This window comes from Emydura macquarii, unplaced genomic scaffold (assembly GCF_026122565.2).
Source record: "Emydura macquarii macquarii isolate MOO-44397 ecotype Brisbane River unplaced genomic scaffold, CSIRO-AGI_Emac_v2 contig_1790, whole genome shotgun sequence".
Taxonomy (NCBI): Eukaryota; Metazoa; Chordata; order Testudines; family Chelidae; genus Emydura; species Emydura macquarii.
In genome coordinates, this window is record NW_027131927.1 from 6,524,525 (window position 1) to 6,662,143 (window position 137,619).

The 137,619-nt window shown below is 58.7% G+C and overlaps 5 protein-coding genes across 11 annotated transcripts; 2 read left to right on the forward strand and 3 right to left on the reverse strand.

Annotated features, from left to right (window-relative positions):
* Window positions 1-10,437: 10,437 nt before the first annotated feature.
* DMPK (DM1 protein kinase) lies at window positions 10,438-33,907 on the forward strand. Of its 5 annotated transcripts, none has more exons than XM_067557336.1 (15): window positions 10,438-10,597; window positions 18,838-18,929; window positions 20,633-20,716; window positions 22,092-22,187; window positions 25,697-25,845; window positions 26,565-26,658; window positions 26,996-27,196; window positions 27,510-27,773; window positions 28,573-28,658; window positions 29,042-29,147; window positions 29,485-29,627; window positions 29,826-29,923; window positions 30,914-30,978; window positions 31,430-31,506; window positions 32,777-33,907. In XM_067557336.1, the coding sequence occupies exons 1-15, from the start codon at window positions 10,438-10,440 to the stop codon at window positions 33,315-33,317; spliced, it is 2,256 nt and encodes a 751-aa protein (XP_067413437.1). In that variant the 3' UTR covers window positions 33,318-33,907. The 5 variants fall into 5 exon arrangements, with proteins under 5 accessions (XP_067413437.1, XP_067413438.1, XP_067413439.1 ...); XM_067557337.1 differs by having other exon boundaries at window positions 27,510-27,758; XM_067557338.1 differs by having other exon boundaries at window positions 31,426-31,506; window positions 32,777-32,999.
* Window positions 33,908-35,515: 1,608 nt separating this feature from the next.
* Window positions 35,516-48,890, reverse strand: DMWD (DM1 locus, WD repeat containing). 2 transcript variants are annotated; one of them, XM_067556814.1, is made up of 4 exons: window positions 48,666-48,890; window positions 46,126-46,308; window positions 44,106-45,371; window positions 35,516-37,882 (listed from the first exon to the last, which is right to left on the reverse strand). In XM_067556814.1, the coding sequence occupies exons 1-4, from the start codon at window positions 48,801-48,803 to the stop codon at window positions 37,835-37,837; spliced, it is 1,635 nt and encodes a 544-aa protein (XP_067412915.1). In that variant the 5' UTR covers window positions 48,804-48,890; the 3' UTR covers window positions 35,516-37,834. The 2 variants fall into 2 exon arrangements, with proteins under 2 accessions (XP_067412915.1, XP_067412916.1); XM_067556815.1 differs by lacking the exon at window positions 35,516-37,882 and adding an exon at window positions 38,682-38,894.
* A 3,201-nt stretch (window positions 48,891-52,091) lies between these two features.
* SYMPK (symplekin scaffold protein) lies at window positions 52,092-72,179 on the reverse strand. The gene is made up of 27 exons (XM_067556816.1): window positions 72,080-72,179; window positions 71,534-71,775; window positions 70,061-70,126; window positions 69,568-69,621; window positions 68,878-68,951; window positions 68,048-68,174; window positions 67,568-67,817; window positions 67,216-67,386; window positions 66,622-66,861; window positions 65,998-66,152; window positions 65,347-65,497; window positions 64,564-64,777; window positions 62,540-62,690; window positions 62,227-62,462; window positions 61,462-61,543; window positions 60,999-61,112; window positions 60,469-60,616; window positions 59,810-59,970; window positions 58,668-58,776; window positions 58,279-58,379; window positions 57,674-57,764; window positions 57,123-57,224; window positions 56,652-56,839; window positions 55,399-55,575; window positions 54,711-54,800; window positions 53,969-54,274; window positions 52,092-53,397 (listed from the first exon to the last, which is right to left on the reverse strand). Exons 2-27 carry the CDS (start codon window positions 71,639-71,641, stop codon window positions 53,227-53,229), a joined length of 3,837 nt encoding a protein of 1,278 aa, XP_067412917.1. The 5' UTR covers window positions 71,642-71,775; window positions 72,080-72,179; the 3' UTR covers window positions 52,092-53,226.
* Window positions 72,180-72,436: 257 nt separating this feature from the next.
* Window positions 72,437-80,602, forward strand: LOC137159133 (homeobox protein MSX-2-like). The gene is made up of 4 exons (XM_067557342.1): window positions 72,437-72,528; window positions 76,042-76,134; window positions 78,013-78,176; window positions 79,403-80,602. The coding sequence occupies exons 2-4, from the start codon at window positions 76,119-76,121 to the stop codon at window positions 79,565-79,567; spliced, it is 345 nt and encodes a 114-aa protein (XP_067413443.1). The 5' UTR covers window positions 72,437-72,528; window positions 76,042-76,118; the 3' UTR covers window positions 79,568-80,602.
* Window positions 80,603-109,689: 29,087 nt separating this feature from the next.
* Window positions 109,690-135,327, reverse strand: FOXA3 (forkhead box A3). 2 transcript variants are annotated; one of them, XM_067557344.1, is made up of 2 exons: window positions 135,016-135,327; window positions 109,690-111,755 (listed from the first exon to the last, which is right to left on the reverse strand). In XM_067557344.1, the coding sequence occupies exons 1-2, from the start codon at window positions 135,085-135,087 to the stop codon at window positions 110,574-110,576; spliced, it is 1,254 nt and encodes a 417-aa protein (XP_067413445.1). In that variant the 5' UTR covers window positions 135,088-135,327; the 3' UTR covers window positions 109,690-110,573. The 2 variants fall into 2 exon arrangements, with proteins under 2 accessions (XP_067413445.1, XP_067413444.1); XM_067557343.1 differs by having other exon boundaries at window positions 134,974-135,327.
* Between the last annotated feature and the right edge of the window lie 2,292 nt (window positions 135,328-137,619).

Sequence of the window (137,619 nt, forward strand, 5' to 3'; positions counted from 1 at the left end):
GTGTGTGACTGCGGTAGGCTGTCGGTGTGTGTGTGTGTGTCAGGGGTGGCCGTTTGTGGATGGGCAGTGTATGTGTGTCTCTGTGGTGAGCAGTTGTGGGTGGCCGGTGGGTATGTGCATCTCACTGTGGTGGGCGAGTGCAGGTGTGTCACTGTGATGAGTGGTCATGGGTTTGTGTGTGTGTTTGTCTGGTGGGTGGTCGGGGTGTATGTGTGTGTGTGTATCACTGTGGTGGGTGGTTGTGGGTGGTTGGTGGTGATCAATGTGTGTGTGTATGACTGTGCTGGGTGGTTGTGGGCGGTTGGTGGGTGGTTGTGAGTGGTCGGGGTGTGTGTGTCACTGTGGTGGGTGGCCAGTGGGTGGGTGCATCTCACTGTGCTGGGCGATTGTGGATTTGTGTGTATGTGTGACTGTGGTGTGTGGTTGTGGGTTTGTGGGGTGTGTCACTGTGGTAGGTGGTTGTGTGGGTGTGTCTCACTGTGGGAAGAGGTTGTGGGTTGTCGGTCTCTGTGTGTCACTGGTGGGTGGTTGTGGGTTTGTGTGTATGTCACTGTGGTAGGTAGTTGTGAGTGGGCGGTGTGTGTGTGTCAGTGTGCTGGGTGGTTGTGTGTGTCTATGGTGGGCGGCTGTGGGTGTGAGTGTGTGTCACTGCATTGGGCGGTTGTGGCAGTTTGTGTGTGGGTGTCAATGTGGTGGGCAGTTTGTGTGTGGGTGTCAGTGTGGTGGGTGGTTGTGGGTATATGGGTGTGATTGCGGTGGGTGGTTGTGGATGGTTGGTATGGGTGTCAGTACGGTGGGTGGTTGGTGTGGGTTTGTCACTGATGGGTGGTTGTGGGTGTGTGATGGACAGTTGGGGTTTGTGTCTTAGTGCGGTGGACAGTTGTGGGTGTGGCTGTCAGTGCGGTGGGTGATTGTGTGTGGTTGTAGGTGTGTCAGTGCAGTGCGTGGTTGGGTGTGGGGCTGTGAGTGTGTGGGTGGTTGTGGGGGTGTCAGTGCGGTGGGTGGTTGTGGGTTTGGGTGTGTCAGTGCGGTGGGCGATTGATGTGTGTGGGGGTGTCAGTGCGGTGGGCGATTGGTGTGGGGGTGTCAGTGCAGTGGGTGGTTGTGGGTTTGGGTGTGTCAGTGCGGTGGGCGATTGATGTGTGTGGGGGTGTCAGTGCAGTGGGTGGTTGTGGGTTTGGGTGTGTCAGTGTGGTGGGCGGTTGGTGTGTGTGGGGGTGTCAGTGCAGTGGGTGGTTGTGGGTTTGGGTGTGTCAGTGTGGTGGGCGATTGATGTGTGTGGGGGTGTCAGTGCAGTGGGTGGTTGTGGGGGTGGGGGTGTCAGTGCAGTGGGTGGTGTGTGGGTTTGGGTGTGTCAGTGCGGTGGGTGGTTGTGGGGGTGGGGGTGTCAGTGCGGCGGGCGGTTGGTGTGTGTGGGGGTGTCAGTGCAGTGGGTGGTTGTGGGTTTGGGTGTGTCAGTGTGGTGGGCGGTTGGTGTGTGTGGGGGTGTCAGTGCAGTGGGTGGCGGTTGGTGTGTGTGGGGGTGTCAGTGCAGTGGGTGGTTGTGGGTGGTGGGTTGTGGTGTGGGGGTGGGGGTGTCAGTGTGGTGGGTGGTTGGTGTGTGTGGGGGTGTCAGTGCAGTGGGTGGTTGTGGGTTTGGGTGTGTCAGTGTGGTGGGTGGTTGGTGGGTGGGGGGGTGTCTGTCCAGTGGGGGGGGGGGGGGGGGGGGGTGTCAGTGTGGTGGGCGGTTGGTGTGTGTGGGGGTGTCAGTGCAGTGGGTGGTTGTGGGGGTGGGGGTGTCAGTGTGGTGGGTGGTTGGTGTGTGTGGGGGTGTCAGTGCAGTGGGTGGTTGTGGGGGTGGGGGTGTCAGTGTGGTGGGCGGTTGGTGTGTGTGGGGGTGTCAGTACAGTGGGTGGTTGGGTGGTTGTGTGGGGGTGTCAGTGTGGCGGGCGGTTGGTATGTGTGGGGGTGTCAGTGCAGTGGGTGGTTGTGGGGGTGGGGGTGTCAGTGTGGCGGGCGGTTGGTGTGTGTGGGGGTGTCAGTGCGGTCGGTGGTTGTGGGGGTGGGGGTGTCAGTGTGGTGGGTTGTTGGTGTGTGTGGGGGTGTCAGTGCAGTGGGTGGTTGTGGGGGTGGGGGTGTCAGTGTGGTGGGCGGTTGGTGTGTGTGGGGGTGTCAGTACAGTGGGTGGTTGTGGGTGTGGGGGTGTCAGTGCGGTGGGTGGTTGTGGGGGTGGGGGTGTCAGTGTGGTGGGTGGTTGGTGTGTGTGGGGGTGTCAGTGCGGTGGGTGGTTGGTGTGTGTGGGGGTGTCAGTGCGGTGGGTGGTTGTGGGGGTGGGGGTGTCAGTGCAGTGGGTGGTTGTGTGTGTGGGGGTGTCAGTGTGGCGGGAGCTTGCTGTGTCAGGGGGTGTCAGAGCTCTGGGTGGTTGTGGGGGTGGGGGTGTCAGTGCAGTGGGTGGTTGGTGTGTGTGGGGGTGTCAGTGCGGTGGGTGGGGGTGTGAGTGTGGTGGGTGGTTGGTGGGTCTGGGGGTGTCAGTGTGGTGGGTGGTTGGTGTGTGTGGGGGTGTCAGTGCGGTGGGTGGTTGTGGGGGTGGGGGTGTCAGTGTGGTGGGCGGTTGGTGTGTGTGGGGGTGTCAGTGCGGTGGGTGGTTGTGGGGGTGGGGGTGTCAGTGTGGTGGGTGGTTGTGGGGGTGGGGGTGTCAGTGCGGTGGGTGGTTGTGGGGGTGGGGGTGTCTGTGTGGCGGGCGGTTGGTGTGTGTGGGGGTGTCAGTGCAGTGGGTGGTTGTGGGGGTGGGGGTGTCAGTGTGGTGGGTGGTTGGTGTGTGTGGGGGTGTCAGTGCAGTGGGTGGTTGTGGGGGTGGGGGTGTCAGTGCGGTGGGTGGTTGGTGTGTGTGGGGGTGTCAGTGCGGTGTGTGGGGTGTGTCAGTGCGGTGGGTGGTTGTGGGGGTGGGGGTGTCAGTGTGGTGGGTGGTTGGTGTGTGTGGGGGTGTCAGTGCGGTGGGTGGTTGTGGGGGTGGGGGTGTCAGTGTGGCGGGCGGTTGGTGTGTGTGGGGGTGTCAGTGCGGTGGGTGGGGGTGTCAGTGTGGTGGGTGGTTGGTGTGTGTGGGGGTGTCAGTGCGGTTGGTGTGTGTGGGGGTGTCAGTGCAGTGGGTGGTGGTGTGTGTGGGGGGGGTGGGGTGGGGGTGTCAGTGTGGTGGGTGGTTGGTGTGTGTGGGGGTGTCAGTGCGGTGGGTGGTTGTGGTGTGTGTGGGGGTGTCAGTGTGGTGGGTGGTTGGTGTGTGTGGGGGTGTCAGTGCGGTGGGTGGTTGTGTGTGTGGGGGTGTGTGTGGGTGGTGTGTGTGGGGGTGTCAGTGTGGTGGGTGGTTGTGCGGGGGGTGGGGGTGTCAGTGTGGTGGGTGGTTGTGTGTGTGGGGGTGTCAGTGTGGTGGGTGGTTGTGGGGGTGGGGGTGTCAGTGTGGCGGTGTGTGTTGGTGTGTGTGGGGGTGTCAGTGCGGTGGGTGGGGGTGTCAGTGCGGTGGGTGGTTGGTGTGGTGCCTGTCCCGTCTGCCCGGATCTGAGCCCGACCTCGCCCACTCGCAGCCAGTGTCGGGGGGACGGACGGGGGCAGAGACCCGCCATCGCCCAGCTTCCCTGCCCGGGTCAGGTTCCCAGTCAAGGCCGGGCAGCCCAGCCCCAGGGCAGGCGGGACCCCAGGGCTCCATGGCACGGCCCAGCCCGGGGCCGGAGCTCAGGGGTTCCTCCACACATGCCCGATACCAGCCCGCCTGGACTCAGGGATGGGCCTGCGGGTCGGGAGTGAGGGGCACCGGCACCGGCAGAGCGGAGGGGGATGGGGAGGGTTCTGGCTGGAGGAGCTGAGTGGCCCTGCCCTGCCACGACCCACCCAGGGGTGTCGGAGGTGCAGTGGCAGAGGAGGATGGGGGGGCTCTAATCCGCTGCCCTCTGCTGGATGGTGTCCGTGTTGCTTGTCGTCCTGGCACAGACTGTTCCTGGGGCTGGGATTCCCCTGGGGCCCAGGGTGCCCCTGGGAGGAGGGGCTGTCGCCTCGAGGTGCTAGAAGTAAATCAGGCCCAGATCCACCAAAGCTTCAGGGTCCTCCCCAAAAAAATATTAGGGGCCCCCAGGTGTCATTGACTGTCCCCTTCAGGGAGTCGCAGCTGTGAGCACCAGGGCCTGGATCCAAGGGTCCGGCCTTCGTCCCAGCAAGGGTGAGACGGGCAGAAACTGGGACTCAGCCGGGAGCTCCTCGCACAGCCGGTGCCCCGCCCAGTGCCCCACAGCACCCCTGCCCTGCCCCCCAGCTCCCCCTGCTGGGAGAGGCTGGGCTGGAGTAGCCGGGAGCTGCCCCACAGCCAGGGCCCTGCCCTGCTCCCCACAGCACCCCTGCTGGTAGCCTTGTAGAGCGCGGTGCGGTGGGGTGTTTCGTCTGTCCTGGCGACGTGGCTGTCCTGTAGCAATGCCGCTTTTGAATGTAATGAGCGATTGGAGGCTGGCCAGGTCTTTGTGGGATTGTGACATTTCAGACACCTCATGCCCAGGGTTTGGCCCTGACGGCACGTATGGAAAACCTCCAGCGACGCCAGGTCTGCCTGTAGGAGGGTCTAGGAGTCTGAGTGTGCGCACAGCGCACAGAGAACACAGACAGATCCTGAACTTCATCTCAGTGCAAAGGTGTTTGTGTGTCTGTAGCGAGACCTGGGCTTCCCGCAGGAGGTGGCGAGGCTGATCTGTCAAACGCCGTTTGCTGCGACTCTTTGAACTCCGTTAGCAGTCTGGGCAGACGAACTCATCCACACTCGCCATGGCGCCCCACCCCACCTGCCCCGCGTTCCGCTGGCCCAGCTCCCAGCTGGAGCTTGGTCTTCTGCCACGAGACGTTCCACCCCCACAGTGGTCAGCGTCTGGAAGGGTGGGGCTGAAATCTCCGACTCCACCGCAAGTCAGGCAGCTCTGGTGGTGGGGACTCAGTCAGTGAACATGTCTTGACTGGTTGGGGAGACCGGGAAGTCCTACTCTCCCATTACTAACTTGACAGAACAGGGCCAGGGGAGAACGCATCCCTGGCACACACCTGGGGTGGCAGGAACGTGGTGAGAGCTGGGATCCAGCGCGCTCTGGTGCCGGTGTGAAGGTCACGCACCAGATTTAGCAGAATGTCTGCGGCACTGGCTCCTTTCAGCACGAGGCAAAGTGCTGACCAGTCAATCCAAACCGCTGTGATGTGGCGATTTCCCCGGGGAGCAGGCGGTTAAATTCTCGGGCGGCTCAGCCAGAAGCTGGAGGGGGAGGCCAGCCCGATTGCTGTGGATGAGTCTGGTGAGAAGCGGTTGCATCCTACCAAGCAGAACATGACAAAGCCCTTTCCAGGGACCGAAGACCATGAGATCGGCCTGTAGCTGCCACCATCACTGCAAGACCCTCTGCCCTCAAAGAGGGATGCTGTGATGTTATCTGTCCAGCCGGGATTGGGTGGGCAAAAAATTCCAGGCTGCGGTAATTGGTGAGAAACCAACAGGAAGGTTGGCTATACCTGTCGTCAAAGGCGATCTTATTGGTCGCTTACTTTCAGCCACTTTTTAAATGTTTCTCTATCAAAAACCTAGTTGTGGGCAGTTTTCCCAGTAAAGGTTTTCAGAAAGCAATAATCTGACAGCAAAGAACCTGGACGGGACATTTCACGGTTCTAAAAACCGTGCTGAAGCAGTTTACAAACTTCCAGAGTTTGGTTTTTTTTACTGCTTAAATCACAAAAATTTGCATCTTTTAAATGCAAAATTGCTGGGCAAATTGTTTGACCTTCCGTGTGGTTCACACATGGCAGCCGTTTGTCATCCAAGGCATTTTGGCAATGTGAAGCAAGTTTTTCTTTTACTTTTTAACAAAAGGTTTTAATACTTAAAGTGAAGCGAGGGCTAGAAAGAGATTCGATGTCTGCTGTAAGAGGAGTTAAAGGTTTCTTTACCTGGTTGAAGATCTGTTTCATTCTTTTAGTGGTAAAAATTGTCTGAATTCTGTTTATATCAAAGACATGAACTGACTTTTACTTGGTTTTGTTTTTATTTTTAGTAGCATGGGGGGAATCTCTCTTCTGCAGGAGCAAAGGTTTTATGGGTGGGATAAAGATGCAAGACCCAGTGCAGAAGTGGGTGGGGGTGGGCATTGAGGGGAGGATTTAAAAATAGTCTCACCTGCAGTGTTCACCTTGTCAGGCCCATAGCTTGGGGCAGGTGCCAGCAAGCATGGGGCTCAGGACTCTCCTGTGTGTTTTCTTTCTGGCCGGGACCCCGTCCCTCGACAAGCAGGGTTAGCTGCCCGGCCTCACGATGGGCATGAGGTGGCTGTGGTGTGGCTGCCAGCCAGGCGCAGGATGGCGCAGGAGATGGGATGCAGGCTCAGGATGTCGTGTGGCAAACTCACCCCAGGATGCCGTGCTCTCAAACACTCCGGCGGTGGAGGGCACGCCAGGGCCTGCCCGAGATCCATGGGATCGAGCCAGAGTTGGGAACGGCCCTAGCGATGCCTGGTGCGACACCATCAGCTGTGGTCGCTCTGCTGGTGCGACGGGCCGCAGCCGGCTGCCTGCCCATGGGGATGATGCTCTCCGTAACCCAGACGGCCACCCATGCCGGGGATTTCCAGGGCACCGACTGGGAGTCGTTTCCGCTGCCATTGCAGCCCCTGTTTCACTGCTTCCGTCCCACCTGTCACCGGGCTCAGCTGGGCACTGGGCATGGGGGGCAGCAGCTGGTGCACAAGGCAGAGGCGTCTCCGAGCGAGACAGCTCAGTGCCGGGAAGGGCGGGTGCAGATAGCCCAGTGGGGGGGAGGGGATCTGGCTGGGGGGCAGTCACAGGAGCAGACAGAGGATGGGCTGAGATGGTGGCAGCAGGACTTCATGCCTTGCCTGCCTGGCGCTCACTCTCTAGCCGAGGCCTGGGCCGGCACTGATGTGCTGCTCTGCTCCCGCCCAGCCGTGTGCAGGGCCTGTGCCCGGCCTGGGCGCGTCACCAGCAGGGGGGGAAGTACCAAGGCTAGGAGCTTCCACAGAGCAGTGCTGGTCCCTCCAGCCAGGGGTCCCAGTGCTCGGCCGCACCCACCTGGTCACTAGTGCAACCCCTAGGGCAGTGCCCGACACACCTGGCACTAGTGCAACTCCTAGGGCAGTGCCCGACACACTGGGGCACTAATGCCAGGATTCACACCCAGCCCCTAGGGCGGCGCCTGACACTTGGGCACCAGTGCGAGGATTCACACACCAGCCCTCAGACAGCGCCCAGTGCCAAGGACAGGAGCTATGACAGCTCACCGGGAGTCCTGAGAAAGGGATCATCAGCCCCCGCCCTGACCCCCATGAACTCCTACCCCATCACCTGGAGGCCCACATTGCTTCGCTTAACCCCCTGCCCCTCCCCTGGGGATAAGGTTGAGCTGGGAGCGCCCCCTTGTGGCTCATTGTATAACTGCAGGAGTGAGAGATGCCCATTAGAGGGCGTTGCAGAGGGGCCATGGGTTGGCGGGGTGGGAAGATTGCGAGCCCGGACTCCTGGGTTCTATCCCTGGTTCTGAGACACTCTGGACCTGATTCCCAGGTGTCTCCTCTGAACCCTTGCCATGGACTCAGGCCCCCATCAGCAGGGGGGAGTTATGCCCACTGGCCTGCCCCACCTCACGCTCCTCTGGACAGAACAGCCTCTGCCCACAGTCTGACCCTCTAGCTGTGCAGCCACCCCAGGACCTAGATCATCTGGACCCATCTGCACATGGTGCCACCTCCCCACCCCTCCCAGACCCAGGATTAGATGGATGAACCCACACCCTGTCCAAGTGCAGCTCCTGGGACACCCACTGGTGGCCAGCCTCCAAGCCAGGCTGGGCCCATTCGCTCTGATCTCGGTCACTGTGTGTCTGGGCAGCGCCCGGCGCGATGGGGCCATGATCTCGGTCCCAGCTCCCAGGAAGTGCTGTGATACACAAACACACCGGCCTGTGGGCTCTGGTCCGGCAGGGTCCATCTGCAGCCCTAGAGTCACCAACCCTACAGGATGGTCCTGGAATCTCCAAGCACTAATGATGACTTGTTAATTAAAGGTTACATTGCATGATGAAGTCTCCAGGAATCCGTCTAAGCAAATTGTGCCCCACCTGCCGGGCCTGGCCCTCGGGCTGCACTTCCCAGGGTCTCCCCCGAAGGCCTTTTCCAAGCCAGATGCAACATTGGTGGCGTCCCCGTGTGGCGGGTTTCATCAGGGTGCTGGGCGGGGGCAGCTGGTTCCCAGGCTTTACCACAGGCACCGCTGGGAAGAGCCGAGCCACCTACGTGGTGGGCACAGGGGGACGGACGCTCGTCTCCCTCCTCTGCCCGCGCAGCGCCCGGCCTCGTCTGCAGAGCAAGGAGTGTCCCCCCTTCTCCCCCAACCTTGCCCCCTTCTCCCCCAACACTTCTCCCCTTCACCCCCAAACCTCAAACACCCTCTTTACCCCCAAACTCTGACACTGTCCCTGGGTTCCGTCCCCAGCTCTGGGCAGGGAGTGGGGCCTAGTGGTAAGAACGGGCTGGCTGCCAGCCCCCACCCCACTGCAGCGTGGCTCCCTGGGGCTGTGACTCACAGCAGCTAGGGGGCTATTTTTACTCTGGCCCTGCCCTTTCCCAGCCCCCCTCCCCGCCTGGCGGCTCCCTCCCTGCACCTGCCACACTCCCATTGTGCCTGGGCATTCCTGGCTGCAAGGCCATGCCCGGGCTGACCTCGAGTGCTGCCCCGCCCCCCTCCCCCACTAGCAATCAGGCCCCAATTCAGGCAGGGCTGCCAGTTCCCAGGGTCCTTGAAATGAACTCCTGGGCAAAATCGCCGGGAAAGCCCCGTCTGGATGCCCTGGGCTGGGCAGGTCACCCCCTGTGCCACACCCAGCGCACAGTCAGAGGGGTTCAGAGAGGGCTGAGGGCAGTGCTGAGAAGGGGGACTCTGGCTATGGGGCCAACAAGGTTATTGCTGGCAGCTGGGCCTGATCCAGTCCAACAGGCCCCATGGCTCAGAGGGGAGCCGAGAGCTGGTGATGCACTAGGGCCTGGGCAGGGAAGCTGCTGGCTGAGTCACGGCCTGAGAAGAGGGGTGCGGCCACACCGAATGGCGACGAGGCCAGGGCATGTTACACGGCAGGCCCGTGGCCCCCGGGGACCCTTCACTGAGCAGGAGCCAACCAAGGAGCAGCTGGTTACATGAGCAATGAGGCCAGGCAGACATTACAGAGGGGCCAGAAATTACCCTGAGGCAGGGCACGGGGCCCATGGGGGCTGGAGGTAACTGCCCCAGGGCAGCTTGCCTGGCATTGCCCACTAGAGCTGGGTCCGCACCTTCCTCTGCTGCAGCTGGCAGCCTGGGCTAGATGGCCTAACCGCCTTCCTCCTGGCGTCAGCCCGGCGACCGGGAGGGGAGGGGGTAATGCTTAAAGCAAGCCAGGGGGCTGGGCACCAGGACTCCTGGGTTCTGTCCCCAGCTCTGGGAGGGGAGTGGGGGCTAGTGGTTAGAGCACGGGCAGGGGGCTGGGCACCAGGACTCCTGGGTTCTGTCCCCAGCTCTGGGAGGGGAGTGGGGGCTAGTGGTTAGCGGAGGGGTGGGGGCTGGGAGCTGGGACTCCTGGGTTCTATTTTATAATGCAGTAACATTTCCTCCATCAGCCCCTCCCCTCCTTATCCAGTTGTGCACAGCCAGGCAGGAGGTAGCCCTGGCTGAGCACACAAAGGTGCCTGGCACTGAGTGCTGAATGCCACATGCCGGCCTGCTCTGCTGAGGGTGTCTGGCCACCATGTGGGTGTGGCGGCGGGCGGGAGCCCTGCAGGGTTAACTGAGAGCAGTGGAAGGGTTAATGAACTGCTAATGCAATGGGGGTGGGTAGAGAGGAAAAGTGACATAGGTGTGTGTGTGTGGGGGGGGGGGGTGGACAGACAGACTAGTGGATGGTGGTGGGGGACGGTGGATGGATGGATGGACAGACAGGTGGATGGTGTGGGGCAATGGATGGATGGACGGAGGGACAGGTGGATGGTGGGGGGCGGGGTGGACGGACGGACGGGTGGATGGAGGGATGAATGGACGGACGGGTGGATGGAAGTGGGGGGCGATGGATGGACGGACGGACGGAGGGCCGGCCGGACGGCGCGGGGGAGGACGGACGGGCTCTGCGGGGGAGGGTGACCAGCGGGGGGGCTGGCGCCGGGAGAGGGCGCGGCGGCGGGGAAGGGGTTAACCCCCTGGGCTCCCCGCCCCCGCGCCCGCCCCGGCCCGGCCCGCTGCGGGGCGGACGCCGTCGCTGTACCCGAGCCAGGTACGCCACGCTCCCAGCCGGGCCGGCGGGGTCCGAGGGGCGCAGCGCGACGGGATGAGCCGGGTCCCCGGCGGGGCGCCCATCCCCGTGGCTCTGGCCTTGGCCGGATGAGGCCCCTCGGCCTGTGAGCGGTTGGGGGCGCGATGTGCGCGGCGCTGCGGGCCGGGCGGCTGGAGGAGCTGGTGCTGGACCGGGGCTGCGTGGGGCTGGAGCCGCTGCTGGACCTGCTGCTGTGCGTGTACCGCGAGCTCAGCGCCTCGCCGCTGGCCCAGGAGACCCACATCCGCGAGTTCCTGCAGTGGGGTGAGCGCGCCCCGCCCCGGACACCTGGGTCCCTCCCGGCGCAGCTCGGCGGGGGGCGGTGAACTGGGGGGGTCTCGCGCTCTCCGCATCCCCGAGCCCTTTGATGGCTCGGCCCAGGGTGGGCCAGGAGCGAAGCTAGATACGAGGGGACCTGCCCCACCCCTCGACCCCCAGCAGGCACCGGAGGGGGGGGGGAGGGTGATGGGCTGCTGCGAGTGGGGGGATACCCACTGCCCCCCCCCCGGCCCAGTGGGACCCTGGCGAAGCAGTAAGAGCTGGGTGTGGGGCGCGGTGCTGTCCTGGCTGTGGGGCGTGTCCCCCCGCGCTGTGCTAATGGCAGCAGCGCCGGGGGAGGGGGGGTCTGTATCGAGCCCCCCCCCCCAGTGAAATCAGCGACGAGCGTCCAGGGCTGGAGAAGCGGCGGGGGGGGGGGGGGGTAACATGGGCATCGGCTGCGGAAGTGCAGGAAACTTGCAAGTGTCAGGTGCTGGGAAAGCCTCGAAACTCAGGGGGCAGCCCCCTGCCAGCCCAGCCCAGCCCGCCCCCCCCCCCCCCCAGCTCTGCCGGTGCCCCTCACTCCCGATCCGCAGCTCCTGCCAGCCCAGCCCGCCCCCCCCCAGCTCTGCCGGTGCCCCTCACTCCCGATCCGCAGCTCCTGCCAGCCCAGCCCGCCCCCCCCCCCCCAGCTCTGCCGGTGCCCCTCACTCCCGACCCGCAGCTCCTGCCAGCCCAGCCCGGGGCTCCTCCACAACCTTAACTTGCAAATCTTCAGCCAGAGGTTTCTGAAGCCCCAGCCCAGCCCCGCTTCTGCCTGCCTCCCCCCGAGCAGGAGTCTGTCTGTCTGTCTGTCTGTCTGTCTCTCTCTCTCTCTCTCTCTCTCTCTCGTGTGGCCCTCGCCGCGTTTGTTCCCTTCCCACCCTGTCCCCAGCATCTCCTTCCTTGTGTTGGGAAGGGACAATTGGAAGCCGCCGTTCCCGGCCCCCTCCGCGCCCCGCTTCCCCTCCCAGCCAGGCCTGGCGCATTCCAGGCCCCCTTAGCCTCACACAGCTGCTATTGTTCAGCCTGGACGCAGCCTCGGGGCACAGGCGTGCCAGCTGCTGGGGGAAGGGCGGTTGGCTGGGCAGAGCTGAGCCCATGTCCCTGGCCAGGCAGTGCTGGGGTCCCCGCGGCAGCCCCTTTATGGGGGTGGCTGAGAGAGCGGGAGAAAGGCCCAGGTTGTACCCCTGGCCCAGCGCAGGGGCGGTTGGCATTGCCCCATTCTCTATTGACTCTCCCCAGGCTGGAGACTGCAAAGCACCCGGGATATTGTCCCTGTAAAGTGACACGGGGAAGGGTGGTCTCAGGCGATGGGACCGGATTGGGAGCCAGGACTCCTGGATTCCGTTCCCAGCGGTGGGTGTGTTGGGGCGGGGTTGAGTGGTCAGAGCAGGGGGCTGGGAGCCAGGACGCTGGGTTCTGTTCCTGACCCTGTCACTGAATTTATGCACTTCCCTGCTCTGTAACTCTGTGTCCTGTTTGGAAGCTGGAAACCGTGACACTAATTGACCTTTGGAGAACGTGTCCAGGCGCTCAGGCAGATGGTGCTAAAGGAATTAAGATTGCAGCCACCTCTGGGGTGGAGCGCAGCAGCTGGGTAACAGCCACCCAGCGATGCAGTGTGGAAGCACGGGGGGAGGAGCAGAATGGGGTTACTGGGCAGGGAACTTGGGAGCTTTCATGGTCACCACCCACTGACTCCCACTAGATCAGCGCAGGCCTATGGGGTGGGTGCCCAGCCCCCCCTTTGTGGGAAAGGGGAGGGGGAGGGACAATAGGCTGGTGGGCAGAGGAGGGCTCTGATGCAGAGATGCCAGTGCCTGAACTGGACGCAGGCTGAGCTCCCCTCCCCCACCTCTAGGGGTGCCCTTGTGGGCTGAGCTGGGGCTCGCTGGCAGGGTGGGGACCTGCCAAACCCCCTCCCCAAATGATGCCCCTCCCCCTAGCCTCTTCCCCTGCTGGGGAATGGCCGGGCTTTGGGCCTCTCTGCCCCGGGGGGTGGGGTCCCTGTGCTGCTGTTGGGGCACTGCTTTGGGGAAGCTCGCAGCGCTGAAGCCCCCGGCTCTGTGCTGATGGGGCACTGCTGGGGACAGGCCTGCAGGGCCGGGGGTCCCAGCAGGGCACTGCTGCAGGGAAGTTCACAGCACCAGAAGCAGAGGGGCACCTGTGCCCGCTCCTGCCAGCTTCCTCCCAAGCGCTGAGGGGAAGAGGCTGCGTTTTGGCAGCTCTGCCAGGCCCCTGGATCCGCTCCTTTTGTGGACAAGCTGGCACAGCCGCCCCGGCCCGGCCCGCGTGGCGCGACCGCCGGGGATTTGTGTCTGCGGGCTGGGAGTCTGTGCAATGCCATAAAAGGCCGGCTGCTCTCGCGACGGCCCCCCCGCCCCGCTGCTCACGGGGAGCCAGCAAAACGCTGCTCAGGGGAGCCGGCCCCAGCCGCCCTGGCAGCATCAATCTGGGAGCAATCCCCCCCTTCCCCTGCCCCACACAGCGCCCCATGGTGCCCCTGGCTGGGAGAGGCTGAGTAGCCGGGAGCCCCCTCACAGCCAGCGCCCTGCCCCGTGCCCCACAGCGCCCCCAATGGGAGAGGCCAGGGCTGATTTGTAGCCTCTGCTCAGTGAAGGGAAGGAATGAGGACAGGCCATGAAGTAAATTCATTTCTGCTCGCTGGTGTAGATCTACCAAGCAGCAGTAGTGTTCAGTGGTTAGAGCAGTGGGGGCTGGGAGCCAGGACTCCTGGGTTCTGTCCCCAGCTCTGGGAGGGGAGTGAGATCTACCCAGGGCTCTGGTCAGGCTGCCCAGATTAGACCCATGACCCCTTGATGTAGAATCAGCTGTTGCCCCCCCACCCCCGTGGTTCTGCAGGCTCTGGGATCCCGCTGCCAGGTGGCCAGCGTGTGGGGGCTCAGCGATCCCTTGGGGGTCCCGGTGAACTGCTGGAGCCACAGGGCCGAGGACTGGCGGGACAGGGTGGGGAAAGGGAGCTGGCAGACGCAGCAGGCAGGGGAGAGGCAGATGGAATTGGAGACCTGGGCCAGACGCACAGATGTGGGATTGTGGGGGCCAGGGAGCTGGGGGTGAGGGGAGCAGGGGTGGGGGCAGCTGGGGGAGCTGCGGTGGACTTGCGGGGGCGGGTCAGCGGGCGGGGGGAGCAGGGGGTGGAGGGGGAGCAAGAGTGGACACGCGAGGGCTGGAGGGGAGAGCTCGCCCCGCGCCGTGGTTTGTGTATGGAAACTTTGAGCGCGCAGGAATTTCCGCCTCCCAGGCTGCGGGCTGGAATCTGAGAATCGCAGGGAGGCCAGATTCCCAGCCCAGCCGCACACCCGAAATAGGAGCTGGCTGGGGGGGGCGGGGGCTGAAATCTGGCCTGCGCTCCAAGGCCTCCCGCCTCCAGCGAAGCTGCCTCCTCCCCCCCCCGGGGGTTGAAGTGTCCAAAAATAGCCCCGCATCTTAAATCAAGTGTTGATCACCCTCGCTGTCCTCCCAGCGCCTGCCTGCCCTTGGCGGGCAGGGCCTGTCTCACAGGGTCTGTGTAGCTCCTAGCGCGCTGGGGCCCTGCCCCCCCCAGGGCCAAGGGGTGCAGACGTGATATTAATAGTTCAACTTCCTGGCCTTCCCCTTTCATTGCCACTGGGGGGGCGTGGGGACAGAGACAAGCTGTTGCAGAGTGGAGAATAGAACCCAGGAGTTCTGCCCCCCTCCCAGTGCTGGGGAGAGAATCCAGGAGTCCTGGCTCCCAGACCCCTGCTCTCACCCCTAGACGTGTTAGGTGTCTCTGTGGGGAGTGGTTCAGGCCTAGCTCCCTGCTGCCTGTCACCTCCCCAGGGCCCGAGCTGGCTCAGCTCCATTTTTCCATGAGGCTTTTTTCAATGTCTTGCTAGGAAGCTACGGCCTGTAGGAGGGGACGTTTGGGGCGCCGCAGGGAGGGAGGGGGCATTCGGGGTGCTGCGGGGAACGTTCAGGGTACTGCAGGGGGGGACATTTGGGGCGTCACAGGGAGGGGGCCGCTGTGTTGCCATCAGGCAGGCGGGAGAAGTGGACCCGGCTGGAGGGCCATGGGGGAGGCAGGGTGACCGTCTGCCATGAGGCCAGTTTCAGGACAGCACAATCTCAGTTGCGGGGCAGCACGGGACACAGCGAACGGAAAAGAAATGAATCCCTTTAATGGAACCACGAGCCTAGGTTTCACCCGAGCAAACAGCCCTTGTGGGAAGCTGTAGACGGTTAAAACAACGTGCGACAAATTCGACATTCAGTTGCCAGTTGCTATAGCTTGCTAGCAAAGTAAACAACCCTGCCCCACGGCTGCCCCAGACCCCTTCCGTTCCCACCTGGCCCTGCCCCTTCCATGCCCCCTCCTCCCCCCATGCTTGCGCCAGCCACCTCAGAGCCCCTCAAACTGGACATGGAGCAGAGCAGCCCAGCCGGCCCCTCCCCCCCCCTCCTCCGTATTTTGCGGGACATTGTGTAGTTGTTGCGGGACGCAGGACAAAGGATCCAATTGCGGGACTGTCGTGATTTGTGGGAGGGCTGGGCACCCTAGGGGGGTGGGCGCTGGCTCCTCCAGGTGCCTGGCTGTGGAAATCAGCCAGCAGAGGGTTTCAGCTGCAGGGGTTCGTGGGGCTCTGAACTTGCTGTGGGGCCGGTCCTGCTCCTGCTGGGGGGGCAGAAGGATCTGACCCCTGGGTGAGCTGGGAACAGAGCCCTCCTCTCCCAGATTGTGCCTTTCACAAAGAACTGAGAACGGCTTCGATCTGGTCCCCAGCCCCCCATCATGCTGGATCAGACGCCAGCCGCTTTGCCACACGTGGCAAGTTCTGACCCAGCCCAGGATTCCTGCCCACCCCAGGCCGTGTCCGAGCTGGCCCGGGGGCTCTGCCTCTGCCATCCTCCCCAGGGCTGCCCGCTGCCCCAGCCAGCACCCGTGGGCGAGGCTGGCCCATCAGTGGGGCCTGGTTGCTTTGTCTCTCCTGCCGGGCCAGGCATGGTCAGGCTGTCAGATTATCTCTCCCTCAAACAAAGCGCCCTCCCCTCGGCGGTGTTTGCACTCTCCGATATTTAGAGACTGCCAGGGAGTGCCAGCACCTGCCCCGGCCCCAGCGGACGGAAATAACTCTGGATCTCGCCTGGCTGCGTCTCCCCTGGCCTCCGCCCCATGTCAGAGCCTGGGGCTATTTTCAAACTTCTGCCGTGCGGGTGGCAAAGTGAACGCCCCTTTGTTTTCAGGGTGGGCGAGGGGCCCCGACCGCGGCTCCCGCTGCAGGAGAAGGTCTCCTGGGACTCCTCAGGCACACGAGCTGCCAGCCAGGGCTTGGGCAGCTTCTGGCGGGCATTTAGGGCAGCGCATGGGTAGAGGCCAGAGTCCACTCCCGATGGGCCCAGGCGCCCCTTCGATCTCCAGCGGCCCAGCTCCCAAGCAGCACGAGGCAACAGGCAGCAGAAGCGGTTAGAACAGGGGGCCAGGGAGTCAGGACATCTGCCCTTCCCCTTCCATAGGAGTGGGGGCTAGTGGTTAGAGCCGGGGGGGGACCAGACTCCTGGGTTCTGGTCCCAGCTGCGGGCAGGGAACACAGGCGAGCATTAGCAAGGCATGATCGCTGCACCCCCAAAGCTGCGCTCCCCAGGTGAGAGCCACTGGGAGCTGCCACCAGCCATCGCCCGGGCGGCCTCCTGCCAGCCAAGCCTGGCATGCCTCTGGCCCAGGGCTGCCGTGCCCAGTCTGAGGGCAGCCGGTGTGTCCCAGCTGCAGCCAGGCTGTTGTGGAGCTGAAGGAGGATCTCTTAGTGGCTAGCAGCATGGGGGGTCCCCCTGTAACCCCCCCAACCCTCAGCACCCTGTGACCCTCGCCCCACTCAGCCCAGGCTGGCCCCGTGCTCCCACACCTGAACAGCTGCTGCACCATGGCAGGAAGGGGTCTGGCCCCGCCCAGCCGGGAGGGAGAACGTGAGGCCCCGCACAGGACTGGGGTGGGGAGACACGGGCGATACGCCCCCTTCGTGGCCTCTTCTCTTCCTCTCTCTATTTGCCCCCTCCCACCTCCCCACCCCCACATTACATGTCATCCATCAGCTATTGATCCCATGACTGATTCCCCTCCGGCCATCTCTGGGGGGGCTTTGCCTTTCACTGCTGGCACTGCCGGGGGACTGTGCTTTGGCTCCCCGCGGATTTCACATGGCGCGAGCTCTCTGGGAGAAGAAACCCACCTTTTTTGTAGTGCCTCCACCGGCCTCAAAGTTATGCAGGCTCCTCCTCACGCTAAACTGCTGCCATGTGTCGCCATGTGACTGTTTAAAACAGCTGCTGTGCCCCGCCCCAGAGGTGGCTGCATTGCAGTGGATTTTGTACAGAGTGTTTGGAGACCTGGAGAAAGGAAGGGCTTTCTCACACAGTTGGGCTGCAGGCAGGTGTTGAGGGAGCTGGGGTCCCACGCTGAGCGGCCCCTGCCCTCTTAGTCTGACCTAGGAGTTACTCTCCTGCCCCCGAGCAAGGCCAGGAGCCACTGAACTAACCCAGCCATGGTAGCCAAATGGCCCCTTTCCTGTAATGTCTGGGCGTCTCGTGCGCCCGCTGTACCTAGCTGGGGCCCGGCGTCAGGGGCCTGAATCCGGGCTGCGTTCGGTATCTAGTAATCAGCCGCTGGAGACGGAGGGGAACTCGGGGTAGGGGGCCAGCCCCAGTGGTGTGTGTGGATGGATGGGGGCTCCCCATGAGTGCCAGGGTTCCACTTTACCCACCCCCCAAGCTTCCTGCCCCCCCCAGTTCTCCCCAGTCTCAGTGACACACATCCTGGCCCTTCCAGGCGGGGCCAAGCACCCCCATTCGTCCCAGCCCAGGGGACCTGAGCCCTCTAGGCAGGCCATGCTGGGGTAGGTGGAGAGGGGGTAGACCTCGTGTTAAACGAAGGGGGAGGGACCCAAGAAAAGGGGGACCCAGGCTCATCTCCCTCACAATTTAGAGATCCTGCTGCCCCACGTGGAGGTTTCCCTGTCCCCCATCTGTGTCAGGGGGTGGGGTGTACAGGACCCATGGCTGTGGGGGTCAGGGGGTGGGCACAGGGCTAGCTGCCAGGGAGGATGGGCGTGCAGGACCCATGGCTGTGGGGGGCAGGTGAAGGTGGTACACGGGGCTAGCTGCCAGTGGGGATGGGGCGTGCAGGACCCATGGCTGTGGGGGGAGGGGGAGGGTCGGGGGAGTGCACGGGGCCAATGGCTGCAGGGGGTGAGAGGCACGGAGGGGGAGCATCCCTGCCTGAGCAGTGCCCCCGTTGGTTGCCCCCGCAGTATAGGAGCCCTCTGTCCCCTTTTCCCCTGCGTACATCTCTGCCCCCAGGCCACCCCCAACTTCTCCCTGCCCCCTCCAGGCAAAATGCAGTTACAGCTGGGGAGGGGGAGGGCAGGACGCCTGGGTTCTCGTCCCGGCTGTGCTGCAGACACACAGTGCCATCCTGAGCAGGCCTTTCTGTCCGCTCAGCTCCCCCCCAACACCAAGAATTGCCACCGATGAGAGCTGCTCAGTGTAGGCTGGGCCTCTAGCTCAGGGTTGCTCTGGCCCCCCAAGCGCTGAGATGCAGCCAGCTCTGGGGACTCTCCTTCGCCACCTGCAACGCTCCCCAGTGCGACCCTCGCAAGGAAGCCGAGCCCCGGCTGGACTGAGGCTGCTGGATGCAGACAGCCCCTGCGGGTCTCTCTGGCGTGCTGGTTGTGCCTGGTGTCACACCGGGAGCCTCCCAGGGTGTCCGCACTGCAGTGTAAACCCAGGTCTGGGGGAACCCGGCTTGTGGGCTTGGTGTTTCCAAGCTGCCCCGGAGCAGCCACGCTGCAGGACTCGGGGCTCCCAACCCAGCCAACACGTCCACACGGCACTGCACAGATCTGACTCCAGGCTGCGGCCCGAGCTGTGTCCACACTGCAAAAGGACAGGGCTCAAAGCTGCGGGACTGGGACTTGGACCCACCCGCAGCAGGTTCCAGGTCCCAGCTCCTGGGCGCTTGCTGCCCCGGGTCAGACTGCTTTGTGTGTGGACAGAAGAGGGGCTTGGGCCGAAAGCGGAGTCCGAGCCAGGCGTATTGTGCCGTGTAGACAGACCCAGGGTCTCTTAGCCCTAGTGAGCTGCTGCCCTGTCTAGGGGCCTGGGAGAACGTCGGGGATGGGTGTGGTGCCCCCCGGCAGCTCCAGTGACTCATCCCCCTCCTGTGCCCTTTTCAGCCAAGCCAGTGACCGCCCGGCTCAAGGAGATTCAGCTGCAGCGAGACGACTTTGAGATCCTGAAGGTGATCGGGCGCGGAGCCTTCAGCGAGGTGAGACGGGGCGGGGCTGTGAGCCGATCCACGCCCCCCCAGGGCACACGGGAGCCCGTGCTGGTCCCGTGCATGCGGGGGGCTCATACCAAGGAGTCAGGCCCATCCCCTGACCAGGTCCCCTGCTTCCAGTCCCGGTGGCGGGTGATGGCTGATGGCGGGTGATGGGGGTTTTCCGCTCGCTGGCAATTCCAAAGGGTCCAGAAGCGATTGGTTCGGGTCCAACCAAAGTGCAGCTTTTGGTGACTCGCAAAGTCCAAAAAAATCGCTTTGGATCAAAGAAAATGTTTCACTTTGTTCTGAGCAGTTGGAAGCAAAAGGAAACCGAAGGAGAGTTGGGGTGAAATGTTGCTTCCAAGAGAAATGTTTGGTTTGACAATGGGGACACGAATTTGCTTTCCTGTTTCTGTCTAAAAACATTGGTGTTAGTTCCCCCCCGGCTGGAAACGACTTGGTGGCAAACGTGTTGCCGAATCGGCATTTTCCTTGGGGTGGGAAAAGTTTGCCTGGCTGCAGCTGTCAGTAATGCCCAAAGGAAGGACGTCTGCGTCCCGCACACCATCCACCTGCGGAACTCACTGCTGGGGGATGCTGCAGGCCCAGACTATAACAGGGTTCGGAAAAGAATGAGAGAAGTTCCTGGGGCCATTGATGAGCCAAGATGGTCGGGGTGCGGTGCAGGGGGTGCTCTGGGTGTCCCTAAACCTCTGACTGCCAGGTGCGGGGACTGGACGACAGGGGACAGGTCCCTCCATAGTTGCCTGTTCTGTTCATCCCCTGGCATCGGTTGGTCTGGCGTTTTCTCTAGCCCGCCTGAGCCAGGCAGGAAGGTCTCCTAGCCAAGGGACAGGCTCTGTCGCGGGACTGGCGGCAGCAGACCCCAGCGGTGTCATCTGTGCCCTGCGGCGTGGGCAGAGCACTCGCTGCCCTCTGGCCAGCTGGCAAAGGGCAGCTGCGCGAGGACAGGCCCCAGGCCCTGCTTCCCTCAGTGACCCCCATTATAACCTCTCCCCAGAGGCAGCGCTGGAGCCCCTTGGCTGGGAGCGGTGCCAGGGTCCGGGCTGGGGCTGGCTGGAACTAAGGTGCCAAGGAGCTGTGGCGCCGGCGCCGCTTCCCAGCACAGCCTGGAGCCAACAGACGGGGTTTTCAGCAACCCAAACCTGAGGCGTTTTCGGGGAGGGAGATTTTGGCCAAACCCCTCAGCACTGGAGTTTGGGGGAGTCGGTTTTTACTGAAAATCAGAAACTTCTGCAGAAACTTATAGGCAAAAACCTTTTTGTTATCGTGTGCACGGGAACAAACCGCAACGTTTCCCACCCCACTGCCCCCAAACCTCCTGCCCCCCAGACATGCTGCCCTCGACCCTGCCCCCACCCCGCTGCCCCCTGCTCCTGCCCCCCACCACACTGCCCCCAAACCGCCTGCCCCCCAGCCCTGCTGTCCCCGGCCCTGCCCCCCACCACACTGCCCCCAGTCCTGTTGCCCCCCGATCTGTCCCCACCTCTTCCCCCCACCTATCCTGCCCCCCAGCCCTGCCCTGGAAGGGCAATTTCTAGGGGGCACTGTTCTGTCTAGGTGACCCACCCATCAGGCTACAGATGCTGGAGCTGGATACGTGGGGCAGGGATGGGGGGCTGGGCTGACCCCAGCCTGCCCTATCCCACTGCAATGCTCAGTGCCAGCCTGTGCCGTGCCCCCGACAGGTGGCGGTGGTGAAGATGAAGGGGACGTCGCGGGTGTACGCCATGAAGATCATGAACAAGTGGGACTTGCTGAAGCGGGGCAAGGTGAGTCTGTGCATGAGAGCGGCGCCTTGGGGGGCAGCGTGAGTCACGCGGGGGAGCTGGGGGCGATGGGCGCCCCCTTCTCAGTGCATCTTCTCAGCGCCATCGCATGCCCCCCCATGGCACGAACCTCTGCCCCGGCGTGGCTCAGCTTCCCCCCCAATGGCATGCCCCCTCCCTGCCCCCACCCCGGTGTGGCTCAGCTTCCCCCCCATGGCACGCCCCCTTCCCTGCCCCCCACCATTGCATGGCTCAGATGCCCCCCCCCCCATGACATGCCCCCCGTCTTCATTTCTCTGCCCTCCAGCAGTAACCCCCACCGCACCCCTACTCTGTCCCAGATCCTCTGCCCCCCCACCCTCCTGGCCGCCAGTGTGAGAGCCCCTGGACTGCCCTGCTCTGCCTAGGGTGACCGGACGCCCCCATGTTAGGGCCTTTGCCTTATATACACAACTACACCCCCTGACCCCCAAACCAAAGTGCCCCGATTTTCACACTTGCTGTCTGTCCCCAGCCCTGCCCTCAGAGCCCGCCTGCACCATGCGCGGGGATCGCCAGCAGGAGTAGAAGGTTATTTCCCCTCTGCAGGAGGCAGTGGTGCCACCGCTGCCAGGGTTTGGGGTGCAGGGCTGGCGCCCCCCGTTCCAGAAGCAATGTCAGTAAATTGGGGAGGGGGCAGGGAAGAGCCCCGAGGCCGATCAAAGGGGTAACCTGCCGTGTAGCGAGCTGCGCAAAGAGCTCAGGGGGGACTCCGTGATCCCGTCTGTCTGTCCCGATCGGGGGACAGCCATGTAATCCCGGCGCCGCAGGCCGGCAGAGGAAGGCGAACATGAGCCAACAGCTGGTGGCTGAAGCGAGACAAATTCAGCCTGGAAACGAGGCTCCGGTTGTCCCTGGGGAGAGTAATTAGCCCTTGGCACGAGGCGGCGGCTGCGGTGGAGTCGGTGCGGGTGGGATGCGCTAGATCTGCCCTAGGAATTACTTTGCGGCAGGTCTCTGGCCTGGCTTGTCCGGGGCTCCCAGGGGTCCCTTCCGGCCATGGGATCCCTGAATCCACCCGCCAGAGCCCTGTTTACCCACCTTACCCGCTCACCCTCTTGGCATTGCCCCTTTCCCACCACCCTCCCCCCAACTATCCAGCCCCCCCATGGCATTGCCCTGGCTGTCCAAGCCACCCCCCTTGGCATGTCCCTGTGTCCATCACCCCACCCATGTTACTCTGCCAAGGGGGCAGGGTACGGGTGAGTAGCTGCCCCTGGCTGCGCTGTGGGGTCCCAAGGAGCTGGGGGCCCTTTGGGGGGCTCCCCAGATCCCCCCAGCCCAGCTGGTCCCCCCTCCCCTCCCGTTGGGTCTCAGCATCTCTCCGGGGGGGGGGCAGGTCTCCTGTTTTCGCGAGGAGCGCGACGTGCTGGTGAATGGAGACAAACGCTGGATCACGCAGCTGCACTTCGCCTTCCAGGACGAGAACTACCTGGTGAGCAGCCGGCGCGGGCAGGGGGCACATGTGGGGCAGGGCCCTTCTGCCAGCACTTCCATTGGTTACACTTCGAAAAGACAGGACTAACAGGATTTTATCTAGGGGGGCAAGACAACATGCCACCTTTCCTGTAAGAATATCAAGAAGCATCTCTCTCACACACACACACACCCAAGAAGTTCTGCAAACTGGTGTGACATAATTACCAGGCCTTTTATGCGTTGCTCGAGCCAGCCTAGTGGCCAACCAGGCAGGGCACGAGGAGGGAGCCGGGCCTCTGTCGGTCACGAATCCGATGCTCCAAGATGACGATTGCAGAATGAGACCCAAAGTTTCCATGTTCTTCTTACCCCGTCTTTGATACCCGCTGGCTCTCCTGTAAGTCTACGGGCCTTGTTGTGTCCTGCTGCCTCTAGGTTCAATCTGCTTGTCAATCACCAGCTAATTGCAAGCAGGACTCTTCTCTTATGTCTGTGCTTTGTCCCTTTTCCAGGGTGGATCCTTCTGTACTTTAGGGTCCTTTATTTGCACTTTAGAGTCGTTGATCTGCATTTTTTGGCCTTCAGGGGCAGGATGGCAGTCCCCGTCTTTGCTCCCCTTTCTGTTGTCAGAGCAGTTTAGGTTGGGTCTTTTCATGCCCTGCTCATACATTCCTCAGGCTTCACACACAGAGAATTCATCAAGATGTTTTTAGCATCAATAGTACAAGTTTCAGGAAAGAGCTCACTGCAAGAAACTAACAAGATGGAATTCATGTACAGAATCCTAGGGCTGGAAGGTACCTCGAGAGGCCACCTAGTCCAGTCCCCGGCACTCATGGCAGGACTACGTAATATCTAGACCAGCCCTGACAGGTGTTTGTCTAACCTGCTCTTACAAATCTCCAGTGATGGAGGTTCCACAAACTCCTGAGGCAATTTACTCCAGTGATTAACCACCCTGACAGTTGGGAACTTTTTCCTAATGTACAACCTAAATCTCCCTTGCTGCGGTTTAAGCCCATTGCTTCTTGTCCTGACCTCAGAGGTTAAGAAGAACCATTTTTCTCCCTCCCCCTTGTAACAACCTTTTATGTTTTTGAAAGCTGTTATCATGTCCCCCTCAGTCTGCTCTTCTCCAGGCTAAACTTACCCAGTTCTTTCAGTCTTGCTTCATAGGTCACGTTTTCTAGATCTTTAATCATTTTTGTTGCTCTTCTCTGGACTTTCTCCAATTTGTCCACATCTTTGCTGAAATGTGGTGCCCAGAACTGGACACAATACTCCAGTTGAGGCCTAATCAGTGCGGAGTACAGCGGAAGAATCACTTCTCGTGTCTTACACCACTCCTGCTAATACGTCCCAGAATCATGTTCGCTTTTTTTGCAACAGCATTACACTGTTGACTCACATTTAGCTTGTGATCCACTGTGACCTCTAGATCCCTTTCTGCAGTACTCCTTCCTAGGCAGTCATTTCCCATTTTGTACACGTGCAACTGATTGGTCCTTCCGAAGTGGAGCACTTTGCATTTGTCCCTATTGAATTTCATCCTATTTACCTGTTTGTCCAGATCATTCTGAATTATAATCCTATCCTCCAAAGCACTTGCAACCCCTCCCAGCTTGGTATCACCGCAAACTTAATAAGTGTACTCTCTATGCCATTATCGAAATCACTGATGAAAATATTGAACAGAACCGGACCCAGAACTGATCCCTGAGGAACCCCACTCGTTATGCCCTTCCAGCATAACTGTGAACCATTGACAACTACTCTCTGGGAATGGTTTTCCAACCAGTTTTGCACCCATCTTATAGTAGCTCCATCTAGGCTGTATTTCCCTAGTTTGTTTAAGAGGAGGTCATGTGGGACAGTATCAAAAGTATCAGGATATATCACATCTACCACCTCCCCTCATCCACAGGCTTGTTATCCCATCAAAAAAAGCTAGCAGGTTGGATTGACATGATTTGTTCTTGACAAATCCATGCAGACTTTTATTTATTACCTTATTATCTTCTAGATGTTTGCAAATTGATTGCTGAATTATTTGCTCCATTATCGTTCTGGGTACAGAAATTAAGCTGACTGGTCTGTAATTCTCTGGGTTGTCCTTATTTCCCGTTTTGTAGATGGGTACTAGATTTGCCCTTTTCCAGTCTTTTGGAATCTCTCCTGTCTTCCATGAGTTTGCAAAGATAATCGCTAATGGCTCAGATATCTCCTCAGTCGGCTCCTTGAGTAGTCTAGGGTGCACTTCGTCAGGCCCTGATGACTTGAAGACATCTAAATTGTCTAAATAATTTTTAACTTGTTCTTTCCCTATTTTAGCTTCCGATCCTGCCTCATTTTCACTGACACTATGTTAGACGTCCAGTTTACCTTCTTGGTGAAAACCAAAACAAAGAAGGCATTTAGCACCCCTGCCATTTCCGCATTTTCTGTTATTGTTTTTCCCCCTCATTGAGTAACAGGCCTATCCTATCCTTGGTCTTCATGTATTTGTAGAATGTTCCTTGTTACCCTTTATCTCTCAAGCTAGTTTAATCTCATTTTGCGCCCTGACCTTTCTAATTTTGTCCCTGCATGCTTGTGTTACTTGTTTATATTCATCCTTTGTAATTTGACCTACTTTCCACTTTTGTGGGACTCTTTTTTGGCTTTTAGATCACTTAAGATCTCCAGGTTAAGCCAGGGTGGTCTCTTGCCATACTTCCCATCTTTCCTACGCAATGGGATAGTTTGCTCTTGTATCTTTAATAATGTCTCTTTGAAAAACTGCCAACAGTCTTCAATTGTTTTTCCTCTTAGACTTGCTTCCCATGGGATCTTACCTACCAACTCCCTGAGTTTGCTAGTCTGCCTTCTTGAAATCTATGGTCTTTATTTTGCTGTTCTCCTCCTACCATTCCTTAGAATCATGAACTCGATCATTTCGTGATCGCTTTGCTCAAGCTGCCTTCCACTTTCAAATTCTCAACCAGTTCCTCCCTGTTTGTCAAAATCAAATCCAGAACAGCCTCTCCCCTACACTAAACAGCACTGTCCCATTATCATAGCAGTAAAGGAAAAATCTCTGTCTACCTCTGTCTCACTTAACAAGGTGTCCACATCTGATTCGTTTGCACAGCTCGTGGGGATGGCACAGATCTGCCTAGGGAGGAGACACTCCTGACCCTATAACCTGGGATCACTATAGGGGACACTCTGGGGAACAGCCACTTTGGGCCCTATGAACCCTATAGCCTGGCATGTCTACAGGGGACATAGTGGAACCCTTGTGCCCTGGCGTGGGATGTTCTGAATGAGACGTCGCCAGCCCTCAAGCCACCAGCTCTGGGATTATAGCACTCTGCGGGGGCAGGGAGCCAGGACTCCTGGGTTCTATCCCCAGCTCGGGGCGGGGGAGTGGGGTCTAATGGTTAGAGGAGGGGGGGCTGGGAGTTCTATTCCAGCTCAGGGAGAGTTGCCCTCAATCTGTGGCCTGTGGGGGGCACTGTGACACCTTTTCTCCGCTCCCCGCAGTACCTGGTGATGGAGTATTACGTGGGGGGCGACCTCCTGACACTGCTGAGCAAATTCGGGGACCGCATCCCCCTGGACATGGCCCGCTTCTACCTGGCCGAGATGGTGATGGCCATCGACTCCCTCCACCGCATGGGCTACGTGCACAGGTAGGGTGCCCCTGGGGGTCTGGGGGCGGAGTTGCGGGCGGAGGGTAGAAGACTGCGGTGATGGGGCGGGTGGGGTGGGGGATGTGGGAAGGCAGCAGAGTGTCGGCCCCTTGGATCTTGGCTGGCGCCTACCCACAATGAGATCCAGAAACAGGGGAATCCAGCCAGGGTCCAAGCGCCTCAATAGCTGGTGCAGACAGAGTCCCAGCCCCCTTCTCCAGGCAGACCCCCCCCCCGGTCCCCCTTCTCCAGGCAGCGTGGGGGCAGGGAGCAGAGGGCAGCTGAGCAGGGGGGCAGGTAGTGGGGCGGGGCTCAGTGGGAGGCAGGGACCGGGGAGGGGCTTAGTGGGGGGGGCAGGGATCAGGGAGTGGGGCAGGGCTCAGCAGGGGGGCAGGGAGCGGAGAGTGGGGCGGGACTCAGTGGGGGGCGTTCTCTCTCCCCAGCAGCCTGTGCTGCCCTGGCCTGGTGCTAGGGGGCGCTGCGCTGCTGACCCGGCTGTGCGCCCCCAAAGCCTGTTGTCGTGGGGGGAATTAATGCGCCCGACAGTAGCTGGAACGTGCCCCTGGCATCCCGGCCAATGCGCAGCCTGGACCCGGCTGGCCCCGCGGGGGCTGGGTCACCACTTCCTGTCTCAAATTGCTGCCCTGTCCCAGCGGTGCTGGGCTCCCCCAGGCTCCGTCACCCCCCCATGGTCTCTTGTGTCCCCCCTCCCCCGGCAGAGACATCAAACCCGACAACGTCCTGCTGGACCGCTGCGGGCACATCCGGCTGGGTGACTTCGGCTCCTGCCTCAAGCTGCGGCCCGATGGCACGGTGAGTCCGGCTGGCTCCGGCATCGGCACGGGAACAGCCGCGCTGCCCGCTGAGCTTGCAACCCCCTCGGTGCCCCGGGGGGGGCGGGGGGCTGGGGGCTCTAGGAGATCCTTCCTGTCCCTGCTTCCAGCTGCCTCAGCTGCAGCGGCTGGGACGCAGCTGGTCCGGCCCATTGGAGCGTTGCCCCCACACGGGGCCCTATGCCGCGACCCCCTTGCAGGAAGCACTCGGGGGGGGCAAGGGATCCTCCCGCGCCATGGGCATTGCAGCACCGAAGATGGGGGGGTCTGAAATGCCCCCCCCTCGCTGAACCATCTCCTTCCCCGCCCCTCCGCAGATCTGCTCATCGGTGGCCGTGGGAACCCCCGATTACCTGTCCCCCGAGATCCTGCAGGCCGTGGAGGATGGGACCCACTCCTACGGCCCCGAATGCGACTGGTGGTCCCTGGGGGTCTTTGCCTACGAGATGTTCTTTGGGCACACGCCCTTCTTCGCCGACTCTGTCGTGGAGACCTACGGCAAGATCATCCACTTCAAGGTAGGGGCAGGGGACAGCCGGGTGGGGTGGGGGAGGGGGCACTAGCAGCTGGGACCCCAGGACTGCGAGGTCCCCCTGGTTCCTACCCACTGCCAGGTGCCCCCTTGCCCCCGCACAGCGCCCTGCCTCCCACCTCCACCCCAGCATCCCCACCTGTGCCCCCACCGCCTCCCCAGTGCCCTGCACCCCCACTTCTGCCCCCAGCGCCCTGAACCCCTCAATCTCTGCCTCACCCTGCACCCCCTTCTCCACACACAGCAGCCTCCATGTCCCCCACAGCGCCGCTGATCCCCCCCACCCCCTCGCCTTTCAGGAGCACTTTAGCTTCCCGCCCACAGTGCCGGACATCTCGGCCGAAGCCCGGGCTCTGATCCAAGGGCTGATCTGCCCCCGGGAGACGCGGCTGGGCCGGGGAGGGGTGCAGGATTTCCAGGAGCACCCCTTCTTCGCTGGCCTGGACTGGGAGGGGCTGCGCACATGCACCCCCCCCTTTGCCCCCGAGTTCGCCAACGCCACCGACACCTCCAACTTCGACGTGGTGGAAGACAGTCTGACAGACATGGTGAGCGGGGGCGGGGTACGTGACCTTTTCTTTCTCACCCCCATTTGCGTCCCGCATGGCTGCCCCCACCCCCCTGCCCCGCCAGGCACCACGGCCCTTGGTCTCTCACCGGGGGCTGCCCCACTGTCCCTCGGGGTCTGTCTCCTCCCCCCCGGCTGGGCTGCACGGTGACGCTCTGGGGTTGCAATGGTAGAACGTGCCCATGGCCCCGGTACAGTCCCCTCTGGGCCTGGCCTCGCCACGTGCGACACGCCAGGGCCTGCGTCTCCGTCTGGCTCAGATACCGCGAACTGGCCCGAAAGTGGCCAGAATTGGCCCCTGAATATCGCCTCCTGGCTGGCGTGGGGGGCTTGGCTTCCAGCCCTGGGCCATGGCCGGGGCGCCCTGCGCTGTGGCTATTCCCAGCCCCCCTGAGGGATTGGGGGTGGGGGCACAGAGAGGGCAGAGCACGAGTTAGAGCAGCCCTGAGGCTGCACTGCCCTCCCCGGTTCCTGCCCGCGCACGGGGGGGACCTGAGCAGGGCAGCTCGTGCACTGTCTGCCGCTGTGCACGTGGGTGGGCGAGTCGCCAGCCCCCTGCCTGTCCCCCGCCTGCCCACTGCCAGCCTCCCACCTACCCCCTGCCCCCCACCAGCCCCCCACCTGCCCACCTCTCGTGTGTCCACATGGAGCCTGGAGTTCACCAGCACACGTGCCTGGCTAATGCACCCAGCACAGCGCTGGTCAGGGGCTGTGGGGCCATGCGGGGCAGGGCCCGCATGGGGCAGAGGCAGCAGCGCGGTTCCCTGCCTGAGGTCCCCATCGTGTCGCCCCAGGAGACGCTGTCGGATGTCCTGGAGAGCGCCCCGCTGGGCATGCATCTGCCCTTTGTCGGCTTCTCCTACACCGGCACCACCCGCGAGTAAGGGGGCACTTGACTATGGGGGGGAGGGGGCTCCAATGCTGACGGGGGGCATTGGGGGCTGACGGGGCCTCTTTCTGCCCAGCTCGCAGGGGCCCTGCCGGGGGCCAGGGGAGCACTGGGGGGCTGGGACTGGCAGGGCTGGGGGTCCCAGAAGGAGGTGGGGGAACTGGGGCTGGGGGGCACGGGGAGGTTGGGGGGGTGAGGCTGGCAGGGCTGGGGGGGGTGGTGAGGTGGGGGGCTGGGGCTGGCCCTAGCAGTGCTGGGGGGAAGTGGGTGGCTGGGGCGAAGTGGGGGGCTAGGGCTGGCAGGGTTGGGGGGCAGGGCAGACGGGGCCGGCCCTGGGACTCCAGGTGGGGCCGTGAGAGTCTCCCTCTCCTCAGACAGAGTGAGCCGAGGGAGAGGGGCCGGGACATCGCCATGGAGCTGGAGTGTGACCGGGGGCCCCCCCCACAGGAGCAGCCCCCTCAGCTGCCCCCTGGAGACCTGGTAAGAGGCTGCACCTGGGGGCGCAAGCGGCTTCCTGCTGTGGGGTCTTGAGTCTGCAGCCTCAGCAGCAGGACCCCCACCCCAGCCCAGGGGGACCCTGAGATACACTCGGCCCCACCCTGGGCTCCCCCCCCAGCTCTGCCAGTGCCCCTCACTCCCGACCCACAGCCCCTGCAAGCCCAGCCCTGGGCAGGGAGTGGGGGGCAGGGGGGTGCTCTGGCCCGTTAGAGCTGAATCCAGAAGCGACCAAACACACTTGCCTCCAGCGTCTGGGCCCTGCCCCCCCCGGCACCCGGCCAGCCTCGCCCCCGTCCCACGGCTGCTCTCGCCCGGCCAGGCCTGCCAGCTGCCCAGCGGGCAGAAGCTGGATCTCGCCGCCTTCCTGGAGCTGCAGTCGGCTTTGGAGTCGGAGCTGCACGCGCGGGAGGGGCTGCGCCAGGAGCTCAGCGTGGCCAAGGTGGCCACCCAGACCTTCGCCAGGTGAGGGCGCAGGGACCCCTGGGGCTGTCTGGGGCCATGGGGGGTGGCAGGGGCCTGGAGCCACATGGGGGGGGAGGGTTTCCAGTACTGCCAGCACCCCCTCCATGCCAGCGGTGCCCATGTGCAGAGGGCTGTACTGGGGGAGGGTTTTGCTGGTTCTGGGGCTCAGCCCCTCTGAGTCGCCCCCCATCCTCTCAGTCGCCTGCAGGAGGCCGAGAGCCGCAACCGGGAACTGGAAGCTCAGATCAAACGGTTGGAGGCGCAAATCGAGGGGATGAAACTGCCCAGTGATGAAGGCAAGTGCCGCCCCCCCGCACCCCAGCTCTCCCCTCACCTCCAGGGACTCCTCCCCCCGCCCCCGCTCCATGCCTTCCCCCCACCCCCATGGCGTCCCTCGCTCTGCACCCTCCTCTTTCTGCCCCCACCCTCACTTCCCCCTTGATTCCCCTGCCCCCAGCCCTGCCCTGGGGTCAATCTGCCTGTGGTGGGCACAGTCCGGGGCTCTTGTGCCCACCCTCATCGGGGTGACGGGGACTCTGTGCAGCGCCATGTGGCTGTTAAACGGTTGCTATGTCCCTCCCCAGAGGTGGCCGCATCTCCATGCTGGCTGAGGGTCCCCTGTAAACAGGCTGAGGCTGGAAGGGACCAGAGATGTGTAGGCCTGTAATTGGGCCAGGGACCCCGGCAGTGCCGGGCTGGCTGACGAGGACGGGCTGTCCCGACTCTTTCTGTCTCTAGCCTGGGTGTTGCCCCCTGCAGCTGTGGGGTGAGCCGGGTATTTCACCCCTTGCCCCGGGGCTCCTACCAACCGTCCCGAGAGCCTGGGCACGGCCCCTGCCCACCTGGCCAGGGGAGCCGAGTTCCTGCTCGGAGAACTTACACACCCGCTGCCGAGCGGTGCCCTTCCCTAGCCGGCCAGGCCCCTGCCTTTGTGCCCAGCCAGTTCGACCCATCCCTGAGCTGGGGAGCTGCCCCGCGTCAGGCCCCGCGAGTGCGGGCATCCGTTCACTAGGGCGGAGCCTGCCTGGGGGCTGGTGCATGGCTGGGAAGAGGTTCTGGGCCCACAGAGTTCGGCAAGGGCCGTGGGTCCATGTGTAGGGCAGTGTGGCTGAGTGCTGGGCCTGGCTGGGGGGCGGGGCTGGTGCCCAGGCTAAGCACAGGGTGGCTGGTGCCCGCATGCCATGGGGGGGGTTCTTCCCTGCACAGGGGCCCACGTCCCATGGGGGCACTGCTGCATGGCTGGCACTGGGGCCGCGCACAGTCCCACCTCTCTTTTTTCCTTGCAGCTGCTGTGGGGCAGCCCCCCGGCTGCGCTGCCCCCTGCCCATGCAGCACGGAGCACTCCACTGACGTAAGCCTGGCCTGGGGGCACCGTCCAGGGGGTGGAGCTGAGGCTTGCCTGGGGCTCAGCATCGGGGCTGGTCACGGGCTACGCCCCCACTGTGCCACTCAGCACCCCACACTGGAGGGGGGGGGTCATGCCGCTGGGGTGATGCCCAGGGCACCACGCCCTGGTGCAGGTAGGGAGGGGCCGTGGATGGCCCAGGGCCTGGTAACCCTGCTCAGGGACCCTGGATGTGCAGGGGGCATGTCCGGGGAGCTGAGGGGGGCTATGCCCGCTTGTGCCAGGGCAGGGGGTGGACAGCAGGGCCCAGAAGGGATGTTTATGGGGCCTCTTCCCCCTCGCCAGGACACCCCACATGGGAAGGGGGGGAGGCTTGGCCTGGGTCCAGCTACCCCCCACTTCCCCTCGCTGGCCTGCTGTGCTGATCAGGGCATCTCTGCTTTCTCTTTCCAGCAAGGTGGCACCATGGCAGCGCAGCGCTGTGAATACCCGCTTGTGGTACCTCTGTACCGCCACTTGCTGCTCTTTTCTAGGGTACGTCTGGCCCCTGCTGCTCACCTGCCTGGCTTCTCCCCTGCCCTGTGTCCTGCCTGGCTTCTCCTCCGCCCGGCTCTGTGCCCAGTTCTGTGCCCGCTGCCTGGCTCTGTGCCTGCTGCCCGGCTCCATGCCCAGTTCTGTGCCTGCTGCCAAGCTCCATGCCCACCCTGCCCTGCCCTGCCCAGCTCTGTGCCCAGCTCTGTGCTCACCCTGCCCTGCCCTGTGCCCAGCTGTGTGCCCAGCTGTGTGCCCATCCTGCTTTGCCCGGCTCCACCATTGGGGCCCAAGCTGAGGTTTGGTTTAAAGCCAACTTGCCCTGGTGGCATCTGCAAACTGCCCCCGCTTGCCTCCCACGTCCTGCCCCCTTGCTTAGCCGCTTGCTTCTTTAAGGCCCAACTAAGCCATGTGTCACCCCCCAGGCCCTGCCAGTGCCCCCTGCTGGGTGGTAGCAAGATGGCCCTTGCGTTAGGGTCGGTCCTGCCCCCCACATCCCTCATCTCCCATGTCCCTGTCCCCCCCCCCCCCCCCCCGATACCTGAGGAGACCCACATCGGGGGGGGGGGGGGGAGACGGGGCCCCTCACTCCTTAGCCAAAGGCTGGCAAGCCCCCGGGAAGGGACAGCACCAGGGACAATGGGATGTGCACCTTGGGGGGCGGGGGGAGGCCTTCTGCTGGCAAACCCCAGGGGCTGTGGCTGGAGGGAGGGGGAAAAACTGAGCTAGTCTTTGCCCACCCAAGCAAGAGGTGACCCCAGTGCCCCAGCCACACAGGGGCAGTGCTGGGAGCGGGCAGGACAGTCGTGGCTCCTGCTCTTCCAGCACCCAACTGGGGGTGCCCTGCCCAGCCGGCCAGCGGGAAGACCCGACTCCGAAGGACACAGAGATTCAGCACCCCCCTGGAACAGCCAGCCCCCAGCGCCTCCTGCAGCCATCCTCTTCCCCATAGCTCCAGCCCCTCCAGTGCGATCCCGCCCCCCCCGAACCCCAGACCTCCCGCCAGCAGCCTCCAGCGCACAGGTGCTGGCAGCCCAGCGCAGCCTGCATGGGTGGTGCTACTGGGAATCTGCCCGACTGAGGGGGGCGGGCGAGGGCATTGACTGGGCCCCGGGGCCTGTCCCCTCTAGGGGCGCTGGCTCCGATCCGGCCCCAGGCTGGGGACTGGTTGGGCGGGACGGGGGGGGGCGGGGGAGAGGAATAATGGTGGCCGAGCCCAGCCCCCAACCCCTTGGTGCTAGGGGCCCTCTCTGATGGTGCGTTTCCCTCGCAGGTTCCTAGGCCCTGCATCGCCACAGCAGGATACCTGCTGCTTTGTACCGGCGGCTTTGGGCTGGCGGCGCCCGGTCAGGGCCCGGGGGAGCCGCCCTGAGCGAGGCCAGGTGCTCGCCCTGCTGCCCCCGACTGCCATCCCCGCCACCGGCCGGCCAGCACCGTGCAGGCGCCCTCCTGGGAGGCCGGGCACCCTGGGCCCAGCCAGAAGCAGAGCCGGGGACGCCTGGGGGCCAGCGCCCCAGGACTGCGGGCCCCTCCCCGCCTGGAGCCAGGCCGTGTGGCTCGGGCCCCTCCTGACGTCGGGGGATCATCTCTCCAGTCCCCTCCTACCCCTCCGCCTGCCCTGGCCCATGGCCACTGGCTGGGTCCTTCCCCCCCAGCCCACCAGCCCCCTGGCCTCCCCACTGCAGACCCCTGCCAGCCCCCTCTGGCTGGGGCAGACTACCCCTGCCCTTCTCAGCCGCTCCCAAGTAGACACCCCTCCGCTCCATTCAGCAGCTGGGGAAACTGAGGCAGAGAGAGAGAAGTTACTCATCTAAGGTCACACAGCGAGTTGGGGGCAGAGCTGACAATGGAACCCGGTGTCCTGACTCCCAGCCCCACTGCCTTCTACCTACCAGACCCATGCCCCTCCCAGAGCTGGGGATAGAACCCAGGAGTCCGGGTGTCCAGCCCTGCCCCCTCCCCACGCTAACCAGTGGCCCCCAAGCTCCTTCCAAAATGGCTGTGGCCCCAGCCCCCGTGGGAAATGAAGGCCGTGCCAGGAGGTGGTGCCAGGCCGGGCAGCCCACGCTCCCCAACCGCTGCTTCCTGGGATCCTGGCGTCTCCCAGAGCCCCCGGCACCCAGAGCCCCGGCTTGCTGCCGTGCCCCAGCAGGGCTCCCTGAAAGCCCTGGGCAGCTGCCCAGCTACATTTGCCCTGGTGATCCTGGGTCCTTTGGCACTGGCCTTGCCCCCCTGGCTCCCATGGGGTGGGCGAGGCGCCCAGTGGAGGGGCCGGCTGGGACCTACAGAGCCCCAGCCGAGAGGCGACCCACGAGCTGTTGGAGCCCATGGACGCTGGTCCCTGCCCGCAGCAAGGTGGCGCCAGCCGGGGGCCCTGCATCACAGCACCAGCCCCGGGCTCCCTGGGGCACGGGCAGCATTGGGGGGGGGGGGGGGCTGTGAAGTGGGATCAAGATCCCCCCTCCCGCCCCCAACCACAGCCAGCCCCAGGTGCCAACGTGGCACCGCCGATAAAGGCTGAATTTCTGCTGCTAAAGCACCAAGCACCTGCTGTTCCAGTGTCCGCCGGGGGGGCCCCAGTGACCCCCTGCCCCCCATGGCAACACCCCCCCCCCACTAGTAATTTATTTCTAGTGTTGGCAGCCTCCCCCACCCCCACCTTGCACACCTGCCCTGTGCCCTGGAGGAGGAGCCCAGCAGAGCCGCCAAGGGCAGTTTGACCCTGTTAATTTATAGCCCCCCTCCTCCGCTCCGCTGCCCCCTGTGTATTTATTGCCCCTCGGGGCCAGCCAGGCCCGGGGGGTCGGCGGCACGCCGAGGGACCCAGCGGCGAGGCTTTGTCTGAACTGTGGAGACGAAATAAAAAGCTGAATTATGCCATGTGGTGGGGGAGCCTGGCGCCAGCCATGCATGTGCCGGGGCATGGCCCAGCGCCGCCCCCGTGCCCGTGCATCCAGCAGCAGTGGGGAGCTGAGCCCCCCCCAGGACCCAGGGCTTGTCCTGGGCTGAAGGGAGCTGGCACAGGTGTGGCAGGGCCACCGTGTGCATGGGCCGGGGAACGGGGCCCGGCCCTCACCCACCACACGGCCCCTGTCACTGGGGAGCCAGGCTCCCAGCCCACCCCTGCCAGCCTTGCATTGACAGCCCTGGCAGAGCCTGTGCACCAGGCCCCTTAGGGCATCTCTTGCCAGAGCAGGGGGTGCAGATGCCCCCGTGCCCCCCCCCCCCCCCCGTGGGGCCATTTGACTGGTCCAAGGGTGCCCCCCCCCCAGCGGTGAGCTGCTGCTGCTTCGGCCCATTGGCCCCCGACACCTGCTGGCGGCTCAGCTCCGCCCCTGCTGGGAGCCAGGGGGTTACGCGCAAAGGTGCTGAGGCCCCAGCAGGCCGGCCACGTGACTGCCCCTCGGGGGGCAATGGGGCTTTACCCACAGGTCAAGTGTAGCCTGATGGAGGCTGGGTGCAGTGGCGGTGGGGGGGGGGGGGGGGGGGGGGGGGGGGGGCCAGCAAGGGGCCCTTGTCCCCCCCCCAAATAGCACGGCCAAGGGCTGGCGGATGCGGCGGGGAGGGAGGGCTTCAGGCCCAAGGGCAGCTCGGGGCCAACCAGGAGCTGAGTGACACAGGAATGTCCCCCCGTCCCACAGCGCTTGAGCACCATGAGCTGTTCCCTTGCACCCCAGCCCCCACCCAAGAGCGTCTCACCCCGTGCCCTGCACTAGCCCCCCACTCCCCAGGACGTTGAGAACAAGGCCAGGCTGGGCCGGGGCGGGGCACCCTGTGTGAGCAGCTGCCCCACCGAGCCCCAGCAAACAGCCCAGCTGGGCAGGCCACTCGCAGCCCCGGTGGGGCGCTCGGGGCAGGATTGCAAGCACCTGACTCAAGATGGTGCTGCTGGGCAAGAACTGGGCTAGCCGGGGCTGCGGGGCAGGAGTGCGGAGCACCGGCAGGGCTGGGAGCAGCTCAGGGCAAACACGTTTCACCCACTGGCCTGGCCAGACAGGAGCTGCTCTCAGCCCCTACGGCTTCAAACGCAGTCAGCCATTTTCAGGGCCCAGCCAGGCACGGCAGCCGCCAGCATCCCCGTGGCAGGGCCGAGATCCCGGCATACGCATGAACCCTACAGCTGCATTCTGTGATTCTGAAGCCTGGCGGAGACCCTGGGCTGGGTCACCCAGGGGCCTCACTCAGCTTGCACCCGACGGGGCCAGTTTAGTTAAACTGGTGCTGAGCCCGCAGGAGCCGCACTCAGACACTTCACCGCTGGGCACAATGGGGGTGTGGCAGTGCCAGCTGCACTGCTAGAAATGGCACCGAGTGTGGCCCCACCCACCTGCACCCTCCCTCCAGCCATTGTAGGATGGACCCTCACCTTGGTCAGTGTGTGTCTGGGCAGTGCCCAACGTGACAGGCCCTGATCTCGCTTATTTGGGCAGCGCCCAGTGCAACCGGGCCCTGAGCTCGGTCACTGCGTGTCTGGGCCACGACGGGCCCTGATCTCAATTACCTTGTGTGTAGCTCCAGGCACATAAGTGCCCTGATCCTGGTTGGCACCTGGTCTATGACAAGGCAAGTTCATATAAATCGTGAGGTCAGAAGGGACCAGCCTTCCCCCCCTTTGTACAGAGGAGCCCTGTGTGTGCTTACGGCTGGCTGGGGAAGGGGCAGCCCTGCCTTAGCTCCCCACTAGCATTGCCCTGGGGCAGCGCAGAGCCTGGCTGGCGGGCGCAGACAGCAGAGACAGGCGGGTGGGGGGCAGTGGTGTGAAAATTGTTTCTTTAGTATAAATAAGAGTTTGCAGAACCGCGATTCCATCACGTCGACACAGCCACAAAGGGAACAGACAGCAGAGCAGCAGTGACAAGGCACGGGGGCACCCACTCCCTCAGGGCCCTGCCCCCCACGTGAGGGTGGATCTGGTGTGCAGGCTGTAGGGGGGCATCCAGGGGGCGGGTGCCCCAGGGCCAGCAGTCGTAGGCCAGCCAGTGCCTGGCCGAGAGGGTTGCATGCAGCAGAGGGGGACTAACAGTGGTCTTTGTGCTGGCCAGGCTCTCTGCTGCCCATCCCAGCCACGAGCGGGGTCTGCCCCAGGCAGAAACGTTGCGTTTTGTTCACATCGCCGTGGGGCCAGGGCCGCCCGCTCCAGTGGTGGAGAGTTCCAGGTCCGGCCCAGCAAACAGAGCCTCCCCACCAGCCTGCCAGCACAGCTGCCGCTCAGGAGGTGGGGCTGTCACAGGGCAGCGCCCACGCACGGGGCGCTGCTCCTGGGGAGAGGAGCGCAGCTGAGCACGCAAGCGGCTGTGTCTGACCCCAGCTGCAGCTCGGGGCCAAGGCTCCGTCCTCAGATGCGCTGAGCGGCAGCAGCCGGGCCGGGCTGGCAGCAGGAGGAAGGGCCAGGAGCCGGGCAGGGACGGGGGCACCAACAGCTCTGGGGAGGCTGGGAAAAGCCAAGGCTGCAACTAGCGGGAGTTTGAGTGGCGGTGCCCTTGCCGGTGGGGAGCCTGGTTACAGAGGGTCTGGCTCCCCCTCCAGGCCGGCATGGCTCAGCTCTGCCCGGGGGCAGAGATAGCCAGAGCGGTGCCCAGCAGCCTGGTGCTGCGCTCGACGGGAGGGGAGACATTTGCCAACCCGCTGCCTGGGCTCTGTGCAGCAGGAGGGAGCTAACCCCCGCCCTGCGGTCTGGCAGGCAGGGATCAGTAGTATCAGTGGGCACAGAGGCCCTGCAGGGTGAGGACAGACAGACCTCCCCCCCACAACCACCAGAGCAAGCCCTGGCTCGTTCAGACCAGCACGAGGACCAGGGACAGCAGTGCAGTGCTACTGGGGACGCTGGAGGAAGCTTGGGGCCACGTGGCAGCAGGGGCCAGGCCCTCCAGGACCCTGGGGCTGGCATCGGCTGTGGGGTGGGCGTCCCTTGGCAGAGGAAGTGCAGAGAGTGCCGGCCTGTAGGGGGCCTTCTGGCCACTCCAGCATGTACGGGGGAAACTGAGGCAGCAGAAAGCTCCCAGCCCTGATCCGCAGGGCAGCTCGCAGCTCCAGTGGTTTGGCTGTTGTGCAAAGTGAGGGCTCTGGGGACATGGTCTCTACTCCCTTCACACCAGGGCTTTAAATAGGGGCCATGAATACGTTAAGGGGGGGCCCAGGACAGCGGCGGGCCTGTGCTCTGTAGACAGTTAGCTATATATTAAACCTCTGTTAGCGTCTCACCACCACGGGAAGAGTCTGTCCACGCAGCGTCATTAGCATTAAATAACGAGGGCCCAGAGTCTGGCCAATGCCAGGTGGCCAAGCTGGCACTGACAGGGCAGGCGCAAGTCGGGGCGCTCCCTGGGGGGGTTTACACCACAGTGCCGCTGGGCGAGCTGCCGTTCTGAGCGGTGAGGCTCTGAAAGGGAAGGGGAAATGGTTAGAGCCGGAGGGGGATCCGCACATGAACAGAGGGGTACAAGTCAGGATTCAAGGCCCAGGACAACAGTCTGAAGGCCGGTGCCCCTCGCCAGGGATAGGAACATGGGCTGCTGCGAAATACTGACCGGGGCCCAGACCGCCAAAGGGATTGAGGCACCTGGCTCCACCTGAAGCCAACGGCAGCGAAGCACCTAACACCTGGGCGTGTCTGGCCACACCTGCTGGGTTCCCTTTGAAGTGGGTGGAGCTGGAGAGGCCCAGCTGAGTCCATGCAGCTGATTCCTGGCCCCTGGCTAGAAGAGCAGAGCCTGCTTTAGCACCCTGGGCCAGCCTGGCACGGAGGCTCCCCCCCAACCCCAGCCAGGGGGAGATGACAGGCAAGGAGGTTTCTCTGGTTGCTATATTAATTTCAATTGTCAGCTCTTTGGGGCAGGCACTGTCTCCCACTGCAGCCAGCACCTGGTCCTTGTATTCCGCCCACCACCTGTTAGGGTCCCCAAAGGGAGGGGATGCTGGCCCAGAGCGCACTGGGGCTGTGATGTGAATCAACCCCCTCCAAGCACTCTGTTCACAGCCAGAGGATCAAGCAGGTCGAAGCAGGCAAGAAGCCGAAGAGCTGCCTGCTCTGTGCCCCGAACATTCGGAGCTGTGGTTCCTGCCTCCCTCCCACTCATTGCTCCACCCCCACATGCCAGCACTGCTCCCACTCACAGACATGCAGGGGACACCTCACCCTTAGAGACGGCCCGAGGGGGGCCTCAACTGCATGGCCCACCAGCACAGAGTAAGCAGCCAATAGGCTGGGGGACAGCAGCGTTCCAGCCAGGGGAGGGACCTGCTCCCCAAGTGGGCAAACAAGGACCCAGGGCCAACTCGACTTACTGCCTTTCCCAGCACCAGAGCTGGGGGAGGGCTGGGGGATCCTGCCACTGACTGGAAGAGGGGCACTTGGTTTGGTCATTACCCCGTTAGTAGCAGAAATCAACAGGCTGTAAAGAAAAAAGTGAGAGGGCACCTAGAAACCACCTTTCCATGGGGTCTGGGCCACATAGAAACAGTCTTTCAAATTTAAAATAAACTCTTCTCCCACCTGAAACATCTGCCCTGGAAACTCTTCGGGAGCAAAGGGGGCATTGCCTGGTGTCATCAGTAGCCATGAAAGCCAGCTAGTGCTAGGGATTTGGCTACAGCCAGTTCCAGAACTGTGGGAGGGCTGGATGGATGATATGTTACAAAGGGGTGTGACACGCTGTACCCCATGTGCACCCTTATGGTGTGATCCGTGTATCATTCATGTTCACCTTCACAGTGTAGCTGTGTATTGTCTGATGCAAAGTGTGCCATGGCAGGTGTTTTTGGAACACTCATGACATGCTGAACATTATTATGGGTGCATGTTTCCTGCAATGTCACACGTATGCACAGATATGAAACTCTGCTATGTCATATTCCCAAATGTCTCACATGGTTTGAATAGATGCAGATGAACACAAGGCTGTGTTTCCATGCCCCACAGAGGCATGCATACAGACACAATGGATTGGCCTAAGCACCTGTGAGCACTTTGGCCCAGTGGAAGAAATCATGCCCATTGCCAGACAGGGACGATCACCTGACCCTAGTTGGGTGTTGGGGAAACTTGTTAAAAGCTGAGGTGTCTTTGTCTCTGGGCTCTCCCCTGGAATCCATCTTCTAAGCGACACCAAAGCCTGAGAATCTACCCCCAGGGAGGAGTGGCCTGGTTGCAAGAGGCATCGCACTCAGCCTGTGTGGTAAGCTGAATGCAGACTGACGTATTAGTCTTGGGTTAAAATGAGAGTTATCTTTTAGTTAATTGTCATTAACTCCTAGACTTATTAACAATCTGACTTCGATTCACTTCAAATCTTGCTGTAGTCAGTAAACTTGTTTGTTTTATCTAAAGCAGTGCATGTGGATTGAGTGTGTGCAGAGACCTCACTTAGAGTGACAGAGCTGGTGCATATCAATTTCTTGGATAAACTGACGGATAAATGAGTTTGCAGGGTGCAGTGGGCAGCACTGAACCCTGCAAGACAGCAATGACATGACCCTGCCACTGTTCCCAACCCCTGGGGGTGGGGCGGCTGCAAGAGAGAGTCAGGGGCTCCCATAGAGACCTCTCTCTAAATCAATCATTCGATAATGCCCTGCTCTGTTCATTCCCTCGGAAGCAGCTGGCACCAGCCACGGTCGGAAGACAGGACACTGGGCTGACTGGACCTTGGGCCAACCCCATGTGGCAGTTCTGGCGGAGAGCAGGAGTAACCAACCGGCTCAGCCATTATCTCTGAAGAGTGGCTGGGATTCGGGGCTCCCCTGCCAGGCACACGCTCTCCTGGCCCAAGGCAAAGGCCGCCAATGATGCCTGCGCTGCGGCAGATCCTTCCAGGGGCTGGCGACTCCATGCAATGGCATGAGGGCTGCGCAGGCAGCAGTGGAAAAACCCCCATTGCTGGAGACAATGGGTGAGACAGAGCGCTCAGCTCCACTTGGGGAGCTTTTGGGCTGGCAATGGGGATCAAATACCATTGCTTGCCTTTGTTTCCAAGCCCATCTGAGTGGGAGTCCCAGCACAGTCCAGGGGTGATCTCTATGGGACACAGGGCTCAATGGAAACTGCTTTCCAGAGTCCAAGCTCTTCTGAGCAAGCCTCCTTCTGGGCCCAGACAAAGCCACTGGAATCGCCTCTACCAGGGAGGTGGTAGACAGCAGCAGTTGGGACATCTGGGGACTGGGAAATCTGGGAGAAATTAGTGCTGGGTTGGCAGCTGTAAAGCCCGTGCTGTGTTCCCAGGGAAGGGCTCCCATGCACCACCCATCCTGATAACAGGTCTCAGCCTCCCAGGCTGCCCTCCACACCAAAAGCTTTCTAGACGCAGACACCCATTCACACAACAATCCTGCAGCACAGAGGGGTCAGACAGCCAGGGGATACTGGCGTTGAACCTGCCCCTGGGGGCAAAGGCTCCCTCTCCAATCCCCACACCTGCTGCCCCAGGATGTTGACTCTGTTTTGGATGTGGCAAAGCTAAGGATGTGCTCTGATCTCCTGGGGCAGGGATTCCAGGAAGAAGCGGCTGCAGCCCATGGGATTCCGAGGCTTTAAGTGCTAACAAGAGTCCACACAACCCCTCACTTGCCCGATTCAGAGCTGTCTCCTGGATACAGGGCACCCAGCTTCGAGGGGGTCCCAAGGGTCAGGCTGGGAGATGACAAGGGGCAAATTAACAACTTCAAGAAAGGCAGCTGAGGTGCCAGGCACCCCTGGGATCACCCTGCCCAATGCCATCACTGACAGCTGGCACAGCCAGGTCACACAGGTGGGTCCTGCTGGGTCATGACGACTGACACAGCTGTTTTAAGTGCATCACCAACCAGCCCAATTTCCCAGCAAAGTCAGCGATGGGCCTGAAGCCGGGCACATTAACCTTTTGCTTACCAGCTACAACCACCAAGCAGATGGGGCTGGTTCCTACTGGTGTGGGAGGGCTGCCGTTTCCACCCATCTGGAGCTGGCTGGGGCCAGTGGGGAGTATGCTACACGAAGTTCAACATGCAGCAGGGCAACACTCCCACACAACTAGAGCTAGCGGGGCTCACACCAAGCACTATGAACAGCTGTGCGGACATCGCCACTCCAGTGGAGATTTGGGCTGGCCACTGGAGCTTAAGCATGGGAGGTTGGGAAGGCTGGAGTTTGGGTGGAGAGCCCAGCTCTGTCGGAGCCGCAACATCCACACAGCTGGCTCTAGCACGCTAGCAGCGTGGGCAGTGTGCATTCCTGTGACTGAACCCCGTGGGAGGCTGGGTCAGTCAAAGGAGAAGCTCTAAGTATCCTCTATTTCAGACCTCTGTGCTCCAAGGCAGCAGTTAAAGGGGGAAGAGGGAAGGAGGAGGGAAGGTGGGAGACATGTCCCTCCAACAAGGGAGACAGGGAAGGGCAAAGTGTCATTAACCCCAAGTGCTCAAAAATCAGGAGCCAGCCCCCCCAAAGAAGTCACGAGATCAGCTTCAAACTCATGAGATTTGTTTTAAATAACAAGCTTGGGCTCTGTGTCAGTAGCCTCCTTGGGTCTGAGCCACTTGGAATCGCCTGTTCCCATTTGTAACTTTGTCTTCCCAGCTATGAAGGTGAGAAACTTACTCTTGTTTTAAAGGCGATTCTCAGATCAGCATGGGACTCCGGCAGCTGGGGCTTTAAGAGCTGTTTAAATCCGGATGGGATGGTTTTCGAACAGAGCTGCTCTAGTTCAAGCAGAAGCTAATTAAGGGCACTCCTAGGGCCTGTGTCACACAGGGTCAGACTAGGTGATCACACTGGTCCCTTCCGGCCTCAATCTATGAAAAGATCAGATATGTCGAGAGTTGGCCCAGTGGAAGGTGCACTTCATGCTGTACAGAAAGGCCTGAGAAGACTGGGGAAGGGGGTTCATATCACAACTTAGAATGGGGAGAGGGGGCAGCTGGCCACGTGTGACCTTCCCCAACAGCCCCAGGAAGGCAGATGGCCCCACTTGTTGGCATGCAGGAGAAGCAGGAAGCGAAATTGACTAGAAACACAAGGAAACTGACTAGGCTAGCTGCACAGCCAGGTGATAGGCAAAAATCCAGCGAGCCCAGGGGAGCTGGCACAAGTGGGGGAGGGAAGAGCGGTAATGGGTCTAGAGCAACAAGTAGAACTTGCACCCTAAAACCATGCAGCTCTCCACCCCCCTCATTTCCTCCCCCCTTGAAAGATTCCCACCCCTGCCAAACAAGAGTGAAATCACAGCCCTGTCAAGGTTCTAGCTCCAAGGAGTGGTGTCTGCCGATGCCCTCCGGACTCCCAGACACACAGGAGTTATCGCTGCTCTGATAGAACAGGGCACAGAGGAAAGAAGACCTGCCTCTTCCACAAATGCTGCAGGGAGTGTGATGACAGAACGCAGGGCTGAAGGTGGGAGAAGTGGAATCCAAAGGTCTCTCTCAGCACCGCACTGCTGGAGGCCTTTTGACAGAGGATGTCAAAGCCACAGCACCCAACCATTACTCCCCCTCAATGCCTGGGAGGCAGGGCCACGCTGCCACTCCACAACAGAGTCAATCTGGAGGGTAGATGAAGTGATTTGCCCCCAAGGTTAAAACCAAACAAGCGAATCAGCAGCAGAGACAGGAATCATGCAGGGCAGCAGCATTTCTGGAGCTAAGGCTGAGACTGGCTAGCTAACAGCTGATGTTTTTAAGAGCTCTAAAATCCACTTGCTCACTCCCATTGTCTAGAAGGCTGGTGGGCCTCCTGCCAGGGTGCACCCGAGAGAATTCCCAGGATGAGGGCCCGGGGGGAACATTTGGGGAGGTCTGTGCAGCAGAAGTGAGGTGGTCAAGTCCAGCCCTGGCATAGCTGGTGGTCATAAGCCAGCCCTATATAGGATTGTTCCCCTAGCAAGGATATGTGAGGACAGCATCCCACCGTCAGCGTCCACACAGCACTGCACCATCGGAAATGGTAGAGTGTCACCAAGTGCGGGTGGATTGGGAGCCCTCCTGCAGACAGCACCGTTAGAGCTGTGGGTCGAGCTAGCTGGTTTGCAGAGGTTTTCGTCTAGGTGCATTCGGCCTTCTGCAGCAGTCAGCCTAACCCTGGCTAAGCAGTTCTGCGACAGTGAACAGAAGGCAGAGTCCAGCTTCTCAGTCCCTGTTCCAATAGCTAGACCCACACTCTCTCACAAAGGCAGGAACAGAGCCCAGAAACCCCGATGCCCAGCCTTTCCCTGCTGTAATCACTAGATCCCTTTTCCTTCCCACAGCCAGGAATAGAACCCAGTGGTTCTGATGCCCAGAACCCCCTGCTCTAACCACTAGACCCCACTCCTCTCCCAGAGCTGGGGACAGAACCCAGGGGTCCTGATGCCCACTCCAATTTCTTTGCTGCCGCAAATGCCCTCCTGGGAACAACAGCCCAAACCAGCTGCCTTTCACACTTCCCACCCCACAGCCACCAGCCCCTCTGCTCAGTGCACTGCTCGTATGCAGGCCCCCAGGCAGGAACCATGCCCCATGGACTGCAGGCTTGCCAGTGGCTTTGGAGGAGCCCTGCCACAGGGGAAGCAGAAGCCTAGGCACTCTGGGATCAGAAAGTGCAGGCCTCCCCCTTCCCAGGGCAGTCCTGCCGCCCCCGCCCCGCCCCCCTCTGTACTTACGGCTTTCCCGGGCCTGGCCCAGGTGCAGATGAGCCCCTCCTGGCAGGCGGTTATGATGCAGTCCTCCAGGAAAAGCAGCACAGTGAGCCGCTCGTGGGCGATCTTCTTGCAGACCAGGGGCTCCAGCAGTGGCACCTCATTGATGCGGGGGCAGAGGGCCGTGCCCAGGACCTTGGCAGTGTCCAGCTTGCTCCGGGGTGCCCCGTTGATCTTGTCGCTGCTTTTGCTGATGTTGCCCAGGCTGTGGTAGCGCTTGTGCTCCTTCTCAGCATTCTTATCCCTGCGCTCCTGCAGGGTGAGCGTGGCGAACTTGCCGATGCTGAAGGGCACAGCGCTGTCTGCCACATGGCTTTTGGTGGCACCAGTGACAGCCGGGTGGGGCAGGCTGTTGGACCGCGAGAGCGAGCGGGGCAGGATGGAGCCCCCGCCGCTGCCCCCCGGCTCCCCAGCCAGGATGCTCCCGCCGCTCACTGAGGAGGGGATGCCAGTGCTGAAGGTGTTGGTGAGCGTCCGGGCACGGGAGAGCGGGTGATGGGGGTACAGCACGTCCTCGGTCAGGTCCCACAGGCAGAAGTGAGTGTCCTGGCCGGCCGAGCCGAAGCGGTACGTCACCGAGGGGGAGCTCTTGGTGCTATGCTTGGAGAGGCGGGACAGGGTGCTGCTAGTCCGCACCCGGCCGAAGTGGGCCGGCTCCTGGGGCTCCTCATCACTGCCGCTCAGCTCTGGCAGCTCCTCCTCCTCCACGCTGCTGGTGTAGGGGTCGAAGGCCACCGCATTGACCCAGGACTTGTGCCCGTGCCCCCTGGCGATGACCCGGCCCTCGGCGAAGGACCAGACGGTGACCAGGTCATCCTCGCCGCCAGTGACAATGTAGCGCCCGTCGGGGCTCCAGCAGACGCACAACAGCCCCCCAAAGTAGCTCTTCATCATGCCCTGCAGCAGCATGGAGTCGAAGTGGAACACGCGAAGGCACCCGTCCTGGCTAACACAGGCCAGGTAGCGGCCATCGGGTGAGAAGGCAAACTCGTTGAGGGCCCCCTCGCCCACCGCCCACTTCACCAGTGGGTTGCGGGCGCTTTTGCTCTTGCAGGCGTAGACAGTGAAGCCCTCGCCCTGCTTGAGGAGGGAGTACTGGGGTGAGGCCGAGCCGCACGGGTGCTCCACGTTGTACAGGTACAGATGCCCGCTGGCATGGGAGGCCAGGAAGAGGCTCTCTGTCTCCGGGATCCACTTCAGGAAAGTCACCTTTGTCTTGTCGATGAGCCTCTGGGGCAATGGGAAACAGAGGGCAGGGATCAGATTGAAACGGCATCCACAATGGGCCTTCCCTGGGGCATGCTCCCGGGGCAGAGGGGAATTCCGGGGCTGTAGCCTGTTCAGTCCTTGGCCTCTCCACTGGGGCTGGAGCCCTCTGCCTCACCACTAACCCTCCCCTAAGGGCTTGGCATGTGATGCAAATCGCCCGCAAAGAAATGTGCCAGCTACACCGCAAGCCTTTACAGGCAGGGGAGTGTTTTGCTAGCTGAGAGGCTTGCCAAGCAAACTCCAGCAGCAAAGTACAGCACAGTTACAAACAAGAGCAGCTGCAAAGTTCCCAGCTGGTTGCTGCTGCTACCTGGGTTATAATGACAGTTTCCTCTTGATTCCTCAGTGCCCCCTAGAAACACAGAGGGCTCGGTAACGAATCAGAGGGAAGAGAACTGCCTATCACACCTGCCCCCAATACCTCTAAGATCTCCCATCCAAACTTTGGCCAGCCCAGCCCTGCTTAGCTTGTGAAATGTGAGGGCCTGAAGTACCGTGGCATTGCATTGCTGTCTAGCGACCCATAAGGGCCAATCTGGGGATCGGCATGGCAGAGCTCTAAACGGAGCCTCCCCACAGGAGGGTTGCAATGGCATGATTGCAATGATCACGGCGCGTCCCAAGACCCATCAGGGATACGGCATGGCTCAGAGGGGTGGGTGAAATCCTGCCTGAGCTAAGGAGGGAGCAAAACAGCAGCAGCGGGGAATCTCACCTCCTCATTGAACAACTTGCTGGCGTCCTTCTTGATGAGATCCAGGTACTGGACCTGGCCGGCGGAGAAGCCCACCAGCAGTGAGATGCTGTCAGTGGCAGCCGTGAACTGGTTGAAGTCGTGGCAGGTGGGCTGTGTGCCTTTATAGATGCGCTTGTCGATGGGCTTGTTCAGATCGAGGGACTGGAATTCAACAACACCAGGAGGGGTGAGAAGCCACTGGCTTTGAAAGAGGAAATGTCAGTTACATCTCCCCTTAACCCTCCACACTTTGCAGATTGGATCTAGAGAGCAATTTGGACCCTGAACCCAAAAGGATCCAGCACCCTGTGTGCAGAGCACGCTGCAGTGAGTCCCCATGGGGAAAGGGGATATTGCTGTTCCGCCTGTGCAGCGCCCTACTGCCAAAAGGTCAGAGAGTGTGGATAGATGGTGGTTATTGAGGCCCAGCCATTCCCTCCCGGGTCAAAACCATCCTGCTTATTTTACAGACAGGGAAATTCAGGCAAAGAAGGGCAGTGATTTTTCTCAGTGTCAAGAAGCAACAGAGCCAGGAACAGAACCCAGGAATCCCAACTGCCAGCCCCTTCCTGCTCTAACCATTAGACCCCATTTTCCCACCCAATCACAACCACTTCTGAAGTGACAGCTACAGGGATTACAACCAGCTCTTTGTAACTCTGACACACTTCCCCTTCCCAGTGCATTTCCAGCCAGCCACTCAGTCTGCCTTATTTTAAGGCTTAAACAGCCAAGGGTTCACTGCTCTTACACCATTTCCCTCAGCATCTCCAGTGACATGATCACATTGCAGTAAAGACCCAGTTTCCTAACTGCTTGCACAATCCCTAGAGGGGACCTCAATTACATTTAACCTCCAGAATTCTCCTCCACAACACCCCCAGTCACCACCTCAACACACACAATATTCCAAACAAACCTTTTAAAGACGACCAAACCTTTCCCCTTTCAAGAAGCTCTGTCCCCCCTCCCTCCCAAGGGAGAATCGAGAGAGAACTGGCACTGCGAGGGCTCTAAAGCGGGAGAGTGTCAGCCATGTAAGCGCTAGTCACTGGCCATCTCCCTTAGTTGTGCTAGTGACAGATGAAGAACCTTTGTGCTCCCAATTTCAGCTAAGATGATAAATTCAGGCGTATGGTCATATCTGTCTGAAGCACGTGCTCATCCACAGTCCTGTGTGAACAGCCACAGTCTGCGCATTACCACCCGCTGCAAACACCACCGAGGATGCTGCATCATTAAATGTACTTTGATGGGTCAGGCTCAGTAACTCAGACCACAGTCTGGCCCCAATTGCCAAGATCTCTCTGGGAACGGGCCCAGTCCCCTAACATTGACAACACCCTTTCGATTAACGAAAAGCTCACAGGTCTAAAATCAGCAGGGCCTGGGGTTCATGGGTGGTTAGTTACACCCAAGTGCTGCTGCACTAATATTTGCACTGCGGTGCATCTCACAGAGGTGGTAGAGGGCCGGCAATAGAAAGACTCACTACAGTAACATCTCTGCTACTCAGTCTTGAGGAAACGGGGGATGTAGAGCAGTGAAGCGAGACACAGCATTGTGTGGCTTCCAGCACCAACACAGAATTAGTCAGAGGTGATTGTGCAGCTTGTTTGTACATTTGTTTGAAAGCAACAGCACAGGGTGGACACCCCAAGCGAACAGAACAGACACCCGTTGCTGCTATGTTTGGACTTCACCAGAGCTAAACAGCTCACTCTGTCTACACGCTTACTGCCCACACAGCGCACAGCACATGAGCACTGGAGTCTCTACCTCCTGTCCCACTAGGGCCTCCAACCACTCCTTCACTGGAGGCTCTGTCTGGAATCCCACCCCATATGCTCCCCTGTTCCCTTCCAGGAGTTATCCCCTCCACAGGGAAGGATCCCCAGACACACTCCAGCCCCCCTCTGGATTCCTGGTTCCACCACTCTCCTCTTTCCTCCTCTCCAGTCTCAAGATCCCCCTTCTCCTTCCCCCCACTGGAGTCCCCAGGACCATCAAGATTCCCTCTCCACTTTGGGGGTCCCCACTATTCTTCCTCCTGGAGAGAACCTTCTCCCTTCCTTTGGGTTTTACTGATTCCAGCACCCCCAGCCCTAGTTACCTACATGCCCCTCAAACCTCCCACTCTCTCTGTTACCAACTTGCTTGCCCCAGGGCCCCAGCCTCCCTTGGGGGTCCCCCCCAACTTCCCTGCACCCAGTCAAGATCCTGTATCTTGCTCCTCTCCATTCAACTGCACCCCGCTTCCTCCCCCAACACCCACTCATCCCCTAGCCCCCCTGACCTTAGTTAATGGGGGTGGTGTGGAGCTGGGGGGCAGAGCGACCAGGAGGCTGGGAAAGGGAAACAAGGGGCCAATGGGGTTGTGGGGTAGAGAAGGGAGGGTGACTGGACTATGGGGGGGCAAGGGGGGGGCCAACGGGGTGTTTGTTAGGGGAGCTAACGGGGCACCCCGCTCCCCAATCCCGCCCCCCCGCCGACGCTCCCTCCCCGCCCATCCCCCTCACCCGCTTGGCGCCGCGCGCGCCGGGGCCCGGCCCGCAGCCCGAGTAGAAGTAGAGCTCCCGGCCCAGGTTGCAGCAGAGGCGGCTGCGCTCGGCGGGCTCGCCCGGCTCGGCGCCCTCGGACGGCAGCAGCCGCACCATGGAGAGCCGCACCGGGGGCAGCGCGGAGGGGGCGGCGGGGCCGGGCGGGGCCGGGGGCGCGGCCGGGAGGCCAGGCGGGGAGGGGCCCCCGGGGCCCGGCGCGGCTGGGCCCCCCCGGCTGCGGGGCGCGAGCCCCGGCGGCGCCAGGAGCCGGTAGGAGCCTTCGCGGGTCCGGAACTGGCTCTTCAGCTCGGGGGGCAGAGGGGGGGGCCCGTCCGGAGCCGCGGCCGCCGCCATCTTCCCGCCGGAAGCCACCTCTGACCCTGCCGGAAGCGGGGTGGTAGCAACGCGGACGGGGCCCATGGCAACCACGCAGCACGCTCGGCCCCCGCCGGGATCCGCCCCCACCCTGACCCCTCCCCTCCAACCAGGCCCCGCCCCTCTCTGAGCCTCCATAGGCTCCGCCTCCCGAGTTCCCGCCTAGGTCCTCCACTGGTCCCTCCCCCATCACTCCCCTCCCCTCTCTCGCCCACACCAGGCCCAGCCACTGCCCCTCCCCCAGCTAGGAACCCCCCCAACCCCTCCCGTGCTGAACCCCAAATCAGAGATCCCCAATATCCCTCCCCAGGACACCCAACCTCTCCACCCCTGCCACTGACCCCCCTCATTGGCCCCCAATACCTCCACCACCACCACTGCACCCCCCCTCCCCGAGATCCCCAACTTCCCCACCCCTGCCACTGACCCCTCCCTGCCTCCTCCCCCCCCCAGCTAGGAACCCCCCAGCCCCCACATGCTGAACCCCAAATCAGAGATCTCCCAATACCTCTCCCCATTCCCCCAATCTCCCCACCCCTGCCATTTATCCCCCTGGAACCCCCAACCTCTCCACCCCCACCATTGAACCCCACTTACTGACCCCCCTCACTGACCCCCAACGTCCACACTCCCACCACTGACTCCCCTCAGACCCCCTAACTTCCCTGCCCACTCCTCCAGCTAGGAATCCCTCAGCCCCGCCCAGTGTCAAACCCCAAATCAGAGTGTCATGCTGGGTAGATGGGGGGGAGAGCATTTGTTATATTGTTTGACATCAATATGTCAAAATCGTAATAATTCATGTGAGATCTGCCATGTCAGGTACTGTTAGAAAGACTATACTGTGCTAAGTCAGTTGATGATACTTATGTTCATGTGTAATATGTGAAATGGAAGTTATAGATATATTTGAGATATCTGTATTTCAAATTGTGCTGCCTGGGCAACACCCCAGATAGGATGACAATAGCCTACTTAATGGCCCATTAAGGCAGCTGCCAGGGGCCCAGGAAGAAACTAAAGGCACACTTGAAGAGTTACCAGGATTGGCCCATGTGACTCTGGACTCCATTTTAGTTCTTGTAACATTCCACGAGACCGCATGGCCAGGGCCAGAGGGTATATAAGGCAGAGGCCTTGGGAATCCATTTTGTCATCAGTCACCAGTCTTCTATCATCAGTCACCTACCTACCTCTGGATCAAGTCATCTGCAACTGAAGCTATGTAACAAAGGACTGAGACCCATCCAGATACTGGATGTGTACCAGAGGAACTATACAAGCCTGCAACTCCACATTTCTTCCAGAAACCTGGTGTACATGGACTTTCAATCATTTGTATGTAACTGATTTGCTTTGACCCTTTAACATTTCTCTTATGGTTTCTTTCTTTCTTTTTACAATAAACCGTTAGCATAAGTTACTAAAGGATTGGCTGGCAGCGTGGTATTTTAGGTAAGATCCAAACTCATATTGAATTGGTACTGTGGCTGACCCCTTGGGGTCAGAGGAACCTATTTAGTAAAGAGCATAGAGTTTAAACAACTCTTCTCTTTCCTGGACCTAGTGCTGATTTGGGAGCCAGAAGCTGAAATGCAGTAAAGGGGGCTGTGTGTATTTGTATACTGGCTTCTGTGGGGATGCAGAAGCGCTGTTTGTGGCTGGTTGGGAAGTCTGGCTTCAGTGCCACCACCAGTGCTGGGAGAATCTGCTCTCAGTTTGCAGCCCGTCCTGACCTTGGCATTATCAGCTGGATACCCTAGGCATAGGATGGGTCACACAGAGATCCCCCAATACTCCCTGTGCCCCCAACTTCCCCACCCCCCAACACTGATCCCTCTCACTGACCCCAATATCCCCACCCTGGCCACTGGCCCCCCACTATTCCCCAGCTCCCCCTAACCCAGTGGCCCCCTCTACCCACACATTAGGGACTCACTCACCCACTGACTCCCACCCCATTGTGACCCCTCAAACTCAGCTCTGCTCCCATAGCTCCTCTGCCCCTCAGTGGCCACTTCCCCCTACTCGCTCCCCATGACCTCGGTAGTTATAGGGATGGTATGATCCAAATAGATACTCAAGGGCTGTTGATCCTCATGCTTCAAGGCAGGTGGAGCTGGGGGTCAGGAAGGAACCCCCCAGGCACCCATTACGCACAGGAGGACTGTTTTAGCAGCTGGTTGTGACCATAAGACCCCTCCGTGCCAGCTGGCTGAGGGCCCACTGTTCTGTGAACTCCTCTCAGGCCTGACACACACACCCTACTCCCAGCACGCTGTGATCACAGTGTATGTCTGTGTGTTCCATCAAAGGAAGCAGGGCCCTCCCAGTCACTAATATCACTGGGCTGCACATACCGCTGGGGCGCAGAGTGGGCTGGGTGCTGGGAATGTGCTCAGTGGCAGCCATGCTAAACAAATTTATCCAAGACAGGACATGGCTTTACCCCAGGACTTGGGAGGCTGGAGACATTGGGCAGGTCATTGGCATGAGAGGCAACCTCCCCATTATTAGGATGAGGAAAGAGCACATCAGAACAAGCACTGGCTGACACCCCGCCCCCCCCACCTGACACTGGGACCCAGCCAGTGGACTTCAGGGCGCTGTGGCAGTCACCTTGAGCATATGAATGAGGGATCCCCAAGCACCTCAGGGTGGCCCAGAAAAGTAACAGGAGGTGAGAAAACTGCCTCAGCTGAAGCTTGGAACCTGCCATGGTTACCTGACACCCTTAAAGCAGGTTATGCTTTTATTTTCTTTGTAAGCGTCTTGTCTCTATGGTCTCGGTTTAGCATCGCTGCTGGCTTTGTTCACTAACCCCCAGCCCTTGTGTTACTGCACACTCCACAAGCTGCTGTTACAGTAAAGGGAGGCAGGATCCGCAGCTGAGCCAGCGTGCCTGGGAGCTCCTTGGAGCCAGCTGCAGAGGAATGCTTGCCCAGGGGTTTGGGAACTAGGGTGGGGGGGCACCAAGAGCTACCCAAAGTAGGGGCTAGCAGAAGCCGGAGGGAGTTGTTGGGGTGACAGCAGCAAATTGCCCTAGCACTGAGCCCAGAAGGGGGAGAAGGTGATTCACAGGTTGGGATGCTCTGTCCCTTCTCCCCACACCTCATTCCCTACAACCACACCATCCCTTCTTCCTGGGCTTTATAGCCCAAGATAAAAAGCACTGGGCAGGGACACCGCATGGTAGCCCAGTCTAGGCAAAGGAAAGATCCTTCCCTGCTGGCCCACAGCTCCTATCGGGCACAAGAGGGTGGAGGGCTGGGCTAGAAAGACAAGGAGTCAGTCTCCATCATGCTGCCGCACTGGGATACTGGCTAGAGGGACTCATCTGTTCACAACAGTGCCCGGCCAAGGGCACAGGGGTAGGGCCTGAGCCCCAGACCCTGCCCATGGTGCATCAGACATGCCAGCACACAGTGCTGCATGGTGGGTACCAGGCATCCTGCCCCTGACTGCTTTGCAGCGCCATTGTAGATTCGATGCCCAGCTCCAGCAGGGGCAGGTGGGAGAAGAGACGGGGCCTTCATTTCCCTCACACAGCCCAAGCCCACGGGCATTGCAGGGCATGCTGCTCTCTTCCTAGGCACACTGTCCCTTATTGCAGGTGAACTAGTTAACTGCTGCCGGGGGACCTGGAACGTGTTTGCACAGGCCCTATGCAAACGCTGGCATCTGCCTTTCACAAGACATCTAAGTGGTGGGCTACTGGCCATGCAGGCTCATCAGCGAGGATGCCATGGGGCACGATGCGAGGCTGCTCAGGCTAGCCACAGGCAGGAGGAAGCTAGGAAAACCACTGCACAGTGGCAGAGTCTGCCGGGCACAGGAGTGAGAAATCCGGCCCAGAGCCAGGAGCAGCCTGCGCTCGGTTGAGTGGTGCAGACACCAGCTAAACCCAGCAGGAACGCTGGCTGGGTCCCCCCAGGCTCCCTTTGGCCCCAGGGGGAAGATTTCTCTGGATAGCTACACAGATGAACCCAGCCGAGATCAGCCACATGCCCCACACAGACAGGGAAGCAGAAGTGCACAGGAACGGCAGCTCTTTATTTAGTCACAATCCAGGCCTTCAACTGTGCAGTTTCTGCTCATCCCCATCCTCCCCCCAGAGTATCTCTGCCCTCCAGGCCTCTGCTGCAGGCCAGTGGTGCCCGCCCCATCAGCTCTCTGCTTTCTGCTCCTGCGCTGCACTGGGCTCCGGCTGCTCCTCCGGCTGGCTGGCTGGCTGGGGTCTGCCGGGCGCTGGCTCGTCTGGTGTGAGGGTCTCAGTCTTGCTCTCAGCTTCCTTGTCTGGTGTGCCGCTGGTGCCTGCTTCCTTGCTCTTCAGTTCCTGGTGTGGGGCAGGGAAAGGGGGAGACAAGCCTTATCCATGGCACTACCCATGCCATGCAGCCAGCCACAGCAGCTGGCTTCTAGCTTTAATCGCCACCTCAAGCCCCTGGAGGAGATCATGTCATCCTCAATTGGGATCTCTTCACCTGCCCCTCGCTGATTCTGGGGCATGCCCCCGTCTCCCCAAGATCTCTACATCAGCAGCTGGCTTCCCAGCCTCTGGCAGGACGGGCAGGGACCAAGGGCACTGGGCAGGGCCTTAGCTCCAGCCTTTGGCCCATGGGACCAGTGGGTCAGGGCTGGAGCAAGCTGGAGTCACACGCTGCCCCAGGGCTCCAGCCAAGATCAGCTCACGCGGCAGGGTCCATGCCCCACAGGGGTAAGGCAGGGCCCTCAATGCTGCAGTGTTTGGGGAGTAGCCCCTGGCGGCAGCAGAGCTCTCTGTATCCCTCGCCTCTGGGAGCACTGGGGGGCCAAGGAACAGTCGGAAGCTGTGAGGTCAGCAAGGGGTCAACGCGAGCCTGGCTGGGTACAGCCGACTCCCTGCACAAGTTCTGCCCTGTGTGCACCTTTGCTGGCGGGGGCCCCTCCACGCTGGTGTCCAACAGGGAGCCGTCTCCGCCCGAGCCCTCCTCTTCCTCCTGCATGCTGATGAAGATGGTGGGCATCTCCACCTCGGGCCCCTCCTCCCGGAAGTCCATGGATTCCTCAGCAGGCAGAGGTGGCAGGGCATGTGCAGGGCGTGGGGGGCCAGCCGGCTGCTTCAGTCTCTGCTCCTCCTCCAGCTGGCGTTTGAGCGCCTTCTCCTGGGCCAGGCGCAGCGCGATCATGTCCTGGGACATGCGTGGGAGGAGGGGTGCAGGTTCCAGCTCCTCCTGCCCAGAGAGACAGCGCCGTCAGCCCCCCTATAAGTCAGGGTCCCGAGGGACTGTCCCCCAGCAAGGCTGGGCACCCTACCCCCAGCTGGTTCCTGGGGGCTGCTGGCAAAGCCCCGCCAACCCACAGGGGAAATCAATGAGCCCAGGCCCACAGAACATGGGCCTCTGCATCGGAGCCCCAGCCATGGGGCTGGTCAGAGAGCAGTCAGTACTGACTACTGTGGGAAAACACCCCTATGGTAACAGCAGGGGGAGAGGGGAGGATTGTGATGGGAAACCCCGTGGGGGGCTCCATACACAGCAGTCCCTGGATGGTGGGGAAGGGGCGGGCTGAGAGGGTTGGCACTAGCACAGTCGTCGTCGTCCCCGCCAGCATGTCCTGTACTGGGTTACCCCCTTCCCACCCGGTTCCCAGCCCAGGGGCTCTGCTCACCTCCTCCAGTGGCTGGGAGTCATTCACCTCCACCTCCAGCTTGCTGCTGGCCTCCAGGATGGCCATGGTGGAGTTGGGGACATGCGCTTGCTGGGTGGGACGGGGGGGGGAGGAGAGGAAGAAGAGGGCGCCAGGTGAGTGAGGCACATGGAAGCATGGGTCCGTGCACCCCGAGCCACCCCTGTGCCAGCTGCCCTGGGTCCGTGGCTCCAGCCCCCCACCTCACATGGGAACAGCCACCTCCCAGCCAGAGCCGGGCTCGACCATAGGAACCTGCCCTGGGCCGGGGGCACAGGGATCCTCTGAGCTGTGCTGGGGACAGTCACTAGTTGCAGCAGGTGAGCTGAAAGGAGGCCTGTGGCTGACACCCTCTGACAGCCGTGCCCAGGAGCAATGTGCCCTAGGGCATGGCTGGGAGCCCCACAAGCCAAACAGGGGCAGAGCCTGGTGCACTAGGGAGCAATCCTGCATCAGGCTCCAGGGGGCGCTGCGACTAGGGCCACCCTCCGCCTCCCCCCCACTTCCAGGATGCACAGCCTGACTCCCCCACCTGCCACAACGGTGGGTGCATGCTGGGGCCTGTAGTCTGTCCCCCTTACCAAAGGCAAGGGCAACTGCATACCCCTCCATCACTTGTGCCCTGCCCCAACTACACTCAGCCCCAAGCTCCTGGGTGCCTGGCTGGTACCTGGTGCGGGGTGAAGGAGCGGACGTGGACCAGCAGGGGCTCCCGCAGCTCGGGGCACTTCTCGAAGACGGCACTGAGCTGCTGCGGAGGGAGCTGCAGGATGACCTGGAAGGACTGGGGCTTGGTGCGCTGGCAGCATTTGATGAAGCCCTCCCACACCTTGGGGTACTTCCACACCTGGGAGGATGAAAGGGAGTTAAAAGGAGCCTTTAAACCCCTCCCCAGCATGCCCACCCATGGACGCAATGGGCAGCAAATTCAGCCAGTCCTGTGTGTGTCAGCAGGTCACGCTGGCTATGGGGCATTAGCCTGGTGTCCCCTCTGCTGGGAGGCAACCAACCACCTGTATCCCTATCCACAGCTTGTCAGAGTTGAGGGGAGGAGACCCAATAAAGGACTGGGGCTCTGCCCAGATACCTCCGGCTGCCGAGCGGCAGGCACCCCTTGGCGCCCCTCTCTGTGGTGGGGAGGGGCTCTTGAGGACACCATTTGCTTTGGGCTGGGTTAGTCCTCATTGGGGAGGCGCCAGCTCTGACCACAGAGGCCTTGGAGTGCCACTGGGGGCTGGTGGGAACAGCCCACGCCTGGAGGGCAGGGATCTGGCCCAGCTGCGGGCGAGTGGAGGGGGATGGGGCCCAGGCATGGAACCATGATGGGAGGTGGGGACGCCCACCCCGACGCAGTGCAGAAAGCCAGTGCAGCTGGTGGAGGAGCACGGGGCAGAGCGTGCCTGGAATGGCGCAGAGCCCAGCGCTGGCCCATGCACCTCCAGAAGCCCAGCCCAGGGGGAGCAGGGCTGAGAAATGAAGACACCGGGGCCGCCTGGGGACAGGTGAAGAGCTGCCCTTCCCCCAGTGACTTCCTTCAGAGGAATCACTTCCCTTGGGGCTGGGGTGTGGCCACTTCTGGGGAGGGACCCACGCATGGTAGTCTTCACTTCCTTTCCTGAACTAAGTGCAAGGCGTGGGGCTGAGGGAGGCCGCAGGGAAGCAGGGACGGAACGGGCTAGGACACTGGGATGAACAGAAGCCAGTCACGGGATCTTGGGGTTACCGCTCAGCATGGAGTTGTCAACACCAGCTCCACAGACCCCTACCCCAGGGCCACTGGCTTAACGGGGCCATGGCAGGAAGGGTGCCCTCTAGTGGGTCATTCTCCCCATTCCTCAGGAGCCCTGAGATTTCTGGGTCCCCTGGGCTAACCCAACCCCACCCAGCACTAGGCTGCCTGGCCAGGCTGCGCTGGGTTCCCACCTGCTTCATGATGAGGCGAGACAGGACGTTCATGACGAAGCCACCCAGGCGCGGGTACATGGTCAGCGACTGGATGACCGTCCTCATCAGCAGCATGGGCAGGGGGCTCTGCTCCATCAGCTGCTGCATCACCACGGCCAGCACCTCCGACGTATAGACGTTCCTCTCGCCGAAGCACAGGTTGGTGGCTGCGGGGGCAGGAGTGGAAGAGAGGATGTCAGCCGAGGATTTGGGGGCCCGGCTGATATACGAGGGGCAGATCACCAATGGACATGAGACGAGCAGCGAAAGGAGAGGAGAACTAGGAGTCTCGGCTCCCATCTCACGGGCCAGCCTGCTTTCAGAGGTGCCAGGCACGGGGGGGAGGGAAAAGGTGAGACAGCGAGAGCAGGAAAGGGGCATAAGCAGTTGAAGGGCTGGCCCAGCAGACGCAGTCTTCCCCGATGTTTGAGTCCGCCCCCAGAGGCCTACCTTTGATGATGGATTTCATGTCACACTTGGCGGAGTCGATGTTGTGCAGGGCAATCAGCAACTCCCCAGGGTTCAGGGGGGACACAGCCGAATTCCCTTCGCCTGCACAGGACACAGAGGGGAGGTTGAGCTGGGAGGCTGGGCTGGGCCCGTGTCCTAGCAGGAGGCTTGTGGAGCTGAGTGGCCTCGGGTCTGATGGCCAGATTGTACCAAAGCCAGTTTCTCTCCTGGGTTCCCCACGAGACACTGAGAGGGCTCCTGAAATGTCCCAGTCCTGGACTTCTCCCTGACAGGGAGGGAGGCCTGTCTCTAAGAAGCGTGTGGCCCCTACCCCAGCCTGCAGCTCTCCCAACAACAGGAAGGGACCATGGCAGGACTGACCCCCCACTCATCTGCCTGCTGATGGGGTCATAGCACTACTGTCCTCCACAGGCTTCTGTGGCACCAGCTTATCTCCCAGCATCATTTCCACAGCTGGCCCCACAGGCACGGCCACCATGACGGGCCAGGAAATCGTGGCTCCTCGGCTCAGCTCCCGGCTTGGCACCTACCATGCTGCGTCCCCAAGAGGCGGTTGAACACCTCCTTCACCACGATGGGGTTCAGCTTGATGAGCTTGGGCAGAGCCTGGATCACCTCTTTCTGGGGAGGGAGAAGGGATGGTGAGAGCTTGGCAGATATTCGATATGCCACGGCCTCTGGAATACAGGGAGACTGAGGCACAGCAAGGGGACGGGACTGATGCAGGGTCACACTGAGCCAGTGACAAAGACAGGAATGGAACCCAGGAGTCCTGGCTCCTAGCCCCCCTGCTCTAACCACTAGACCCCACTCCCCTCCCATATCTGGGGCTGGCTCCCAGCTCCCCACTCCTCCTCCTGCTTTATCCACTAGACTCCAGTGCCCGTCCCCGCCCAAAGCTGGGGATAGAACCCAGGAGTCCTGGCTCCCAGCCCTGCCTTCCCCATCATGCTCTAACCACTAGAGCCTACTGCCTCCCATAGGAACAGTCTCCCCTAGGCAGTGGCTTTCCAGCCACTATCCCTGCTCCAGCTGTGCCTGCGGAGGGGTCTCCTCTGGACAAGTGTAGGGCCAGGCAAGAGGTCAGGACCCCTGCCTGGCTCAGCAGCACATGCTGGGCCCCATGGGGTCATACCTTCTCCAGGCCGTTGAGGACGGGGATGAGAAACCGGACGTCTGGGAGCCGCTTGTGGTAGAGATCGCGAACCCGCTTCACCAGCTCGGGAGACGGGGGCACTGTGAGAGCAAGGGGGATGGGTTGGAGATCAGCTGGGGCAGCGCACACCGGAGCCGGGTGGGGGAAGCCAGTGCTGGTCTGGGAGGTGCTTGGCCAGGGTGGGGGAAAGACACTTGGGGAAGCACCATTCCCATTTAGTGGGAAACTGAAGCACAGGGCAGGACACCCAGCCAGGGAGAGAAGCCAGCAGCCCTGCTCTAGCCCTCAGAGCGCCCACCCATCTGGAGGGCAGTGCCCGCTAGGAGGGCAGGGTAACGCAGTGACAGCGCACCCCGGGGTGCCGATACCTTTATCTGTCAGGCTGTGCAGGCAGCGGGTCACCAGGGTTTCAGCCCCTTTGGGACAGTTCTCCACCAGCAGCAGCAGCTCCGGGGAGTTCATCCCCATCCCACGGATCTGGGCAAGGAGGGGAGAGAAGGAAGAGGCAGCCTCAGAGGAGAATCACAAACTGAATATGAGCCAGCGATGTGATGCAGCTGCAAAAAAGGCTAATGCTGTTCTGGGTATATTAACAAGAGTGTTACATGAAAGACATAGGAGGTAACTGCCCTGCTGTACTCAGCACCAGTGAGGCCCCAGCTGGGGTACCGGGTCCAGCTGTGGGTGCCACATTTCAGGAAAGATGTGGACAAACTGGAGAGATTCCAGAGGAGAGAAACAAAACTGAGCCAAGGTTTAGAAAACCTAACCCAGGAGGAAAGATTAAAAAACTGGGCACGTTTGGTCTTGAGAAAAGACCACCAAGGGGCCCTGAGAACAGGCTTCACGTCTGTCAGGGGCCGTTTTAAAGAGGACAGGGACCATTGTCTTACCTTCAGTGGACATGGGACAAACTCTACCTCAGGGGAATTCAGCTCTGGATCCAGGGAGAAGGTGGAACCCCCGTCACTGGAGGCATCTCAGACCAGGCTGCCCGGACCCCTGGCAGGGCTGGCACAGGTGATTTCTTGAGGCCCTTCCAGCCCCACATTTCTACGCTCTTCCAGGACTCCAGGACTGACCCACCATGTTTTAGGCAGCTGTCAAAAGCGTGACCCATCTGCCTGGATCATTACTAGTGTATTACAGTAGTGCCTAGGAACCACAGTCACAAACAGGTCCCCGCTGTACTAGGTGCTATACTTTTTTTGGGCTATTAGGTGTATTACGGTAGTATCTAGGCATCCCCGTCTTGGTGCTAGATCCTGCGCACGCAGAACGAAGATGGTCCCTGCCCCTAAGGGCCAAGCCTGGAGTTCAGTCTTCAGCCCTGGGCTCAGACAGCTCCAGCCGAAGGGCAATGGTGCCCCTGGTTTTGGGGTCGACCTTCCAGCAGCCACATCCCCTCCTCCCCCCCAGGGACAGCAGGCAGAGGCCCAGCCACCCTGCATCGCTGCAGGGCATCCCCACAGAACCTGGGGGCTCAAAGTGCCTGTCCCAGCTTGCTCACCGGCTGCTCGACGACCCGCAGCACCGTGCGCTTGATGTCAGCGATGGCCTCGGTGTAGACTGCCGCCAGCTCGTGGATCAGCTTGTGGTTCTGCGGCAGCAGGGCCAGGTAGAGGTACAGACACTGCCTCACGGTCTCCTCGGTCCAGGGAGCGGCCACTTCTGCATGCCAAGGAGGGATACTGGTCATGGGGCTCCCAGCATGGGGGGGGGGAGGGGGGGGGAGGAGGAGGAGGAGGAAGGACGACGACCAGCGGCCACCCTCACCTCCAGGGCCAGCCTGTGTGCGGGGCAAGTTGCAGCAGGGTGCAGGGGACGGCCAGGGGGTGGCCAATTAGCTCTAAGGCAGGGCCATGGGAGCCTCTGCCCCAAAGGCAGCAGAAGCAGCAGCAATGCCAGGGGGCTACCAGCACAGTGAGGCTGAATCGCTGACCATGGCAGTCCCCACTTGCCGGCAGAGCCCAGCCAAGGGGCTGAGGTGCCCTGGAAGCATTCAGGGCCCCTGGGGCTCTCCACATGGAGGTGGCTCCATCCCGGTGCCACATCCTTTCCACCAGCACCAGGCTGCGGGATCCCCACAGTCCAGCGCTGTGCTGCGTGGGAGATCTGACACACCACACTCCTTGGCCGCCCCTCCAACGCACAGCACCGCCACATTACCTGTGTCCTTGTCGGCTCCAAAGAGCACCGACGGGGGGTTGGGGTGCACCAGGAGCTGCAGGTAGTTCAGCGCGAACTTCTCCACGTACTCCCGCAGCTGGTCCTTCTCGTACATGCGCTTAATGAAGAGAATCGCCTGCTGGCGGACCTGCGGGGCAGAGGTGGCGTGTGCAGTGTGCGCAGGGAGCACTCACAGCATGGAGGCAGCTAAAGGCCGCTGTATGGTAATGCCATGCAAGTGCTGCAGGTGGGGATCAGACCCCCTCGCTAGCTGCTGGGGGACAGCGGGAAGGAGGCAAGCAGCCTGCGGTCTGGCCAGGATGCTGCTGGTAACCCTCTGTCTCGCTCAGGACGCAGGGGAGCAGAGTTGCAGATCTCATCAGCAGGATTCTTGAGCATTCGTGGCCAGGGCCGTTCCCGGAGCCTGGCGGCTGGAGCCTGGCTGGGGTAGGGAGAAGGCACAGGGCACAGTCCAAGTCCTGGAGGGGCTGGCCAGTACCACAAGACACTCACCCTGGCACCCGACATACCTTGTCCTTCTCATGGGAGCTAAGGTCCAGCAGCACGTGCAAATACTGGAACTGCCTGGACGGGCGCTTGAAGATCAGGTCCCGGAGGGTGGACATCCCCAGGTAGGTGCGGCTCTGCAACAGACAACCCCAGTGAGCAGGCAGGTCCCTGAGGGACTGGGCTCAGCACCCCCCACCCCAGCTTTCCAATCCAGCCTCAGCTCCCTGGATTGGGAATCAGCTCCATGCACTCGGCCGGAGCAGCAGCTCGATCTCACACGGACAGGCAAGTGCAAGGCGAGGGATGTGGGTGCCAGGCAGGAATCCTGGGCCATCCAGTTGCCCACACGCACCATGTGACAGGGAGATGTCATGCGCGCCCCGCCCCCCAGCCTGTTGGAAGAGTGATCAGTTGGGTCTGTTTGGCTCTTTTTAGGCAAGGACAGTGCCTCTTTAATGGCCACCCCCGTCCCCTCGAACCCACCTCATCCTCGCAATACTTGCGGATCACCTCCAGCGCGCTCTCTGTGATCAGTGGGGCTTCCAGCACCACCTTGGTGAAGATCCTGCAGGGGGCACACACACAGACCATCACCACTGGGCTCCAACCTCCAGTTTCCCTCTGAAAATGTGCATCTCAGGCAGGCAAAGTGGTGCCGCCACCTCTCGGGTGGGACAGGGCCAGACCGTTCTCCAGCATAGGGCAGTGCTGGAGGTGAGGAGATCCCCAACATGGGCTCAGCACTGCCAGTCCTCTGCCGCTCCCCCCTTGGCCACAGAGACATGGGGCCATGTGCTAGAAGAGGGAGAGAACCCCTGGCCCAGAACATTATCCAGGTCACCTCCCCAGCTGGGCAAGACCTGGTTAGGACAGGAAGTGCAGAGAGGTCTCCAGAGCCCCAGCTGGGACACAGGCAGGATGCTCACTGCTGCAGGGAAGGCCGGGCCACCAGCCCCCTGATGCAGCGAGGAGCTGGTCCCAGCAGAGCAGCGCTGTTACAGGGCTGGAATCCCAGCTGGGCACTGGTCTAAGACGCTCATGCTGATGGACCCCTCGCTGCCACAGGCAGGACACTGCTGGGAGGAAACTCGCAGCACCGACATCCCAGCAGAGACGTAGCTCTGGTGCCGACACAACAGGGAGTGTGTCCCCCAGCCACCCAAGCTAGTCTGGGTCCAGACCAGTCTGGGAAGGCTCCACCCCACAGCTCCTCCCCCTTGAAGCTCTGCCCCCAGTGGGGACACCCACCCATCCTTCTGGTCTGGCTTCTCCTGCAGGCCAGAGAGCAGGCCGATGAGGCACTCGTCATAGCTGCCCAGGGAGCCGGCAGGGTACTTGCTCAGGTAGATGTTGTACTCCTGATAGAGCCAGGCAAAGGCCAGGTCCAGACGGTTGCGGATGTCATCCAGGATGAAGGCCAAGACCTCGCTCTTCAGGGGCATGTCGAACTGGGTCACCAGGGATGAGAGGATCTTGACACGGGCCTGGGGAGGAAGAGGGCAGGGTCAGGCATGGACGGCATGCCAGGCCCCCACGCCACTGCGGCCATACTGGTGCCTACCTGGGCTGCCCCGCTGCAGGCGACGGCTCTCTCTGAGCTCAGGATCCGCTTCACGGCTCCCAGCTTCAGCTTCTCCATCTGCACGTCCGACAATGGTTTGATCACGTCGCTCAGGCGGAAAACCTTCTTGCGCCCGCTGGCGCCTGCCAGCCTGGAGCGGGAGTTAAAGAGCGGCTCAGCATTGAGAGCCAAGGAAGTGGGCATGGTTTGTAATATTCTGCTGAACAACTCATGCCTCAGTTTACCCATTCGACTTTGCATCGCTACTTGCTGGGCGCAGAGGGGCTACAACGCTTCCCTAGGAACAATGGAAAGGCACCAGGAGTCTGGATGGTGGGAATGTGCCATCAAGAGCTGGCTGGACTCCGCATACATTAAGGGGGATTCGGAAAAATCAACAACCGAACATTAATGATGGCAGAGGTGCGTTAATGAGGTTCAGAGACCCCACAAGGGACCCTATGGGAGCATGGCAAGGCATGGCTCCCGTCAGGACAAACTGCCGTGACCGCTGCTCCTCTTCTCTGGCCTAAGGGTCTCCCCATGTTCTCAGTGGGTCACAGTCAGGCTGGAAGGGCATGTTGAGTTGGGTCCTGCAGGGATCAGTTCTGGGGCTGATTCTGTTCAATATCTTCATCAATTATTTAGATAAAGGCACAGAAAGTACACTTATACAGTTTGGGGATGATACCAAGCTGGGAGGGGTTGCAAGTGCTTCAGAGGCTAGGATTAAAGTTCAAAATGATCTGGACAAACTGGAGAAATAGTCTGAAGTAAATAGAATGAAATTCAATAAGGACAAATGGTAAGTGCTCAACTTAGGAAGGACCAATCAGTTGCATGCATACAAAATGGGAAATGACTCCCTACAAAGGAGTTCTGCAGAAAGGGTTCTGGGGGTCAGAGTAGATCACAAGCTAAACATTAATCAACGGTGTAACACTGTTGCCAAAAAAAAGCGCAGCAAACATCATTCTGGGATGTATGAGCAGGAGTGTTGTAAGCAAGACACGAGAAGTAATTCTTCTGCTCTACTCAGCACTGATTGGGCCTCAGCTGGAGTATTGTGTCCAGTTCTGGACACCACATTTCAGGAAAGATGTGGGCAAACTGGAGAATAATGATTAAAGGTCTGGAAAACATAAGCTATGAGGGAAGACTGAAAGATCTGGGTTTGTTTAGCCTGGAGAAGAGAAGACTGAGGGGAAGATGGTAACAGTTTCAAATACACAAAAGGTTGTTACAAGGAGGAAAGTGAAAATTGTTCTCACTAACCTCTGAGGCTAGGAAAAGCAGCAACGGGCTACAATTGCAGCAAGGGAGGTATAGGTTGGACATTAGGAACAATATCCTGTCAGGGTGGTTAAGCACTGGAACAAATCGCTGAGGGAGGTTGTGGAATCTCTGTCACTGGGGGTTTTTTAAGAGCAGGTCAGACAAAAACACCTGCCAGGGATGGGCTAGTCACCATGTCATCCTGCACTGAGTGCAGGAGACTGGACTAGGGGTCTCAACCTTTTGGGCTCAGAACCCATTTGTCAATGTTTATGGCCTTTTGTGACACAGTAAGTAGTCTGGGGTGGAGGCCCTGGGGTGGTTTTTATTGGATCCTGCCCAGCATTTGCCTGCAGCGGCAGCTTGTGCACTGTGGGGCTGGGCTCTCCGCTCTGGGCAGTGCCACCTTGGGGGTTGCAGCCGCTCAGGTTTGGCCCCACCTGAGCAGAGTGGTGACCTGGCTCTTGAGCTTGCAGGGCCACTCACTCAGATTTGGCCTGCCCGGACTCCTGCTGTCAGGACGGCTGGGCCAGACCCGAGCAGCGCTGGGACCCCAGAGGGTGCAGGGCCCGGAGCTGGGAGACAAGCCCAGCCAGCCCCGTGGGACAGGAGCTGCCACGCCCCCTCTTGACACTTTCTGGTGCCCCAGTTTTGGGTCCTGCCCCACGGCTGAGAAGCTCTTGGGCCGATGACCTACTGCAATCCCTTCCAATCCCCCAGCGACCCCAGGAGTGTGGGACAGGCCTCACCTGGGCTGGGTGGATGGGATGATGGGCTCCGGGCGCCGCTTGGCCTGTGGGGCCTCTGGCTCCAGGAGGATGGTGACACAGCCCTGTGCCCCCAGCACAGAGATGGCCTGGCCCTGGGACAGCGAGGACAGGCGCCGTTTGATCAGCACACTCTCCGGCTTCGCCAGCTTCTCCTCCTTGGGCTCCTCCTTCAGGAGTTTGGTGTGCTCCACACCTGGGGGGGGAGGGGAGCCTGTGCCAACAAGCCGAGCCATTCGGCTCCAGGGCACCTGCTCCAGGGGCAGCAGGAGAGTGGAAGCTACTCCCAGCTGTGCCAGCACCCCTCACCTGACCCACAGCACCCTGCTAGCCCAGCCCTGGGCTCCCCCCGCCCCACAACTGTGCTGGCACCCCATAAGCCAACCCACAGCCCTCTTCATCTCCCCTCCCATCTCACAGCTGTGCCAGCACCCCTCAACCCGACCCGCAGCCTCCTGCTAGCCCAGCCCTGGGCTCCTCCCTCCCGCTCCCCCAACAGCTCTGCCAGGGCTCCTCAGTCCCAACCCACAAGCCGCTATTCCACTGGGAAACCACTCACCCCCAACAGACAGCAAGAACCTCATGCTTACTGAGAGCCGTGGGGGCTGTGGATGGGGAGGGCTCTCAAAGGCTGGGGAGGCAGGGAGCCGATAGGCATGGAGTTTGAGGCCTCCTTGACAATAGCTCCCACCCCCCAGAGCGCTAAATGTGGTCCAAGGGAGCCCCCCCACTACCACCCGGCCCGTCTCCCAGTGGCAGACGTACCCGGCCCAAGCCCTACGGCCGTCATCTGGGTGGCCATCAGGCGTGAGAGATGCTTAATCTGGGCGTCCGTGCCGGCCGACTCCACGGGGGTGTAGGTGGCTTGGAAGGAGGCAGGCATGGTGTCGGGAAGGTACACCATGCTGATCAGCACCTGGGGCAAGAGAGCCAGGACACGGCAGTGACTCAGCCTGCAGGGACACCCTGCAGAAGGCGGTGCTCTTCCGGCCCCCAGTCGTGAGAGAGGGACCAACATTTGTCCTCCTGGCACTGCCGTGCTCTAGGCCCAGTCCTGCCAAGAGCCAGCTCCAGCAGCGAGGCCTCCCCAGCTTCCCACCAGGACAGAGGGTCACCACTGACAGCAGGGGAGAGTGCCACTGCCCTGCTGCACAGCGCCCCCTGGCACTCTCCCCTGCTGCACAGCGCCCCCTAGTGCCCCACTGGGGCCAGCGCTGACTGAGGGGAGCGCGCCCCCCGCTGCACTCCCTGCCCCCCGGTTTCCTCTCACGTCTCCCATCCAACAGGCCTGAAGCCATTTAGCTTGAGAGCTGTAAGAGGAGCCATTGGTGCCCCTCCCGCAGCAGCGTCTAAGTGTGGGGCGCTTTGGGGGTTCCGGCACCCGCTAGCACCAAGCCAGGGCCCAGCCGCACCCACCAGATTGGCCACATTGTCTGGTGTCAGCAGGGGCTGCAGGAACTCGGCCGTGATGTCCGTGTCTGAATGGGTGCTGGTCTGGCCAGAGGGCTTGGGCACTGGCACAGCCGCTTGCTCCAGGTCCTTATCCTCGTCGTCTTCCCCGAGGGGTGGCTCTGTGTGGAGAGCACCAGGGTTAGAGTGCAGGGATGCTGCCAGACCCAGCCATCACTGCCCCCGGGCCCTGCGGCACCGAGCCAGCAGCTCAGAGAGCAGGGTCCTGGCAGGTGCCAGGCTGGGCTCTCCCAGCTCTACAGAGAGGGTGCCACATGCCCCCAGAGCTGCACCTTTCCGGCAGCTCCTGGGATCGGCACCTTGGGGCCCTGGGAGCACACCCCATAGCACCCTGCTGGGAGAGGCTGGGGTAGCCGGGAGCTGTCGCCAGCGCCCCCTGCTGGGAGAAGCTGGGCAGGAATAACTGAGCTCCTCCTTTGATCACATCCCAGTGGGAACTGGGACAAATTCACTACACAGGGGGCACCCGTCCAGCTCCCAGTGATGTTTGGCCGCTGGCAGCTGCCCACACCCAATCTCCCAGCCCCTGGACTCCCAGAAGAGCAAGCCCAGCCCAGCCCACCCCCTCACCCATCTTCATCTTCTTCAGGGCTGCGTCACTCTCATCACGCGGGCGCTTGCGTGGCTCCTTCAGATTGGGCATGCTGCGGGTGATCTCCGCCTGCTGGGTGCCCAAGTCCACCAGCAGGGTGGTGATTTGCGCCTGGAACTCGACGGACGAGGGGTGCTTCAGCACGCTCAGTAGATGCAGCTTAAGGTTCTTGCGCACGCTGCTCACCTGCGACTTGGCCAGCGTGGGCGGCAGGTTGGCTGGCGGGGAGGTGACAAGGAAGGGACATCAGGCGCACGGGAGAGGAGCAGTCTCACAAGAGGCCGGCTGAAGGAAGTGGGAGGGGATGGGGGGCCTGGATTAAGCCACCGGCCTGCGGTCTGGCTCAGGGTAGGGAGTGGGGAGCAGAGCGGGGAAGGGGCTGAGTGTCAGGACTCCTGGGTAGGCAGTGAGTGAGGGGTTAGATGGCAGGACAAGCTTTGGGGATTTAGTTCACTGACCTGCTCAAAGCCCTTGGGACCCTCCAGAAGAGGGCCAAAGGGAAGCCTGGGCAGGGAGCCGCAGCCCAGGGAGAGGGGGCTCTAAGGCAGACCCCAGGCGGGGACACCCCTTACCGTGCAGGGTCTCGTAGGCCTGGATGACCTCTGCCATGAACATGGGCCGCTGGCGGGCGATGGTGGCCAGGGAGCCCAGTGCCGCCGTGAGGTTGATGCTGGAGATGGCTGGGTGCACCATGAACTTCAGCAGCTGCTCCAGGGCCGCCTTGCCTTCCTCCCACAGCACGTCTGCAAGGCAGAAGCGGGAGCACAGGGTTAATGAAACTGGGCCATTAGGGATCCGAGCTGCTGTGTGTTGACAGCGCCCCCTGGTGGCCTTTGCAGACAGTGGGACCCCAGCAGGTCAGCCAGCCCTGCTCCTAGAGCCTGGCTGCTCCCCCAGCTTGCACAGCTCTGCCCCCACACTCACTGTGTTTGATGTAGGGGTGGTCCTTGGGGATGCGGTCCAGGCTGATGTCGCTCTCGTGGCGCTTGGGCACGTCCGAGTCGGGCATGCGGGGTGACAGCGTGATGATCAGCCCCTCCACAAACTTGATGGCATGGGTACGGATGCCGTCGTTGTCCGAGTCCAGCAGTAGGATGATGTCGCTGGCCATGGCCGACACCATCTCCCAGCAGGCCTCCTGCAGGTCGTTGATCACTTTGGACTTCACCATCCACTGCCAGGAGCCAGAAGGGGATGGGTGAGCACAGAGGCCAGCCACCAGCGCTGACAACCCCAGACAGCTGGGGAGGGGAGAACAGGGCCCTGGCTGGGACACTCCGCTCCCCACAGCTCCCCCTGCTGGGAGAGGCCAGGGCTGGAGTAATTCCACTCCTCCCAGTCCCAAGTCTATTCAACCCCCTCGCCAGCAGCCACCTGCCATGCAACCTGGCCAAGGGCACTCACCTGCAGCGCCACCTTGTAGAGCTGGGTCATGGCAAGGATGGCCTTCTTCACCACGTTGACATTCTCATCCTTCAGCAGCATGTTCAGGTTGGCGATGAGCTTCAGCAGCAGCTCGATGTCCCGTTTGCTGGGGGAGGGGGTAGTAGAGGGCAAACTCAGGGGGAGACAGAGAGCGCCGCCTGCTGGCTAGAAGTGGGGCGAGCAGCTACTGCAACAACCAGACCCTCCTCATCCAGGAAGAAGACCAGAGCAACTAGCTTCTACGGAAACCTCACCCAGTGTACAGACGGGGAAACTGAGGTAGGGGAAGGGCCTTGCTTATGGCCACACAGGGAGTCAGATAAAGACAGAGAACCCAGGAGTCCTTGCTCCCAGCTCCTCCTGCTCTAACCACTGACATCACTCCCCTCCCACAGCTGGGAACAGAACCCAGGAGTACAGGCTCTTAGCACCCCCTGCTGTAACCTACCAGGCCCCACTCCTGCCTGCTCACAGCACAGATCTTAGCTAGAAACAAGGCCCTGCCCCTCAGGCCACCCCCCGAGCAAAAGCCCAGTCCCATCGTCCCTTCTGCAGGCTGATGCTGGGATGCTCCTGTGCCGACTGAAGGGAGTGCCCAGAATCAGTCCCTCCCAGCAGGGAGCGCTGTAGGGAGCAGGGTGGAACAGCTCCCAGCTGCTGCAGCCTGCAGGCACACTGGCTGGTTGGCTGGGACTCCCATCTTCTTTGCCAGCACCTGTAGCAACCTGAAGGCCTTCGAGGCTGCAGGGGAAGGAGAATTACACAGGCTGATCCAGGGCTCCGTGATGCAGCAGCAAATCAATCCTTACCAGGCCTCTTCTATGAAGCCGATGACAAACTTCCGCACCTCAATGGACTTGTCTGCCTGGAAGGCGATGATCTCCTGCAGCCGGAGAGGCAGGGGGTCAGGGCCGGTGCTGGCTGCCCAGCAGGCTGCAGAGCTGGCCAAGAGGGAAAAGCAGGGCCAGGGCAGAGCGGGGCTGGGAACACGAAGCAAGGCCTGGCTGCCACTGAGCCAGGGCAAGGAGGAGGCTGTGGAAAGCTTTAGGTTAGGCCCGGCTGAGAATATTCATACTCCACGGGCCTGCGGCAGACACTGAGCAGCCTCTCCCCCAGCCTAGCCTCCCCCTGCAGCTGCCCAGGAAATGCCAGGCTTGAGAGACTTGAGGAGAGTCTGGGGCTCCAGCCAGAAACCCAGGCAGCCTTTGGGCTGGGCCGGGCCATCAGCCAGACACCCACCTTCCACCCCCGAAGTCATGGGCCCATTGAACAGGGAGTGTATACGCTCTGAGTCAGGCACCACTCATGTCCCTCCTCTGCCAATGAAGCAGTTCTGTCTCACTCAGGCGTCACAGGATGGGGGGCAGCTGAGTGAAGGGGCTGCAGTGCCAGCCCCACAGCAGCAATGCACCGGCCTTTGGCACAAGCACAAGGACAGTTAGGAAAGGCTGTTTCTAGAGGAGTCCCCAGCCCCCCAAAGCAGCGCTCAGGCTACTCACATCCAGGAAGTTATCCAGCAGCGTGGGGTCCTTGTTTATAATCAGCTCCTGGACCTGTGGGGGAAAAGGAGCGGCAGGCGTGAGACTCAGGCAGGTGGAGGGGTTTGCAGCATCAGCCATCGCCCATCTGCCCATCCCAGCACCATGCCCCACCCGCTGACTAGCATTTCTGGGACACCAGTGGGCTCCGCACACAGTGCAGTGACCCAGCCAAGCCCCACAGGGGAGGATGGGGGGGCAGGCAGGTGGAATCAGAGAATCCGGGGGAAAGACAGGGGCCAATGGCTAGAGAGATGGGGAGGCCGGGAGGAATCGGGGCATGAAAGAAAAGCTGAGGCTATTTGACCCTGGCCCCAATCACAGCAGCCTACCCCTACTGGCTATGCCTTGGACAGGCAGGCACGGGGCACCATGCCCTGAACAGCTCTGCCTGGCCCCTCTGCTCCCTTCCCATCACTTCTCGCCTGCAGGGAGGAGCAGCTTTCTTGCTCACCTGTTTGAGGAGGTTGATTTTAGAGTCGTTGCTGATCAGGGCAGCTTGGTTTAACAGATCCACCACCTGCAGAGAGAGAAGGTTAGGAGGAGATACATACAGAGCTGAGATTAGCCTAGCTCCAAGGACCGAGCACACAGACGAAGGAGACATCTAAGGATCAAGCTAGGCTGGAAGCTCATGCCAGTCCAAAGTTAACCACTTCCGCAGCACAAAGTAGCCCACAAGCAGAGTTGGCAATGAACCCAGGAGTCCTGCTACCCAAGGGTGGCTCGGGAGGGTACACCACGAACAGCGCTGGCTGTTCTGGTGAAAAAACTTGTCCCACTAGCATTCGAATTCGTCTTATGGTCGATCGGGGCCCCATTGTGCTAAGTGCTCTACAGACCCATGGCAAGAGATGGTCCCGGCCCCAAGGCGCTTCCAACCTAAATCTTTAGCTATGTGGGATTTACCAGTCCCAGGCTAGTCTAGTTATCCTCCAGCACGGATGCCACTGTGCCCGTATCGAGGTGCTTATGTTGGTATAGGGAAGGGGAATCCCAGGATAAGGCACCTTTATGCCAAAGTAACTGAGTGCACACCTAGGTTGTACCTATACAATACACCAGTAACAGTATCACATCCCGACCCAGCATTAGGAACCCTGGTATAAAAGGCACACTAACAGGACTAACAGAGAGGAGAAGGAACATGCCAAAGGTCACCCAGCAGGACAGCGGCAGAGCCAGGATAGAAGCTAGGGCTGCTGAGTTCCAGCCACAAAACCAGTAAACTCATTGCACAGGATACTGAGGGGCATGGCGTGGTCCCAACGTTTAGTCCAGGGGTCCCCAAACTTTCACCTGCGAGGGCCACTTCCCTCAGTCTTCCTCTTATGGTGGTCCACAGCGGCTGGGCCCACGTCACGTAGGAGGGGGTGAAGGGAGCAGCGGCCGCCGTGTGGCACTGCTTCGGGCCAGGAACAGTGTGGCTCCGGCCAGGGCGCCGTAGGCCCACGTGGGAGAAGGGTGGGGCCAGGAGGGGGGACCGGCCAGTCAAAATGTGTTGGCGGGCCGGATGCGGCCCATGGGCTGTAGTTTGGGGACCCTTGGTTTAGGCCCTCACTATATGCACTGAAGCTGGACAGTAACTGGCAGTAGTGATGAACAGACTGTAACCTTTCCACAAATGCTGAGCCAACCCCCCCCACTGCCCTTGGGCTGGAACAGAGCCAGTGCTCTTTAGAGGGGAAGGCCCTTATCCCAGTCCTCACACCCCTAAGCCAGCTGCTCCCCCTGCCCTGGTCCGGCACCCCCTAGAGGGGAAAGGCCCTGTGTATCCCATCCCCCCAACTTCTGGGCAGCCAGTGCCTAGACCTGGGGCTGGATCAGAGCCTGCTCTCTTGTTCCTGGTCTAGGTGTAAAAGGGCCCAGGGCAGGACTCCCAGCCCACTTGAATTTGCAGCGTCCGCTGCCTGTTGCCCCAGCGCACCCTCTCCGAGGTTGTCATGCTGTCTGTGCCGCTGCCCTCCTCCTGAGTGAAGAACTGGGAGGCGATGCTCATGCGGGCGTTGCTGCCATCCCCTGTGCCGCTGGCCATGGTGATGTGTGCCCCCACAGGGTCGGGGGCCAGAGCGCGGCTGCGCCCCTGCCAACGTGGTTGCACCCAGGGCTGGAGGGGTGAGAGGGCAGCTCCGGCTCCCCGGCCCAGGAGGTCCCTGGGCTCTGCTCCAGCTGCAAACGAGAAGACTAGTTAGCACCCTGCCCCCGCAATCCCAGCCCCCACCTGAAACCCCAGGTGCTGCCTCCCCTCACCACGATCCCTCCCGGGGACCCTGTCCCGGTCCCCCCACCCTCCCGGGGACCCCCCCCACTCACCCAGACCCCTCCCGCCTTGTTGCCCCCCGGGAACCCCCGCCGCTCCACGGTGCCACCTACCCTCCACTGCAACCCCCCAGGCCCCACGTCGCGCCGCGCCGCGCCAGGCCAGGCCAGGCCAGGCCAGGCCAGCCCCTCCCGCGCTCGCTCACTCACTCACGCGCGCGCTCGCCCCAAGCCGAGACCCCTCGGGCTCAGCGATGCTCCGGCTTCTCCGCCGCCATCTTCCCGCGGCCCGGCAGTGCGCACTGCGCATGCGCGGCCGCCTGGGCCATATAGTTCCGCTGCGTGAGGGGGGCGGGCCCTGCCCGCGTGGCATGCCGGGAGTTCCGGGCCGCCGCGGGGGTTTCTGGGCAACGGAGTCCGTCATCGGGTGCGCGTCCCGCCTGCCCACTGACCCCCTCCCTGCCCTCAACCACAGCCCCGCCCCTCGGTGCCCTTTGACCCCGGCCCCAGGGCCCATCCTAGCAGCCACTGAATCTACCCCTAGGGGCCTCAGAGCCTGGATCTCACCCACCTCGGGCAGCCACCTTCCCCTGCTACCATGAGCCCCTCATTTCCAGCCCAGTAGCCGTCGGTGACTTTTTAAGCAGTTCCATTGCAGCTAAGGTGCGCTCCAGGCGGAACCGCTGCCACAGCGTGTCTGGTGTCCTCGACCTGTTGTAATCGTGCCATTTTGCTGGTGACCACTCTCCTAATAACCGGGGGAGCGATTCCGGCATGCACATAAAGGCTGTTCACGTCTGTGGGTTTTAGACACCCTGAGATGTAGCAGCAGCTATCATTCAGCACAGGCTCCAGCTTCTTTGCGTGGGCTGATCTTTCCCACACCGGACGTGTGTATTCAGCCAAGTGTGTGGTTTGCTGCTGTGCTGGTTCCCCATTTTGAACTGGCATGCTTCCCAAGTATGTTGTTCCAGGCGCTAACTTTGCCTTTTATCTCATGTGCCTTGGAGGAGAGGCTAGCATCCCTCCAAGGTAGATAGGAGTCCAGCATTGGCAAGTGATACCCCATTCCAGCTGTTAAGTTGTCTACCGGACTCACAACTCCACAGATAGAATCCTAGAAGATGAGGGTGGGAAGGGGCCTTAGGAGTCATCCAGTCCAACCCCCTGCTCAAAGCAGGACCAACTCCAACTAAATCATCCCAGCCAGGGCTTTGTCAAGTCACATCTTAAAAACCTCTAAGGATGGAGATTCCACCACCTCCCTAGGTAACCCATTCCAGTGCTTCATCACCCTACTAGGGAAAAGTTTTTCCTAATATCCTACCTCGACCTTGAGACCATTGCTCCTAGTTCTGTCATCTACTATCACTGAGAACAGCCTACCCCCATCCTCCCTGGAACCCCCTTTCAAGTAGTTAAAGGCTGCTATCAAATCCCCCCTCATTCTTCTCTTCTTCAGACTAAACAAGCCTAGTTCCCTCAGCCTCTCCTCATAAGTCTTGTGCTATGGAAGAGACTCACTTGTGTTCTGGCTGGGTTGGTATAATAGACAGAGCCCGAACAATGCCGACATTAGCACAGCTTCAGTCTGGGCAGGATCCTTGGCTTGGGCAGCGACGCGTAGGTTGTCAGCATAGATAAAACCTTTTGTGCCGAGATGGATCATTCGGGTGGCTGTTGAGGAGTAGTGGCGAGAGTACACTCCCTTATGGGAGGCTGTTTTTCTGTCGCCCCCATAGGCTTTGCTTCCCGCATAGTTTGACGTAAAGATGTTGGGTCTCAAGCAGAGATTGTATCATTCGTGTGAGGTGGTGATCTTTTGTCATGTGTATTTAGTGAGAAGCCTTTGGTGATTCACTGTGTCATATGCTGCTGCTAAGTCAACAAACATGGTGCCTGTTACCATACCCTTTTCAAAGCCATCTTTGATGTATTCAGTGATGTCAGCGCTTGTCCAGTGCATCACTTGCCTGGGCAGAATCCAGCTTGCTCTGACATTAGATGCTTTTCAGTGAGTGGTGATAGGTAGTTCAGGATGAGAGGCTGTTACAGTTTGTAGAGGTGACATAGTAGTAATATAGGTCTGAAGTTCTTCAGCTCCATTGTGTCCTTCCCTGGCTTCAGGGCCACAACCTGTGTTTGTCTCCAGATCTTGGGAACTTTTTATGTGGCTGAGCATATGTTAAACAGCTTAAGTAATCAGTTCTTTATTGCGGGTCCAAAGTGTTTGATTTGTTCAGTATGGATGTCGTCTAGAATGGTGGCTTTGCCATTCTTGAGGATGTTAATTCTGGAGGTTAATTCAGCTATCATATACTGTGCCCCAAAGTTATAAGGTTATTTGGTGAAAGGAATAGAGTAAAGCACATTTGTCACAAAGGGGCAGTGTTAAGGTTGATCTGGTGATCTGTGCATTGTTCATACTTTCTAATAAGACAGGAAGTAGGGGCAGAGTTAAGGCTGTTTGGTGAGATGGGAAGGGAGGCAGATTTAAGACTGTTGGACTCAGTATGGCACAGAGCTAAGGTTGATCTGGTGGAGTTATCTGTGTATTTCCCATACTTGCCATTGTTTTGGTGAAAGGATCATGAGAGGGTATGGAGTTAAGATTGCTTGACTCTGGGGGGTAGAGTTAAGGTTAATCTGGTGACCTCAGCTATACAATTTTTTTTATAATGTTCTATTATTATTTTGAAGTGAAAACTTCCACTTTAATTTCCACTGAATTTCCAGCATTTCAGATGTTGTGATTATGGAGCAAAGTAAACATTGGTGTAATTTTTTTTTAAATCATTGAAATGATAGATTTTCCCCTCCTGAGTTTAAAGCAGTTTGTAGCCCGAGAATCTTGTCCACATGTTAGATTAGCTTTGCGGCCAATCTCTGCCATATGCATTTTGACGATTGCTGGGGGTACCTAGCTTTGTGGGACACCTCGCTACCACCTGCCCTTAGTATGAGGAAACCTTACCTGTGCCTACCGGGGGTCAGCTCCTGACTCTACCAGGTTGAAAGCTTGTACCTTCCGCCAACAGAAGTTGGCCTAATAAAGATATTACTTCCCCCACCTCGTCTCTAGCACTTAGATACATTTTAGTGAAAACAAGTATAAGTTTATTTAGCACAGAATAGAGATTTGAGAAGAAGCAAGTGGAATAAATGGAAACCAATGGTTACCTAGAAAATAAAATCATAACACGCGTTCGAGAGCCTAAATTTAAGCCGCTCTTCTGTCTCACCAAAAGTTTCTCTCCCAGCATTAAAGAGCCAGACCAGCTGTGATCCTCCGTTCAGAAGACAAGCCTGCTAGCTGCTCATTCCCTAGCTGAAGGATAGCGGGGTGCACCTCTGCACTCCCAGATATAGTTCCAACAATTCGTTGTCTTCACTTGTAAACAGGGTACCCCCTACAGCTTGTTTTGTCCTGTGGAGATGCTCCTTTGCAGACTTTTCAATCGCTTGATTTGCACTTTGCTCAGCCCTGCATGGATTGGGTGTTTGTTCCACCTTCCCACTCACCTCAGCCCTCCTCCACTCCTGCCCCCTTACTCCCCTCCCCTGCCAGCCCAGATCTGGTGGTTGAGCTAGACAGGCACTTTTACAAAGAGGTGTCCAGGCCTTGTGCTCTCACCCCCCTTCCCTTCTCTTTGCAGTTAGCTTACCCCTTATGAACTAAACTCACCCCCAAAATTAAGATGCTGTTTGCTGCTGCCACATTGTTCAGTACTCCTGGGTTCTCTCCCCATCTCTGGGAGAGGAGTTGGGTCTAGTGGTTAGAGCAAGAGGGGGGGGGGGGGCTGGGAGCCAGGACTCCTGGGTTCTAATGGTTAATTCCCCTTTGAAAAATCTGCACTTTATTTCTAGTCTGACTTTCTCTCATTTCAGGTCCCAGACATCCAATCTCACTCTGCCTTTGTCTGCTGGCTTAGGGAGCCCTCTGCCCTCAGCAATCTCCTGTGCTCGCAAAGGCAGCGAGATGCTGGGGGGCGGCGGTGCCTGCGTCAGCCGGTCTCCCAGGAGCACCATTGTGTAATGGGAAGGGGTGTGATTGGGTTACGTGCGCCCCAGCGCTCCCCACTGGGGATTAGTGGCCAAGGAGGTAATTAGTTAATTGTGGCCCCTCAGCTCACAGACTCCTTTGTGCTTGTTCTGGTGCCTTAATCCCCAAACCAGCAGCTGGATCAAGCGTTCTCCTGACAACGGCCGGGGTGCTGGGGAACCGGCAGGGTAACAGGAGCCTTTGGGGAGAAATGAAGCCAAAGCCAGGTAAACAGCCAAGGGAGGGCAGGTGGGAGCTGGAGGGGGGAGATGTGCTGGCCACAGGGGGGCTGTGCTGGGAACCCGAGCTCTGGGGTTCAGGTTGGGGTAGAGGCAGTGGGGCAATGAGTTTACAGTTCTCAGCCCTTTCTCACATAGAAAAGCTTGCCACGTTTCCCCCCCCACACACACACATGGCTGCTGAGGGACCTGGCGTGGGGATAGCAGGGGCTGTGGGTCAGGACTGAGGGGCTGGCAGAGCTGTGTGTGGGGATTCCAGGGCTAGAAACGCACAGGGGGTTGTGGGTTGGGGGATACGGGACCCTCCTACCCTTTCTGTCCCCACTGGCAGTGTGGTGGTGGTGTGTTTTTTAAACAGCTGCTGCACTTCACTCCAAAGGTGGCTGTGTCTCAGCGCTGGGCGAGGGGTCCCTGTATAAACAGCCCCTGCACTCCACCCCAGAGGCAGCTGCATCTCAGCACTGGGTGAGGGGTCCCTGAAACCTGGCCATAATTCCCTGCTGAGCTAGACTCTTCCACTAGAGATGTCGGGAGCCCCCTTCCCCATGTGCTGTCACAGCCCCTCTTCCTGGGAGAGCGTCCAGCTGTGAGGTTTGGGGGCACCCCATTCCCCATGGCCCCAGGCCCAGAGCTCCCAGTGCCCCTCCACGCTGCGAATCCAGTGCCACTGGCACCTCCCCTCACCGCTGCCAGGTAATCGTATCACCCCCCTGTCCCGGCCTGATTGGTTCTAGGTAAATCCGGCAAAAGCTCCCCGGCTCCTTTTGCAGCGCCCTGCCCTTAAATAGGGGCCGGGACTTCAGCCAGCGCCACTCGCACGCCCTGCCCCCCACTTCCCCGGCTGCTCCCCTGGGCTCTGCTCCTCCCGCCCCCTCCCCCGACTGATACCCCGACCACAGGGCTCTGCTCCTCCTGCCCCCCCATTCCTCCAGCTGGTCCCCTTCTTACTAGGGCTTTGCTCCTCCTGCCCCCACTCGCCTGGCTGATTCCCCTGCCCCCTGTGCACCTCTCCTCTGGCCCCCAGGCTTCACTCCCCACCCTACACCTTTGTCCCCAGAGCCCTGCAGCCCTGCCCCCAGGACTCTGGTCCCCATTCCACTCCCTCCCAGGCTCCGTCATCCCCTTGTCCTACTGACAAGGGCCATGGGTAGCTTCAGCAGCAGCAGCCTGGAGAGCAGTGCCCAGCTTGGGATGCTCGCCTCCTGGCCCCTCCTCATTGGACACGGAGTCCCCGGCTTTGCCCCCATGACAGGACCCCTGAACCCAGCTCCAGGCTTCCCCCCAGCCCGGCCAGCCAGTCCCCCCCGGCGGGTGGCTGACTTCTCCATCTGCTCCCTGCTGGCCCTGGGCAGCTCGGAGGGGCCGGGGGAAAGGGGGCACCAGGAGGAGCTGGGCAAGGGGGCTGCAGCGTGGGGGGCAACCCCACAGGGCTATGCGTGGATCCACTGCTCCCACTTCAAGCCGCCTCGTCTGGCAAGTAAGATCCCCCGTTCCAGCACCCTTGGGGTGAGCTGCACGGTGCCCTGGGCTGAGCTCCGCTGCCAGCCGCCCACGGCAGCTCTGCACAGCCCGGGCTTCACTCCTGGCTCCCCCAGAGACGCCCAGCAGCTTGGGTGAGTAGGATCTCGGCCCCTCCGGCACCAGACTGGGGCCAGCACTGAGTGTGAGCGGAGAGTGCTTCTGCTGAGCCCCCGCCCCACTCCCCACCATGCAGTGCCCCCTAGCGCCCCATTGGGGCTGTGGCTTCCAGAAGGAAATGTGTGGGGCTGGTATCAACAGCAAGGGGTCTGGGCGCGCTAGTCCTTCCTCTCCGGCTGCTGTGCACGCCCCAGTTCACCCCTCCCCTCTCCCCTCCCTTCCTTGCAGAGGCAAAGCGGGGGGGCAGCCCCGGCCGGGCCTCCCGCAGCCCCCGCGTCCCGTTCTCCGCGGCCCAGATTGGCGTCCTGGAGGGCAGCTACCGGCAGACTCGCTACCTGAGCAGCGGGCAGGTGGGGGAACTGGCGGCGCTGCTAGGGCTCAGCGAGACTCAGGTAGGAGACTGGCCTCGGGCTATCGACTACGGGCAGGGCCTGGGTGAGCCAGGCGGGGAATTAACCCAGCCAGATCCTCTCGTTATCAGCATTTGTTAGAGCTCAGTGACGGGGATCCCCGGCGGGGGGCACCCTAAGGGCAGGCGGCCCATCGGTGATGGGGATCCCCGGCGGGGGGCGCCCTAGGGGCAGTTGGCCCAACCGTGATGGGGATCCCCAGTGGTGGGCACTGTGACAGAACCCCTGAGGTACCACCTGGGCGCTGTAGAACCGCTGGTACCCATATCAACTATTTAGCTGGGGGGGAGCCCTCCACTAGTCTCTGGATGGTGACCCCCAGGCAGCCTCTCCAGACCCTGTTATCTCCCAACCTGACAGCAGGTGGCACCAGATGCCCAACTGCATTCAAGGAATGCCCCAAGCCCCAGCTGGCATCCCAGGACCACCCATCTAGCCCTGCTCGGGGAGATTATGGCCCCACCCACCCATCCCTCAGAGGGAAGGAACCTGCCCCAGCTTTCGCTACTAAAAAGTTTGGCTGAAGGCTTGGCTCAGAGACACCCTGGTCGAGATAAAACATTAAAGGACCCTCTGAAGTGCAGAAAAGCCGATTTGCATGCTGAGAAGAGGCGGGCGTGAAGGGACTAGAAGCAGTTACCGAAAAAACTAAAGCTAGGTCCGCAGCCCAAGTTCTACACACTAACGGTTGGAATTAGCAGTGTCTCACCCTTGCTAGCTGGTACAAGCAGTTTCGTAAATGCAGGCTGGGCAGGGCAGCCTTCCCCACCTGGGACCTGACCCCCCCCCCAAGCCCTTTTGTCTTGCAGACGACCCTTGGGGTTCATCTGTTGAACGGGAGTGGAGCCAAGCGATGCTCGATGTCGCACTCCCCCTTTGAGAGTCTCTTGCCGCTTGCTGGACCAGTCGGATGTGGGATGTGGCGGCCATGTCCCGTTGGTCAAGCACCCCACTGCGAACGTGTGCAGGGTCCCCCTAGCTCGCCTGCTCCTGCAGCACCCCCTGCTGGAGGGTCTCCCCTGACCCATGCGAACCTCTGGGGATCAGGGCTCCTGGGCTGATTTCCCAGCTATGTCGCTGGCTTGCTGTGTGGCCCCTGCTCTGTGCCTCAGTTTTCCTCTCTGTGTGGTGGGGCCGATGATGCCCAGGGGGCCGCCAGGCCCGTCGGAGGCACATTGATGGTGACAGCTGCTATTGTCTGTTACAAGGTGAAAATCTGGTTCCAGAACCGGCGGGCCCGAGAAAGGCGGGACTTCCTGAAGGAGCAACCAACCAGCAGCACCGCCCTGGAGAGGGTGGAGCCGGCCCATCCTGTCCCGCTCAGACTGGTGCCAACACCAGGGCTGGGCATCACCAGGACGCTGCTGCCTTGAGCCACGGTGGCCTCAGACGTGTGATCGCAGCGGAGGGGCCGTTTGCGGTGCCAAGTGGTTGGAGTTGCCATGGGGGCTCCCCCGGGATTGGGGGGGCGCTCTGCATGGGCTGTGCCCCCTCTACCCTATTGTTACAGAGCACCCATCAAACTACAGCCCCCCCAGCTGAAACCAGCAACCCATATCCATCCTCTGTCTGCCCTCCCACCCCAATCTTCAGCCGGAATTTAACCCCACCCCGCCTGGATGTGTACCCCAAATTCTGACTGAGCTCCGGAGGAGGGGGTGGGCCTGACACCCGCCCCCTTTTCAAAACCAGCTGCACAATTAGCACTAGAGGCCAGGGGCTCCCTGCTGGCCCTGTCCCCACAGCTCAGTTCCAGGGCAAAAGATGGCTGCACCCCTGCCTCTGCCCCCCTGCCCCTGATTTTCAGCCTCTGCCAAATCTTCAGCCAGCGACAAAGTTTTAGCTTGATGTGAGGGCCTGAGGGGATTCCAGCCGGCGCGTCCCCCCTTTGCCCCCCGCCCCCCGGGTCTGCCACCCCCTGCGGGTGAGCCAGGAGCTCAGACTGGCCCTCATCTGTGAGACATAAGGAATCAGATTTGGATCTCAGCCAGACTGGGGTCTATCTGGTGTCACCTCTGACTGCAATGGAGGCACGGCTGGTCTCTGATCTCAGAGACAGCAGTGTAAATCTGGACTCAGTCCACTGAAGTAAATGGAGTCACTCTGGTTTGACACGGAGACCAGAATCCATCCTTCTGTCCAATCTGGCTGTGCTCTGCGGTGCAATGGCACCTGTCAGGGGAGGAGGGAGCTGCCCCCAGTCCTGGGGGAGCTGCTGGGGAGTTGTGCCCTGTGTCGTGGGGGGGCAATAAACTCACTTTGATCCCAGCCCCAGGCTCCCAGGTGGTGGTTTCCTTGTGTCCCTGCTTGTGTCTGACCCACTGGCTGGGGATGGAGGGCGAGTGTTGCTTGGGGGCCAGGGCAGTGTCCTGTGTCCTGCAAGGCAGGGCTGGTGCGGGCCGTCCACACAGAGCAGGCTGCAGGGGCCAGGCCATGAAATGCAGTGGGGGCGCCCTTCCCCCAGTCTGAGTGGAGGCGGGGAGGGGGTGGAGGTGCTGCACTGCCCAGGGGCTCAGTGATGTCTGCGCGTGGGACTGAGCCACTCCCCCGCCAGCCAGTGTGTCCCCCCCATCCTTTCCCCCCAGTCAGTGTCCCCCTCATATTCCCCCCAGCCAGTGTGTCCCCCCCATCTTCCCCCCAGCCAGTGTGTCCCCCATCCTCCCCCCAGCCAGTGTCCCTCCATCCCCTTAGCTAATGTGTCCCCCCCATTCTCCCACCCAGCTGAGCCAGTGTCCCCCTGTCCTATCCCCGCTGAACCAGTGCATCCCCCCCCTGCAGCCCCTTTCGGCCCTTCCCAGTCTCTGCAACACCCCACCCCCAGGCCCAGCTGGTCTCAGCAAGGAGGGAGTGCACCCCCAGGCCCATTGCCAGCAAACACGGGGATGCAACCCCTCTTGAGCTGGGACGGCTGGATCCCATGCCCTGCTGCTCTTTGGGAACCTCAGCCTGAGGGGGGAGGGGATTCATGGTCGCCCCCCCCGTTTCCTAGCCTCCTCTGACCCCCAACCCCGGCATCAGCCGCAGCAACAAGGTGCAGTGTGCAACTGCTCTAACCACTAGACCCCACTGCCCTCCCGGAGCTGGGGCGAGAACCCAGGAGTCCTGGCAGAACAACAGATGCAAAACCTGCAGCTATCTCTTCACTGCTACCATAATCTACCCCCTCTCCACACACCTTTCCAGATCCATGGGTCCTACCCAGCCTCGCACAGCGTGTGGGGTGCACATGTCCCAGTAGAGCGATACTGGAGGTGAAACCAGCCACTCCCTGCGCCTGCCAACGAGCCCATCCAGGCCCATGAGAACAGACACAATGGCTGTGGGTGCGATCTCTCTGCTCCCGGCCGCAAAGTAAACCTGCACAATGCGGAACATAGCACGTGTGCACACAAGCCAACCCCCACACGGAGCAGGGCTCGTCCCCTCCAGCAAGAGGCAGCTGGGACACACACACACACACACACACACAGCACATGTGCACACAATCACTCGCACATCCACACATGCAGAGCTGGGACATACAAACAGAGCGTGTGTGGGGAGCAGGGGGGCAGCTGGGACACACAAACACACAGAGCGTGTGTGTACACAATCACTCACACATCCATGCACGCAGAGCGGGGTGCAGCTGGGGGGGACAAACACACACAGCGCATGTGCACACAATCACTCGCACATCCACACATGCAGAGCAGGGGGGCAGCTGGGACACACACAATCAGTCACATGCACACAGAGCGTGTGCACACAATCACTCCTCCCCCCCCACACACAGAGCAGGGCTCATCCCCTCCAGCAGGGGGCAGCTGGGGCACACAGACACACACAGAGCACCGTGTGCACACAATCACTCGCACATCCACGCACACAGAGCGGGGGGCAGCTGGGACACACAAACACAGCGCATGTGCACACAATCACACATCCACGCACACACAGCAGAGGGCAGCTGGGACACACACACACACACAGAGCGTGTGCACACAATCACTCACACATCCACGCACACAGGGCAGGGGCACACCGTCAGTCACACACACACAGTGCATGCATAGCGCATGCGAACACCCCCCCACACCCCTGGGCCCTGGGCAGTGCACCCAGCTGTCCCCTCTTTCCCAGTGGCTTGGCTCCTGGCGCTGCGCCCGGCCCGGGTCCCCTGGCTGAAGGCAGACACGGAGCCCACGTCCCCTGGCTCTGGGGCCGAAGTCCAGCCCCAGCCTCCCGATGAGTCGCTCAGGCCTGGGAGTAGGGGAAAGGTGCCTCCGCCTGATAAGCTCCCCTGCCCTGGGCTGCTGCGTGGGGGACGGGGGGACCCCCAGGACTGGGCCAGCTCCTGGCCTAGCGCCTTAAAGCAATTTCTCAAAGGCAGGCCGTGGGGGTGGAGCATTGTCCCGTGGTCAGAGCAGGGAGGCCAGGAGTCAGGACTCCTGGGTTCTATCCTGGCTCTGCCACAGACCCTTGTGGGACTATGAAACAAGGACACTTCCTTGCTCCTGCCTCAGTTTCCCACCCCTCCTCGCCTCTCAGGGGGCTCCACACATCATTAGTGCCTGGCAACCCTGGCGGGCGGGCAGTGCATGCCCCACGGCCCCCCAAAAGGCCCAGCACAACGGGGCAGGCTCGTGTGCCAGTGCGGGAGCCTGTGGAAGGGGGCATGTTGATGTACGTGAAGGGGTGGGTGGAGCTGTGTGTGAGGGTGGCGACGTGTGCAGTTGCAGGTGGCACATGCATGGGCAGGTCTCTCCAACAACAAACCAACGTCAACAGCCCCTGTGCTACCCTACAATAACAAACCAATGTCTACAGCCCCTGAGCAACCCTACAATAACAGATCAACCTCAACAACCCCTGAGACACCCTACAAAAACAAACCAACATCAACAGCCTCTCGGCTACCCTACAATACCAAACCAATGTCAGCAACACCTGAACTACCCTACAATAACAACACAACATCAACAGCCCCTGAACAACCTTACAATACCAAACCAATGTCAACACCTGAACAACCCTACAATAACAACCCAACATCAACAGCCCCTGAGGGACCCTACAATAACAAATAAACATCAACAGCCTCTGAGCTACCCTACAATAACAAACCAGGTCAACAGCTCCTGAATGACCCTACAATAATAAACCAATGTGAATAGCCTGAGCTACCCTATCGTAAGAAACCAACATCAACATCCTGTGAGCAACTCTATAATAATAAACCAATCTTAGTAGCCTCTGAGCAACCCAAGAATAACAAACCATTAACAGAGCTGAGCAACCCTACAATAACAATCTAGTTTGTGCAGCCACCATAACCCTCAGCAACCCCACGGTAACAAACTAGTGTGCACAGCCCTACCCCTACCCAAGAGCCCGTACACTAACAAATTCCCAAGCGTCGTGACTGGACACCAAGCAGTCACTCTACACTTCCCAGCTCCAGCACCCACCTTAACCCCATCCTTTTGGCTTAGCCTGGCGAAGGGGAGGAGGCTCCTGATCTGTCCAGGCAGCCCCATGGCCCTCACAGGCCAGCACAACCCCAGCGCCGGGGAGCGCAGGACCCAGGGCCAGATCCTGAGAGGCTGTGACTGAAGGTGGAAGGGGAGGGATCTACTGGGGCAGGTGTGTGAGGGACCGGAGACCGAGCTGTCCTGTGACCCACCTGAGCAACCGACATGAACGAGGTGAAAGGCTAGTTAAGGCCCCCCCAACTCCTGGCTTGAAGAGCCACGTGGGGCTCAGCACGTCGGAGCTTTTGCACAATCGTCGCTTGAGAACGGACTTCGCAGCCGATCGCTCGCTCTCTTTGGAGGCTGGGTGCTAGGTCCACAGGGGGAAACTGACCCTAACCACCCAGTGGCGTCTCAGGCCGCTCTAGCTGGGTGGTGAAACACCCTGGGTAGACAAGCCTTAAGCCGTTGCTTGGCCCAGTCATGCAGCGCCCAGGCCAGGATTGTTAGCCTCCATCTGACCGAGGGGAAACTGAGGCACGTAGGAGCAAAAAGCTGCACCCACGAGCCAGTGGCAGAGCTGGGAGACGAACCCAGGAGTCCCAGCTCCCCTTCCACTACCTGAACCCCTGGATCACAGTCGGCGCAGGGAAGGTGCTGAGGAATGACTCCGGTTGCCCTCTGCTGGCACTGCCATGTCCCCGGTGTGCGGGGCACTTGGCCGTCTTTGCTGTAGCTGAGCATCCTCGTTGGCAGAGGCCGCGCTGGCCAATGCCCTGCTGCACTGGGGTGCAGCATCCCGTTGCTGTCTGGCGCACTGCCTTGTGGGAGATTTGTGCAGGGCAGTGTGGGATACCAGCACCCCCCACAGGGGATGGAGGGTGCTTTGGTGGGAATTGCTTTTGCTCCATCCCCTGATCTGCCCTTTTTGGGCTGGTTTTAGAATCCTCCCCCTCTCCCAGTTCCCTGCTCCCCCCTTTCTCTGGGAGAGGCCTGGCAGCTGGATGGATCAGCAGAATTCCCATGGCTGGGCTAGAGACAGGCCCTGAATCTCTAGTATCTGCGGCATCCGACTGCCCCAGTGGTGGGCATGCAGCCATGAAAAGGAGAAAAGGATCCCGCCCTGCCCCTGCCCGGTAGTTCTGCTCACTGGGTGCTCGCCAGAGCCAAACCCCCCGGCTCTCCCCTGCTCATTTTCCTCCCGTCAGCACCGCGGGGCAAATCCAGGCAGATCATAATCCTTGGAGGCAGGACATCACAGTCCTGGGCTTCCCTAGCTGATCCAAGTAGTCTGAGCTTTCGGGACCCTCGTTCACCTGTTTTCTCTGCAGCCCCCAGGGCTAGAATGGTCTGTTCTGAGCTGGGCGAAACCTTGTTATGGGGTGGTTAAAACCCAGGGAGGTGGCGTGAGGGGGATGGACACACCCTTCACTTCACATTGCTGTAAGCATCATAAGACAAACGGTGTGTCTGAATCCGCCCAGGACAGCGCTTTTGCCTGAATATTAGGCTGTATGTGTATGTGCACGCGCGCGCGTGTGTGTGTGTGTGTCTGTGTGAGTGTGAGTGACCCTGGACAAAGTGTGAGAGAGAGATTTTGGGTCTGGTGTTGGCTAAAGAGGCCTCTGTACGTTACTGGTCAAAATCCAAGGCTGCATTAAAGAAACTCAGCCTCTGTCAATACCTGCTTCTAGCTCTGAAGGTTGTTAAAGAAGGGGGGACAGAGATTCCCCAGAACCCCAGGAATCTGGGAGCTGGGAGCTTTTCAACAGACCCCAAAATGCCTGCTCACTCAGGACGGGGGTGAGCTGCGCAGCTCAGGCCCTGTTGCTGGGATAACCACCCTCGGGGGCAGGGACTCAGATGGGACTTTCCGGCACATCTGGTTTCAATGGGACTTACACGGCGCCGGGGCCTGGCTCTTTGCCAGGGAGGGGAGTTTTGCCCCGGTGAGTGGAGCACCTTGGCATCTGGGCAGGGGCTTTCCCCAGAAGGGAAGGTGCATGGGGACGCAGTTCCCCCCTGACTCCACCAGGGGGTGATAGCCCATTGCGGGGCAGGAGCCTGTGGTAACTGCGTCTGAGCCGGTGCATGGGGCTGGGCGAGGCTGCCCGGCCACTAACCCGGCTGCTGCAGCTACCAAGCCAGGCCGGTGCTAGTGCCTGTCTAACTGGAGCTGGATCCCTCCAGGTGCTAGGCCCCGATCCAACTGAGCGCCCAGTTCTCCCTGCTCTCAGCCCTTTGGTGCAGGGAAGTGAAGAGTTAACCTGGGCCGCACCAAGTTATCGCAGGGGCGGGTCCCCCGAGCGATCTCACCGCTGCCACCGTCTGTCTCCTTATCTCTCCATGTCCTTGGCCCGCACCTGCCAGTGCGGTGCCGCCAGGGCTAACCATTAACCAGGACTTCCTGTTTGCCGCCAAGCGCAGCAGGACCCAACAGGGGAACGAGAAAGAGAAAAAGGAGACGGCCAACGCCAAGCTGGAGTGGGCGATTATCAGGGGGGCACCCCCTGGCATCTCTGGCCCAGAGACTGGCATCCATGGTGTGACCCTGTCAAAGGGCATGGACAAGTAAATAGAACAGGGTCAGGTTTCGAGCTACAGGGAGTAGGCAGCCCGCTGGGATCCAGAAGAGCAGGGGTTAATTCCCTGCTCTGCCCCAGACTGCCCCTCACCTGTGGCAGACTCATCCCTCCTTCCTACAGCTCTCCATTCAAACTGGAAGCTCTTTGGGGCAGGGACTGTCTCTCGCTGTATTTCTGCGCAGTGCCAAGCACGGAAGGGGCCTGATCTTGGTCGGGGAGCTTCTCGAGCAAGGGGTTTGTGCCACACGCCCTGAATTAGCAGCTTGTTATTATTACTAGTATTATGGTAATGGTTAGAGGCCCCACTGGAGATCAGGGCCCCATCGTGCCGGGCACCACCCAGACACACAGTGACCAAGATCAGGGCCCCGTCATGCCGGGCACCGCCCAGACACACAGTGATTGAGATCAGGGCCCCGTTGCACCAGGTGCTGCCCAGACACACAGTGACTGAGATCAGGGCCCTGTTGCGCCAGGCGCTGCCCAGATACAATGAGAGATGGTTCCTGCCCTGTAAAACTCCCCATCTACATAGTCCCAGTGTGGCAGGAGAAGCAAAAGGGGGATCTAATATCCCCAGAGTCACACAGTAAGCTCACGGTGGTGCTGGGGATAGAACCCAGAGGTCCTGGCCCAGTGCTGTATTCACCAGCCCCACTGGTTTCCATGGCAGCCCTACTAGACCCTGTGGGGTCTGGGCCTCACACTGATCCCCTGCGTGTAACAGCACGAGCGGCCCCGTGGCCCATTGTGGGCTGTGTCCAGAACCCCAGGGCTGGGCGGCCGGCTGCAGGTGGGGACATGAGACACTGGGCTGCTGTGTCCATGCAAATCGTGCCTAGCGATAAGAGCGGTGGAGCAGCCAGTGTGTGGCACAAGAGCAGAACTGCCCGTGGCTGGAGTCCAACGATCGCAGGAGCTGGCCGGGGTGCGGGGTGGGGGCTGGAGTGTCCATGCTCAGGGGTGGGGGCTGGGTTCCTCCGGGAGCAAGGCTGCATTTCTGCAGCCATCTCTGGCCAAAGCCCTCTGGGGGAGGCTAGCTAACACCTCCTCCCACCACCACCAGCTGGGGGGTGGGGGTCAGGGCAATACTCTCCGCTTCAGAGAGGGGAAATGGAGGCATGGAGAGGGGACGTGCCCTGCCTGAGGCCCCACAGCAAATGAATCACAGAGCTGGGGATGGAACCCAGGAGTCCTGTTTCCTGGCCACCCCCACTCTAACCACTAGCTCCCACAGCTAGTTACAGAGCCAAGGAGTCCTGGCTCTTCAGACCACCCCCCGTGTCTAACCACTAGACCCGACTCCTGTCCCAGAGCTGGGGGCAGAACCCCGGCATCTGGCTGCCAGCCTGTTCTGACCGCCCAGCACTCCACCCAGCCCTGCTGTGACTAAGCACCTGCCAAGGGGCTGGGCAGGGCATGCTGTGGCGTGCCCCATGGCAGCATGCCGTTTAACCAGTTCCGAGGGCGGCGCCTTTGGTCCAGGCTTCCTGGCGAAATGGGAGAGGGATGTGGCAGCTCCCATGTGGAATGAATCTGCTGGGTCTCAGCCCAACTCCAAATAATCCCCACCAGCGGGGGGGCAATTTCCCCCAGAGCAATTTCCGTCCTGGGCACTGAGCCCCCTGCCATCCCTCCAGCTACAACCCTCAGCCCCCCTTGGCTGTGAGTCCTCCCCAAGAGGGGTGGGCTTGGGATGAAAGCCCTGGCCTGGCTCTTAGGAGCATGTGCCAGACTCTCTGTGTGACCCTGGACTAGTTGCTTAGGCCCAGCGCCCCACCTCACTGCCACTGAAGCCAATGGGAGTTAGATGCCTAAATAAATTTGGGGATCTGGGCCTCAGTTTCTCCACGTGTCACATAAGGATAGTAATCCTTGCTGGCCTATTTCTGGGGGAAGAACTGTCTCACTCCACGTGTATGTTCAGTACTAGGACTCAGAGACCTGGCTCCCATGGGAGTTAGGCACCTTGTTGCCTTTGAGGATCTGTCACTCGCACAAGGGGGCAATGACGCTACGAAAAGGCTCAGTGCCCTCTCTCGCTTCCTCAAAAGAAGGCCTGAAATATTTGTTTCTCCTTCATGTTTTTTCCATTGGCTGTCCAGGCTTTGTCTGCTTTGCGATGTAAATCAACACTATGTAAGTGCTAGGTGTTAACTGTTATTGCTATTACCCTGCTTCCCTTGGGGGACTGTACGGACAACTGGAGAGCTGGCAGGAGAGACGCCCTGCAGCTCAACTGCAGATCCCTGAGCTGGGAAGCGCTATATGTATTTTTAATCGCTCGGCTTTAAAACTATGTTATTTAACTCAACTGCCAGAGAAATGCTTTGGAGAAAAATGCTTGTGGTGAAAGATTCACCCAGTCACCCCCTCCTCTTTCCTGAGCCCTCCCTGGCTGGAAAACCAGGGATGCAACAGACTCAACCGTCAAGATATTTCTAAGCAAAACATGAATCTTCCAGGCCTCCACCACACAGCAGCAAGAAGTGAAAAAAATAAAAGAAAGACGTGAAAAGGCTGCAACCCCAATTTTCTTTCCATTTCCGGTCGATAGTATGGAGTTACATTAACAGCCACCTCCCAGCCTTTCTCTATCTTCAACCAGAATCTCTTCAGGGAAGAGACAGTCTCTTGCTATGTGTTTAGCAGCTCCCAGGAGTCCTGAGTCCCACTTCCTCTAACCATAAGATCCCACTCCCCTCCCAGAGCTGGGGATAGAACCCAGAACTCCTGATTCCTCTGCCTTGCTGCTCTAGCCACTAGACCCCACATCCCTCCTCAGTTAGAGGTATGTTATAGAGTATCATAGACTCATAGAAGTCGAGGCCTGGCAGGGACATCATGAGGCCATCTAGTCCAGTCTCCTGTACTCATGGCAGGACCAAGCATTATCTAGACCATCCCTGACAGGTGTTTGTCTCACCTGCTCTTATCACTGGCTCCTGGGTGCTCTTCATAACAATGCGCCGTGGCCAGGCTTCTCCTCGGGGCTAGGTGCTTCCTTGATTCTGTCATGGGTGTATTCGCCCAGCGCCCGCCTGGCCAGGGCAGGGTTATGCTGCATCTCACTGCTCAGCACGCAAGGACCAAGCATCCAGGGGCTTCTGGCATCCAGGGGCTAAATCTTCCTCCGGTCCCTGAGTAGAGAGATGCGACCCTTCGGGGAGAGGGGCAATAAATGCCCAACAAGCCCAGGCTCCCACCCAGCCCTACTGGCCACGAGCAGCTGGGAAACTGTGTCATCATCTTTCAAGGTGACCTGCTCCAGGGAAATGACACCGAGTTTGTACCCTGGCTTTTAATCTTTAGGGTGGTTCAAAAAGGCCTGAGGGCCCCTCTGTTCTTGTTTTGTCTTGCTCATTAGTCAGGCTTCATCTCCCTTGCTTTTCCTGGAGGTCTCCCTGCAGGCCTGGCAAGCTCACGGACTCAGAGACTATAAGGTCAGAAGGGACCATCACACCCACCCACTCCTGTAACAGATCCCTAACCTATGACTGAGTTACTGAAGTCCTCAAATCATGATTTAAAGCCTTCAAGGTACAGAGAATCCACCAGCAAGTGACCCGGGCCCCATGCTGCAGAGGAAGGCAAAAACCCCCCAGGGCCTCTGCCAATCTGCCCTGGGAGGAAATTCCTTCCCGACCCCAAATATGGCGATCAGTTAAACCCTGAGCATGTGGGCAAGACTCACCAGCCAGACACCTGGAAAAAATTCTCTGTAGTAACTCAGAACCCACCCATCTAACATCCCTTCACAGGCCACTGGGCATATTTACCGCTAGTAGTCAAAGATCAGTTAATTGCCAAATTAGGCTGGCCAATCAGACCATCCCCTCCATAAACTGATCAAGCTCAGTCTTGAAGCCAGCTAGATTTCTTGCCCCCACTGCTCCCCTTGGAAGGCTGTTCCAGAACTTCACTTCCCTGAGGATTAGAAACCTTAATCTAATTTCAAGTTTAAACTTCCTGATGGCCAGTTTATATCCATTAGTTCTTGTGTCCACATTGGTGCTGAACTTAAATAACTTCTCTCCCTACCTGGTATTTATCCCTCTGATATATTTATAGAGAGAAATCATATCTTCCCTCAGCCTTCGTTTGCTTAGACCAACCAAGCCAAGCTCTTTGAGTCCTCCCTCCTAAGGCAGGTTTTCCATTCCATGGATCATCCTAGTAGCCCTTCTCTGCACCTGTTCCAGTTTGAATTCATCTTTGTTAAACATGGGAGATAAGAACTGCACACAGTATTCCAGATGGGGACTCACCAGCGCCTTGTATAACAGCACTAATACCTCCCTATCTCTACTGGAAATACCTCGCCTGATGCATTCTAGGATCGCATTAGCTTTTTTCATGGCCACATCACATTGGCAGCTCATACTCATCCTGTGATCAACCAATACGCGCAGGTCCTTCTCCTTCTCTGTCACTTCCAACTGATGCGTCACCAGCTTATAGCAAAATTTTTTGTTATTAGTCCCTAAATGCATGACCTTGCACTTTCCACTATTAAATTTCATCCTATTTCTATTACTCCAGTTTACAAGGTCATCCAGATCTTGTTGTATGATATCCCGGTCTTAGCAATTAGCTATCAGCAATTAGCAATACCCCCAATTTTGTAGCACACTCCCACTTTCTGTTCCAAGGTCAGTAATAAAAAGGGTAAATAAGACTGGTCCTAAGACTGATCCCTGAGGAGCTTCACGAGTAACGTCCTTCCAGCCTGACAGTTCACCTTTCAGTATGACCCATTGTAGCCCTTTAACCAGTTCCTTATCCACCTTCCAGTTTTCATATTAATCCCTATCTTTTCCAATTTAACTAATAATTCCCCATGTGGAACCATATCAAATGTCTTACTGAAATCTAGGCAAATTAGATCCACTAATTCCCTTGCTCTAAGAAATCTGTTATCTTCTAAAAAATAAAACTATGTTGTATTTTGTCCCAATTACCGTTAACCTTGATGTCCTTAACTACCTTCTCTTTCAAAATTTTTTCCAAGACCTTGCATCCTACTGAGGTCAAACTAACAGGCCTGTAGTTACCCTGATCACTTTTTACCATTTCTTAAAAATAGGAACTATGTTAGCAATTCTGCAGTCATACGGTACAACCCTGGAGTTTACAGATTCATTAAAAATCCTTGCTAATGGGCTTGCAGTTTCACGTGCCAGTTCCTGTAACATTCTGGGATGCAGATTATCCAAGCCCCCAATTTACTCCCATGAAGCTGTTCGAACTGGACATTCCAGAACCGGAAGGGGTTCTCCTGCAGGCCGCCTGTAACCGGTCGCTTTACTCAGGTGTGTGCAGCTCCAGGGATGAAAAGCTGGTGCCCAGACCCCAGATTTTGTGTCTCAGAGGCTGGGGCTGGTGTATTAGGTAACCAGTGAGCTGGGCTGGCCCATGAGTTCTGCTCCAGGAGGTAGTTTGGGTTGGGGGTCCGTGGGAGCCTAGAAGGAGAAATAAGCTGGGGGGCACAGACTGGTGCCAGAGCTCCGCTGCCAGCTGGGTGCTGTATGTGCCACCGACTGGCCAGAGAACCAGGGCTCTGTCACTGTTCCTGGAAATCAATAGCTCACCCTGCAGCTTCCCGCCCAAGCCACGAGGCCTTGAATGCCAGCTTCCCGCTCAGCCTATGGGGCAACAGCCCTGTTGCTAAAGAGGTGACTCCCACCGCCGGCTCCCAACTCCCATTAGCTCTTAGTAACAATACCAGTCCCTAGGGCTTTCCAGCCAGAGATTTCAAAACACTTTACAAAGGGGCATCATTAGCCCCATTGCACAGATGGGGAAACTGAGGCATGGGGAAGGGGACTTACACAGCATTACCCATTGTGGGGGAGGAGAGCTGGGAATGGAACCAGGTCGAGATGCGCAAGGTGCTGCTCAGATTCCCCTGTTCCCCTGCCCGGGAGGGCCAGGCTGCTGGGACCCACAGCTCCATTGGCATTCAGGCTCAGCAGCACTGAGAAGCAGCCACCCCTCCCCCCAGGTGGGCACCCAGAATAAAGAGACATCCAAACACAAGGGGAGCAATTTTAGCCTTAAATCATGCTGTGTCTCAGTTTCCCCACCTGTGATACAGTGCGGGGGCTGAGAACTGCCCTCCCGCACCCAGTGCCATCGTGAACTGGGCAGGGATGCAGACCCTGGCTAACCTTTGCTCCAGGTGTGCCGCTGAGCCCAGGTGCAGAGCCGTCCCAGCCGGCTGTCGCAAAGGACGTGGAACTGGCAGCCTGGCTGGGTAGGTAGCACAGAATGGAAGGAGGGGCAGGTACCTGCTGCCCACTGGGAGCGGGACTGCTGGGGGAACCGTGGGGTGGACAGTCCAGGCAATAATGGCAGGGGGACAGGGGAAGTGTGTGTGTGGGGAGAATTCCTGCCAGTCTGGTCACAGAGGGGAGTAGTTGGAGAAATCACCTTTCCACACAGAGGGCTCAACAAGGAGCAGAGAGACAGAGGACAGCACCCCTGTCTAGTGTTAGAGCGGGGGGGGCTGGGAGTCAGGACTCCTGGGTTCTATCCCCAGCTGTTAGAGGGGAGTGGGGTTTAGTGGTTAGAGCAAGGAAGCTGGCAATCAGGACACCTGGGTTCTAATGCTGGCCCCACCTTGCTGTGGCTGTGGAAAGGTCTCTCTCCCCTGTACTGGGCCTCATGTCTGGTCCCAGGGGAGCAGGCAGGGCGTGTTACTGTCCCGCAGACTTTCTGAAGATGGAAAGCATCAAATTAAAGGCAACTATTTATTTATTACTTATATATAAAAAGCCTCCAAGCACCTCTTGAAATCACAAACTATACATTTGCAGGAAATGCTTTCTCCTGCACTGAGATACGGCTGCCTCTGGGGAGGGGACATGGGGACTGTTTTTTCAGGGTCCCTTCACCCAATGCTGAGATGCAGCCACCTCTGGGGTGGGATGCGGGGGCTGTTTATACAAGGACCCCTCAACCGGCACCGAGATGCAGCTGCCTTTGGGGGTGGGGCCCAGGGGCTATTTAGCAGCCAGATACCTGACACACCTGATCACTAGTGCCAGGATTCACACCCCTGGCCCTCTGCCATGCCCACATGGTGCAGCAGGCCTGGGTGCTGTGTCGCTCCTGCAGGGAAGGGTTGGTGCCCTGGCCCTTTACAGCATAATGGCTGCCTATAAAAGCCCTCGGCAAACAGCTTGGGAACGGCTGTGAGGTGTTTAATGGTGGGGCTGGACTTGGGGGTGGCGGGAGGGCTGGGACGGGTGCAGCCGGACGCAGCCTCCTCTAGGGAGCGAAGGGCACCTGCGCTGCTCCCCCAGGCCTCCAGCAGGGCGCAGCCCCAGCCAGGGACCCCAGCTCCTGGGCCCCGAGGCCCTGAGTCTGCCCCCGTGGTTGGCCCTGCCCAGGCCGGTTTCGCAGCTCCCAGCAGCTAATTAAAGCCGGGGAACCACCCTCAAGCAAACAGCAGCTGCTGCTATAAAAGGCTGGATGGCAGGCGGAAAGTGGAGCGAGGACACGGGCTAGCCCCCGGCAGGGCTGAAGGTTGGGCCGGGATGAGGCTCCTGGGACAGGCCCAGCCTGGTGTGGCCCCGGTGAATTTATGATTCCCCGTTGCATGGCCTCTTGCAGCCCAGGCTCCTCATGGGAGGCACAGCCTGGGTAACCCCCATGCGCCCACCAGCTCCTCCCAAAGGGCCTCAGGCCTGTCCTAGCAACCCCAGCGCCACCCAGCAACGAGCAACGGCAGGCCGAGGAGTGCAGTGGGGGGGGGGGGCAAGATGGCTGCCGCCCAAGCCAAGGACTCATGGGAGACGGCTGGGCTCTGAACCCGCAGCAGCCACGGCGCAAGCAAGGTGCACAGTGCTGCTGGGGGGTCGCGGCGCACAGCGGCTGCCTGGCTCTTTTCGATAAACGGCTCCTCCCTAAGCAAAACCTGCCTGCTCGTGGGGCAGGGCTTCCTAAAACAAAATGGCTGTTCCAGGCCCAGGGAATCATGGGAGTTAGTGACTGGCTTTCCCGAACCACAATGGCCACCCCGTGAGCCGAGGAGGGGCGGGCACTGGCCGGGTTTCTACCCAACATGCTGGAGCTGAGGACTGGCCTTTCCACCAGCTCCGGGAGCTGGCCATGCCTCGTGTCTGTCCCAGCTGGGCTGCGGTGGAACACGGTCCGTGGTGAATTCAACCCAGCTGAGCCCGCCTGGTAGGCCCGGGCTGGATGCCCAAGCGATGGCCAGGCGGGGCAGTGCAGGGTGAGCTGGCCTGGCCGCTGCTCGCTGGGGGCAAACAGCTGCTGCTCTGCCCTTCACAGGGCAAGGCTGATCACGTCCCGGCTGCTGGTTAACCATTAACCCTGCTGCGGTTAGCTCTGGCTAGGGGCGTGGCCAGCACCGCCTGGCAGGTTGGGGTTGCTGGCACCTCTCCCGATCATCTGGCTTCTCCCTCCCCCGGGTTCAAGCCCAGCTCCCAATGGAGCATTAGGAAAAGGTCTAATATGGGGCAGCTTAACCCCCCTCTGGTCCACTCTGGCAGGGCCTGCGTTCCTTTCCCCAGCCTCTTCCTGCATTACCAGGAATCACAGGCCTGACCCTGGCTCCCATTGTGCTAGGTGCTGTACAAACACAGACCCGACGCTCCCAGCCCAGAAGAGCTACGAGTCGGGGGAGGACAGGCAGATGGGCGAAGGGGCAGCCTGAGAGCTGCCCAAGGAATTTTGCCCCCCGCTCCCGCAGCCAGCTCAGCGCCATTGCCTTGGATGGCGTGGCCGTGGGTTCTGCAGGTCGGGCTGAAATACACGCCAGCAATGGCGGGCTGTCCCCGACCCTGCCCTGGCTCGGCCCTTTGGGGCCGTCTCCCCCCAACCAAGCAGAAGGAGCTAATTCCATCACGTGTGAAAGGTCCATTGAGTAAAAACACGGAGAGTTTAACTCCCCCCGCAGCCTTGGAAACCCACCTCCCTGGAATCAACTGCTGCCTTCTTCTCCCCCTTCCCCCCGCCGCGGCCTGTCTCAGTGTCCCGCTGTCTCACACCTTGGAAGGAAACTGGCTGTGCTCACAGGAGCATCTTTATACTCGCTGCTGTGCCCGCTCCCAGCCCACCTCGCCGCACACAAAGGCCCATGTGTTCCGAGCCGTCTTGCCCGCCTCGCCCAGCTCTGGCTGCCTGCAGAGCACACAGGCCCCGGTGTTGATCTAATAATGGCTGGCTGGCTGGATATATAAAACTGCTCCGAGCAGCCGCCCGGGGACGGATGTTTTCAGGGAAGCCGCGTGAGGATGTGAGGGAGGCTGGACCGGCAGCTCCCCAGCACTTTGCCCGGCAGAAGGGCCGCTTGGCTGCTTCTTCACATACGCGTTCACCTCCCGCCCATGGCCCGTCTGCCGGAGCCGGGCTGCCTCAGCGGCCGTAGCGTTCCCAGGGGCAGCCATGGCCTGGCCTCAGTGGGACCTGCTGGCTGCTGAGCTGAGTGCGATGGCCGCTTCCTGGGAAGGATGGAGCCAAGGAGACCAGAAAGATTTAGTCGCTTCGTTTTCGTAGCGCGACCAGATACCTAGAGCAGCTCCCCAGCAGTCTGTTAGGGGGCACTGTGCTCCCCGTCATACCCCCTTTCCCAGTGCCCGGGCAGGTGCTGGGGGCTCTGAACTCCACCCCCACTCCTCCCCACACCCCTTTTCCCAGTGCCCTGGTGCTTCCCCATCCCCTCCATAGGAGCCAGGCTGAGGGTTGCTGCCCCGGCTCTGGGTCCCAGGCGGTCTCGGGGCGCTGCCCTGCCCAGCAAGGAAGGGCCATGAGGTGAGGGTCCTAGCAATCACTCGTCCCATGGCAGGCCACCTTGCAATAACACAGGGCAGTCTCTTCCACTGGTGTCCTCAGATACTGAGGACGCAGACGGTGACCCCTCCAGATGCACCCTCAGGGGTTCTGGGCACCCATGGCTTCGGCTGGAATTGTAGGTGCTTGGCACCTCTCATGGCCGAAGCATCCAAGTACAGTGGCTACAGTTTCTGAGCAAGGCCGGCCTATTAGAGACACGCCAGACAGAGAGCCAGGCAGCATGGCTGGGGCCACAACATTGGGCTGGGATATAGGAAACCTGAGCGTGTCACTGACTGTGTGTGATGCTGGGCGAAGAGTCAATTTCTATAGACCTTGGCTTCCCAGCTGTAAAATGGGGAAAGTAATCTGGCTAGTCTGCTCCACCTGTGTGTCCTAAAGCAGGGGCTGTTTCTAGCTGTGTGTCTGGGCAGCGCCCGGCACAACGGGGCCGTAATCTCGGTCACTGTCTGTCTGGGCAGCGCCCGGCCCGACAGGGCCCTGATCTCGGTCACTGTCTGTCTGGGCGGTGCCCGCGCGAGGGGCCCTGATCTCGGTCGCTGTGTGCCTGGGCAGCGCCCGGCGCGATGGAGCCCTGATTTCGGTTACCGCGTTTCTGTGCCAGGCGCTGCACAAAGACAGTGGCCCGTTTGTGCAGGGGCCTGGTCTCACGTTAATGTCCCAGGGAGAGGGAACTAGCGAAGATTGGGGCTCTGGTTCATAGACTCCAGCTCTGTCCAGCAGTTGACCCACCCCAGACATCCCCATCAGCAGGGCGAGATGTCCTGCTCCCTGATGGGTATGGGGGGGGGACACAGGCAGGAGGGGGGAAGCTTGTTCTGAAGTTTGCGGGTGTTGGCTCCAACCGAGTTCGAGGGGAAGGCATGTTTAGAGGCTGGAGGGCAGGGTGGAGACAGACAGACAGATGGGCAGGTGGGCATTTCTGGCTAGCCCCAGGGGCCTGTGAACCAGGCTGCATGTGCAGGAGGCAGTGACGTGTGAGGGGCTGGGGGCCGTGACAGAGGCGCTGGGCTCTGCAGGCAGCAGCAGCATGTGAGGCTCAAAGGGTCCTTGTCTGTCTCTCAGCAGGAGCTGAGGAAAGGGCAGGTTGCTGGGCCCTCCTGCCGCTTAGTTACACCTCTCCCGCTCGCCCGCCCTCCGTGGCCATACCTGGGGGAAACTCACCTCATCCCAGAAGGCTGCAGAGATAGTGGGGCTGGGCTGCCCCCACTGCCTCTCAGCACGGCCAGCCCCTTGGGGCGCGAGCCACTGAGGTTTGGGGGAACCCCTGAGCTATGCCCAAGGTTGCTTGAGAGCTAGGCAGTATTGCTGTGGGGCCGTGGCCCTGACACATTGTGCGTGGGTGTGTGACTCTGCATGTCTGTGTGTGTGCGTGTGTGTGTCCGTGAGTATGTCTGTCTGGGGATCTGTGTGTCTCTGTGTGTCTATGTGTATGTGTGCTTGTGTGTCCGGGTATGTCTGGGTGTCTGTGTGTCTGTGTGTGTCCGTGTGTGTGCGTGTGTGTGCGTGAGTATGTCTGTCCGGGTGTCTGTGTGGCTGTGTGCATGTGTGCTTGTGTGTCCGGGTATGTCTGGGTGTCGGTGTGTGTCTGTGTGTCCGTGTGTGTGCGTGTGTGCGCGTGAGTATGTCTGTCCGGGTGTCTGTGTGGCTGTGTGCATGTGTGCTTGTGTGTCCGGGTATGTCTGGGTGTCGGTGTGTGTCTGTGTGTCTCTGTGTGTCCGTGTGTGTGTCTGCCCGGGTGTCTGTGTCTGTGTGTGCCTGTGTGTCCGTGTCTATGTCCGCGTGTCTGCGTCTCTGTATGCATCACTGTGCAAGCGTGTGGCTCTGCGTCTCCAAGTGTGTCTCTGTGCGTTTCTGTGCGTCTGCATGTCTCTGTATGTGTGTGGGTCTCTGTGTCTCCAAGTGTGTCTGTGTATGTGTCTCTGTACACACGTGTGTCTGTGCGAGTGTGTGTGTGTCTCTGTACACACGTGTGTCTGTGCGTCTTCGAATGTGTCTGTGTATCCCATTGTTCCTGAGCCACAACCCCTCCAGCATCCACCCCTGGCCGGGTGTGGAGCTGGGGTGGGCTCCTCAGGCCCTGTGCTCCAGGGCTCCAAACCCGGGCGGGCGGGCGGGGGTGAAAGGCCCTGTGCCAGGCCGGGGTCCCTGCAGCGCCAGCCTGGGGTGGGCGGGGCCGGTTTCCCACAGGCCCTGGGCTGGGCTGACGCAGGTGCGTCCGGGTAGCCGGGCGTTCCCCAGGATCCCTGGTGTTTGCACTCGCGCGGCATGGGAGGAAACCTTTGCAGCAAAGCAAACAGAGATGACAGGAAAGCCCTGCAGGGCTGGGCCTGGGACCCTGGGACTTGGCCTCCACGGCCCAGTGAGCCCCAGGGCGCAGAGCCAGATGGGGGCATCCTGGTGGCTGGGGGGAGACATGGCTGGGAAGGGACATTTCTATAGCGGTGATTCCTCTGTGGAGTTTGGTGCTCTGTTAACAGCTCCAGGATCCCCCCACCCCAGCTTCCCTCTGCCCAACCCCTCCAGGCCCCATAGCCATCCTGCCCCTCCCCCTTTCTGCCTCATAGCCATCCTGCCCCTCCCCCTTCCTGCCCCATAGCCATCCTGCCCCTCCCCCTTCCTGCCCCCAGCCCTCCTGCCCCTCCCCCTTCCTGCCCCCCATATCCACCCCAGGAACCCCTTGGTCCAATGACCCCATCTTGGGATCACTCCCCACCCTTCCCCACAAGGCCCAGAAGACCGAGCGGGTCAGACCGGTGAGCGTCGGCTCTGGCTGGGGCTGTGTGGTGGGTTTCTGCCTGTGTGTGTCAGCGTCTCACTGCGTCTCCCCAGCCGCGGCCCACGTCGCCCCTGGACTTTTCCATTTCTAGCCAGAGCTTGTTTTCCTTTCCACCTTCTCTCCCCTGGTGTCTCCCCTTCGCCCTGCCCCACCCCGCTCCCCACACCGTGGCCTCCCCGCCAGCCGGGGCTGCCAGGACAGCTGCCTGTTTCCAGGGGGCAGCGCAGCCCTGGGCTGAGGCTGATGGGTTTAGCTGGGGTTTGACGCAGGGCTGTGGTGAGCCCCGGCGGGCTTGGAATAAACGCCGCTTTGCTAATCAGACGGACAGGGTGTGTTTCTTGGTCTGGATGGGAACAGGGGTGAAGTCAGGTCGTGGCTCCGGCAGATAAATTTAGAATCACTTGGCTTGGCTGAGCTGTTTTGAACTGCCCCCACACAAAGGAAAGATCCACATGGCAACTAGGTGCCTTCCTTACTGACCCACACGCCCATCGCTGGTGGGGGGGAGAAGGGAATGGAGTAAGCACTGAACCCCCTGCATGTTGCAGGTCAGATACTCTTATGTGCATCACAAAGAAGCTATACACAAGCAATGATCATGCTATACTGGAGCCTGCAGGCCCCAAGTGGAAGCAGGGCCCCATCATGCTGGATGCTGCCCAGACACTCAGTGACCGAGATCAGGGCCCCGTCGCGCCGGGCAATGCCCAGACACTCAGTGACTGAAATCAGGGCCTGTTGCACCGGGCAATGCCCAGACACTCAGTGACTGAGATCAGGGCCTGTTGCGCCGGGCAATGCCCAGACACTCAGTGACTGAGATCAGGGCCTGTTGCGCCGGGCACTGCCCAGACTCACAGTGACCAAGATCAGGGCCCCATCACGCCAGGTGCTGCACAGACACACAGCGACCGAGATCAGGGACCCGTCGCGCTGTGCACTGCCCAGACAGACTGAGAGACTGTCCGTTCCCTAAAGAGCTTCCAATCTAGTGGGGGTTGGTCCTGCTTTGAGCAGCGGTTGGAGTAGATACCTCCTGCGGTCTCTTCCAACCCTCATCTTCTAGGATTCTATGATAAATAGCCAAAGGGTAGGTGGGGAAACTGAGGCACAGAGAAGGGCACCAGCTGCTTAGTGGAACAGAACAGAAGCCAGGTGTCCTGAATCTCCATCCAATGCTCTCCCCACTGGAGTGCACTGTCCCCAGTTGGCATATAGCTAGCATAGCCAGCCCCTGTGCCCACCTCTTCCCCTCCCCACTGGCATTCTAGGGGCAGGGTTGGCCAGCATGCACTGTGCTCCAGCAATCCCCAGCAGGACAGTGGCCCCTTGGGAGCCACATGGAGCACAAGCCGTGCCATGCTGGAAGCTAGATCGAAGCCTGGCGTGAGGGCGCTGCGGCTGGTTCCTGGCAGCGCCCAGCACCCGAGGCTGGCACAGGGCCAGGGCCAAGGCTCAGGCAGAGCGAGGGGACAGCGCTGGGACGGTGGTGTCACTGCAGGGCCTGAGATCCAGCAGCACCACCAGCCATTCACCCTAGTGAGACATGAGCTGGGGGGAATGGGCGTGATTCGCCACCACCCTGCCCCGTGAGAACAGCAGCCCAGAGAATCAGGCCACGGTGCCGAGTGCCAGAGAACCGAGGTGCCTTGTTTAGCCCCACAAGCCGAAGGGAAGATGGGGCTGGAGCCATGCCTGCCGGAACCCCTGAGCCGCCAGGTCGTGGGATGGGGCACAAATGGGGCCCTGGCACAGCCTCGAGCAGCACTGAGTGCCCCCCTTGCTGACATGGCCCCTGTGGAACTTTGCAAGGCTGCCGACTAGCCAGAGCCCAGCTGCGCCCCCCCTGCCGAGCACCCATGGTGCCAGGGGATTCCCTGGGCCGTGCTCCGGCCGTGCAGACCCACTGCCCTGGGGGGGCTGCAGGAGGGCTTTGGTGAAGAGGAGCCACTGCAGGACAGCAGGGGGCGCTGGTCTGGGGCGACAGCTCCCTGCCCTGTCCTGGGACTCCTGCTGCAGAGGCAGGGCCCGCTCGCTGGCTTGCTCGTGCCCCGGCTGTAAAGCGGGTGGGGTCCCTTTGTCATCAGCTCCAGGATGCCAGTTCCTGCTCGGGGATTTACTGCTGAGCTGCAAAGCCATCGGCCTCCCCGCCCTGGCCTGGGGCTGGCACCTGGCGCTGGGGAGCCTGGAGTTATAGTCCGCTCTCCTCCCTGAGCCTGCAAACCCGGAGGGAGCTGGGTGCACACTGTCTTTGGTAGGTGTGTTATGATAGCAGGTGGAGGACCCATATGGGCGCCTGTCGCGCCAGGCGCTGCCTAGACCCTGACCAAGATCAGGGTCCCGTCGCACCGGACACAGCCCAGACCTAGAGAGAGACAATCCATGCCCCAAAGAACTCACAGTCTAAACAGACAAAGATTGGGAAGGGAAACTGAGGCCCAGAGGAAGGGAAGTGACTTGCCAAGGTCACCAAGGGATTCTGTCACAGAGCTGGGAACTGAACCTGGGTCTCCCTGGGACGTTGGTCAGTGCCTGAATGCCCTTGCCTCCACGCCACATTGTCAGGAAGCCTCTGTCCAGCATCGGCTTTTGGGGCTCTGGTTTCTGCCTCCATCAGGAAAGGCCTTTCCCTGGGCTGTGGGGTTTCCCAGCCCATTCACTTCGGACTAGACCCCTCCCACTGCCAGCTGGGGTGGGCCTGGGACCGAGCTCCCGCACCCAGGGCAGGGGTGGCACACACGTGTGCGCCACTCACCAGGCTGTACCTCTTGGGGGGCACACACAGGGTCCCTCCATGTCCGGAGGCCTCAGTCCAGCCCCTGGTGCCAGTGTGACACTGCTGGGAAGGAAATCGCCCAGCAGGGGCGGGGGTGGGCGGGGGGTTGGAGCCGGGTGCACTGCAGGCCAGGGGCCTTCTCCCCACAGCCTGGCTTGCTTGCGTGCAGGAGGTGTCGTTGGAATGACGTCTGGCTGCCCAGCCGGGGCACATAAAGAGCCCTTTCTGGTCGGGACGCCGTACAGCTAAAAACAGCTCTGGGAAGGGAGAGACAGAGACAGAGACAGAGCCACGTCCCCTTCCCTCCCCTCCCCGAGCCCTTGGGCAGCCCAGTCCTGTCCCGGCCCATCGGGCGGGGGGTGCAGGGTTGGACCCGGCTCCAGGCGCTGGAAAGGGACCGCTGGGTCCTTCTCTCCATAAACCTCTTTCAGTCCAAACATCTCAGTGACAGGAAAACGCAACAGAGCCTCAGAACTCTTCTTGCTGCCCGCCGCTGCACGTATGTCTGTTTATCCCCATACATCCCGTCTGCCTGTCTGTCCCTGCAGTACTGGAGCAGCTCTCTGAGCCACCACCTGCCTCCTCCCCTCCAGCCCAAGGGAATGTGTCTGTTGCTGCCACTGTCACTGAAGGCAGCTCCATTCCCAGGCCGACATGCCCAGGGGTCGAGTTTTGCCCCTCACTGATGGGCTGAGGCAGCACAGACCCCAGCCAGAAGAGTTAGAAGAGGCTGAGGGCAAGATTCCAGCTGGCATCAATTGGCCGTATCATAGAATCATGGAAGATGAGGGTTGGAAGGGACCTCAGGAGGTATCTAGTCCGACCCCCTGCTCAAAGCAGGACTAACCTCCGCTAAATCATCCCAGCCAGAGCTTTGTCAAGCTGGGCCTTAAAAACCCCTAAGGATGAGATTCCACCACCTCCCTAGGTAACCCATTCCAGTCCTTCACCACCCTCCTAGGGAAAAAGTTTTTCCTAATATCCAACCTAGACCTTCCCCACTGCAACTTGAGACCATTACTCCTAGTTCCGTCATTTGCCACCACTGAGAACAGCCTAGCTCCATCCTCCCTGGACCCCCCTTTCAGGTAGTTAAAGGCTGATATCAAATCCCCCCTCATTCTTCTCTTCTGCAGACTAAACAAGCCTAGTTCCCTCAGCCTCTCCTCATAAGTCTTGTGCTCCAGCCCCCTAATCATTTTTGTTGCCCTCCACTGGACTCTCTCCAATTTGTCCACATCTTTTTTGTAGTCGGGGGGCCCAAAACTGGACACAATACTCCAAATGTGGCCTCACCAGTGCCGAATAGAGGGGAATAATTACTTCCCTTGATCTACTGCCCCTACTAATGCAGCTCAATACGCTACTAGCCTTCTTGGCAATAAGGACACACTGTTGACTAATATTCAGCTTCTTGTCCACTGTAACCCCCAGGTCCTTTTCTGCAGAACTGCTGCCTAGCCCGTCAGTCCCCAGTCTGTAGCTGTGAATGGGATTCTTCCATCCTAAGTGCAGGACTTTGCACTTGTCCTTATTGAGCCTCATCAGATTTCTTTTGACCCAATCCTCCAATTTGTCTAGGTCACTCTGTATCCTTTCCCTACCTCCAGGGTATCTACCACTCCCCCCAGCTTAGTGTCATCTGCAAACTTGCTGAGGGTGCAGTCCACCCCATCCTCCAGATCATTAATGAAGATGTTGAACAAAACCAGCCCCAGGACCGACCCTTGGGGCACTCCGCTTGATACCGGCTGCCAGCTAGACATGGAGCCATTGATCCCGATGGTCTAGCCAGCTCTCTATGCACCTTATAGACCATTCATCCAACCCATACTTCTTTAACTCGCTGATAAGAATACTCTGGGAGACTGTATCAAAAGCTTTGCTAAAGTCAAGGTATATCACATCCACCGCTTTCCCCACATCCACAGAGCCAGTCACCTCATCATAGAAAGCAATCAGGTTGGTCAGACATGACTTGCCCTTGGTGAATCCATGCTAACTGTTCCTGATCACCTTCCTCTCTTCCAGGTGCCTTAAAATGGATTCCTTGAGGACCTGCTCCATGATTTTTCCAGGGAGTGAGGTGAGGCTGACCGGTCTGTAGTTCCCTGGATCCTCTTTCTTCCCTTTCTTGAAGATGGGCACTAGATTTGCCTTTTTCCAATCATGCGGGACCTTCCTCAATCATCACGAGTTTTCAAAGATAATGGCCAATGGCTCTGCAATCACATCAGCCAGCTCCCTCAGCACCCTCAGATGCATTGCATCCGGCCCCATGGACTTGTGCATGTCCAGCCTTTCTAAATAGTCCTGATCCTGTTCCTTCAGCACTCAGGGCTGCTCACCTCCTCCCCATTCTCCCCTAGTTCCATTGGAGTCAATTGGCCAGATCCCAGCCAGTGTCAATCACTGACATGCATCATCATTACCCACTTATTAACTTTTCCACCAAGTCCCCTTGCATTCTCTCCCAACCCACCTCCCATGCATGAGAGCAGCTCCCCATAGACCTCCACAGAGCACCTGCTGCCCTCCCTCAGATCCCCCCTTCAGATCTTTGCGCAGCACCCCACCCGGGCTGTGACGTTGGCAGATAGGTTGTGGAACCATGGATCAAATCCCCACCAGAATTAAACACCATCCCAAGCACCCAACCTGCTCTGCCAGGACACAGACACTGAAATAAAACACTCCAGAAGCAAACCCTACCAAAACACCCTGCTCCCCAGCACCCACGGGAGAGAGAATGGACACGGGACAGGTGTTGGGCATGTGGCTTAATGCCTGATGGTGGGGACAAAGGCGGGACGAGAACAGAATAGAATGGAAAGGAATCTCCAGCACGAGTTAGAATACAATAGACTCGTCAATTCCAGGTGGACTAAACTGGAAGGAGAGCTGGTCGGAAAATTAAATTTCTGTTCTGCAGAAAATTCCAGCGCTCTGCCATTTTTTCCAACCCAAAGCTGAACTTCTACATTTCCTGCAGAGCGAAAATCCCCAGACCTTTTGATCGCTTTGTTTTGGTTAGGTAACAATACCGTCTCGAGAGTGTCGTCCCATTCTAACAGAATGTTTCATTCAATCTACACGGTGCCGTCGCACACCTGTGAATAGGATATTCAGAGCCTTCTAGCAATAGGCTGTAAAATCGAAGTGGAAGGAATCAGAGAGTTCTCAAGTTGCAATGAAATGTTTTTACCGAAATGAGAAAGTGGAAATGATTCAATTTGACTTTTTCCTGTTGGAAAATTGAGGCAATGGACATGTTCCCGCGAAATGTTTGGATTTCAACAAAACTGCATTTTCTGCCAATAAACGGTTTGAAACAGATCACGCTGCCTTGGATCATCTCATTCTTCCCTTGGGCTTCCGCATCTGCCATCTGCATTTGCCGGTTATCTCCACTGTCAGCTCTTCAGGGCACATTCTGTATCCCACTGCTGTGTTTGTAATGCACCTAGCACGATGGACATTTCACTGTTAATCATTCACCCTGGCTCGGGATGTGCCCTTCCCACAGCTGTCAAGTCTCAGTCTGGTCACTATTGCTCATTCCCAATTCAGTCTGATAATGCTCCTGTTTTACATTTCTCTAATACCAAAGCAACTTGTATCTTAAGACCCTTCTACAGGATGGGGCCCAGAGAAGTACCTAGAAAGTCAGAGAGAACCCCAAAGGTTCCCAGAGCACTCTGCAGGCCGTGTGCCCAGGGATTGCTTCCCCTGGCAATGGCATGCAGCCACCTCTGGGGTGGGGTCTGGCAGTTGCACAGCAGCACAAGACTGCTGCTTAGGATGGGCAGTGAAGGAGCATCCTCGCTGCAATGGAAATCTCAGGGGAGGACTTTAGGGAGGCCAAACAGAAGCATCTGAGTTGGAAACTAGCCAGGAAACGCAGGGCTGACGTCTTGTTGTGCGTAAAAAGTGGACTGCAGATCCCTGACTCCCGCTCCTCAGCACTGAGATTCCTGGCCGCAGATCACCGACCCCTGTCCCAGACCCTTTGCTCGCAGATCCTCAGCCTCCTGGCCCTGCAGATCCCAGGCCTTCTGGACAGCAATGAATGATCCTTTCAGCTGAACAGCCCCAGGAAAGCCACTCTCCCTGCAGCATGTTTAGACTCTTGGCTGGAGCGAGTCGCTGAGAGCCAGGAGGAAAGTGAGCGAATTAAGGGGCCCTGCTGGGTTCACACTGCTGGAACATCAGAAACCACAGCTTTCCGGCTCCTTCCCCAGCTCCCAGGGACCCAGGGCTCAGACGGGAGCTGGCACAGTGCCTGGCTCAGGTTGCCCCAGATGGCAGCGGGGCTGGGACACAGAGCCCAGCTCTTCAGGCTATGGCCAAACGTGCCTGGCTTGTTCCAGTAAATGGGCTTCTCCGACTCTTACCTGGGAAAAAAGGAAATCCCTTCCTGTGCGGACAGTACTTGGCACAGCGTCACGCTGCCTTGAGAGAGAGGCCAGATCTGTGAACCCCCTTGGACATGGGGAAATCAAGGCAGGCTGTGACAGAGGGAGTTGCTGCAAGGTCACGTAGCAAGACAGGCAGAGCTGGGGAGAGAACCCAGGAGTCCTGCCTCCCAGTCCCCTGTTCTACCCACTACACCCCACCCCAGCGCTGGGGTGGCGCTCCCCATCCTTATCCCTGAGCGCTAGACACTACTGTCTCCCAAAGGAAGCTATTTCATTCTGTCTCCCGCAGTGAGAGACATTTCTTTCCACAGGGGACCGAAAGGCCCAGTTAAATAGCAGAGATTGCAGATCAGACACCCCTTGGGGGCTCAGTGGAGGTGCACAGATGATAAGGGGGCTCATTAGAGCACAGCAGGATTGGAAAACCCGGCCTGCTCTTCTGCGCACTGCACTCCGCATTCAGCACATCCCCAGTCCTGTTCCCGGGCTCCTCCGTCTTGTGCTCTGTGCTCCGGCCACACCCCCGATCCACCCTGCCTGGGTCCTGGGGGACAGAGAATAGCCACAGCGCAGAGCACTCCAGCCACCCCCCATGCGAGGACTGGGAGCAGGGTCTTCACATCGTCAGGCACTGACTGGGGAGACCCCCTGCGCAGGGGATTCTCATTAAGGCCCCTTGCAGTGCCAGCATGGGGAGCTGGGGAGGAGGGGACGGGGCAGGGATGACGATGGGGGGGAGCCCGAGGGCTCTTCTCGGGGGGGCCGGGCCGGGCTAGGTGGGCAGCACAGTCCCGGCATCACACAGGGGCTTTCTGCTGCCATGTTGTTTTTTCCAGCCTTGCATGAAAGTGCAGGGTGGCCGACACCCGCTCACACAGGCTCCATTCAGCCTCCTGGGCCCCAGCAGCCACCGCTGGCAGCCTCCCGGCCAGCCTGTCCCGGCCAGCCCGTGGCTCGGGGCAGCCTGCACGGAGCGGGTGGAGGGAGTGACTCAGAGCGGCGGGGGCGGGGGAGGTGTAGGGGAGATTCATTCTGAGATTCCCAGGCCGGGAGGGCCCAGTGATCACCTAGGCTGGGCCACTGCGTGCGCCAGGCCAGAGACCTGCCCCGGACGGAGCCGTGATCCTGCTTTGCACTAGAGCAGATCTGAGAGAGGAGAGAGAGCGCTTGGGGACAGACAGACAGATAGACAGATAGATAGACAGGAGGTATGCGGGGACAGAGAGACAGATGACGGGGTGTGCGGGCAGAGATAGGTAGATAGATAGGAGGTGTGTGGGAAGAGATAGATAGATAGGAGGTGTGCGGGGACAAAGAGACAGATGACGGGGTGTGCGGGGAGAGATCGCTTGCTCGATCTCACTGCTCTGGGCTGGGGTCAGTGAAAGCAGAGGCAGCCGCTGGCGAGACCCCCCCAGGCGGCAGAAGGGCTGCCCCATCAGTGCTACCTACGGAGAGATGGGGCCCCCCATGGAAGGCTCAGGAGGCCAAAGCCCTGGGATTCCACTTGAGCCAGTCACCCCCGACCTGACGGACTCCTCCCCTCCCCCAACATGCCCCTGGGCCGTGTCTTGTCCCAGCCCCTGAGCCAGGGTGTTCCGCGATTAGTGATTAATCAGCCCAGGGCAGTGGGGGCTGGGGCCGCTGGGGCTAACAGGCAGCGTGGGCGCTGTGTTTGTCCAGCAAACTGTCCCTGCGGTCGTGGCCAGGCCCTGAGGGGGCTGGGGACAAAGATCGCCAGGGGCCAGGCAGCAGGCGGCATGGGGGCACAGGATGGAGAGGGCAGCTCCAGCCTCAGCCCCATTGGGGGGGAGAGGGGGACGGACATGCTGGGGAGAAGGCCAAGGCTTGTTGGGGGCAGTGCGGGGAGCCCAGCTGGGAATTCCATGGCAGAGCACTTGGGGGTGAGAGCAGCATGGAGGGGTAGGGCTGGCAAGGCCTGGACCCCAAGGTGGCACTGGGAGGAAGGGGCTTGTGGGGCTGGGGCCCCATCAAGGCGCTGGGAGGAGCAGGAGTAGTGCTAGGCGGTTGTCTGGATCCGATGGCAGGGCTGGGCCCCGTCAAGGTGCTGGGTCGGGGGGGTTGGGAGCTGGGTCCCACAGCAGGCCAGGAGGGGCTTGGGGCTGGGCTAGGGGAGTGGCACGTGCTCCCACATTGGACCAGGGCCCCTGGGCTAGCCCTGAGCGCTCATTCCCAGCAGGCCTGCTGGCTCTTCCCCACCCAGTCATTGGCCACCCTCCCCAGGGAGCGGCTGCATGAGGAGAGCTCTGTGCTAGTGGAAGGGGGGCTGTGTGGGTAAAGCACTAGGGCAGAAGACCCAGGTTCTGCCTCTGTGACCTTGGGAGAGTCACATGCTCTTTCAGGGACCTATGTGCATGAGCGGGAGCTAGGGAGAAAATCCTCCCTTTGCCTATATAGAAGGGAAGCTCTTTGGGGCAAGGGACTGTCTCTCATTCTGTGTCTGGGGCCCTGATCTCGGTCACTGTGAGTCTGGGCAGCGCGCGGCGCGACGGGGCCCTAATCTTAGTCACTGTGTGTCTGGGTGGCTCCTGGCCCGACCGGACCCTGATCGTGGTCACTGTGTCTGAGCAGCGCCCGGCGCAGCGGGGCTCTGATCTCAGTCACTGTGTGTCTCTGATCTCAGTCACTGTGTGTCTGGGTGGCGCCCGGCCCGACGGGGCCCTGATCTCTGTTAGTGTGTGTGCAGCACTTGGTGTGACAGGGGCCTGATCTTGGTTGGGGGGTCTAGATTCTCCTGTCATGCAAATAATAATAATGAGACGGTGCAGCCAAACTCTTTGTCAAATGTTTGCAGAAAATCCGGTTAGTTGGTGACCAAGTCGCTGATCAAACATGGCGATGAATGAGTTCACGGAGTGGAATTTGCCCTGGGGATACACAACCACTGACATGCACTCTGTGCCAGGGGGAATTTCACCATCGGTGGTCCTGATCCTGGTTAGTTGTCCCTAGAGCTGTTGGGAGATTTTAAAGGATTTTTTCGTGGGAATTGCTTTTCCCTAGTAAAAAATTTGACATATTTTGATTTTGCAGAAACTGCAAATGAAGTATTTCCTTTCAGGTCAGTTCAACATTAGACTGCCTCTGCTAATGTGCTGCTATGTCTCCTGGGAGTTGTAGTGCAGATCCTTCATGCCCCATTCTCTCATGTGGGTCAGGATCCTTGGATGGACTACATCTCCCATGTACAATAGTCTCCGATCAAAGAGAGCTGGATGATGTATCATGGGAGTCACAAAACTGGTGCATCATGGGACACGCAGTCCACCCAGGAAGCTCAGCCCATAGAGGAAATGACTGCACGAGGCACTTGAATTACAGCTCCCATCACAGACACAGCTTTATGTCAAATTGGTTAGAAACAAAATGTTTCCTCATTTCTCAGCCAGCCTTTCTGGAATGTTTCATTCCATGAAAATGTTTGACATTTCGATTGTTTTGGACAAAATCAAATGTCAGAATATCGGCATGTCCTGCAGGACAGAAATTCTGATTTTCACTCAACTCTTCTCATGTAGCCCAATCGCTACAGAATTCACCTGACTGTAGCAACGTGCACAGGGCGGTAATCATGATGCAATCTCCTATTTAGACAGAAAAAATGTTGCAGCGAAGAAGTGTTTTTTTTTTAATGATCTTGAATACCAAAAAAAAGTAAAGACATATTTAAAACGAACCATCCACAAACACATCCCTCTCTAAAGTATGATATATTAAAACCGACTCTATTAACCCCTTCTCCAAAGCAAATATTTAAATATAAAGCCATTTACAAAAAAAACCAACAAAAAATCTAGAACAAATTTCCCCCTCAGGCATCACACTCATGGGGCCAAATCTGTGCCTGGCGTAACAATGCCCCTTGCATGTAACAGTGGAGTCCTCCCATGTGTGGATTGCGGTGGTTTGGGGATCCCCTTGAGAAGCTCTTGGAAACTGTAACATTTGGGCAGAGACTTCCATGTTCTCTGGGCACAACGAGGGCTGCTCCCAGGCTCAGAGTTCGAGGCCAGGGGCTGGATGTACAGCTCTTCTGGGACATGTCTGAATCAGACTAGGTTGCTCATCAAACACCCAATCCTAGCTGTGGAGGCCCCTCCACAGCTGCTGATCTCAGTGGTGCCGTTGTGGTAGCTAATAGCACAGAACCAAGGGCAGCATCCCAGCTGGCCTGGTGATCGGTCGGCGCGATCTCCCAGGAGGTGGCCAGGACAGGGAGGGATGTGGAATGTGTTGACCCACCTGGCCATTACCATGGAAAAGACTTTGCCCTGCTACCTTGAAAAGTTTGGCGATGGGGTGGGGATGGAGGTGAGGAGGTTGAGGGCGTTTTCCACACCGCCAAGGAAAGGAGCCTACACTCTGAATGGTGCCTGGCACAGGAGCCAATCTCTCATTCCTTCCCCCATGTCACACGTGGTGGACAATGGAAGGGAGCATTTCACAGTCGGGGGGTGGATGGGGAGATGGCGTCTACCCCTCACCCCCGATCTCTCCAAGCAGCTGTGGCTCTGGGCAGGAGCCGTTATGAGGCATTGAGCAGGGAGCGGCTGTACAGACTCTGGTAGTAGGAGCCGGTTTCGCTGAGCGAGGTGGCCGTCTCGTAGGCATGTTTGCCATCCAACGCAGGGGGGGAGCTATAGCTACTGTAGGCCATGGCCTGCTCATAGGCCTTCAGGTCGATCTTGTGGCTCTGCTCGGAGGACATCAGATTAGTGATGGAGAAGGGGTGATTGAAGTTGTACTGAGGGTCCATTTTGAGGTCGTTTGGGAGGTCCAGATTGGTGAGGGAGGGGGGGAAGTAGTGGCTATTCATTGGCTGAGAGATGGGGGAAGCTTCAGAGGCTGGGGACGAGCCCTGCACACCAGAGCAGTCCAACTGGACCAGACCCCTCTGCTCCTCAGAACCGTGGGAGGCATCTGAGTGGCCCGACTCAGCCCCTTCGGAAGCTGTGTTGGGGCTCTGGCCTTCCTGGAGCCGCTCTGGGTGCTTGGGAGCCTGCTCCTGGGGGCCGGAGGGCTTGGTGTTGGGCTTCTTGGCCTTGTCTTCGATCTTGAAGCGCTTCTGGCGCCGCAGGTAGCATCCGTTCTCGAACATGTTGCCGGAATTGGGGTGCAGGGCCCAATAGGAGCCTTTGCCCGGCTTGTCCGGGGAGCGGGCTACTTTGACGAAGCAGTCGTTGAAGGAGAGCGAGTGGCGGATGGAGTTCTGCCAGCGCTGCTGGTTCTCCCGGTAATAAGGGAAGAGATCCATGATCCACTGGTAGATCTCATTGAGGGTCAGCATCTTACTGGGGGCCTGCTGGATGGCCATGGTAATGAGGGAGATGTAGGAGTACGGGGGCTTGGCGTGAGTCAACGTGCGCCGGTACGACTTGTTGATCTCCTTGGGCCGGTTAATGCCCGAGGCCGGGTACCCCAGGGGCGCCAGGGACTGGCTCATGTTCTGGTAGGGGGCCAGGGAACTGATGGTGGGCGCCTGGGCCCCCAGTGGCGTCAGCACCGGGCTGACAGGTGACGTCACACTGGGGAGGCCCATGGGGCTGGGCGAGCTGGTCAGCCCGGTGATGGAAGGGCTGCTAAGGCCACCGTTCGGGTAGGTCACGTTTATGGAGCTGGGGGAACTCAGCGAGTTGAGCGTCATGTAGGAGTTGATGGTGTTCATAGGCCCCAGGCTGGAGGTCATGGTGCTCGCGGATGGATAGACCTAGGAGAAGCCAACGGACAGAGTGAGTCTTGCACATCAAAGTTAGCCTAGCAACTACCACAGAGGACTTCGGCCTAGTCCCGAGGCAACCTAGTCGGGGGCATCAGTTACGTGAGGCAGGGTCATGACTCACATACCACAGTCTGGCTTCTGCTCTCAGCTACACTAGGGTAAATCTGGACACAATGGACTTACTCCTGGTTTGCAGTAATGTAGTCAACAGCTGGATTCGGCCCCAAGGGGACAGGCCAGGGATGGTTTATAACAGGGAAAGTAACAACCAGAAGGGTATAAGATAGAGGGCTGTAGTCTGAACCCATTTACACTGGTGTTAACTGGAGTGAATCCAGATTTACATCAGTGGAACTCAGATCAAAATCTGGGGTTCTAAACTATTGATTTCAATGTCACTCCAGATTTACACCAGTGGAGCTGAGTTCAGAATCCAGGCCTAACTCCCTTGATATCAGGAGTGACTCTAGATTTACACCAGTGGAGCTGAGATCAGAATCCAGCCCCAACTCCCAAGACCAAACTTTCTAATGTGAAAAAGGAGCAGCAAAACCTGCTTCTTTTACTGCCAGCTCTCCTTGGGCCTGTGAAGGGGAAACAGGAAGGCCACAAACCCAGTATTTTTCCCCCTCCTCTCAGGTCACCTTTAAAGCAGAGTTTATTAAATAAACAGCTTAGTGCCATTCAAACTGGGATCAGGTTCTCAGGTGTAAGAATGGCGCCTGCTGTTTACACTAGATAGGGTTTCACTGAAAGGGCTATTGAGCCACATTTACCAGCACTGCCCAACTGCCAATCAATGCATTCGGTGCCACCTTGTTCCTCACACTGCACGTTTCCTGTCTGTGTTGCTGAGCGTTGCTACGTTGCTTTGCAGGGGCCTGATTGGAAGCCCACTGACGTCAACAGGAAAACTGCTGTTGATTTCAATAGGGTTTTGACCAGGCTCCAAATCCACCAACGATGCTCATCCTCGGAGCCAGGACTCCTGGGTTCCAATTGTAAATGGCCACAGCTCTGCAAAGTGCTTTGAGATCCCATGATGAAAAACGCACCTGTCTAAGCGCGGCTAGAAACTGGTGCGATGATGGCAGAATGGGTTTGCGACCTGGCTTCGTTCTTCTGGGACAACTGTGGGTCTGACTCTGTTCCAGGGCCATTCAACACAATGGGAAAGAGTCAGATCCTGTCAGTCCAGAAGGGGCCATTAGATCCCCCAGTCACCCCTGAGCTGAGCCCCATGACCCATCTTTGGCTGAAACATCTTCCACAAAGGGATTGTGTCCAGGCTGGATTGGGAGAAACCAAGAGCTGGTGAACCCACCCCTTCCCTGGGCACTTTGTTCCTGTGGTTAGCCACTTGTGTGACTTTAACTTCCAGCATTGGCTCTTGCTCTGCCTTTCTCTGCTAGATTTCAGAGTCCTTTAGTGCCTGCCTGGGATTTTCTCCCCATGAAGATACTTAGATACAGATCGAGTCACCTCTCCATCTTTTCTTTGATCAGCTACACAGACTGAGCTCTGTCAGTCTTTCACTATCAGGCATTTTCTCCAGCTCCTGATTATATTCGTGGCTTTTCTTACACCCTCGACAATTTGTCAACATCCCTTTTAAAATGCAGACCCCAGAGCTGGATGCAGGATCCAATTTCAGTCTCACGTATGCCGGATACAGAGGGAAAATCCCCTCCCCGCCCCAGCTCTGTTTATACAGTTACGGTTTGAGATCCTTTATTGAACAGCTCTGATTGAGTCAAGACTTGCCTGGGGAGTAAATAGTTCCAGGGAAAATTTCCAGACAGCTGCTGATTTGCCAAGGTAGGAATCAGCCCCTGAGGCTTTGGAGAGGGCAAATCAGACAGGTGGGCATCCTGCAGCCAGGAAAGACAGTGGGGCAGGACTCTGCTCTACAAAGATGATTGGGCCCCATCACCTTTCTCCCTTGTCCGGCAAAGCTCTAGAAATGAGGAGTGAGGGAAAGTGCTTGTACACCACAATGACAGGTGCCTTGTAACAATGATAGATACATAGATAGATAGATTAAACCTTTATTCAAACATAACTATTCAACATTGACATGCTATCAGGAATTCAGAAAAGAGCTACAGAAATGTGGGGGTCTGCAGGGACTGAGGGTTGAGGCATCTGTATCTGCCTGGTTGGACGAAGAGGTGACATAGGCACCATTTTTTAATGGTTAGGACTATATTGGTTTAGAAACAGGCCAGGTGAAAGCAGCTCACACCCTAGTGTGGATGCGGTTACATCGCTATAAAGGTGCTTAGGGCAGTTTAGCTTATTCCTGGAATTTTAGTTACAGCAGGATCCACCAGGCTTTTTCCCCTGACACAAACCAGATTCCTGAACCTTCACCCCAACCCAACCCAAAGCCCCACCAGTGTGCACCCAAACTTTTTTGCTCCCATGAAACCTTCATTCAAAATTCACAGGGCTCTACTGCCCAGGTGAGTTGAGCTCTTCTGTATCACTTCCAGCCTTACCTGGCTTCCCCCAGCCCTGCTGCACTATCGAGCAGCACTTTACAGACACTAATTAGTCCTTCTCTCCTTCTTATGAGGTGGGCGTCGCTAGTTCCATTGTACAGATGGGGAAACTGAGGCACAGAGTGGGGGCAGTGGGAAGCACCCAATGAAGCACCCAAGCAAGCAGGTTAATGGTAGAAAACCCCAGTCCTATGCTTTAACCATGAGGGCTTGCTCAAAGTTACCCTGGGCATCTCGTGCCACCATTGACATTGGTGCACAGTGGGCGTGAAAAGTGACCAGATCACAGCAGTTCATGCTCTGGACCTGCTTGGCACTAGTCTCAGTAGCTGTGTGAGTGGGAGGGAGATGGGGATCCAGGACCAAAGCTGGGCTGTGCCTAGGCAGCAAAGGGATGTCTATGGAGGAAGGGGTAAATCTTGGAGGCAAATGGGACGAGATGAGGGCTCCTGCATGGATGGGGACATTCTCCAGAAAGCAGCTGTACAACCTCTGCTCACTTTAAGAGCAAAAAAACAAAACAAGCGACCCGTTTCTTCAGCTGCAGACTTGTCAGTCTGGAGATGTAACTGTTGCCTCCCAGGAGTCATAGTTCAGGCACCTCATGCTCCCCATTCTCCTCTGAAGGCCGGGCTCTCGGGTTGGACTACATCTCTCATGGTGCACCATGGCCTTCTGTCATGGTGAGGGAAGGTAGTTGCATCATGGGAATCCCTGGCTGTGGTGCACTATGGGAGATGTAGTCCAGCTGAGGAAATTGCCCCTAACAGCAGAACAGGGACAGGAGGAAACTGAACTACAGCTCCCGTGAGGCAGGAATCCGAATTGAGCTACTCCAGTTTTGGGGCCTGTTGGTTTTTCAGTGAAAAGCTGAACATTTCAGACCTTCGTCACACCCAAATGTCCATCAGTGGAAAACCCAATTTTCTATCGAAATACTGCATCTTCCACTCTGCAGGATCCCTCAGCACCAATCTCCATGCCAAATTCTCCTGCTCCTGGGGCCACCTCTGGTGTAGAACGTGGCAGCCAGCAACACTGCCTCATAACGTTCCCTGACGGGAAGGAGAACACAGTGTGGCCAACCCCAAGTGTTCAAAAATCACCAATTTGGTCTCTCAAAAAATCTTGGGGTTCTACTGCTTGAATAGAAGGAACCCAGATATTTACTTTGTTTAAAGGAAAGTGGAGATTCTCACTTAGTCCCCTGACTCCAGGAGCTGGGACTTTTAGAAAAACACCGACTAGTGAGAGACTCGTAAAATTGTGAGAGTTGGCAATGCTGCAGTTTCTTCTGAATCTCCCTGTGGACTTCAGGGTGCATGCTAGCATATTAATCAAGGTCAGTATGCATGCTGCTTTGTTATTGTAGGGTTCTTGTGAGCCCTGGGCCGTGCACATTGCTTTGTTACTGTCCAGCTGCTTTTGCCACTAGTCTCCTCGAACCAATTTTTAAAGACGTTTTGCCCAGTTTGGTTTTAAAAGAGTCGTCGACTCAATGACTTTAAGGCCAGAAGGGACCATCATAATCAGCTAATCTGACCTCCTGCACAATGCAGGCCACGAACCTCATCCCCCACTCCTGCAACAGGCCCCTAACCTCTGGCTGAGTCACTGAAGTCCTCAAATAATGATTTAAAGATGTCAAGTGACGGAGAATCCACCATTTACTCTAATTTAAGCCTGCAAGTGACCTGTGCCCCATGCTGCAGAGGAAGGTGAAAAAACCCCCATGGCCGCTGCTAATCTGAGCCAGGAGAAAATTCCTTCCCGACACCAAATACAGCGATCAGTTAGACCCTGAGCGTGTGGGCAAGACTCAGTAGCCGGACACCTGGAAAATAATTCGCTGCAGTAACTCAGAGCCCTCTTCATTGAGTGTCCCATCACTGGCCGTTGGAGATATTTGCTGCTAGCAGTCGCAGATTGGCTACATGCCATTGTAGGAAATCTCATCCTATCATCCCCTCCATACATTTATCAAGCTCAGTCTTGAAGCTAGCTAAGTGTTTTGCCCCCACTGCTCCCCTAGGAAGGCTGTGCCAGAGCTTCACTCCTCTGATGGTTAGAAACCTGCATCTAATTTCAAGCCTAAATGTCCTGATGGCCAGTTTATATCCACTTGTTCTTGTGGCCTCAGTGGCGCTGAATTTAAATAACTCCTCTCCCTCCCTGGTATTTAGCCCTCTGACGTATATAGACAGCAATCATATCATAGAATCATAGAGGACATAGCGAAGGGTGAACTAGATGATCTAACGGGCCCTTCGAGCCTTAAGCACCATGAACTTTTGGCGAGCAGCGGGGGATGGGCTCCGAGAACCTGCCAAAGTTTGTTCTGTGTTCATAGAACCAGAGAAGATGAGGGTTGGAAGGGACCTCAGGGGGTATCTAGTCCAACCCCTGTTCAAAGCAGGACCAACCCCAACTAAATCATCCCAGCCAGGGCTTTGTCAAGCTGGGCCTTAAAAACCTCTAAGGATGGAGATTCTACCACCTCCCTAGGTAACCCGTTCCAGTGCTTCACCATCCTGCTAGGGAAAAAGTTGTTCCTAATATCTGACCTAGACCTCCCCCACTGCAACTTGAGACCATTGCTCCTTGTTCTGTCATCTTCTATCACTGAGAACAGCCTAGCTCCATCCTCCCTGGAACCCCTTTCAGGTAGTTAAAGGCTGCAATCAAATCTCCCCTCATTCTTCTAGTCTGCAGATTAAACAAGCCTAGCTCCCTCAGCCTCTCCTCATAAGGCATGTGCTCCAGCCCCCTAATCATTTTTGTTGCCCTCCGCTGGACTCTTTCCAACTTGTCCACATCCTTCCCGCAGTGGGGGGCCCAAAACTGGACACAATACTCCAAATATGGCCTCACCAATGCGGAATAGAGGGGAATAATCACTTCCCTTGATCTGCTGGCAATGCTCATACTAATGCAGCCCAATATGCCGTTAGCCTTCTTGGCAACCAGGGCACACTGCTGACTCATATCCAGCTTCTTGTCCACTGTAACCCCCAGGTCCTTTTCTACAGAACTGCTGCCTAGCCTGTCGGTCCCCAGTCTGTAGCTGTGCATGGGATTCTTCTGTCCTAAGTGCAGGACTCTGCATGTGTCCTTGTTGAACCTCATCAGAGTTCTTTTGGCCCAATCCTCTAATTTTTCTAGGTCATATATCCTCTCAGCCTTTGTTTGGTTAGTTTAAACAAGCCAAGCTCTTTGAGTCTCCTCTCCTAAGGCAGGTTTTCCATTCCTTGGATCATCCTAGCAGCCCTTCTCTGCACCTGTTCCACTCTGAATTCATCTTTCTTAAACATGGGAGACCAGAACTGCACACAGTATTCCAGATGTGGGCTCACCAGCACCTTGTGTAATGGTCCTAATGCTTCCCTGTCCCTACTGGATATGCCTTGCCTGAGGCATCCTAGGACTGCGTTAGCCTTTTTCACAGCTGCATCATGTTAGCAGCTCATACTCATCCTGTGATCAACCAATATACCCAGGTCTTTGTCCTCCTCTGTTGCGTCCATCGGATGCGTCCCCAGCTTAGAACAAAAATTCTTGCTCTTAGTCCCTAAGTGCATTCTTGCACTTTGCACTACTACCTTTCATCCCAAATCTATGCAAAGGCTGCCACAGGGCTTTGCAAACAGACTGAGCTGCAGAACGAGCCTCTAGGTCAAAACTTGCCCCTAGCCACCGTGGCAGGGCACTGGGACCCCTAATAATACTGGGAGAAGGGTTAGGGCAGGGGCTAAGAAGGGTTAGGGCAGGGGCTTATTTTTGCAATACAGTGTTGGCAACCCTACACAACAGCGCCCTGATCTCGGTCACTGTGTGTCTGGGCAGTGCTCAGCTGGCACGACGGGGTCACACGATGGTCTCAGTTGGGGTCTCTTTGCACCACCATAACACAAAGAGTGAGCTTTCCCTCTGCCCGGTCACTGGTGAGACGCTAGCCAAGGCTGCCCTGAGCCCCCCTGTGAAATCCCCACGTTGCTGTTCAATCTTTGCTTGGCTCCTTCCTGGGCAAGCTGGGCGGTCCGCCTGTGGGGCTGGATTCAACATTTTGCTACAAATTCACTCCCAACTCTGGCTTGGACTGGCTCCATTGCCCCTCCACAGCCTGAGTGCACCTCCCCCCGCCATCTGACCTCAGCACAGACCCATTGTCCCCCCAGCCCAAGGGACCCTCCCCTCCCCATCTGACCCAGCCAGGAGACAGCTTTCCCCAGAACCCTGTGGCTGCTTTGGCAACTCGTAACTGTCTCGGCAGAGCAGGGGGCAAAGCACGCCCCTCCTGACTGATGCAGCCACTCCTAGTCCTGGGCAGGCTGGGTTACGCACCCCCAGTTCTGTAGCAGCCTCTGCCCCGCTCAAGCCACAGAAAGAAATAACCCTTCAGCATGGCTCTGCTCCGGGGCCCCCAGGAGGCTCTCAAAGCTCCTCACAGACATGCTTGGGTCAGTATTGTCATGCCCATGCTTGCAGAGGGGGAAACTGAGGCACAGTGTTGGGAAGTGACTTGTTGCCAAGGTCCTCCAGACGTCAGCAGCAGAACTGGGAATGGAACCCAGGAGTCCTGACTTGCACCCCACCACTCTAACCACTAGATCCCACTCCCCTCCCAGAACTGGGAATGGAACCCAGGAGTCCTGGCTTCCAGCCCCCCACTCTAACTACTAGACCCCACTCCCCTCCCACAACTCAGGACAGAACCCAGGGAAAACTCCTTCCCAGCCCTGAACCTGGTGACCAGTTAGACTCACAGCATGTGGGCTAGACCCACCAGCCCAGCATCCAGAGAGAGGATTTTCTGTGCAACCTCAGAGCACCGGTCCACCACGTCTCCAGCTGTGGCTAACCTCTGATGCTTCAGAGGATGGTGGGCAAAACCCCCAGAATGCATCTGTCCAATTGTACCTCTCACTGTGACTCCCAGCTGCCCACCAGCGTCTGGAGCATTCGGAACGAGGAAGGGAAATGGGGCCTTCCTGGTGACTGGAAATTTTCTGTGTGGGTCTGTGTGCAGGCTCTCCCGGGCACATGCGTGTGCCTGCTTGTGTGTGGGTTTGTGCGCGAGTGTGTACGCATGCTTGTGTGCGTGAGTGGGCATGCGGGTTTGTGCATATGAACGTGTGCATACGCGTGTGCATGTGCACGTGTAAGTGGGTGCTAACGGGTGTAGGTGTGTGCATACAGCACGGCGTATAACGCACACGCACCAGGCCCCTCTGCTCCTGGTGTGCCAGTGCTAGCTGAGCGTGCTCCCCCAGCTGTGAGCACCGACATCCCCAGCCCAGCCACCAGGACTGTAGGCATCAACCAGCCTGAGACTGGCACGCTTTGTCTGTGTCGGGAGGAGACGGACGGTTGCCCGATTCTTTAGCAGGTCACAGGGTGGATTGAGCTGGGCCCTGAATGAGGTCAATCTCCTACCAGCATAACTGCATCCCAGGACAGGTCCGGTGGCTCTTTCTGACTGGCTCATGCGGGGCCACCTGGCGGATGCAGCCATCTGGGTGAATTTCAGAAACATCTGTGCAATTGTGAATTGGGGAGATGGACACGGGATGCCATTTGCATTGAGTGTGCAGAGAAATATCAGTGAGTAGGATGGATCCCAGCCAATGTCAATCAGCCGTAGCTTACTGAAGTCAAAGGTCCAGATCCCAGCTGGTGTCAGTCGGCCATAGCTCTGTTGGAGGCCGTGTGGAGGACATTACACACAGTGCGTACTCCTGATGCTATGGATGGGCAGAGCAGCGCCAGTTCCAGGAGAATGCACATGTTACGGAATGGACCCTGAGCCAGAACCAACAGCTGAGAGGCTTCAGAGCTGATGTTTTGGTTCTGGCCCATCTCTCAATAACACCCTGGCACCTGGGAGGACATCCTAGGCCTATCTGGCCCTTGCCTGCCATCTGATTTCAGATGCATGGGCAGGAACATGTTACCTTGTGGTACCTCTGGACCAGGTAACCTCACCCACTGCCTCCTTCCCCCTGTGTGTGGGTGTCTGGGGGAGGTGGAACAAGTGCCCAGGCCACGCTGTCACTGCCTCAGCTGAGTGTCCCCAGCTCTGGTGTCACCAGCTCCCACTTGAGGGGCTTTGGCCAGGATGTGGGGAACCTCCATTAGCCTGGGGAGACATTAGCTCAGCTGCTCGGCCCAGGTCAATATCCCATCTCTGCGTGGGAGTGACTCAGGGTCAGAATTCCTCCTGGTAATGAGGGGGTTCATAGATTCATAGAGTCCAAGGCTGGACAGGACCACTGTGATCATCTAGCCACCCTCTTGGATAACCCAGGCCAGAGACTGGCCCCACAACACTTCCTAGGGCAGGTCTTTTAGGAAAAACCATCCCATCTTCTTATAAACATGGCCAGTGCTGGAGAATCTGCCGTGAGCTTGGGGAAGTTGTTCCCGTGGTTAATTACTCTCCCGGTTAAAAATTTACCCCTTATTTCCAGGCTGAATTTGTCCAGCTTCAACTTCCCGTCACCGGCTCATGTTCGACCTTTGCCTGCGAGGCTGAAGAGCCCGTTATAAATATTTGTTCCCATGGTCGGTGTTTCTACGCCAGGGGTCAGATCAGCCCTTAACCTCCTCTGTGTTAAACCAAGCAGACTGAACTCCGGGAATCTAACCCTATAAGGCAGGTTTTCCAAACCCTTCATCAGTCTTGTGGCCCTTCCCTGACCCCTCCCCAATTTATCCTCATCCTTCTTGAACTGCGGGCACCAGACCTGGCCCCCGGATCCCAGCAGCGGTCTAACCTCTCAGCTCCTATGCAGGATTCCCTGGGGATGCATCCAAGGACTGCATTAGCCCCTTTGGCCGCAGCGTCCCACTGGGGGCTCAATGTTCAGCTGATTCTCCACCAGGCCCCCCCGCTCTTTTCAGAGCCAAGCTGCCCAGGATAGAGTTCCCATCTCATCAGAGTGGCTGATAGTCTCTGCTCCTAGACAAACTGACTTTATTGAAACGCACATTGTCTGCTTGTGCCCAAGAGTTTGCTATTACTGTGGCTGTCGGTATAATCGCACACTAAATAACTGGCTAAATGCACTACAGCCATCACACAGAAATCCCTAAACACCCAGCACCTGAGTCTGCTTTCAGTGACGCTGGCCTGGGCCTGGAGTAGCTCCACTGGCATTAACTGACTTGTTCCCCATTTCCACTTCTGTAAACTCAGACCCGGGTCCAGTGCATAAAATGTCTTGGCTCCCTGGTAGGAGCTAGCATTAGTTCCCTGGCTATGGAGAGGGGTCATGGGCCAGGGGACTGGGCACTGGCTTGGTACTCAGAAGATCAGAGTTCAAGGCACTGTGCATAAGTTTCCCTCACCACCCTTGCCTATTTGGGCTGTACTCTTTGGAGTAGGGACCATACCTGGCTATGGGTCTGTCCTGATCTCAGTTACTGTGTGTCTGTGCCACACCTGGCACAGTGGGGCCCTGATCTTAGTGTGTGTCTGGGAAGTGCCTGGCACAATGGGGCCCTGGTCTCGGTCACTGTGTGTCTGGGCAGTGCCCATGTAACATACATATGTATATATATATATATATATGGGACCAATGTAATATTCATAGTAGGACTCGGGATTAGACTGCAGGGTTGGAGCCTTAGATGGTAAAATCTTTGGGTTTGCAGATCCAGATCCTTTCCTCAGTTCCACTAGCACAACTGCATTTACACCAGCGTCACGGACATGAGAATCTGGCCCTGCACCTTTAACTGCATTGAACAGCGCCATGCACAGGTGTGGTGCTACAGAGCTAAGAAGCAGAGAATTTCACAGCTGGGCCTCCATGGGCTTTGCACGTCCCACACACACCTGCTATCCAATTCCTGGGTTAAGCACCTCTGCTGGGAGGGTGATTAACCCGGACAGCAGGAAAGTGGTGGATTTGCCATCTCCTGAAGGCTCAGGATGCAGCTGGGCTGCCTTGCTGGCCGAGATGCTTGAGCCCAAGACAAGTGCCGAGGTTTCATACAGTGCTGATGGGGGGATGTTCTGTGGCCTGTGTTGTACGTGGGTCTGGCTGACAAAGGACACAGGTCTGGATGGGGCCTTCTGGGTTATGGAGTCCAGGCCCTGCTATCACAGCAACCCTGGGAGATCATCCCGGTGAGAAACTTCTCCCGCTCCACCTTCAAACAAGTTCAGCTGTTTGCTCCTCCATGTTCCCTGGGAGAGGCCGCTCCAGACTCCCACCTCCCCTCCAATGGCTAGAAACCTTCTTCCCATTTGCAGCCTCCACTGATTCCTGGCCCATTTATCCCCAGTTGTCCTGGTGCCAACACTACCCCTTAGCTTCACAAGCGCTTCTCCGCCCCAGGGCTTCCGCTGCTGGTGTGTTTCTAGAGAACGGCAGCTCCCCTCGCGGCTTGCCTCTCATAGGTGCAACAAGCCCCTGCCCAGCTCCTTCAGTCTCCTCTTGGGAGATGGGTGCTCCTTTCCCCAGATCAGCTGAGCAGCACAGCTGCCGCCCACGTGATGACCTCACGGGCTCTTCTGGCCTTCCCATCTACGAGCCTATGAATTCCCCAGCTGCCTTCTCTCAACCCGGACCGGCAGCACCTAACAAGCTGTCCTAGAGCGTGAGCCTGAGTCAGCCTCTGTTCGGTCTTTGTGGATCCGGCGCAGAGTGGGATGCATAACACACCCTGAGCTGCGGGTTACATAAACACGGACGCTCGGCTCTCTGTTCCTCAGTTTCCCCTCTGTATAGTGGGGATAATGGTAAGCACCACCTCTGTAAAGCACTTGGAGCTCTCCTGATGAAAAGAGCCAGAAAAGAGCTGGGGATTATTAATTATTATGATTTACTATTAATATTCATGTACTTTGTCATTCCAACAGCCCACAGGCCTGTCTGAACAAAAATCTGCTGTGCTTGTCCTGTTCGTTAGCCTTTTCATTATTCTCTTAGTCCAGATGGCTCAGTTATTTTCCCATCTGGTGATCTGGACTCAGAGCCAAGGTTAAAACCAACACTTTCCCCCTAATGATTATAATACACATCAGAATTTAGACCATCATAAGTGATGATTAGTAGTAATGTTAGGGTAAGATCTAGAGGCTCCAACCAAGATCAGAGCTTCATTGAGCTGGTCGCTGCCTAGACACACAGTGACCAAGATCAGGACCGCATCGTGCTGGGCGCTGCCCATACGCACAGTGACCGAGGTCAGGGCCCCGTTGCGCCGGGCGCTGCACAGACACACAGTGACCGAGATCAGGGCCCCGTCGTGTCAGGTAATGCACAAGCAAAGTGAGAGACAGTCTTTGCCCCAAAGAGCTCCCGGTCTGAACAGCCGAAGGAAGGATTGTTACCTGCATTGTGATAAGAAGGAGCTAAGGCCCTGGGAGATTTGGGGACTGACCCAAGGTCACACAAGGAGATAGTGGCAGAGTTGGGAATCAAGTGTGAGGCTTGTGCTTTAAGCAAGGCTGAGTAACCTCAGGGTGCTCTGCAAATATTAACCAAGTCACCCTCCCCACCCCCTTCTGGCAGGTAGGCCAGGGTAATTAGCCCCACTCTACATAAGGGAAACTGAGGCACCACGTGAGTGGCAGGGCTGGGAAGACTGTTGAAGAGTCCCAGGTCTTGGCCCATTGAGCCAGCTGGCATTATTAGCTCCCAGGATCTCCAGTGTAAATATTGATTTCCCCCTTCCCCCACTCGCCTTCTGCTTCCTATTTCCTTGCTGCCTGATTGCTTTTCAGTGCTTATCTCCCTGTCCTTGCGTCAGCGCCATGTCATTCAGCAGGGAGATCCTGCTACAGATCATGACTGTCTGCAGCGAGCGGGTATGGCCAGAGCAGAGAGCCTTTCTGGCCATGGACAAGCCTAGGTGGTATTTGGATGTCAGGAAAAAGTCTGCGAAGAAACATTTTCATCTAGTTACTCCCAATTCTAAATATTCTACTAACTAGATAGATAGATAGATAGATAGATAGATGGGGTGTATGGGGATGGATAGACAATCTCTAATCTTTTCATACATTATTATTGTTATTTTTACAAGGCACCACGCCTCTTGCCTGAAGGCAAACACCCAGCTGTGTACGTCTCCTGTGCCTGTGCGTGTGACTCCATGCCCCAGGCGTGCAGTGTGAGTTCTGCCCATGTGGGCCTCTCTGCAAAGCACGTGTGTTTGTGGCAGGGCTTCTGCATGGATCCATGTTGCTCAGCATGGAGGCATTGCAACAGCAGAGGATTTTGGTGTCTCTCACGGCCCGGGTGGCCCCAAATCCTTTCCAAACAGGGCTGCAGACAGGGTGATTGTGTAAGAGCCATTATCCCCTCGCAGCTGCTCACCCGCAGCCTTGGACATTAGCATCAGCTCTATTGCAAGCCGGGGGCAGGCCAATCCGGACACCAGGGTTCTCTGCCCCTCCCTTGAATGGCAGAGGCCGCCCTCCCCCACAAGCCACGCACACAACGCACAGGTAGGCTGGGAACTCACGACGCTGTAGACAGTGCCCCCCGGTTCTCCCCACTGGAGACTGTGCCTATTACGAAGCCGTGCCCCCCATGCAATCACCCAGATGCCCTCAGCCCAGGCCGCGCGCTGCAGCGAGCTGAGCCCATGGAGGAGGGTTAGTTTAGGCCCATCACTGTTAGTTTAGGCCTAAAAACCCTGAGATTGGCTGATAAATCAAACCCAAAACATCTGGGAGGCGGTTTGTCGGGCATCTGGATTTGGGCCCTCCTCTTTCCACCGCCTGTTCCACGCACCCACTTGGGCTAGATGTGGAGATGATTTTAAAACCAGGGAGAACCGAGATTCTCCCATATCCCAGGTGATGGCGCTTGAAGAAGCAGGCCGCCAATTCCCAGGCTCTGGAGAGCTGGCACCACCATATTGAGTGCCTCGGCTCAGCTCAGCCCCTTTTAGCAGTCTCCTGCTCCCCCCGACTTCCCAGTTAATTTTCACCCCTGCGGCCGCCTCTCAGCTACCAGGGCTGTGCCAGATCAGCACTCCAGTCGGTGCTGGGCTTGCTGGCCAAATCCAGCCCTTAGTGAATAACCACCAGGGGCTCAATCCTGGGGCCACACCCACTAGGTCAAACCCTGAGGTGCCGGAGTCTGTGCTAGGGGAGTGATGGAGGAGGAAGAAGGAGGGTGGGGTGGGGTGGGGTAGGGCAGAGTGGGGAGGCTGGCCTGGGACTCAGCAGATCAGCTTTCAGGTCTCAGCTCTGCTACAGATTCTTCTTGTGACCTTGGACAAGACATTTAATCTCCCTGGGGCCCTGGTTTCCCCATCTGTTAATGGGAAGCAAGAGTTCTTCCTTTGTCTGTTTAGACTGTAGGGGCTGTGTCTGGGCCGCACCTGGCACGACGGGCCCTGATCTCGGTCACTGTGTGTCTGGGCCGCACCTGGAGTGACGGGCCCTGATCTCGGTCACTGTGTGTCTGGGCCGATCTTGGTCACTGTGTGTCTGACAGGCATTCGGCCCGGCAGCACCTGGCACAGGCCCTGATCTCGGTCACTGTGTGTCTGGGCAGCACCTGGCGCGGACTGTGTGTCTGGGCAGCCTTGATCTCGGTCACTGTGTGTCCGGCACGACAGGCCCTGATCTCGGTCACTGTGTGTCTGGGCAGCACCTGGGCGATGGGCCCGGTCACCTGGCAGTGCCTGGCGCGATGGGCCCTGATCTCGGTCACTGTGTGTCTGATGGGCCCTGATCTCGGTCACTGTGTGTCTGGGCAGCACCTGGCACAACGGGCTCTGATCTCGGTCACTGTGTGTCTGGGCAATGCCTGGCCCGACGGGGCCCTGGTCTCAATCCACCTAATAATAAACATCCAGTCAATAGACCAAGCCCTCGGCTCTTAGAGGAGCCACTTGAGATTTTGCCTGAGCCAGGATTTAGCTCAGTGCCTAGAGTCCCCTGAGCTGGAAGGGACCTTGGGGTCCTTTCCTGCTCGTGGCAGATGTCTCAGTGCTGACTCCAGCACCCACTCCTCTTTCTGCATCGGAGCAGGAAGAGAATCTGCTCCCCCGGCACCCACCTGGGCCCAAGGAAAGAAACAGTTAGTAAGGGGCGGAGCAGGGAACCCGACACGTGAACTGGCCCCAGACCCCTTGGTCACGGTTCCTCCAGACACGGCCGTTTCCGAGCCTCTTTGCTTCTGAAGAGCCCAGGGCACAGGGGACAATCAGGCCATTGTGCAGGGCCCAGGACAGGGCGCGGGTGCTGCAGGCTGGGAAGGGACCGGCTCTCCAAGCCCAGGCTGTGGGATGTGCTGCAGTCCAGCTCCAGTGCTGGGGATGGAGGCAGAGCCGGGCAGTGGGCGGGGCGGGAGACTTCCTGATGCAGGAGAAAAGGCTCACCGTCAGGGCTGGGAGAGAGACACTGAGGGGTCAGGCTGAGACGATTCCCCTTCTGTGCTGGGGACTCCAACCACATCCAGGCCTCTGATCCTTCATAAGATGAAGTCAGCATTTTTCAGATGCGGAAACTGAGATACAGAGAGGGGCAGTCCAAAGTCACAGTGCAGGTCAGTGACAGATCCAGGCCTAGGACCCTGCCGTACTCCTCTCTGCTCTAAGCACTAGACCCCACTCCCCACCTAGAGCCGGGGATAGAACCTAGGAGTTCATGGACCCGAATCCCATCGCACTAGATACTGCCTCACCAGTGCTGAATAGAGAGGAATAATCACTTCCCTCAACCTGCTGGCAATGCTCCTACTAATGCAGCCCAATATGCCATTAGCCTTCTTGGCAACCAGGGCACACTGCTGACTTATATCCAGCTTCTTGTCCACTGTAACCCCCAGGTCCTTTTCTGCAGATCTGCTGCCTAGTCCATTGGTCCCCAGTCTGTAGCTGTGCATGGGATTCTTCCATCCTAAGTGCAGGACTCTGCACGTGTCCTTGTTGAACCTCATCAGATTTCTTTTGGCCCAATCGTCCAATTTGTCTGGGTTACTCTGTATCCTATCCCTACCTTCCAGGGAATCTACCTCTCCCTGCAGCTTAGTGTCATCTGCAAATTTGCTGAGGGTGCAATCCACCCCATCCTCCAGATCATTAATGAAGATGTTGAACAAAACCGGCCACAGGATCGACTCCTGGGGCACTCCGCTTGTTACCGGCTGCCAGGTAGACATGGAGCCATTGATCACTACCCATTGATCCTGATGATCTAGCCAGCTCTCTATCCATTTTATAATTCATTCATGCAACCCATACTTCTTTAGCTTGCTGATAAGAATACTGTGGGAGACTGTATCAAAAGCTTTGCTAAAGTCAAGGTATGTCAAATCCACGACTTCCCCACATCCACAGAGCCAGTCACCTCATCATAGAAAGCAATCAGGTTGGTCAGGCATGACTTTCCCTTGGTGAATCCATGTTGACTGTTCCTGGTCACCTTCCTGTCTTCCAAGTGCCTTAAAATGGATTCATTTGAGGAGCTGCTCCATGATTTTTCCAGGGATTGAGGTGAGGCTGACCCCTCTGTAGTTCCCTGGATCCTCTTTCTTCCCTTTCTTGAAGATGGGCACTATATTTGCCTTTTTCTAATCACGTGGACCTCCCCCAATTGCTATGAGTTTTCAAAGATAATGGCCAATGGCTCTGAAATCACCTCAGCCAACTCCCTCAGCACCCTCGGATGCATTGCATCTGGCCCCATGGACTTGTGTATGTCCAGCCTTTCTAAATAGTCCTGAACCTGTTCCTTTAGCACTGAGGGATGTTCACCTCCTCCCCATTCTGTGCTGTCCAGTGCAGTAGTCTGGGAATTGACCTTGTCTGTGAAGACAGAGGCAAAAAAGGCATTGAGTACTTCAGCTTTCTCCACATCCTATCACAAGGTTGCCTCCCCCATTCTGTAAAGGGCCTACACTTTCCCTATCCATGTTGGATTCCTTTTCTTGGTCTTCTGGTGTCTGAGTATTTAGGCTGAACTTGGGTCAAGGTTTCAAGCTTTTCTCCACAACCACCAGGGTGAGACACTTACTTCATTAAAAAAAAATGCAAGCTGCGTTTCTGGTGAGTTCACGTGACTCCTGGAGGTGGAGCTTTGAGAAGCATGTAGCAAAGTCTGAGTCACACAATAAAAGTGGAGGAGTTGGCAACACTGCGGGGGTGTGTGTGTGTGTGACATGCACTTGAGTATATGGGTGAGGTGGGTGTCAATGGCCCTACTTCAGAGTGTGTGTGTGTCTGTGCGGGTGTGAGAATGAGCCTGTTTTAAGGTGTGTGGGGGCATGACCCTGCCTTAGAAAGCCTGCTGATATCTAAGGCGTTTAGGAACTGGGATCCCTGTCCCAGCTCTCTCTCATCCCCGGTGCTATTGTGCAGTGGTGCTAACTCTCGTCATCTTCTCGTGATAGCTGGTGTTGTCCTTAGAGCCCCAGCTCCTGGAGTCATGTGAGTCAGCGAGAAGCTCTGCTTTCCTTTGGGTTTTTAATCACCATCCAGCACTCCTAGTTTCTGAGAAATGCTTGAAAGGGTGACTCCAAAGGGCTCCAAAGCCAGGTGAGGAAGACAGAGAGCCCCGGAGAGAGCTCACTGTTTCTAAGCCAATCTTGTATTTGCTCCCCAACTTGATGCTTCAGCCAAACCTTTTTTTCTAGAAACAAAGGTCAACCTGCTAGAAAGGATCAGATCCCCTGGTGTAAATCAGTATTGCTCCTTTGGCTTCAATGGAGCTCGTTTACCCCAGCTCAGGTCTGGCCCCATTGATCCCAATGGAGCTACGGCCAACTGACACCAGCTGGGATCCAGCCCATTGATCCCAATGGAACTATGCAGATTTGCTCCAGTGATGGTCCCAGATGTTTCAGCTTCCAGTTTCCATTCTTAAAACTGAAAAGGGTTTAGCAATAAATATGAACTAAAACAAGCGCCTTCTGCCTGTGCTAGAAACCCACTTCCCTTCTTTCTAGTGGGGACATTTTTATGTCGAAGACGTAGCTCACCAATTAAGCGCTGCGTAAAGGAAAGAAAGAAGGAAAGACGGACGAAGGCTAGCAGGGCTGCATAGCAGGAAGGCCCGTGTTTTATACTCCTAGTCCAGATGACGTGTTTTGGTGGAACAGCTTTTCCCGTCATGGAGCCGGCTGGGGCCACCTTCCAGTGGCTGGTGGCTGGAATGCAGTTCTGGACACATGCACAGATGGATCCAAAGCACATACAGCAGCACCTTCCCCCCCCCCCGAAGATTTCACAGCAGCGCCATGTGCTGGCCTCTCACCATTGTCCATTTTACAGAGCGGGGTGAGTGACTCACCCAGGTCTCACTGTGAGTCAGAAGCGGAACCGAGACCGGGACCCTGCTTGCACCTGCTTTAACCACTAGATGCCACTCTCCCTTTCCCTGCCAGCAACAGAACCCAGGAGTGCTGACCCCCAGCCTTACTGCTTTAACCACTAGACCACTCACAGCGTCCTAGAGCAAGGAACCCAGGCATCCTGCCCCCCGTTCTTCATGTTCTAACCACCAGAAAATCAACTTCTCCAAAAGACCCTCCCGCCCTGGGCCATTACTATGCAGTTGCAAGCTGCCACCTAGGAAATTCTTCAGTGTAATTTCCTCCACCCCACCCCTCCCGCAACAGAAGCCTGAATCTCCTCTAACACCGTTTGTAGGCTATGGAAACTCCACTGGCTTGGGTGAAATTGCTCCAGTGGGAGAGGAGAATCCACCCCCAAAATCTATCCAGGTAACTAAACCAGCCTGTGCTTACGCACAGGGCAGGAAACTGACATGCCTGAATCAGACAGATGCAGGGAGCTATGCAGAGCAAGCCAAATGCATGCGATGAGTTTCTAGTGCAAATGGCACTGCTCCCTTTGCTGCAGCGCTCAGCCCTGTGGGTGTCCTGCTGTTTGATCGGGATCCATGCCCTGTGATGATAATGTTACAGCAGAAGTCACTAGATGGTGCCGTCACACATGGCCACCCGGCTTCTTTCTCTGCAGTGTACAGTCTTTGCAGAGAAGCTGCCTCTTTCTTAAGCTTTTTACACTGGTTTTAGCCCAACCATGCCAATAACCAGAGCTGGGAAGGGAATTCACTGTCACTAGTTTGGATAAAAATGTGGACTTCACCTGATCACTGGCATGGGAGCCTTTTTGCCTGCCAGCAAGTTGGCCGAAAGGGAAAGCGTCACTGATCCTGGTGCAAACACGCCTTGGTGTGACTATTCACATTTAGAAAGCTCTCGGAAGGCAACCAGGGGGCCGATGTAACTGGCTTAGGGAACCAATCGCATCTTACAGATAGGATGAACTTTAGGACCCCCTCCCAATCTGCCAGACAAAGATCTAACAAGATGCAATGATTGGTGGATCAAGCTGGACAAATTACGACTGGAAATAAGGTGAACATTTTGAACGGTGAGATAAAACGGAACTGTTTCCCGAGGGTCGTGGTGGATTCTCCATCACCGGCAACTTTTAAATCAAGATTGGATGTTTTTCTAAAAGATCGGCTCTGGGAATTATTCTGGAGAAGCTCTATGGATTGTTTTATCGAGAGGGTCAGAATAGATGATCATAATGATCTCTTCTGACCAATAAAAGTGGGGCCTGGGTCTTTACTGGACCCGCTGCCATGGGCTGAATCTCAACCTGGCCTGAATTCCTTGCTGTGAATGAAGAATAGATGTTGTATTTTTCAGTACAGCTGACTGGAAAATGGAAAGAAAACCATGGCAGGATTTTTTGCCCCCTGCCCTGTGTTCCAATTATGTTTCCTACCCGAGATAATAGACATTAGCCACAGAGGAAAGCAGAGTTCTGGGTAAGGATCCAGCGGCTCTCAGTTCTATTCCCAGCTCTGACACAGCCCCCCTGTGTGACCGGAGGCAAGTCCCTGCCCCTCTATGCCTCAGTTTCCCCAACTGCAAAATAAGGATAATACCTTGTCTTGTTATTTAGGCTGTGATCTCTTTTCAGGGCAGGGCCTATCTCTCCCTCAGTGCCTGCAGCGGCCGGCATGACGGGGCCCTGATCTCAGTCACTGTGTGTCTGGGCAGTGCCCGGCGTGACGGGGCCCTGATCTGAGTTAGGCATTATAGTTATTCAATTAACCACTGTTGCATTTTATTTTCCTAGATGGCTGCTCTGATAGTGCAGCAAGGTTTATTTGTCCAGATTTTGCCACATGGTGAATTAAGAAACAGGCACAAAATCTCAGGCCCAGCAACTCCAGAAGCGCTTGCAGTGGTGGGAATGGGCTGAAGCATGGCTGGGGGTTAAATGGAAAGCCAGGAGAGCAGATCTGTTGTGACCCTGATGTCTTTGCCTCTGGCTCAGGGGAAGTCAAAGGAAGGGTTGTGGTGGAATAAAGGGCTCTTCCTGTACAGGGTTGATCCTGAACATCCTGAAGGTGGGTGTATGGGAGACGAGTCCCCGGTCCAGTATCACTTGCAGAACATGGCTGCTCTTTGGAGACTGGCCACTACTTTTTGAGCCGCTCTGTGCTAGGAAAACCTGCTGGTGGAGGCTACATGGCTGCAGCTGCCTCAGGGCAAACCCTCATGTAGACTCACTGATGTGGAATGGGGCTGGCATCAATGCGGTGACACGGCTGCAGGGCTGCAGCTACCAGAAACCCAGAGTAGACAGGAGATCTGGTGTGTAAATGGGAGCTGAGCACGACTGACAGTCTGGCTCCAAGGGACTGAGAAAAGGAGGATTAGTGGCTGCTTTGGGGAATCACAGGCCTTTTTATTAGAGTACTGGCTACAAGACACCAGCAAGGACACCACAGACACACAGTGACCAAGATCAGGACCCCATCGCGCCAGGCGCTGCCCAGACACACAATGACTGAGATCAGGGCCCCATCACACTGGGTGCTGCCCGGACACACAGTGAGAAACAGTCTCTGCCCCAAAGATCAGGACACAGCTAAGGGAGCATGGGAAACTGAAGCATAGAGCGGGGAAGTGACTTGTTTGCCTAATAAGCCAGTAGCAGAGGCAGGAATAGAAGCCAGTCTGGGGAGTTCAGTTCCCTGTCCAGGCATGGGAACACCTGGCCTGGGAAAGGGAAGAGTTTTGGTGATTTATGCTGATGTCAAGTACCGTAAAGCTAGAAGCTTCTGTGGAGTGTCTTCTGCCTGGGGGTCTGGCCCACTGACTCGAATGACTGACACTGGCTGGGATCTGGCCCCATTGACTCCAATGGAGCTACGGCCGACTGACACCGGCTGGGATCTGGCCCATTGACTCCGATGCAGCTATGTTGATTTTCACCCGATGAGGATCTAGCCCCATTGCTTACAGTGGAGTCACTCCTGGTTTACACCAGGTAGAGATCTGGACCTTTACTTCCCCGGCAGGCTGTGGGCTGGGCTCCCCTTCTGGCTCCAGGCTCTGGCGTGGTTTCTGGGTGGAACCCCCCCGCCCCCATCACCTGCCCCGTGTTTGCTCTCCTGCTGGCGTGTTTGCCAAGGGAGCACCTGGCCCCGATCGCTGGGGATCGCCGGCTCCTCCTGCATGGCATCACCGTGGGAGGGGGGCTGGCCCCAACCCTGCCCCAGCTGCAGTCCAGACTGGGCCAGTTGGGGTGGGACTTGCACAGGGGAGGGGGCAGCTGAGTCATGGGGAGCATGGCAGGGAACAGCCTGGGAGTGACCCCCAGGTGGCCAGGATCTCTGTCGGCTGGGAGCCCCAGACGTACCCCTTGCGTCCCGCCCCGGCGACCCAGCCACCTGGCTGGCGATTCTTGTGTGACACCCATCACCGCGGTGCACAGCACGGCACACCCTCGGCTGCACCAGGCCTGTGTGCTGGAGTGGGAGCGGGCGCTGAGCCTGGTATTCCGTGCGCGCAGGGAGAGCCCAGCGCCGGCGGGGAGAAGAGCCTGCAGGCCCCCGGATGCACAGCTCAGTCAGAGAGAGTTGCTAGGCGTGCGAGTGACCCGCTCCAAAACCAGCCCCCAGTAACAATCGCCAGCAATGCGTAGATTGCGATCCATGGCCGGCCTTTGTGGCAACGTGGACGAGGGCCACGCCCGGCTTTGTCGTTAATTACATGAATTACTGTTCATTATTCATTACTGAGATGAATTGATTATTAGATTAATTGTTTTCACTGTGTTAAAGTCTGAGGGCCTTCGTCCATTTACATCCAGCCCCTACGGTACCAAAAGCCCCACCGAGAATCTATCTGTCTGTCTGTCTGTCCCCGCACACCGCCTATCTATCCATCTATCAGCTAAGGAGTGCACCGTTGTTTTAGATGCTGACGATGTATTAAACCCTGGGGGATCTTTCTTTCTCTTGTCTCCCTTGCCGAACTCTGCGCTCGCCCGGCTGTCTCTACCCCCTTCTATCTCCTCTAGGGCCAGACTGGGGTTGTGCGCACGGGGGGGTGGAGGGCGCACGGGGGGGGGGTGGAGGGCGGCCTGGTTCTGCTCTCGGCTCACAGAGGTGTCAGTCCGGCGTGCCTCCTCAGCACCGGCGCTGTCACGCGGGGTTACACTAGCATGGCCCAGGAGCTTGCGCCGAGCGGCCAGGGCCCGGCGCAGCGGGAGCACCGCCGTTAGGTCTACTTTCCTCTTGCTCACACCGGGGGCAGATCAGGAAGTGTGCGGAGTAAAACTCAAGCAAGAGGAGGATCCGGCCCATTGGCTGCCTTGGGCTTTGGATCTGGTGCAGGGGGCTGGATCCTAGTGATTCGGGCCCGATCCTGTGTGATGCTGCCAGGCCCAATTCTGCTCCTCTTCCCCTGGGGTCAGCCCCGCTCTGCCGGGCACTGCTCAGAGCTCCCAGCAGGGAACTGACTCGGACCCTTTGAAGGAGTGGGTCTGGAGAGAGGTCCAGGTCTGGAGGGCGTCACGCTGTCTGGTGCTTTGCTGACAGCTCCAGCTCCTGGAGTCCCATGATCACGGGCAAAGCGAATCCATACCCCGCCCACGTGGCGATGGAGGAAGTGGTGCCCAGACCAGGTGGCAAAGAGAGAGCTGCAGGGGGCTGGGGGCTTTGTAAAATCTCAGGGTTTCTCAGCCAGCCCGGGGCTTTGGGGCAGGTGATTTGTGAAGGCTGGGGGCGTGCGATGCCCAGGCTGGGGGTGGGGGATGGGGCGAAGGTGCCATGAGATGAGGTGGAAGGAGCGTCCCTTCCCCTGCTGTCTGCTCTAGCCCTGCCTCCTCCTTGCTCACACTCTCCTCAGTGGTCTCCAGGAGGGTTTCCTGGGAAAGCAAACCCACCGCGCTGCCTGTGCGGGGGGCTGCATGGGTGGGTGTCGCACATGTGAGGAGGGGGACCCCCAGCAGATTCACACATACGCCCCCCACCCCCCCAGATCCGAGCCCAGGTACACCCTGCCTTCTATCCCAGGCACCTCAGCACGTTTCACCCCCTTTGGCCCCCGGGAGTTTAATATCGGAAGTCGCCCGCAGGCAGAACGGGCCCCAGTACCTTTGCTGTGTGACAACAACTGCAACTTCGCCAGAAAGGAGACTGAAAAACCCCAAGCGGCAGAAACCGCCTCGGGTGTTCTTTGATATGCCGCACTGCCCCAGAGCTAGCTGCATCGCAGCTCCAGATGTAAACTGCACTTCCCAGGGGTGCTGCCCTCCCCCAGAACAGATCCCTTTAAAGGGGGGACTGGAAACCAATGTGATTTCCCCCTCGTTCCAGGTAGAAATTTGTTTGTAACGTCCATTTTCTCCCCCCCGCCTCCTCCTCCCCCGAATATTACAAAGCCACGTCCTCTAACCTGACAGCTAGAATTGGCTAAAAGCTGCCCCGCTCGCCGTACCTCCGTGGGCTCGCTGTAGTACGCGTTCCAGTCGGAGATGTCGTGCGATTCCATTTTGACGGATCCCAGCATTCCAAGCCCCGGGCACGAGGAGCCGATTTGCAGATTGTCTTCGTTAAACCCAATCCAACTCGTTTTCCAGGGCCGCTCGCTGCCTTCCTTCTCAGAGACGGCCCTGACGCAGGGAGCGGGACACGCCGCCCCCGAGCCGGAGCACGCTGGAAGGCAGAGGATGGAGTTTGCCTGGCTGCCAGGTGGGAAGATACGCGGCTGGGCGTTGATGGGAAAAGCGAGAGGCCGCGGATCTGGGACGGTGTCAGCGCCCCGAAGAACACACACGAAGAACTCAGCAGCTCCCCATGGCGAAGGGACAGTCAATATCGCGCCAGCTGCTGGGCTCCACGGCCCTCCACAACCTTGCCTGGCCGGAGCCTGCACCGCGCGTGGCACCCTCTCCCGTGGTGGTGGCGATCCGAGGACAGCAGCTTTCGCCCCTTGCCCTGGGCTCCCAGCTCGCTCCCTGCTCGCTGCACAGGGGCTTTATAGGGCAAGTCCTGATGCCACCTCCCACCCTCTGGCTCCCAATTTAAATAGTTCCCTGCTAGCCAAAGCCCGGGCCCGGCAGTGGGAGCCAGGTCGGTTCTGCCCCCTGGTGGCAGCAGAGGGACACAGCGCTGGGATGCCGGGGCTAGAACGGCCGAAGATCCAGGCCGAGACAAGGAAAGGTCGAGGCCTGCCATAGTCAAAGGTCAAGAGGCAGCTCTGTCCAGAGACCAGCTGGCTTTGCTGGCTCACGTGGCTCCAGAGCTGAGCCTGGGGCGGGTCGAACTGGGAGGGCACAAGTCAGTGCCTGGCAATGCAGCTGGAACAAGCTAGCTGGACAGATAGCCAGAGAGGTGTGGATGGGGACAGGCAGATCAGATCGGTGGTTTGCAACCTTTTTCATTTGCGGACCCCTAAACAATTTTGAATGGAGCTGTGGACCCCTTTGGCAATCTTAGACATAGTCAGCGGCCCCCCAGGGCTCTGCGGACCACAGGGGGAAAACCTCTGGCGTAGCTAAATGGGTGTGTACGGGGGTGAATGGTTAGACAGATAATCTATGCATCCCCATACACACCAATCTATCTGTCTATCTAGACAGTGTTCGGGTTGCCCAATGACACCTTGTGTCCTCCCAGAATGTGGAGAGAGGCTAAACGTAAACCTGGAGAACCAGGAAATGCAAAGTTAAGCTACACTCCCCCCGCAACTCAAGGTGAAACCTGCCCCAGAGCTGGCACAAGCCCCTGGCGTGGGTCAGGACATGGGGCAGCAAAGGCTAAGCAGCTGCAAATGGAGTGGTGGCTTCTCCATCTCTTGATGGCTTCAGCTCCAGGCTGCAGCCGTTCTGGAAGAGACGCCAGAGTCACACACAAGCAGTTGGGCTCCATACAGGGGCCAATTCACAGGGCTGCGACATAGCGAAAGGCGAACTAGACGATCTAACGGGCCCTTCTAGCCTTAAACCATGAACTTTTGGTGAGCTGCGGAGGATGGACTCTGAGAACCTGCCAAAGTTTGGTCTGTGTTCATAGAACCAGAGAAGATGAGGGTTGGAAGGGACCTCAGGAGGCATCTAGTCCAACCCCTGCTCAAAGCAGGACCAACCCCAACTAAATCATCCCAGCCAGGGCTCTGTCAAGCCGGGCCTTAAAAACCTCTTTGGGTGGAGATTCCGCTACCTCCCTAGGTAACCCATTCCAGTGCTTCACCACCCTCCTAGGGAAAAAGTTTTTCCTAATATCCAACCTAGACCTCCCCCACTGCAACTTGAGACCATTGCTCCTTGTTCTGTCATCTGCCACCACTGAGAACAGCCCAGCTCCATCCTCCCTGGAACCCCTTTACAGGTAGTTAAAGGCTGCTATCAAATCCCCTCTCATTCTTCTCTTCTGCAGACTAAACAAGCCTAGTTCCCTCAGCCTCTCCTCATAAATCTTGTGCTCCAGCCCCCTAATCATTTTTGTTGCCCTCCGCTGGACTCTGTCCAATTTGTCCACATCCTTTTTGTAGTGGGGGGGCCCAAAACTGGACACAATACTCCAAACGCGGCCACACCAATGCTGAATAGAGGGGAATAATCACTTCCCGTGATCTGCTGGCAATGCTTCTGCTAATGCAGCCCAATATTCCATTAGCCTTCTTGACAACCAGGGCACACTGCTGACTAGCCCGTTGGTCCCCAGTCTGTAGCTGTGTATGGGATTCTTCCGTCCTAAGTGCAGGACTCTGCACATGTCCTTGTTGAACCTCATCAGATTTCTTTTGGCCCAATCGTCCAATTTGTCTGGGTCACTCTGTATCCTATCTCTGCCCTCCAGTGAGTGTATCTACCACTCCCCCCAGCAGCTTAGTGTCATTTGCAAACTTGCTGAGGGTGCAATCCACCCCATCCTCCAGATCGTTAATGAAGATGTTGAACAAAACCAGCCCCAGGACCGACCCCTGGGACACTCCGCTTGTGACCGGCTGCCAGCTAGACATGGAGCCATTGATCACTACCCATTGAGCCCGATGATCTAGCCAGCTCTCTACCCACTGTGTCAGGATTAGACCTGATGG

Coding starts and splice junctions, on each gene's coding strand:
- SYMPK (XM_067556816.1), bottom strand. CDS start 71,641: ATGGCCAGCGGCACAGGGGATGGCAGCAACGCCCGCATGAGCATCGCC. Junction 68,175..68,877: donor GGCTTCATAGAAGAGGCCTG/GTAAGGATTGAT, acceptor CCCCTCCCCCAG/CAAACGGGACATCGAGCTGC. Junction 61,544..62,226: donor AAGCCAGACCAGAAGGATGG/GTGGGTGTCCCC, acceptor TGCCCCCTGCAG/GATCTTCACCAAGGTGGTGC.
- FOXA3 (XM_067557343.1), bottom strand. CDS start 135,087: ATGCTGGGATCCGTCAAAATGGAATCGCACGACATCTCCGACTGGAAC. Junction 111,756..134,973: donor TAGCCAATTCTAGCTGTCAG/GTTAGAGGACGT, acceptor GGCTTCTCCTAG/GTCTATCCATCCGCGAGCAC.
- DMWD (XM_067556814.1), bottom strand. CDS start 48,803: ATGGTGCGGCTGCTGCCGTCCGAGGGCGCCGAGCCGGGCGAGCCCGCC. Junction 46,309..48,665: donor GCGCGCGCGGCGCCAAGCGG/GTGAGGGGGATG, acceptor GTTGAATTCCAG/TCCCTCGATCTGAACAAGCC. Junction 45,372..46,125: donor GCAAGTTGTTCAATGAGGAG/GTGAGATTCCCC, acceptor CCATTGCCCCAG/AGGCTCATCGACAAGACAAA.
- DMPK (XM_067557336.1), top strand. CDS start 10,438: ATGTGCGCGGCGCTGCGGGCCGGGCGGCTGGAGGAGCTGGTGCTGGAC. Junction 25,846..26,564: donor CGCATGGGCTACGTGCACAG/GTAGGGTGCCCC, acceptor CTCCCCCGGCAG/AGACATCAAACCCGACAACG. Junction 26,659..26,995: donor AGCTGCGGCCCGATGGCACG/GTGAGTCCGGCT, acceptor GCCCCTCCGCAG/ATCTGCTCATCGGTGGCCGT.
- LOC137159133 (XM_067557342.1), top strand. Junction 78,177..79,402: donor TAGGGCTCAGCGAGACTCAG/GTAGGAGACTGG, acceptor GTCTGTTACAAG/GTGAAAATCTGGTTCCAGAA.